Below are 144,179 nucleotides of genomic sequence, written 5' to 3'. Positions count from 1 at the left end.
CTTAGCTGAATTCATCCATAAATAGTGCTGACTAATTTGTGGTTGCATTGAATTCACTAACAATCCAATAATGGTGTAATTCTCTTGCAACCATTTCTCATAAGATGGGTCATCTTCCCATGGTGCTTTCTTTCTCCCAAAGATATACCCCCACTTGGCTATGGTTACAACCAATAAAGAGTCTACGAGTGATCTCAGTACTTGTTTGGACTCTGCGCCAAGCTTATTTTCAACTCCAAAGACATTCATCTTCCTCAAACAACTCCAAAAAGAACTTCAAACAACTTCAAGCGATAAACAAGGAAGACAAGAAAAAACAAACACCAAGTACCAACCTCTATGAAGTTTTATCTACCAGTTATGTCTCACTCGGAACCCGAGAGAAATAAGAAAATTGCAACCACTCCCTGTAGGCTTCACAAAACTACACAAGACTTGGATTAGTCTTCAAGATAAAGAAAGAGAACCCTTTAGTCATTGAGCACTAGGGTGAAGTTCCCTATGGGGCCCACAATCAGAATTCTCCAATTGATTAGGGTTTTGGGCACAAACTCCAAGGATTGTTAGAATAATGAACAAGACAATCTCCTTTTCTCCAAAAGACCACTACTAAATGGGTTGAATACTTTCTTTAATCACTCATTCGATTCAGCTCTCCATACACACTATGTATGGGAAAAAAAGGAAAAAAAATGAAAAAGAAAGGAGCCCACTCTGATACCAAGAAGAAAACTGTCCAAAAAAATGAGATGACTGATTTAAAAAGTGTGAAAGTGAGGTAGATATCAGCAACAAGGAGAGAAGAAGAAGAAGAAGAAGAAGAATAAGAAGAAGAAGTCGGCTGTAATATGGTTTTGGGAGATGAGTTGTTCGAACATCTCTCCCTTCCCTAATCTTTTCATTAAAAGATAGTTACAAAATTTCTATATTTACAACTAGGCCCTTAATTGGGCAATTAACTTAATTAAACAAAAAATATAAAGAAACATAAGGGCCCATTAACAAAATAGATTAGAAACATAAAGAAATAAGAAGAGCTTATGGGGCCCCATCCTCTCTACAAATCTTAGATTGATCCTAGGAGAAAATAGTTTTTCAATGGAAATTTCGATATTTCCTCCTTGGATTGATTCTTGATTCAATATATGTCTTTACACCAATTAACCAAGCAAGGTTTGATCTTTTTGGGCTTAAGTCAGCTTAAACATCTCATTCATCTTTAGGAACTTGTGTCAATGATGTTCTTTAATCTCTAAGGAGAATTGACTTTATTTGGGAGACATGAAATGACACTTCAAGGCATATTCATTCAACTTTCAACAAAATTACATCTCAAATGGAGTATCAACCTTACAAATGAAGGAGGTTATACCCAAGTTCTAGAGACATGATACTAATTAGTGATGAAGGGTGATTTTGCCCACCAATTGTGAAGCACTATATCACATGTCCTAATCGTTAGATAACACATCGATACCACATGGGGACAAGTTGAATGGAACTAAGATGACTTAAGCTGACCTACTTGGCCTACCTCCCGACTTGAGAAAGACTGGTAGGTCACACCATGGTAGGGCGGCACACACCACCTCAGGAAGACAAGCTAAGGATCTCGGAGTCCGACATGATCTCCCTGACCCAAGCAGACGAAGACCTAAGTAGTGAGTAGGACTTCCAGGGTACCAATCCTCTTACCTACGTAGTGGAACATCCTTATCCACAATGGCAATCCTCTCGGTTCCTAGTTAGGTGGTGACACTTCGCCTACCCAGTACACATATCTCCCATTCCCACACGATTCGAGGAGTTTGGATATGGATCATTGCCAATGTGGAAAAACACGCTCCTAAGATAATAGATAGGTAAGGTTGGCTGTTCTCGGGTATCTCGAACATGGAACACGGACCCTGATGCCTACAAAAGGGCCTTACCATTCCGCCAAAAGCTATGCACAATCTGTGCAATCCACTCACTCCTTGCTCTCTTAAGCTCTCTTCTCTCAACACTCTCATCGCTAACTTAAGCACCGGAGTGCCTAGTCTAGATTCAAGACCCTAGGCAAGGTTCAAAGTATAAAAAACGCCAAGTGTATTAGAAAGAAAATTTTAAGAGACGTATCGGGATGCGGTGGACACACATGCGTATTAGAGAAAAACTAAGATACGCTTGGAAACACTATAAATACTTAATAAATCATAAAATACATCAATAACACCAAATTTAAGACCTCAATGAGGTGTATATACATTAAATTAGTTTATTCTAATGGTTTTATGAAGAAATATATTGTCTTTAATTATAATTTCATTAAAAATCCTATGCTTAACTATAATTTATAAATTACAATTCTTAAGTTTTAATGTTTTATGGGATGAAAAAACCTAAATCTCCTATCCAACCATAAAAAATGCATTGGCACAACTGTTAAGTGAAAATGTAATTAATAATGATTTATTATTTAAATAATAATTATTTTATTTAAAAAATTATAAAAATAAATAAACATTATATAATATATTCAAAAAAATAGTTATTAAAGAAGAACTTTCAATTGCTTTGTGGATATGATAGATCATCCATAGAATTATAATGTATTCAATCATTGTGATCAAATGATAAAATATAATTAATTAATTACTTATTTTTTAATTCTAAAAATATACAAAAATAGTTATTAAGGAAGAAACTTCCAATTGCTCTATGGATATGATAGATAATATATAAATCTAAAACATATTGAGTCTTTATAGGTAGAGAAAAATTACATTTTCAAATTTTTTGTTAATTAATATTTTCCCCAAATATCTTCATGAAATTTCCATAAATCTACTGATAGCACAAAAACATTGTAATTTTGAATGTAAGAAATGTAGATCAACATAAAAAAAAAGAAAAGAAAACACAAGATATTATAAAAAATTGAAAAAAAAACTATTTTTCCATATTTTTTCAAAATTTGAAAAATCTTAAAAAAAATAACGATTCACACTTGTTTCTTGCAAATTTTTGAAAATCTAGCACTCTAGGAATTAGATTTAGAGTTTTAGAGTCATTTGGAAGGGGGGGGGGGGTGAAAGAAGGCTTATTTAATGAAAAATAAGCTTGCTTTCCCCCTTTATTTTTTTCTAGTTTTTTGTCGTATCTTTTTTCATCGATGTGCTACTGATACGCCCCAATACGCCCCCAAAACTCCCTGATACACCTCTGATACGCCCTTAATACGGGTCCAATACACATGAAAAAAGATGAGATGCCCAATTTCCATGTGTATCCCGTATTTGTTTTTCAAAGATACGATACAAGATGCCCTGTATTGGGCGTATTGTATCGGAATTTTAAACCTTGAACCTGGGTACTCTATTCCTTTGTTTCTTGCAGTTTGGTGGACCGACCTCATCAACCCGTCTGTCTGAATTGTCCTCCAATACAGAGATTGGCAAATTCTAGCTACATTAATTGGTCCATTTGTGGTAAACTGAACGAGATGCCAGTTCAGACTCCCACCTTTATCATTCAAGACTTCAACATATCTACCCCATCACCAAAGAACAGCAACAATGTCTATGTCGAAGGAACTTCTAAAAGGGGCAAAACCAAAATGACCAACCTAGACAAATTCCAGCGGACTTGCCCTGAAAGAATCTCCAAGCCCTGATTACACCTACCACGCCACTCTTGCTGGTCGAGCCCTCAGTGGTTCCCATAGGAGTAGATATCCAGCAGTTTCAAGTGCTAGTGTAGTACATTCACGACATTGACTTGTAGACGCATAATTGGGAAGGTCGGCTTACCGCGATGGCCTGGATGCAACCTTAGCTCATGCCTAGTGATGGTGCGTGATCTAGATACTCCTAGCTGGAAGATGATCCGAACTCCAGTTGCGCGGTGAGCTGGACCAAGCTACAAAACAGTAGATTAGAGAACCCGGGGTGGCTAGCCCGGTGAGGCCGCTCCGATGCTTAAGTCAGTACTATACTGTGGATGTGAGCTGAATACTTGAATGTTTGAATGATAGTGAGTAAAATAATCACGTGTACCTTTGCCTTGGGGTTTCATGTTGTTATATAATGGAGTAGTCGTGGGCCTTGCGAAAGAGCTCCGGGATCTCCAAGATGTGCGGATAAGATTTGTTCCTTTTTTTTAAGGAGAGCAATGTGTTGGTAAGGTTTATCATTTACCTCCGATTCAGGCAGAGCTAGGATGAGTCTCGTCATGATCCCGAGAAATTCAAGGTCCGTTGGGGAGGCCTTTGGGGTCAATTACGTGGTGTTTCGGCTCTTTATCTCCAAACTGGCACTTCAGTTCTTTAGTCCCGGACTGGATTGGGTGTTAAGGTGTCTCAATGATGAGGTGGTTTTTGGGCCGAAGTGGTTGAATACCCGAGCTCCGAATGTTGCAAATTGGGTTCGTTTGGCTGAGTTGTCACCCCTCGAGCAAATCATGTCTATGTGTCCCCTTCTTACTAGGTCGTGCCAAATCACCCTTCATCACCTAGTTTCTAGATGCCCCAAGTGCCCCAGCAGTTCGCACTCAGCCAGAATCCTGCACAAACCATTGTCCTAAACCAACTGCTCGGTGACCAGAACTAGGTTCAAGTACCCCTTCATTAGCATAACATCCCTCAAGGGAAAACACACATGGGCCCAAGAACACCGATCTAGCAAGGACCCGCACATCGAAGGCATGAGACCTGACCTATGTCCCCAATGAGGAGACTAGTAAATCCTTCTCCTTAGTTGGGTCGATAAACACAACTTCCATTGAGAGGTCTCGAGGGAGAAGATGCTGGAGATGTGCATAACACGAGCCCACCAAGAATCGTTTTAGTACCAAGGAGGAAGAGCTAGATGAAGGATGTGGAAGCAAGTCAGATTGAGACATCAATCTTGCCACACATCTCTTGGGCGTCCCTGTTTTCGGCCAAGATCCTTGTAGGTTGTGGCCCCTTGGGCCAAGGACTTTAAGGCCCTCAGCCTAGAGTCCTACAACGGTTTGGGAGACTCGGTTAACCATGTAGAGAATTTCCAGGCCCTCATGTTGCTACAGAGCCAACATAGCCAGTCTATGCTTGGCGTTCTCGACCACCTTTCGAGGTACAACTTGGATGTGCTATTCAGGGTTGGCTATAGGCTCCATGGAAAACTGGGACTAGTTCATTAACCTATTCACCACACGTTTTGCCACTAGTAGATGTTGCCCCAAGTCAGCAGCGAGTTTGATGAACGTTGCCCTAGTGCCACAATGAGTCACTCCAAGTTCCTGGAGTGAGTTGAGCGAGAAGAGGAGGTTAGATGACGATTGAGTGGAAAGAAGTAGGTTGCCTTACCGCCAAATGAGATCCTCCCCAAAATGCTCTAGGTCGGCCTCTAGATGCTCTCAAACTCCACCTATCAAAACCAAGAACTATACACCGTTGAATGCAAGAAGGGGGGGGGGGGGGGAGATCCTAATGGAGATTAAGTTTATTGATAGAAGTGTAAAGCGAGCCATGCCGCTTGTGGCCCGACACGTCTCGACACGATGCCATGGCCCGTGGCCCGTCACATCTTGATAGAGGTGTATGGTTTGTGCCAAGCTTGGGGTTTCAGGTTCGTAGTTGGGTCGGCATGACATGACTATGTAGGTTGTGCCGCCTATGTCCTGTGGGCTAGCATGGCCTAGCCCGTGGGCCCGCAACTGGTCGAGCATGGCTTGCCCAAGGAACTAGCTGCTAGAGGCCCCCTAATGGCTAGTTTCAACTTGTTTATTTTTTTACAAAAATACCCCCAACAACTATATGGTGGGTATTTATGTATTTTGGTTTTGGGGGAGATAAAATGATAATAATACCCCCAACAATTATATGACAACTAGTTTAGGGGGTATTTGGGTAAAGTGATAAATGACTTTATAATGACCAAAATACCCCTTCCAACAATTAAAAAATGACTAGTTTTTAGAGTATTTTGCAGAATTAAATTATTTTCAATTCCTATAAATAGCCTTATCTAGTTATCCTCCACCATTCTCATCACACCAATTCTCATACTCTCTTATACTCTCATAGTCTCATACATCATACTCTCACATATATTATCATAGTCTCATATTCTCATTTACTCTCTATTCTCCATCTACAATTCTAAACTTGATTCATGTTTTAATAAGAAAAAGGCTTGCTCGGGTATTATATAAATAGCCTTATCTAGTTATCCTCCACCATTCTCATCACACCAATTCTCATACTCTCTTATACTCTCATAGTCTCATACATCATACTCTCACATATATTATCATAGTCTCATATTCTCTTTTACTCTCTATTCTCCATTTACAATTCTAAACTTGATTCATGTTTTAATAAGAAAAAGGCTTGTTCGGGTATCTCAAGTTAGCGATTTGGGAGACTTGGGGGCGTCAATCGTTGAAATCAAGTTGAGATTCCGAATTGACAATCCAAGCAAGTGCTATTAAATTTATTTTTATTTTTTATAATTAAAAAAATGGTCGGATCCTCCTTTCGCTCTTGACACCAATTCCCCGACGTGGTCAATGTGGATGATGTTGATGTTCAATTGCAATATGATAGTGTTAGCACCAATATGATGTTGCTAATATTGTCGGCGTTTCCACCCCCAGTACTACTACTAGAGGTAGGGGAAAGAAAAAGGAGAATACTAGGTTGATTATCCCCATTTGGACATTATTTAAAATAGAGGAGGCTGAGGGGAATGGAAAGAGCCGTTTGTCAAAAATGTAGGAGTGACTTTAGCTACTATAATAGTGATGGTATTGACTACTTAAGCAGACATTTGAAACGCCATGGATGAAAGAAGGAAAAAGGAAAGAAACATCACAAGCACAAATAGGAAGTGAGATTTTTGGTATTTTTAAATATTCCCAAGAAAAAATGAGGCAAGAGTTAGCAAAATATGTTGTGCATGCTCGACATCCATTTTTATTAGGTAAAGATACTAAACTTGAAAATTTTTGCATAGATCTGTAAACCCATAATTTAAAAAAGTTTGTAGAAATACTACTAGAATAGATGCTAAAATTTTTTTATCCATATAAACAAAATTTAATTTCCATGTGATCAAATTTTAATTCAAAGTTGAAATTACTTCTGATATTTGGACATTTAGATTTAATATAAGTTATATTTGTGTTACCGGTCATTTTATTGATAAAAATGGTTTTTACATAAAAGGGTTTTAAGTTTTACTAGGCTTGAATGGCCACATACTAGCCCAATTATTTCTACAAGTATTTTAAATATTTTACATATTTATGGAATTGAAAATCAACTTTTTTTATTAGTTTTGATAATGCTAAATAATAATTCAACAATAAACATTTTAAAATCTCAATTAAAACCATGTTTAAATAGTAAATTATTTCATATTAGACGTGCATGTCGCATCTTGAATTTATGTATTCAAGATGATTTAAATATTATTTCTCATCATATTTCTAAAATTAGATATTGTATAATATATATTAAAAATTCTGGAGCAAGAAAACAAGAATTTAAATATTTATGTCAAAATTATGGTTTAAAATATAAACATTTTGTATTAGATGTTCAACATAGATAAATTCTACCTATTCTATGTTAGAAAATTGTATTGCTTACAAACAAATTCTTACTAATTTGTATAATGCAAAAATGTCACACGATATTATACTTGAGGAAGACTGGAAAATGGTAATTTGTATAAAAGTTATTTTACGATTTTTTTATGATGCAACTAATGAATTTTTGAATGTTTATTACTTAATTAGTTGTGTTTTAGTTAATCAATTATTTTATGATTAGTGAGTGTTTTGAAAAATACAGGAAAAATCCATAATTTCAAAATATTATTGAAATAATAGAAAATAAATTAAAAAAATGGGAGAAAATTTCTCCCCTTTATTACTTAGCTACAATATTAGATCCTAAGATTAAGAAAGATGGTTTAAAAGTTTTACTTGAATCATATTGTGGAAAATGTATAGTTTGTATGAATCTCAAGTGGTTAAGGCATAGGAAATCTTGTATAGGTGTAAGTTCCACTTATGAAACAATTAGTTTTAGTAGTGGAAAAGAAAAAAAACCAGTCTCTAATAGAGGCATAAATCTACTACTACTTCATCAACAAGTTCATTTACTAAACATAATTTTTATTTACAAGCAAGTTTTTCAACTTTAGTTGATGCCTTCAATTCAGAGGAACGAGATAGTTTTGATATTTTAGCTTGGTGGAAAGGATATGAAAAAAAACTATCTAGTACTTGCCGTTATTGCATGTGATCTACTAACCCCTTTGGTGTCTACAATTCCATTGGAGTCTTGCTTTAGTGGAAGTATTAGGATACTGAATGACAAGAGAAACTGAGTGAATGATGGAAGTTTGGAGATGTGTATATGCCTTAAAGATTGGTTGGATGCTGAAGATAGATTACAAGACAAAGGAAGACATTACACCTAATATTTCACCTAAAACAGATGATGAAAATCAAGGAGATAAAGATGCATGTGTAGGTGAAACTTGAATAAAAATGGTGAAGTCAATATTTTTTTTATATACTCAATATTTCAATTACTATATTTTTCCAATTTTATTTAAATTAGTTGTTATTTTTTCAACAATGTAATTTTTTATTTTTAATTTATAATTGTATTATATTCTTTTATATTTTATTTCATTTCATTTTCTATATTTCATTCATCCATTGACCATTGTATTGTTAAAATTCAAGAAATAAAATTCTTATTTTTTTTCCAATTTGTTTTCCATTTTATATTTTGTTAAGTATTTAACTATTTTTTTTATTTTTCTAATTTGTCCCCAAAGCTCAAAGCAAAGTAAAGTATTTTAGTTTTAGTGTTTACTTAGCAAAAAATAAAAAAATCAAAATGCCAAAAAAAAAAAAAACAAAAAAAAAGGCCCAAGGCCCAACCCGTAGCTCAACCTGACATGGGCCAAGCCCAAGGCACAGCCTGTAGCTCGCTTAGCCTAGGCCCGCGGTATGGCCCGACCCAGCGTGGGTTGTGCCCGGCCGACTCCCCGAAGTATTCCAAGGGAAGGAAGCACAACCCGACTTGGCTCGTGGGCCGTGCCATGCCAGCCCAACATGGCTTGATTTACACCTTTATTATTGTCGAGTACCTAATGTGGTCGGCTCCTCTAAAGGGAAAACCGACAAACAGGAACAAGTAAAAATAATGCAATTTTCACAAAGAAAGAAGGCACAACATTGAGAATTGCTAAAACCTAAACGACAAGATTAAGGAGCTCATCAGATGGGGCTACCTGAAGAAGTTCATCAAGAGGGATGATTAACCGGCCAACAAGCGAAGAAGGCAGGAGTCTTTGCCGAGTAGAGATCAGTCCCCACAACAACATGATGACCCACCAGTTTGTGAGGTGATCCACATGATCACCGGTGGGTCCATTGTAGTGGGATGTAGCTTCTCGGCTGGCAAAACCTTGGCCCACAAGCTGAACCAAGAGGAGGAGAATCCATCAAAGCAACCACGAGTAGAGGAGGTGATTTAGTTTACCAAAGATGACACTCATAGGGTCCACTACTCCCATGATGATGCCCTCGTAGTGAAACTCAACATCCATGACTACGAGGTAAAAAGGTCAACCGATATCTTGTTTTTAGAGGCTTTCGAGAAGATGAGACCGTAGAGGAAGGACCTCGTCCTAGTTTACGTAGCCTTGGTTGGCTTCATCATTATACAATGCCATACTAGGCCACCCAATCCTGTACATACATTGGGTCGTGGTAGCGACCTTGAAAGGAAAGGTAGAAGACTTACTGAACTAAGAAAGGGCAATTAGGACTGACCTGATTGGATGAAACACCTAACAACCCGAGCTTGCAATTGCTCTCACTTCCCTCCAAAACTCGCACATGTGCAAATGGTTCCCCTAGGGGCCCTCTATTTATGGGTGAAGGACCCGGGCAACCAACGGTTGAGATGAGTCCAGATCCGATGGTCGGGATGGGCGCAATGCTTCATTTCTCATGGCTGAAAACTAGTTATTCGTGCTTTTGATGTCAACGAAGCTTAATTTCCACATAGCATCCACGTGTACCCCATAAAACGACTTGTTAGGGGACCCTGATCCAAGTAAACCGGATTGACACAAACTACGAACCAATGAAGAACCGACCATTAGATCTTTGGGCCTTATTCATCTCAGATTGAGCTACTCCCTTCGCCAAGCCTAGTAGCTCGAGCTTGGGAGTGGGGCGGGAGCAATTGATGAGGGGTGATTTGGCTTGCCAATTTTGAAGCACCACATGGCATGTTCAAACTACTAGATAACACATCGACCACGTGGGGACAGGTCAGATGGAGTTGAGAGGCCAACTTACTTGGCCTACCTCTTGACCTGAGAAAGATTGACAGGTCGCTCTATGGCAAGGTGGCACACACACCACCTCAGGAGACAAGCCAAGGACCTCGGAGGCCGGCATGATCTCCTCGACCCGAGAAGACGAAGACTTAAGTGGTGAGTAGGCCTTCTGGGGTACTGATCCTCCGACCTAACATTGTGGAATATCCTTATCCGAAATGGCAAGCCTATTGGTTCCAAGTCGGGTGGTGGCACGTCGCCTACCTAGTACACATATCTCTAATTCCCGCACGATTTGAGGAATTCAGATATGGATCACCGCCAACATGGAAGAAACGTTCTCCAAAGATAACGAACTAATAAGGCCGGCCTTTCCCGGGTATCTCAAACATGGAACACAACCCCTGATGCCAATAAAAAGACCTCATTATTCCGCTAGAAGGTACATGCTATCTGTGCAACCCAATCACTTCTTGATCTCTTAAGCTCTCTGCTCTCAACACTCTCGTCACTAACTTAAGCATCGGAGTGCCCAACCTGAATTTAATACCCCAAGTACTCTGATCGTTCGTTTGTTTCTTGCAATTCGATGGACCGACCTCATTTGCCCGTCCATCCGAACTATCCTCTAGGAAGAAGATTGATAAATTCCTATTCCATCAACTAGTAGCAAGTTTGTGAACTAATCTATTACAACCTAGAGATTTAAAAAAATTGTAGCTTGAGAAAAATGTCAGAATATAGTTGCACTCCATAATTATATGTTGTAGTCTCCCAAGGGGGTCTATGTGGGAATTGAGCATATCCCCAACATTACTCTTAGGATGAAACCAAACTTCATGCCATCAATAATCCTTCCAAAATGGTTGTAAACTTCACCTCGAGAATTTTGCCAAATGGTTTATAGCGATGCAACCAATAAAACAAAATCGATCACTTTTACTAGAAGAATCAAAACTTACTTTGATTAAAGTTTAATCATTAAACTAATTTGAGGATATTTCCAAATTATAGGCCTTCAAGATCTTCTTCCAAAAAGAAAAAAAAAACAAAAATAAAGATGAAAAGAAGTCAGGCCAAATTAAAAGGAGTCCGCTTTCTGTGGACCCATGGGTGCACCACTCGAATGAGAATCGACCACGCTAGTTGGGTGAAAAGAAGCTAACTTTAACACTTCACATGGCCATCAACTGAAGTGACCGGTTGAACCGGACATAAAAGAAGCACACTCGAATGTGAGGCGCTAGCTATCTCGCTTACAGTCTCCCTGCTTTCGGTTGACGTCAGTTCAGGTGCTCAAATTCGCTTCCTCTCATCTCATGGTTTCGTTACTTGTTTTGAGGCGAGTTTCTACTCCAAGCCTTCTCAACAAGTTCCTCCACCCCCTCCGCTCTGTTGCTGTCGCTCCTTCCGCCTCTCGCTCCTTCAGCACTAATGCTCAGTTGCGCCATTATGACGACGATGAGCGTGGCATCGATGTCAGCCGCTGCTCCGGCGAGCCTGTTTCCCGTCGTCGTGACTATGTTCCTAGCTTTTTCTCAGGTAGTTGTGATCTCAGTCCTTGTTCTTTTGGACTATGTTCACCATTTTCTTATTGATGTAGTCTTTTTGATTTCTAGTTTTGGTTTATAATATTGTCTCCATGGTTTTTATCGGTTTCTTTAACGTGTCTATTTCAACTCGGTTTTGCAGATGTGCTTGATCCCTTCTTTCCGACAAGGAGCTTGAGCCAGGTCCTGAATTTGATGGATCAATTTATGGACAACCCGTTCTTGGCTGCATCGAGAGGGATGGGAGCTGGATCGAGAAGAGGATGTGACGTTAAGGAAGATGAGAATGGTCTCTATGTGAGGATTGACATGCTAGGGCTCGGGAAAGATAATGTTAAGGTTTCCGTGGAGCAGAACACCCTGATAATCAAGGGAGAAGGGGAAAAGGAATCCGAGGAGGAAGAGAGCGGACGGAGGTACAGTAGCAGGATCGACCTACCTGAGAAGCTCTACAAGACCGATCAGATTAAAGCTGAGATGAAGAACGATGTCGTGAAGGAAGAGGAGAGGAAGGGCGTTTTCCATGTCATAATCAAGGGAGAAGGGGAAAAGGAATCCGAGGAGGAGGAGAGCGGACGGAGGTACAGTAGCAGGACCGACCTACCTGAGAAGCTCTACAAGACCGATCAGATTAAAGCTGAGATGAAGAACGATGTCGTGAAGGAAGAGGAGAGGAAGGGCGTTTTCCATGTCAACATCGAGTGATTTGGCTGAATTAACATGATGAATTAGCGGTAGTGAGTTTATACTTCAGGGGGGGATGAGGCTTCTGCCTTTATAGTTTTAACAGTGAAGAAATGTAAAGTGGGTCTTGTGACAGAAATGAATAGTACTTCGGTTTCTTTCATCTTGGTTTTATTTATCTTCGACTAATTTTGTTTCTCCCATTTCTATAACCGACTGAACTTCGACGAAATTACTATAGCCGACTGAAATGGCAAGTGGAGACCACCGATGTGAGCTGCGGTTCGGGTTCACTCACCTTCGTTTGACTGAAAACTGACCGCCGGTGTGAGCTGAGTTTCGGTTCACTCACCTTCGATCTGTTGAAAAACAAAAACAAGAAAGACCATTATGTTTGTAGGAGGAAGAAGAAGAGGAGGATGTCAAAGAACATACCGCCTGACACTCTCGTCGTCGGTAGCTTCCGAGTGGACGGACGTTGGTGTGGATTGAGCTCGCCGGTGTGTGGGGTAGGGTTCGATGGAGGGGAAACAGAAAATGGGAGGGAGGTTAGGATTGATAATGGCCATGTTAGCTTCAGTTAATGTTTGCTTCTTTTCACCCAATTGACGTGGTCGATTCTCATTCGAGGGTGCACTCGGTCGGTGCACCCACGGGTCCACAGAACGCGAACTCAATTAAAAGAATACGCTTGATATATGTACTGGTATCATAACCCGGAAGGCTGGGTCAGCCAATCCGATTTCCGAAACCAATAACAGGTCCACCATTTAACCCGACCCATTAACATCGCTACCTACTGACTGCCCACAAAGACAAGACGATACGTGGTCGTATGATTCGTTTAGATAGAGTGGAAAAGTAGATTATTAGAAGTGTTCATCTTGTTAATTTGAGCCATTTTAAAGAATCTCCTTTTCTTCTAAATTGAACAACGAAGCTCGGACAAACCAAGTCTGCCGGACTCAGGTGGCGCGTCTGTTGTCTCAAATCTCTCTGTCTACGTCATCCGACAGTAATTCCGACAATCCAATCTAACTCATACTCTCTGCCTATCGGATTTAGGTTTTGCGCGCCCAGGTAATCTTGTGTTTCTTTCTGCATAATCTTGGTTCTTCCATGTTCCCAAATTGAAGTTCAGTGCGATCATCTCCATCTATTAAATTCACAAGTAATCTTGAGGTTTGGCTTCCGCTTTGTAAGGTTAGTTCTGAAATTCATATTTGTTTGTAGTTTTATTTTATTTTATTTTTTTTGTGATGGGTTATGGAGGTGTTTGAATTCATTACTAGGGTTTTAGATTTTTTCTCTCGGTAATTGGGTTTCAATATTCCTTGTCTGTGGTCGATGTAGATAAATCTGATTAGAGCATCTAATTGTTGCCATAGTTTCCGGTTATCAGATGATCGCTTTTGGGTAGTTCATTTTACCAAGATTAGGAATAAAGATTTTATTGTGGGGAATAAGGATTTTATTCAAAAATAGTAATGGAATTGGTTGGTTGACCATAGCAAAATGGGTAATTATTGGTTGCTTGTTTATTGAGAATTCAAAATTTTCTTGGCTCAAAAGTCTGATCCGACATCTTTTGTATTTTCTAGCGTCTATTGTATTCCTGGTTGAGTACATGGTGCGTTTGTTGCATACCTTTTTGATATAGTTTGGGGGAGATTTCGTGTTTTTGTTTTGAAGAATTTGGTCCCAGGGGAAAAGAGTGTGTTGGAAAGTGGCAACTTATGAAAAAGTAGATGGGTTAGTTTCTGGGAGGCATCTAAAGCTGATAACTTGAAAGTAATTGAGTTGTATGCAGTCTACGCATCAAGACTTTTAGAAGTTATATTCATAGTCATTTACTATTTGGAGTTGTAGATTTTAATTTGCAAACCACATTATTTATTATTACTTCAACCAACATCCTTTTTGGTCTGTACTTAGCTCTTCTAGCCCCTTCAAGTTATCTAGATAGAAAACCTCAAATAGGATAAATAGGTCAGACATGAGGAATCAGAAATTTTTTATTGGAGTAATAGATGCAGTGTCATCATAGTAGCAGGGGCTGATGCTTGATGTCCATGCTTGGTACATCAGTGCTTTATTGAATGGAATGCATGTCCATTAGTTTTAGTGATTTATTCAATGAAATGAATAATGTTTTGTTGGAACCATTTAATTTCTGAATCATCTTTTCCCCTGTTGTCCAGATCTACTTATAACCTTTTTAATTTGTTTTCCCCCCTATGTACATACAATTTTATTTTATTAGATCTTTGTGAACACATAGTGGAGGATCAAATTTATTCATCTTAGAATGTTCACTCACATATAGTTGTGTTATCTTTCAGTTACAATGGCATCTTCTTCAGACTCATGGATGAGGGAATTCAGTGAAGCGTCAAAACTTGCTGATGACATCAATGGCATGATTTCTGAAAGAAGTTCTTTTCCCCCATCCGGACCAGAAACACAACGTCATTCATCTGCAATTAGAAGGAAGATTACTATCCTAGGAACTCGACTAGATAGCTTGCAGTCTCTTTTGTCAAAGCTACCAAGCAAGCAGCCTATGTAAGCATTTTAACTCAAGTTGTATCAGTATATTTAAGAAAAATAACTTGTAGTTAAGTTTAAATATCTTAAGGATTTTTCTAATTTTCAGCTCAGTTAGTATCGTTTTTTTATGGATTATAATTTATATTCTAAGATCTTGTTGACGTTTTCATCTAATACTGATCCATGTTTATTTACTGACTGATGAAATCTCTTTTAATAAAATTGTAACCTTTTTTATCTTTTAATGAAAGCTTATAAAAAAAAGTGTTCATATTTTGACTACTATTCCGTTTATGCTGCATACAAAAAGAACTAATGTTATGATGTGGGCAATAGTAGTTCTATAGAATTCTTGATCATAATAAAGTTCTCAGTTTCAAATCAAATCAAGTATCATTATTTTTTGAAAGATGGAATGAGAAAACTTTATTAAAGAAGAAGGGGGGGGGGTGGTGGAAGAAAAGATCCCACCCGAAGCTTACAACAGAGAGGTCATAGGCCAAACAAAGCAGAACTAAATGGAAAAATGATCATTCCAAATGATTCTACACCAATGAGCACTACAGACAAAAAGAAAGACCAAAGAACAGAGCGGTCATGGGTCAAAGAAAAGCAGAAGTAAATGGCAAAATGATAATCTCAAATGATTCTACACCAATGAGTGCTACAGACAGAGAAGAAAGACCAACAAACTCTTTGTGGATTGCCACCCATTTGAAAAGGCCAAAGTATTGTTTTAGGTGACTTTCAGTTTTGTTGTCACCTTTTACAGTGCATTTTCTTTTTGATAATCTGGACACATAATCACTAAATAGACAAAGGGTTCGAGTTCGACCCTTATGCCAGAAAAACATGATGCTGGAAAACTTTACAACCAATCAATCGGTATCATAAAAGTGGTAACCAATCAGTTGGTATTTATTTATTTTCATTTTTGATAGGAAGCAGCAACTCTCATTAAGATAGATTAATAGAATACACAGGTTCAGTCCCCATAAAAAGGGACTAACACCCCAAATTCAATTATAATTCAACCCAAGACAAATTACCCCTCAATGTCCCTTGTTTGGCCATGTTGTTGTGCCTCATTATATAATGCTTGATTAAGAGAAGATGGAGATTAGGTTCGTAGAAGTTGCAAGATGGAGGAAAGTGATGAAGATTGAAGCAAAAGATCTCATATTTGAAGAGATAAGGATTAGAGGCCAGTAGAGTTTGAAGATTAGGGAGGCAAAGAAAGCTACGATACTGTTGGAAGGTCTTTGAAGTGATCGAATGGATGCAGAAGTTTGTTTCAGAAGCAAGTTCTAAAGGTAAACAAATGAACTTTATGAAGTTCAACCTTGATGGAAGAAAGAGTTATGAGTTGGAATGCAAAAAGAATGCAAAAGGATGCTACATAACTCTGCAGGAATTCTTTGGAGGAAGAAAGAAGCAGTTGGTTTGCTTCCCAGAAAGTAGAAGGGGTAATGGATGGAAGGTAGTGGCAGAGGTACTGAGTGACTTTACTCAGCAGCTGAAAACAAAACAAGTAAAGGCTGTAGCAAAAGAAAAGAAAGGGGGTAAACAAAGGAGAGAGGAAGAACCCATTGATAGGAAATGGATGATTGCAGAAAAAGGAAAAAGAAGTTGTAAACTGGTAGCAACAGTAGAAAAAGAGGATTGGAGGAAGAAATTTGTGGTGGAAACTTCAAGTCCACCAAAGGATTGGAGAGGTATTGCTCAGGCGATACTCAGAGAATTAAACCTGCAAAAGCCGATGGTGATTACTCCTTATGAATCTTGTAAAGCTTTGATAGATCTGGGTGAAGACGGAGTAGAGATTTCGGTTTTAAGCATTCACTCAGAGGCTGGTGTTGCCACAGTCTCGAAATGGTGTCCTCTCTCTAATACCAAATGTTTTGAGATTGAAGACAATGTAATAGTCAGATTACTTGGGTTACCTTTCAATCTCTGGAAGGAGAAAGTATTACACTCCATAGCTGTAATCTGTGATGCAAAACTAGAAGGTGTTTTTGTCTGTGATCTCCATTCAGTTGTAGTGATGTTAGGTGGCGTTAAACCCAGTGACATTCCAAGGAAGATAGAGGTTGTTGCAGAGGGTTTAGTATACCCCGTTTGGCTTGCTACCTCCATTGAAACCCAGCTATGGAAGGAGGGAAGAAGGGAGGAAGATGAAGGGGCAGAACAGGCCTGGTTGCTTGGTTTGCAAGGCAGAGTAGTCACTACAAAAGAGGCTAAGTCATCTCAGGTAACCAAGAAAAAAGAGAATAATTAACCACTTGGGGAAAGTCTGCATGGCAGGGTGGGCTGAGGGATGGCAGGTCCTATGTTCAGTTGGTGACAGGAGGATTAATTGGAGGCAGACTTGCGCCAGGAGTTCAAATTTTAAAAGAAATTGAGCAAAGGTTGGCAAGGGTTCAGGTGTCAAGCCGGTTCATTCTGGTCCATTGAACCAAGGCCAGTCACATGTTGTTTTAAGTAAAGACGTGACTGGTAAAGAGGTTGGGGGGCTGGGCCCAGGCCCATAAAAAATTAATGGGTCTATTCCTGTGAATGGGCCAGCTGTGTTAAATAGTGTGGACCTAGGCTTTAAAGAGCCACGCGCCAACTTAAGTGGGCATGTGACCAAAGGAAATGGGGAGATAATGGACCAAAAAGATGGTCTATCATCGTCCCCCTTGAGTGAATCTCATCCAGCGCCCACAGGAGAGAAAGTTAGCCGCAGTGGATCGGCATATCTGAACTGGGCATGGGTTCCGAGCAATGAGAAGAAAGGCTACTCCCCGGAACGGTGCAATTCGAGGTTCAAGAAGCACCCGTTGACAGTGGAGACAGAGTGTTCCCTCATTCTGGTGACAGTAAATCAGAATATTACGGACACGTTTGAGGTCTGTGCGATGGAGGAAGAAGGTAGCCCAGAATCAGAGTCTGAATGCTCCTCAAGTATTGGAAGCGTGGAACTGAAAAAGCCAAATCTCTCAGTGCTGATGAGAGCCCTCACACCAAGCTGCTTTTTTTGGAAAACGATGTTTTGGATTTATCAGACTCATCCCAGAAGAAGCACTCTCAATTTCTCCCATTACCTAAGGAATTGGGGTTTACTGCAGCTATTATAGAGGAGAGGCAGGGGACACCGGTTCTTAAATTTGCTCCCAGCTCGCTAGAGTAGCACGACATTGATAGAGGAACAGAGGAACAAGACTTACCTTGGTCACCGATCACAGAGTCATTAACCAGGAGACAACTTCTAAAGGCAGACTCTGATGCAAGGACTAAAACAACATTGGTTGAACACATTGGGAACCCACAGTCATCTCTTTTGGAAGGATTAGCCACGACCTTGCCCCTTCATGTTGCTCCTCAATGGTCAATGACCTCTTCCCACAACCATTCAGGCAATATATATATATATATATATATATATATATATATATATATATTTGTTGAATAACCATTTAGGTAATATTGTCAATTCGTTTTCTGGTACTGATGTGGGTTTCCTGCCTAGAACAGGTACTTTTGTAGCTCAACTTGATGCAGCAGCCATGGATGGAAAGTATTTAATTGGGGACAAGGAGGGCAAAGAACAAGAGGAAGTGGGAAGGGAAAGAGAATCATAGGAAGAGGAGTTAGAGAAAATCTGGGATTAGATCTATATGTTTTTGGAGGAGTATAAGAGAAAAGAGGAAGAGGTAGGGAAGTATGAGGTTCAAGAAGGTTCAGTAAAAATAGGGGTTCAAAGAAGGAAAAAAGCAGGGGATGAATCAATTATGGGAAAGATGCAGAAGGAGGAATTAGAGAGGATTTGGAGACAAATTTGTGCTCTCCTTGAGGAATATAGGTAAACAAAGGAATCTTTAGAGGAAAACCAAGGAATTTTGAAAAGGCAAAATAAAACAAAAGCAGCCTTAAGTAGATCTGGAACAATTAATAACTGAGGGAAGAAGAAAAGATCAGAAGTGGATAGGTTGATATCAGATATAGAAGAAAATTTGGAATTCAGTGGAAGAGGGGAGAGAAGGAAAGCCTCCAAGTAGAGGCCTGATCTCAGAAGGGGATGCCAAATCTCTTATCTCCATGAAAACCATTAGTTGGAATGTGAGGGGGTTGGGGAGTGCTAGGAAAAGAAGGCTGATTAAGGACCTCCTTAGAAGGGAAAGGCCAGATATAGTGATGCTACAGGAGACCAAATTAGCTGATATTGATAGAAGATGGACAAGAAGCATCTGGAAAGCTAGTGGAATAAGTTGTGTTTCAGCACCTTCTTAGGGGGCTTTGGGGGGAATTGCTACCTTCTGGAGAGAGGATACGGTGGAGGTTTTGGAGGAGCTAGTAGGTAATTTTTCAGTGTCATTAAAATTCAAGATGGTAGAGGATGGATTTACTTAGGCTCTAACTAATGTGTATGGACCAAGCAATTATAGAGAAAGGAATGAATTTTGGGAAGAACTTTATGGGATTCAAGGCTTTGGGATGGTCTGTGGTGCTTGGGGGGAGATTTCAATGTAATTCGATTTGCGAATGAATCAAATAACCCCCAATAGGTCATTACAACCAGCATACGGAGATTCAACGACTTTATTAATAACTGTGAGTTAAAGGAACTCCCATTGCTGCAAGCTCTCTATACTTGGTCCAACTCATAGTTTTCAAGGCGTCTAGGCGACATTGGGGTGCCTAGGCGATAAAAGTTTTATAATATAAAAAACTGACTTTTGGCTAGTTTCCTAGTTTTATATACCATTCAGCATGTATGTTAATTGAAAAAATAGCAATTCTCTTTATTAAGAACATTAAATTTCCTCTAAAAATGTGGCAAATCAGCACATCTAAAAGATAAAAATCTTTTACATGTATTAATTTCATTATTTTCAAAAATAATACTACTATAATAAGTATTTAATAGAGCAAATTCATATTAATTAGCAGCTAAAGAAGGTTATTAACTTTATATGATAAATATTCAAGATAGAAAGTAAAATAGAAAAAAAAAAACAAGGATGGAGTTTCTATTTTATTTAATTAGAGAGAGAGAATAGAAAAAAAGAACTTTATTATTCTATTCTTTCTTTCCTCTTTCTTTTCTTTCTTTCCTTCTTTTTTTCCTTCCTTCTTTCTTTCTTTCTTTCTTTTTCTCTCCTCAAAACCCTTTGATCTTTTAAATTTCAATAGTAAAACATTAAAACAAAGTATAATTGATATATATATATATATATAGCATATAATAAAATGTATTAACACATACATTAATAAGATACATCAATATAAATGACATTATAAAAGGCGCCTGCCTTGTCATTTTTGTCGCCTAGGCGGGTGCCTAGTTGCTAAAAGTCAAGGTATTTGGGCGAGGTGCCCAGCCAAGGGCGCCTAGTCGCCAAGGCGACGCCTTGATAACTATGGTCCTACTTTTAGGAGACACCAACCTGCTCCAAATTAGACATGTTTCTTTTCAATGAAAGCTAGGAAAATAAGTGGTCGGACTTGATAATAAGGGCTCTACCTAGAGTCACATCTGACCATTGCCCCATTGGCCTAGGACAAGAGCCCTTTAGGTTTGAGAACATGTGGTTTACTCACCCGGACTTCGTGAAGAAGGTTGGGGAATGGTGGAGAGAAAGACCTAAGGGGGGTGAAGTGAAAAGGGGTAAGATTTCACAAAAAACTAAAAAGATTTAGAGCACATGTGAAGGATTGGAATAGGGAGCATTTTGTGAGAATAGAAGAAATGAAATCTTCTCTGTTGCCCCAAATAGAGGAACTAGATGCGGAGGAATCCCAAAGTGCCATAAGTCCTCAGGATAGAGATCGGAGATGGAATTTGAAAAGAGAGATGAAATCATTTCGAGAGAAGAAATTTCTTGGAGGCAGAAGTCTAGATGTAAGTGGATTAAGGAAGGAGGCGGGAACACAATTTTTTCATGACCTAGCCAATGGAAGGAGAAGGAAAATCCTAGTGTCCAAACTGGAAGTGGATGGAATAGTCTATGATACTCAAGAGAGGATAGCCAATTGTTTTGTTGAAAAATGGCTGGAAAGGTGTGACCTGGCAGAGGCTTCCAGAAGAGTAGAAATTGGCTGGAAAGGAATTTTTTTTTTGTTGAAAAATGGTAAGGAAAAATTTTATTCAAATGGCCAAAAATGGCAGATTACAACTAAGGCCCCTAAGACAAGGAGCCGAAAGACTCACTTTAACAACTACAATACATCATAACTCAAGAAAGATCCTAGATCTCAGCTGAGAATAGAGGGCTGAAGCCTGAATGTCCTTCGCCGCCGCCACCCAGGAAAATATCTTGCCAAATGCAAAGTCAATCAAGCGTTCTATGCTATAGGCCTTTTTTTGAAAGATCCTTCTGTTTCTTTCCATCCAGACTGTGCATAAGATGGCTGCAGGCAGGACACTCCAAATGCACTTCGCCAATTTTGAACCACCCTCCAGCTCCTAACTCCATATCATATCTAAAACTGAATTAGGCATAATCGGTACACCATTGCAGCCCTACCCCCGATAAAAAGTGATTCCATATTGCAGCTGCAACCGAACAGTGAATGAATAGGTGCCTTCCATCCTCCTCCATATCTCCACAAAGAACACACAGCTGGTCCTGAATCTGAACACCCCTTCTAACCAGGAAGTCTTTCATAAGGCATCTATTGAGAGACACAGCCCAAACCAAAGCATTCACTTTTGAAGGCACAAAATGGGTTCCAAATCTTCTCTGCTGGAATTTTTGGATGCACAACTTCATTCAGAACCCCCACAAAAGAGCTAACCGAGAAACTACCATCCACACTAAACTTCCAGTTCCAAGAATCCTCAGAAGATGAGTCAAAGGACTGCCTGTAAAGCAACCCCAAGAGATCAGCAACTTTCCCAATTTCCAAGTCCTGAAATGACCTTCTAAAGGAAGGGCTCCAAATAATATTGCCCCCACTCACTTCAAATTGACTAGCCACCGATCCATTCTGATTTTCTACTATCTGAAACAACTGAGGGAATACTTCAGCCAGAGGTGTACTTTCACACCAAGTATCCTTCCAGAAATGCAACCTATTCCCATTCCCCACTTTAGGAATTAGACCACTACTCATCCAAGGGAGAACTTCCATGACTTTTTACCACAGGGAGAAACCTAAAGAATTCAATTGATTAGTGGTTACCCAGTCCCCACTGTCAGTATCATATTTTGCTGCAATTAATTTCCTTCACCATCCTGTCTTTTTCTTTCTCAAATCTCCAAATCCATTTTCCCAAGAGAGCTTTATTAAACAACTTAAGCTTCCTGATCCCCAACCCCTCTTTCTCCTTAGGACCACATACCTTATCCCTTTCTCCTTAGAAAAACCATGCTTTCCACGGACAGATCTAAAGCACCAGGGCTAGATGGGTTTACAATGGCTTTCTTTCAAGATTGTTGGGACGTAGTCAAAGAAGATTTAATTGAGGTTTTCAAGGAATTTGAGAATAACCCAGTGATGAGTCGGGGAATTAATGCTACCTTTTTAGCCTTAATTCCCAAGAAGAAAGAGGCCAAGCATCCAAAGGACTTTAGACCTACCAGTTTGGTGACTAATGTTTACAAGATCGTGGCAAAGGTCTTATCTTTGAGGATAAAAAAGGTGCTTCCTTGTCTTATTAGCCAAGCGCATGGAGCTTTTGTTTTGGGGAGGCAAATTGTAGATTAGATTCTAATAGCAAATGAATGTGTGGAGGAAATGAGGAGATCGAGGTGTCAAGGTTATGTTTGTAAACTAGATCTTGAAAAGGCCTATGACTTGGTGGATTGGGGATTCTTATCACTCGTGCTAAGGAAGTATGGGTTTGGGGATAAATGGTGCAAATGGATAAACGGTTGCCTTTTCAATTGCCATTATTCCATCCTAGTCAACGGGGTAGTTATTGATTTTTTCCCAACTAGTAGGGGTCTGAGACAAGGCAATCACATGCCACCTTTCCTTTTTACTTTAGTCGCCGATGCTTTTAGTAGACTTCTCTTAGAAGCAGATAGAGCTGGATCTCTAAGAGGGTGGAGAATAGGTAGAGATAGAGTTTCAGTAACCCATCTCCAATTTGTAGATGACATAATAATGTTTTGCGAAGGCTGTGATTTGATAAAGGTAAGGAATCTGAAGGATTTAATAATTCACTTTGAGAGGGCCTCAAGGTAAATTTTGAGAAGAGCTGTGTTGTGGGAGTTCATTTGAATAGAGAGGAGATGGAGTCTATAGCAGCCTTGTTAGAATGCACTTGCTCTCGGTGACCTCTATCCTACCTAGGACTTCCTCTAGGTGCAAATCCAAAGGAAAATAGGTTCTGGAACCCGATGGTGGAAAAATTCGAAAAAAGATTGGCAGCTTGGAAGATAAACTATATTTCTGTGGGTGGTAGAGTTACATTGATTAAAGCAACTTTAGCCAGCTTGCCATTATATTTCTTGTCAGTCTTTAGAATTCCTAAAAGGGAGGCAAAGATGTTGGAAAAACTGACGCGGGACTACTTATGGGAACTTGGAGAAGAGAAAAAATATCACTTGATTAGGTGGGAGGTGGTGAGTCGGAGTAAAAAAGGAGGCCTAGGCTTAGGGAATGTGGTGAGTAAGAATGAGGCTCTTTTAGGTAAGTGGCTTTGGAGGTGGCCCCTGGAGAGGGAGAGGTTGTGGCATAAAGTAGTGAAAAGTATCCATGGCTGTTCTGAATCAGGTTGGGATGTGGGGGTATCTCGAAGGGCTTTGCTCACAACACCTTGGAAGGTGATCTCTGGTATTCTCTCTAAATTCCTCAGTTTTGTAAGGTGCAATGCTTGTTTTGGAAACTCCATTCTTTTTTGGGAAGATACTTGGGCGAGCACTCAACCCCTAAAAGATCGTTTCTCTTCTCTCTATTCCATCTCCCTCTTTAAAAAGAAACCCATTTCGTGATTCCTTTCCCCCCTGGTTTGCCCTTTGGCTTTAAACTGGGATTTCGGGTTTCGAAGAGGGTTAAGGGATGAAGAATTTCATTGTGTTTCAGAGCTATTGTTGCTTCTAGATTCGGTGTGTTGGACCCTAACCTGGATAAAAGAGTCCGGGCCCTAACCCCGGTTGGCTCCTTCACTTGTGCATCTTTCTTTAAAGCCCTTTGCTCTAACCCTTCCTTTCAGGTCTTCCCTGTTAAAGAGGTTTTGTCAAGGCCAATACCCCCCAAAATAGCAGTGTTCTGTTGGGAAGCCTATTATGGTAAGATCAATACTGTGGAAAACTTGCAAAAGAAGTAACCTTTTATGTGTCTATCCCCAAATTGGTGCTTTATGTGTAAAGTGAAGGGTGAGGACTGTAACCATTTGCTGATATCGTGATCCTTTGCTGCCAATATTTGGAACTGGGTTGTTTCCTTATTTGGGTGCAGGTGGAACTTGCCCTCTGAAGTAAAGATGCTGTTCACTCCGGCTGCTCTTGGGAGATTGACAAAAAGAGGGAAGCTAATGTGGAAATGTATCAGACCCTCTACTTCGTAGATTTTATGGGAGGAGAGAAATGCTAGAATATTTCAAGAAAAGGAAAGAAGTCTTGCTGAAATCAAGGAATGCATATTGACAAGGACAATCAAATGGTTGAAATCTTCACAGTTGGCAGATTTCTCCTTTGATGACTTAAGGAGAAACTGGGAAGTAGTGGCTTCTACAGTATCCACCAAGAACAAATCACAGGTTGAATGGAAACCCCCACCGGATGGAGTGGTAAAATTGAATTTTGATGGCAGCTGCCAAGGTAACCCAGGGCCATCCAGAATTGGTGGGATTCTGAGAGACAAAGACAGCAATATGTTGTCTCTTTTTTCAGGACCAGTGGGTGAAGGTGATTCTGTAAAGGCAGAGTTACTAGCAGCGGTACAATGTATATAGATGGCTAGTCAAATTGGAGTGAACAATTTGTTGGTAGAAGGGGATTCCAAGGTAGTAGTGGGCTGGCTGAATAGCCCAGATACACCTTGTTGGGGATATAGGGACCTGTTAAAGAAAGTTAAATGGATGACAAGAAATATGACTGTCAGGTTTCAGTGGGTCAGCAGATCAGCAAATGCAATGGCTGATTCTTTGGCCAAGCAAGGGGTGTAAAGGGGAGATCTGTTTTGGGCTACTTTGTAATTTGTGTTTCAGGCTTGGGCATGTTTAGTGTATATGATTCAGTCCTCGGGGGAGGTAATATCTCGTGCCTCTTCCTAGGATGATTGTATTTTCTTTATTTGAATTAATAAAACTACTCTCATTTATCAAAAAAAAAAAAATGTCCCTTGTTTGGCCAGTGTATCAGCCAAACCATTTACTGATCTTCTAACTGTAGAACCTAGTTCCCTTGATAAGCTTCTAATATCCCTCAAGGCCTGTCTATGGACCCAAATTCCCATGCTGCCTGCTTATAACCGCCCTATCACCAGTTTTGAGCCCACCTCCATTTCAATTTGTTGGAGAGCCAGTTGTTTCACCAATCTCAGTCCTTAAACCAAAGTTAAAACTTCAGTCCTAAGAGATCAATTTGATTAGACAAAGTTCAAAATTCACAATAGGGTTTTGATTGGTCGAAGTTCTTCTGGTATGATGTCTTTTTGTCAGCATAGTTTTTCCCAGTGTTTAGAAAACCAGACTGGACTGGCTGGTCGGACCAATTGAACAGTGACCCGGGACCTTGGCCGGTTTGGTCATACCCCAATAACCACACTTGATAAAAAACTGGTGAAAACCGGCTGACCAGTAGTATATATATGTATATGCTACGTCATCACAGACCAATTTGTACACCTCTATAGTTGTGTTAATTAGTGACTCTTTATTGTACATATTACTTTATTATACATGTATTTTAAAGAAAATGTAAATTAAGAGACTTGAACCCTTGTCATTTGCTTTAAAAATTAAGGAACTTGCCATCTATCTACCATATTTAAATATATTAAAAGTTATAAAATATATTATATATAATATTTATATGACCTGTAGTATATATATGTATATGCCATGTCATCATGGTTTGACCTTCGGTTGAACCTCTGACCCGTGAACCTCTCCCTTTTCCGGTTCTATGCCCAGTCTGGTTTTCTGAACATTAGTTTTTCCCATAGACAAAAGATACCCTATTGTTATGAAATAGTAGAAATTTGTGCACAAAGGCACCTTTGCCTTTTAAGCTACTTTTTATTTTCTCTTTTAATTTATTTAACTACTTTGGCAATTAGCATATTTGTTAAAAGTTAACTAGAAACTTCTATGCTTAACAAGAACAACTACAATTATTGTTATATGTTATCAACAGTACCCTCCATGTGCAAGGTGTAAGAGGGTGAACATCCGACTTGGCATAGACCTGATTTAGTCCTTCATTAACTGAAGACCAAATCAGTCTGGTCCAATAATCAACCTAGTTAATCATGAACAAGGAATACATACTACTGGCTGACAACTCGCTACCTGTTCTGACATGACACAGAAGATTCCAGAAAAGCTCTTATTTAGGAAAAAGGAAAATATATAAAGAACATGTGACCCCAAATATGGAAGGATTGGAATGTTCTCTCTTGCTCTCTCATCCACCGACTTCAACCTCTCTCCTCCAACCGAACCACTGCCATTTCTCTTACCTTTGGAGATTAGACCACTGCCTCATCTATGTCCATGCTGGCATGTATCTGTTGTGCAAAGAGGGTGGTTTCTTATTATTTGTCCATAAATGATAAAGAATAAAATAAAAGTATACATGTGAAATATACCAGGGAGAGATTGCAATGGATTCACACACCACCTGAAAATGTGGATGTTAGTTTTGTTTGATTAGCTTGTATGCAGGTTTGACAGTCTATATCAAGGCATTATTAGTTTCTTTAAAGGATTCCTAAATAGCCTAGTATACTTTGCTTATGCATCTATTGTCTTTGACATGCTGATGGGACCTACTATCTGTGGAGCCTCTTTCTACATCTCCATTTGATTGCAGCAACAGGTGCTGTGATGGACCTTCACTTCTATGGAAAGAGCACCATCTTCTTCCACTTCTGCCACTTTTTTGTCTTCAATGTTCATTAATTCATTTGTAGGGCCAGACAATACTTGTACAGGGAAAACCTAGCATATTTATAAGCCAATGTAAATGGGGAGATGGAAGAAAAGAAAAGGCTGAAAACAAGAGTCAATCAAGAAAACCAAGTGCCACAGAGAGAGGATCAGGGGCATGGAAGATTCTTAGTTGAGTTGAGTATATTAAAGCTTTGAAGTGTAACTCTATTTGATGAATATAAAGTTACCAATTTCTAGAATTAGATTGGCAGGGCGAGAGAGCATGCAAGATTCTTGATTGAGTTGAGCTGAGCTAAGTATATTAAAACTTCAATAGTGTAAATTCAATTGGTGAATATCAGGAAGCAATCAATTGTCTGGCCCCCGACCCTCTAACCCCCCCTTCAGGGGAAGCTTGCGAAAGAGTGGAACAGGGAGGATCTAACCCTTCTAACCCCCTGTTCTCTGTCTCTCCTTTTCTGTTTTCAGTTCCCTTTCCTACTGGTACTAACCTAGTGTCTTCTTGTCCTGTCTCTCCTATGTTTGCAGATCTAGCTACAGGACAACCGCTATTGTGTACTGAAAACCCAAGTGCTAATGAGACTGGTGTAGGGAGTTCATGAGAGGAAATTAAGGAGGTAGAGGATGAAGGTAGGATTCTCAGTCTAGTGATGAGAAACTCTTGAATTGGAATAGGAAAATGTGAATTTAAAAGAAAAGAGTATCTCAGAGACTTCAGCAAAAGTAAAAGTTCACTCAAGAAAGGATAAGGAAGGGAAAAAAGCAGAACAAGAGGAAAAAGAAGAGAAACTGCCAACTGAAATAACTTGTGAAAAGGAGAGTAGTAAAAGGAAAGGAACTTAATTAGGAGGAGCCTTCAGGTTCAGATTCTAGAATGAAGATTATAAGTTGGACTGTGAGGGGTTTTGGAAGTGTGAAAAAGAGGAGGCTAATAAGGAGTGTTCTGAGGAAAGAGGAACCAGATGTGTTCTTGGTTTAGGAGACAAAACTATTTGAACCAGATAGAAGGTGGATCAAAAGTATTTGGGGAATTAGAGGTCTAAGTTGGCTTTTACAGCATCTTTGAGAGCTTCAGGGGGTATACTTACAATCTGGAAGAATGAGGATTTGGACTGTTTAGAAGAACCCATTGGAAATTACTCAATCTCAAGCAAAGTTAAAAGAGTAGCTGATGGGAGGGAGTGGATGTTGACCAATGTCTATGGCTCTAATTCGTACAGAGAAAGGGACCAATTTTGGGAGGAATTGAATTTAGTCAGAGGTTTATGGGAAAGACCTTGGTGTTTGGGGGGAGATTTCAATGTAACAAGATTCTTGAGGGAAACCAACAACCCAAATCAAAGAATTACCCTAAGCATGAAAAAGTTTAACAATCTAGTTGATGCCTTTGAGTTGAAGGACCCACCTCTATTGCAAGCTGATCTCAACTGGTTACAGTCTAAAAGAAAGAAGAGATATGAAATCTGGTTCAAATAATTTAGGTTGTATGGCATAAGACAAGTCTGCTGTAAACTATTGTTAAGCTGTATTTTGAAATTGGGAGTTCTTGTTCAGTTGACTGCAAAGATTTCTCACTTTGACAAACAGTAGGTGTGTTTTCCCCAAAAAGTAAGGTATTGTATTAATATCAAACGGAATAGACCATATACATAATACATTCATTTGTAGCTGAAAAATCCTTATGAGTTAACTTTCAAGAGCAAAGCATTCCTTTAATGTATCAGGGTCTGTTCATCCGAGCTCACATTCTTGAATGTCCGAGATTTCCTTTCTCTCCAGATACACCAGAAAACTGTCATTGGAATCAAACCCCATAGGATTCTTTATTTATTTTACCTCTTCTGCTAAAACATTTCAAATGTAAACATTCAAGGAAGGAGAGGATTGATGATGGGAAATAACCAATCCAGCCAAAAGACTAGAACCATACTACACACCTTATTTACAAACTGACAGTGCAAAACGATGTGATTAGCTGCCTATAATTCAGCAGAGCAGAAAACATAACCTGTCTGGTCCAGTACCATCCCCTATATGTTAGGTATTAAGCGTTTACCCAAGGCAGCAGCTGAAACAAAGAATTTGGCCTTTGAGGGTTTCACTATTATGCCAAAACCTAGTGGCAGGAAAGGTGTTGGGAGTTTCCCCAATCGAAGACTTGTAGGACTTTACTGAGAAGGTATAACTGTTCTCACCATTCCACCTACAGTCTTGTGAGTCCAATTGGGAAGAGTGAGGCTGCAGCAACTGAATCATTTTCATCAACTGATCTGACTCCCATAAACCCTTTTTTTTTTCTTAAAATTGGAAGCCAATTGATTACATCATTAGAGAGAGTTGCAATCCCTAACCAGCACCTCCCTATCCTGCACAGCCAAGAACAAAGCCAAAGACTTTCATCAGAGGTTTCTGCCCACGCCACTTATCCAACCAGAATTTGGTTTTGCTTCCATCTCCAATTTTCACTCTAAAACTACAGAATTATAAATAGTAGAAATTTGTAGACAAGGGTACATTTGCCTTTTAAACAATTGCTTTCTATAACTTAAACACCCATCGTAAGTACTTGGAGTTCACCATCGCAGAACCTGTTATGAAGGTGGTAATAACATGAAGTTAATCATCGCAGAACCTGTGATGGCCATGACCACTGACAGAGTGTAAGTACGATCAACACACCCGATAACTGGAATTGCAAATCCCTACTATCCCTGGATTTTAGTTTGTTAAGACTACAAAAATCTGCGGTGTCACTTATGATATCACATTGCTCCTTCCAATAGCAGCGACATCACCCTAAACACATACCCATGAAGGGTAACACTATGACAATGGTAACGAACCAAGAATGTTGCATTGTGAATGTCAAGTCGTAAAAATTGCAATGCATACCCAACCTCACATTCATGGCAAAGCCCATGCACTACCACAATCACCTAGCTGCTTGGTGCAACATCGTAAAGGTTTATTGAAATAACACTTAACTCGGCTATAACATTGCAATATTGTGACCCGAGCAACACGTGTAGCTAGGGGTGCAACTTGGGCGGGCCCAGCCCGAAATTTTACATAGACTGGGCTTGGATTTTCGGTCCTTGGGCTGGGCTCAGGCCCAAGAAGTCATGCTTTTTATTTTTTGGTCTGGGCTCGGGCTAGCCCTTGGATAGCCCGAACCCGGCCCGAGCCCGGCCCAACTATATACATATATACATATATACATATATGTGTACATATGTAAATGTTGCATACATATTTACATATAGATACATACATATTTCTATATATAACATTTGTATACATAAATATATGTATATATATTTGCGTAAATACATTTGTATATGTATAATTTTAGAGTGGGTTCATTGACTAACCCGAGCCCGGCCCAGGGCCGAGCCCAACCCGAGTGCATCAAATTATAGTGTGGGTCGGGCTTGGGTTGGGAAAATCGGGCTTGACCTCGGGCGCGGGCCTTAAGCCCAAGTTTTAGGGGCCTGGGTTGACCATAAACCCGACCCAACCCGCCCGACTTGCACCCCTACTCGTAGCGCACCCCCGTGATGCCTCACCGTTTCACCACTCGCATTACCACCTTCAAACACTTAAGCACTCCTCTGAGAGATTACACTGCATAACAACGGGCAAATTTCTAGAAGGGGGCTGTAGCTACGAATGTGCCTACATGCGGACTCTGAGAGGCAGGAATTCCCAATTGTGAGGGCTTTGCATGGACATGCGGCAAGACCCTAAGTCACTTGCTTGTTTTAGATCTAACAAACTATAACTACCTTTGTGGAGCAGGAAAATTTCCCCCTCTTCCTTGTTTCCTCTCAGATCCCGCTCTCTTCTCTCTATTAATAGGAGAGGCTTGAGGACTCCACACGACTTCATCCTATTGAGTCCTTGTGCAAGCCTTGACCCTTCAATTGTCTGCAACCTTGGTCCTTCAGTTTTTTGCAACCTTTCTCTCTCTTCTCCCTTACCTAATCCTTTCGGTCATCTGCCGTCTTAGATAGACCCCTACTATTTCCTTACCTCCCCACCTACACCCATATTATTTCAAGGTTATTTGATATTAAAAATTGGTTGATTACCAAATTTTATTAGAAGTTAACGAGAAACCCTTGTGTCTTAACTAATGGAATGTGGTAAATTTAGTGCTCTACCATCTCAAGAAACAGGAAGTTAATGAAACACCTAATTAAAGACCTTTTTATGTACAAAACCAATTTCAAAACAACTCTCTAATAAAAGAATTCAGGCAATAGGTCACATTTCAGATCTGCATCATAAAGAGATTTGGAGGACAAAAAGTACAAACTAGATTAGAATTAGTTCAAAGTTCCAAAAATGACACAAAATCCTTTAGAGCTCCCGGAAACAGTAAAACATTTTTTTTAATCTGTAAATGAATATTTTGTTGATGGTATAAAAAATATACAATGTATGTTACAACATAGAATAAGATCTTTTCTATATGTTTTCTGAGCCAGAAATTGCTTCTCACTCAGCTCCAAAGGATCAGAAATGAACCCAAACACACCTCTTGTTTTACCTTAAAGGATACCCTCCCCAAATCAGTTTCTGTTTGTTAACCCCCCTCCTGAGCTAGGTTTTCAAGGGAGTTCGCAGATTGGGGTATCTAAAAAGCTTCTGCTTCTACGTAGTTTGTCGGATGTTTTGCTTCCCTGATTTGATATCTTAGGTACCCCAATGTTAACTGCGTTAAACTTTGAAATATATTCTCCCAATCAGATTTGAGCATTTGAGTCTAATGTCATCTTGGTGCATATTTCTTGGTTGGTCCACTCTAAAGATCTCTTACTCAAGAAGGACAGACTAGGGGTGTGTCTGGTAAATCTTTGTAGAAGATCTTCAAACAACATTATATTTTGACAAACTAGTGAACTGAGAAAAACTATATTTGACAGACACAGCCAGTTTGACAACTCACTATTGTCGCTGATGCCAGTTACTTCTTACCGGTTGAGAGTTTTCTCCATACAAACCCTTTCATTTTGTTTTGTTTAGAGATGGGGCATTTGTTTAATCAATCTTCCAAAATGGGTCTTTTATCAGCTTAAAGTCAAAAACACAGGTCAGTTGAAGATCTCTTATCAAATGTCAAAAGATGTCTTGTGTATCTGCTGGTCTTCCAGCAGACCAAAGATGTTTGGCAACAGGTTTCCTAAAAAACCCTAAGTGATTTGACCAGTGATCTTTTTCCAACAGTGGTATTTGGTGGGGGTTTTTGCTTACAAAGCTAAACCTATTTCCCATTTTATGCCCTACACTTTCAATTGGCTTACTTGAGATTTGGTTTAGATAAGGCATTAGGGATTTTGAAACCCTAAAGGTGTTATGTTTTTTACAACTTCTAGAGGTTTTTTTCTTCATAATTTTAAGAAGGATAGAGGAATTTGGTCTCTTACTTCCTCTAGTTCCTTTTTTTGTGCTTTGTTCCTTAGGCCCATTAGTTTATGCTTTAAGTTAAGAGTGTTTTTAGGTTCTCACAAGTAACCGACTTACTAAGGGCATACTTGTCTTTGTACTATCTTTTATTTATGAGTATATAATCTAATGAAAGGGGTGGCCAGACCTAATTCTGAGCTTCTCCCATTCTCATCTATCTCTCTTCTCTCTCTTTCTTAGCTGAAAACTTTTCTTCTTTCTTTTACAGTTTTTATATCAAAACAGGTTGTCCAAACTTTTCTACTTGGTATCAAAGCATTTTAAAGATTTCTTGAGCTGCTCCATCATGTAGCCCTAGATCGGTTGACTACATGATAAGGTAAAGGGCTGAACGAAGACTTAAGGTAGGCCCAACTTTTGGATTTTTTGGTGAAATTGCAATCCCTTGTACCTGGTCTAGGGTTTTACACCAAAATCAGGAAGAACTGGAGAAAGGGGGAGAGTCTTGTTTTAGAATGACTCTTTCAATTTTGACCTAGGAAGTGGTACTCTAGTTTTTTTAGGGTTCGTTGAGGTTTTCTGAAGGGGGCGGTTCAAGTCCCAACCTTTTTGGAGATCTTTGGAGGGAGTCACAACCTCTTCTCTCTCTTCTCCCGCTTCCACGAAAAAAGGAATCTTTGGAGGGAGGGCCTTCTAGGTTTTAGGAGGGTGTTTAGGGTTTCTAAAGGAGATAAATACCTTTCTTTTCATCTCAAATTGATTTCCTAATCTATTCAGGGAGTTATGGAGGCCTGTGGAGTTGAAAACAAATTTACAAGAGAAATGGGATCTAGGGGAGGAGGTGTTGGAGACCCCTTCAACGCTGGAAGCATCACTATAGTCAAGTTGGATGGTACGAACTACTTTGAATGGTCACAATTTACAAAGATCATTGGTGCTCGTGGGAAATTGGGGTATGTCATTGGTGAGGAAAAGAAACCTGAAACTAACCATTCCTGGTGGGTATAGGAGAACTACATGGTGATGACTTGGTTGTGTAATTCCATGTTGCCCCATATAAGTAAGAATTTTTTGTGGGTTAACACAGCTAAGGAGATTTGGGATGGAGTACCAAAAACCTATTCACAGATGAGAATGTTGCTAGAGCCTTTCAGTTGAGAAACCAGGTGATTGCTACTAGGCAGGGAGATAAGTCTGTTGCTATTTATTTTTTAGCCCTCAAAACCTTATAGCAGGAGATAGATCATTTGGAGATTGTGGTTTGGGAAAGTAGCAAAGATGCAACAACTTATCAGAAGCTAGTAAAGAAGAATAAGGTTTTTGAGTTTTTAGCTAGACTTTAACCTCGAGTATAATATTGCACGACAACATATTCTTTCTCGAGACGGCGTAATTCTCTCTCAGTCATATGCCTTTGTGTTTGGAGAGGAGAGTAGGAGGAATGTGATGATGAGGAACCCATGCCTTGAGTAGTCAGCGATGGTTAGCACAGTTAAGCCTAAGCCAAGTGGGGACAGGGGTAGAAATGAACCGAGAAAGGAGGACAAAAGGGATCTGACCTGTAACTACTGTAAGAAACCCAAACATACCAGAGATACCTGTTTGAAGATTTACCCACACCTTGTACCGAGACGACTCAGAAATAAGAAGGGAAATGTGAATATGGCAGTGACTGGTGATTTATCAAGGCCACCTACTACAACCTCTCTGGAGTTTGTTGCATCAGCTGTAGTGAGGGCCGAATTGGAGAGATATGGGCAGTTTCTAAATCAGAAGGATACAACCATTTCCAACTCATTATCAAGTGGACAGCAAGGTGCAGGTGGATTGGAGGTAGTCATTCTACCTCATTTGCACACACAAGTAGTTCACGTGCCACTGCAAACTATGTATGCACTAATAGGTAATGGGGGACCTCCCTAGATTATAGACGTGGGAGCCTCAAAACATATGACCAACATTTCCACCATTTTCACCTCATACCACCTCTGCTTTGGCAGAGATAGAGTTTTCACAATTGATGAATCACATGTTTCCATTGTTGGGAAAGGGTCTGTCAGGATAACTGATACCATTACCCTACCTTCTGTCCTTTATGTTCCTAGACTGAGTACTAATCTTTTATTTGTTAGTAGTTTGAAAAAGAATTTGAACTATTCTATGATTTTTTCCCCTGATCATTGTGTTTTATAGGACCTGGAATCAAAGAGGACGATTGGGAGTAGTCGTGAGGTGAATGGAATCTATCTTCTTGATGTGCTTCCCAGTCATCAGAGTCATCATGTCAGCAGGAGTATTAAGTCAGAGTCGGTGGGTCAGATTATGCTTTGGCATAATCGGTTAGGACATTTGTCTTTTGCTTCTTTGTGTTTTTTGTTTCCCAAATTGTTTGTCTGTTAGTTTGTCCAATTTAGAGTGTGAGGGCTGTCAACTTGAAAAGCATTGTAAACATTCCTTTAAAGCAAGTAATAAAAGGTGTTCTTCTGTTTTTGATATTGTTCATATTGATGTGTGGGGGACATACCATGTTTCCTCTATGGGTGGTTGTCGGTATTTTCTTTTATTTATGGATGACTATTCTCAGTACTCTTGGATATATTTGATGAGATCTCGTGATGAGGTATTGTCTTTGGTTCAACAATTCCATAAAATGGTGCTGACACAGTTTGGGGTACAAGTGAAAGTGTTTAGATCAGACAATGCTAGGGAATACTTTGAAAAAAACTTGGCATCATACCTATTGGAGCATGGAGTTATCCATTAGAGCAGTTTTACATACACTCCACAACAGAATGGTGTAGTAAAAAAGAAGAATAAACATATTGTGGAAGTACCAAGAAGCATGATGTTGAGTTCTACAGTTCCTGTTCGTTTTGGGGGTGATCTAGTTCTTACAACAATGTTCTTGATTAACCAGGTGCCTTGTGTTCTTGGATATAGCACTCCGTTCAACCTTCTTTTTCATGAAGGGGAGACATTCCATGTTCTTGGTCATCACCGCTCAAAGTTGGATCCTAAGGCGAAGAAGTTTGTCTTCCTTGGGTATGTAGGAAATCAGAAGGGGTACTGTTGTTATGATCCAGTCTCCGGGAGTCGGTATTGTTACTATGAATGTCACCTTTTTTGAGTCCACACCTTTTTTTCTCGATGGGTTCTTCTCAAGGAGAGTGTTTTGGAGAAGGAAGTGAGTAATCTAAACCACTTCCTGTTCCAGCTCTTTTGTATACTCCAGTGTTTGACCTACTTATCTCACCCACTTTGCCACCTCCATTGTATTTTGTCTCTCAGTGTTTTACACGATAATGCCTACAACAACAAAGGGATGTTGATTCCACAGTAGAGGAACCCGCGTCACTCCCTATCGGCTCATCGGAGTTTCTAGGTTCGACCGACATAGACCCAGGTATGCCTCTTGTTCCACCCGATGGTTTAGTTCCTATTGATACTATTACCCTTGCTCCTAACACCATTGTAGGATGACCTTGATCTCCCTATTGCCCTTAGAAAAGGGAAGAGGAAGTGTATTGTTCATTGCATCTCATACTATCCTATAGTGGATTATCCCCTTCCTACCGGGCCTTCCTTTCCTCCCTTGACTCTGTGTTTATACCCATGAGTGTTAGTGAGGCTCTTTCCAAACCTAGTGTTTTAAAAGCGCAAGGCGTAAGGGCCATTTTGCACTTGAGGCACAAGGCGAGGCAGACAATTTAAAAAAAAAAGATAAAAATTTAAAAAATGCAAAAAATTTAGAAAAAGCAAAAAGAAAATCAAAAAATTATAAAACATAATATTAATAAAAATATAAACTTAAGTTTTAAAATAAATGTTTTAAAAAACCTATATAATATGTAAAGCATATTCAAATGAGAATTTAAAAATGAAATCAAACATATAAAACATTTTCAAGCATATAAAACCCACAATCTCTTTTTTTTTTTTTCTCAATTGCATCAAGTAGCTAATGTGACATTACATTCCTAATTCTACGAGCTGTCTTTGTGCCACGCCCCTCGAGGCAAGCCCAAGGAAGTCCATGTTAGGGTCTTAAATTCTTAGTTTTCACACAAAAAATAATAATTTTATAGTTTTAATTGCTTTTAAGAAGATATTTTATTAGGATGAATTAATGGACAACATTACAAAATAGGGGATTCTCAAAGCTTTGGTAAGGCGCACTAGGCGTGCGCCTTTTGAATGGGCTGCGCCTAGAACCTGGGCGAGGTGCCTACCCTAAAATGTGCCTAGGCACGCTTTTTAAATCACTGTCCAAACTTGAGTGGAAGATAGCTATGCAAGAGACAGCTGGATGCAGATGGGTTTATACAGTGAAGTACAAGACTGATGGGAGTATAGAAAGGTACAAGGCGAGGCTGGTTGCAAAACGGTATAGTCAAACTTATGGCATAGATTACTTGAAAACTTTTGCACCAGTGGCAAAGATGAGTTCAGTTTGGGATCTTCTATCACTAGCAGCTATATTACTCTTGGCCACTCTTCCAACTTGATGTGAAGAATGTCTCTCTCAATGGGGACTTGTAGGAGGAGGTGTATATGGACCTCTTTCAGCTGGTTTCTACAATAATGTGGAAAAAGGAATGGTATGCAGGTTGAAGAAGTCTATATGGTTTAAAGAAATCACCTAGATCTTAGTTTGATAGGTTTAGAAGTGCATTAGTTGTATTTGGCTATACTCAACTCAATCTGATCTTACTCGTTTTGTGAAGAGGAGGGGGTCATTGGTGTCAGCTTTGATAGTGTATGTGGATGACATTGTAGTCATAGGAAATGATTTGAGTGAGATTGAGACCCGAAAGAATAATCTACACGAAGAGTTTGAGATTAAGGATCTTGGGGAGTTGAAGTACTTTATGGGCATTAAAGTGGCAAGGTCCAAGCATGGGATCTTCGTCTCACAAAGGAAGTATGCTCTAGATCTACTACAAGAGACAAGAAAACTTGGGGCAAGGGCAGTTGATACACCTATTTGATCAGAACCACTGGATAAATGCTTCGAAGGGTGTACTAGTGAAGGATGTTGGATGATATCAGAGGTTAGTGGGGCGGTTGCTATACTTATGTATGACATGACCAGACATCTCTTATGCAGTGAGTGTGGTGAGTCAATACATGCATGCCCCACGAGTTCAGCATTGGGAGGCTATTGACAGGATACTTTCCTATTTAAAGGGACACCCAGGTAGAGGCATATTGTTTGCTGAACATGGACAGTTGAAGTTAGAGGCTTACACATATACTGATTGGGTAGGGTGTCTAGATGGTAGGAGATCTACGTCAGGAGTTTGTACTCTTGTTGGAGGTAATTTAGTTTCATAGAAAAGTAAGAAACAGACAGTTGTGGCAAGGCTAAGTGTAGAAGTTGAATGCAGAGCCATGGCAAATGGTGTTTCAGAGCTCCTCTAGATCCGTTCCTTGTTAGGGGAGATTGGAGTTGAGGCCGAAGAACCTATGATGCTATATTGTGACAATCAGGCAGTAATTACATGGCCCACGACCCCATTCAACATGATAGGGCGAAGCATATAGAAGTGGATAGACACTTTATAAGAGAAAGGGTGACATCTAGAGAAGTTTGCTTGCCATATGGTGCATCTAACTTGCAGCTTGCTGATGTTCTTACAAAAGGAGTTGCAAGAAACAAGCTTGAGCATGATCTGCGCAAGTTGGGAATGTGTGACATTTATTCCCAACCTGAGGGGGAGTGTTGAGTTTTGGGCTGATATAACATGTTTTTTATTTACATAGCATAGTTAGTGAGTTATTGGGCCTTAGGCCCATTAGTTTATGTTTTAAGTTAAGAGTTTTTAAGTTCTCACAAGTAACCGACTTACTAGGGGCATACTTGTCTTTGTACTCTCTTTTATTAATGAGTATATAATCTAATGAAAGGGGCGGCCAGACCTAATTCTGAGCTTCTCCCATTCTCTTCCATCTCTCTTTCTCAGCTGAAACCTTTTCTTATCTTTCTTTTCTTATTTTTTTTACAGTTTTTATATCAAAACATGTTATCCAAACTTTTCTACTTAATGCATTAATAGAAGGGCCAATTTTGTCCTATAAGATTATGGCCAATTTTTTTTTCCCTAGGTGGAAAATTTCCCACCTAGGAGATGGGTATCATTTACCCATGTAAGTGATACCTTGGAAAAGCAGTTTACTGTGGGACCCATGATTTACCGAAAAGCGAACATGGGATTGTTGGTCAAAAGGAACCACTTCCCCATTGAATAATCCCCTCTCCCATTTACTAAAAAACAAATGGAGCCTTAAAGCATTATCTTCCTTTTCAAAACTAAGTTAGGTACTTATGGTCAAAGAAACTTGGCATGGGCTAGTCCCACCTAAAATTTGGGCTTTCTGTTGGGAAGTATTGAAATGCTCCATAAGAGAAGATGGGACCTACTTGGTAGTTGTCTCCCCACATATGTTTCTCTTTCAATGCAAGCGGGTAAGCTACTTATGACCTACTAATTTCCTGCTTTTATGTCACTTTTATTTGCAAAAGGTTGCCTTTGTTTGATTGCAGGTGGGATCGAACAGCCAATATTGAAAGTCTTTTCAGACCCTCCATCAAACTACCAAAGAAGAGAGGAATAGTAATGTGGAAATGCACAAGGGTAGTGTGCTGTGGGCAATTTGGGAAGAGAGGAATGCTAGAATTTTCAATGACAAGGCATGTCTAGAGGAAGCAATCATGGACAACATTGTGGTTAAGGTTTTCAATGATCAAAACTTTAGATATCCCTTCTTCATAGAAAACATTCATGGAAGGTGGCAGCATGTGGTTTACTCATTAACAGCAAGACCTCCATGGTTGCAATGGAGTCCTTTAGCTCATATATGTGTAAGCTGAACTTTGATGGATCAGCTTGAGTAATCCAGGAACACTGGGCATTGGTGGAGAAATTGTTGATACCATCCATCTCTCTAGGCCTGATAGGTAATGGAAAGCCACAAGAGCTGAAGCTGGTGCAGCTTTATAAGGTTTGAGGTTGTCCAAAATACTCAAGAAATTTAGTAGTGGAGGGAGACTCTAAAGTGGTACTGGGATGGCTGAGAGGATTCTTGACAGTGAGGTCGGCCAGAAATAAGAGAAGGAGAAGAGAAGAGAAGAGAAGAAGAAGAGAGAAAGGAGAGAAGAAGAGGAGATTGGCAATGGAACAGTGCTGGCGGCGCCAGCTTTATTATATTATATAGGGCGGCAGAAATAAGGAGGGAAAAGACCATTGTGCCCCTGCTGTAAGTGAGTACAATAACAGACATAACAGAAATAAAAAATGCCTTAACTAGCCAAACAGACCCTAACACAAATAACTAAATTATCTCAACACTCCCCCTCAAGTTGGAGCATAGATGTCAATCATGCCCAACTTGTCACACAGATCATTGTGCCGCACATGATGAAGACCTTTGGTGAAGATATCTGCAAATTGTTCTTCTGAGTTGACATATGGAGTACACACTTCTCCATTTTCAAATTTCTCTCTAATAAAGTGCCTGTGCAGGACTGGATTAGCAGCAATATTGATGGCAGCTTTATTGTCACAGTAGAGTGACACAGGATTGCTCACTGCAAAACCCAGTTCACCTAACAGATTTCTTATCCACATGATTTCAGCAACCCCATGAGACATCGCTCTATATTCTACTTCAGCACTAGATCTAGCCACCACACTTTGTTTTTTACTTCTCCATGTGACCAGGTTTCCTCCTACAAAGGCATAATACCCACTGGTAGACTTTCGGTCATCGACTGCTCCTGCCCAATTAGCATCAATATATACTTCCACCTTTAAGTGACCATGTTTTTGGAACAACAAACCATCTCCGGGAAACTTCTTGAGGTATCTAAGGATCCTCTCTGCAGGTTCAAAGTGAGTTGTCCTAGGGTTGTGCATGAACTGACTAAGGACACCCACTGCATAAGTAATATCAAGCCTAGTCATAGACAAATACAAGAGTCTCCCTACAAGTCTCTGGAACTTTTTCACATCTTTCAAAAATTCTCCCTGTCTGTCTCCTAGATGATGATTAGATTCAATTGGTGAGTCAATTGGTTTTACCCCCAACTTGCATGTATCTTCTAGTAGACCAAGCACACATTTCCGTTGGGAAATAAAGATGCCCTTGTGAGAGCGAGCAACTTCAATTTCAAGGAAATAACGTAAAGGGCCTAGATTTTTCACCTCAAATTTAGTGGCTAAGAATTTTTTTAGTCTCCGTATTTCAGCCTCCCAATCTCCTGTGATCACTATGTCATCCACGTACACAATAAGAGCTGCAATTTTCCCTTCACCTCTTTTCACAAATAGAGTGTGATCTGGCTGGCATTGTTTGAACCCCATCTGTTGGATTGCTAAATGGAACTTACTAAACCAAGCCCGAGGTGATTGTTTCAACCCATATAAAGATTTTTTTAACCTGTACACCTTTTGTTCATTGCCTTTGGCATAGAAACCTGGAGGTTGGGTCATGTACACCTCCTCTTCCAAGTCACCATTCAAGAAAGCATTTTTGATGTCCAATTGGTGAAGTTCCCAGTCAAGATTTACTGCCAATGAAAGAAGGATTTTGATAGAGTTCATCTTGGCCACTAGAGCAAAAGTCTCTGCATAGTCCACTCCATATACTTATGTAAAGTCTCTTGCCACCAGTCTAGCCTTGTACCTTTCAACAGTTCCATCAGCCTTGTGTTTCATTGTGAACACCCACTTGCAACCCACTGGTATCTTCCCTTCAGGAAGGTCCACCAACTCCCAAGTGCCATTTTTGTGTAATGCATCAATTTCTTCCTGCATTGCATCTGTTCATTCAGGTTTAGATAAAGCTTCTGCCGCATTCTTAGGAGCGGGGACACTGTCCACAGAGGAATGCACGGAATGAAGGTGAAACATGATCATAAGACACAAAATTAGAGATAGGATGATTAGTGGTACAAGATCTAACACCCTTTCTCTTAGCAATAAGAATATCAAGATCATTGATGACAGGTGAATCAACATTTAGAGGAACAATCATATCAATAGGAGCAAGTGTACTTGGCTGATGAGACGGATCTGCCTCTGGTGAATCCGATGATGTTGGTTGCATAGTGTTAGGTTCCACGACTCTTGAACTCTGTTGACTTTTATGGCGACGATGAAAAACCCGGAATGGAGGAGGATCGGATAAATGAGGTAGTTGAGTTTGAGTCGCCTGTTTCTCCTCAACCCTACTCTCCCCCTGAGGAGAAACCGAGAAGAAAGGTTGATTCTCAAAGAAGGATACATCAATGGAGACATAGTACTTGCAAGAGGTAGGACCATAACAGCGATACCCCTTTTGAGATAAGGGGTAACCAAGGAAAACACAAGGAATAGCCCGAGGATCAAGCTTACCTCGAGTAGGGGACAAGTTATGGACAAAGCAACGACACCCAAAAACTCGCATCGGAATGGTGGACAACGGAGCTGTAGGAAACAGAAGTTGATGTGGGGCCTTATACTCTAGCAACCGAGACGGCATACGGTTGATGATGTATGTAGCACACAAAACGACATCCATCCAAAAACGTTTTGGCACATTCATATGAATTAATAAGCCACGAGCCACTTCAAGAAGGTGACGGTTCTTTCGTTCAGCAACACCATTTTGTTGGGGTGTCCTGGCACAAGAGCTTCGTTGAAGTGACCCACTCGAAGCAAAAAACTCTGTGAGATCACTATGGAAGTATTCATTCGCTTTGTCTGACCGGAAGATATGGATTTCAGTTTGGAACTGAGTGAACACCATGCGTTGAAAGTCTTTTACAATTTTCGGCACTTCATCTAGAGATCACATAGGGTAAACCCAAGTGTATCTAGAGTAATCATCGATCAAGGTAATGAAGTACTTATATCCAGCCTCGGTGGGTAGAGTAACAGGGCCCCAAACATCAGAATAAACTATGAAATGGAAATTCAGATCTTTTATTTCTCAAAGGTAAAGAACTTCTACATTGTTTACTCAATTGACATGTCTGACACTGTAACTGACTCATTGACAAGGACTCAAACAACTTTGGAAACACAACTTTTAATGACTCAAAAGAAAGATGACCTAGACGACTATGCCATAAATAGGCTTGACTCTCACTTGACAAACTCATGGACTTTGTAGCCACAAGTTCAGTTTTATTCTCCAACACGCAGAGACCATCCCCAATGCTCCCTCTACTAATCGTCTTCCCCAAGGCCAAATCCTGAAACACACATGAAGACGGAAAAAAAGTGACTGAACAGTTCAAGGAATGAGTTATACTACTAATGAACAACAAATTAATAGGTAATTTCGGAACCTGCAGTACATTAGAAAGGGTAAGGCCGAATGGGAGAGGTATGGTACCTTGGCCAGCTATGGTAGAGAAAGAACCATCAGCTAGTCTGGCCTTATCTCTCCCAGAGAGGAGGTTATATGTTTGAAATAAATTTGACTTACCGGTCATGTGGTTTGAGGATCCGGAGTCAATAATCCAAGGAGAATCAGTAGTATGAGATGACACATGGAAGGCAGTGGCAGCGTTACCTGATGTAGACGCGAAAGAGGTAGAGGGAGTAGGACTAGAATCCATATGGCAGGACGTCCTACCATACAATTCCAAATGGTCACGAAAGGAGTTGATAATTTCTTCCTTAAGGTCAGAACTGGGATGCCTCTCCTAAGTTACCAATGGACTAGTCTCTGTCGACGCCAAATTAGCTGAGTTATACTTCTTCTGATTCTGCTGGCTTGGTTTCTTGCCCTGATCAGGTGTTGACTTCTTACCCAAATCCTGTGCCCATTTAGGTTTTCCATGGAGATCCCAACATGTATCTCTCGTGTCTCGTGTCTTCTGGTAGTGAGCGCACCAAAGTTTGCTCTTATCATCTGTTCTTTTCTGAGAGTTACTTTTCTTAAAAGCACCTCCGACATTTGAATCTGAATTTCCTCAGACAGCTAGGGCAACTGACTCCCCCTCTACACAATTCATCACACTTCTTCTACTCTCTTCTGATTGCACTAAGGCATACACCTCCTGAACTGATGGCAAGTCTTTACTACCCAAGATCTGCACTCGGATGGACTCATATGAAGGATTCAGCCCTATGAGAAAGGCAAAGACCCGCTGCTGAGATACAAGTGACTTATATGCCTTTGCATCTTCATCACACTTCCAATTTACATTCTGGTAGTAATCAAGTTCTTTCCATATCGATGTCAAACTGGAATAGTACATTGAGAGACTCCTCTCCCTCTGTTTGCAAGTAGAGGATTCAGCTTGCAGTTGGTATATCTTGGCGTAATGTCTCTACTCTGAATAGGTGGACTTTGCTTGTTCCCATATCTCACAAGCAGTTTCAGCCCACATAAAAGTCTTCCTTACCTGTGGCTGCATGGAAACTAAGAGTCACGACATCACCATACTATTCTCTTGGTTCCACCTATCATATTCAGCACTTCCGTACTTCGGTTCCTTCACTCTCCCATTGATATATCCTATATTCCCCCTAGCAGTGATGTAGAGTTTTATTCCCCTAGACCATTCAAGGTAGTTCAGACCATCAAAGGGAATAACAGCCATGGGGAAACTCATATCCATGCCCCCACTCACTCCATTGTGGCTCCCTGGAATCTCTGAAGTGGCAGAATTCTCAGACGACATGGTCAAAACAGACAATCAGTCCCAAACCCCGGACTTAGGATCCCTCCTTACTCAAAAAAAAAAAAAATGCTCCACACACGTACTCAGTCCACACCCACACACTTGGGTTTGAAAACAGTCTGAGCACAAATAGTACCAATTTCAGGACAAAAAAAAGGCAAGATTCGGCAGATTTCGGACCTGTACGGTTTTGACAGTCCCAACCTACCAGCCTTCCAGAATGTCTAAGAACATTAATCAGAATGAGAGATCCTTAACACTTATAATCAAGCCAAAAAATTGAGATAACAGGTCATCCTTGACCTACAGTCACCTTAACACAGGAACAGAATTACACGATCCCAAAACACAAGAGGTATAAACCTCACAAAGGTCTGACAGCATTCAGCAGCCCAGATTCATTTGGTTTTTTCACTTGGTACACGACCAAGGAGGGTAACGAAGAGAAAAAGGAAGGACTGTTCCAGTTGTAGATCTGTTTTCTTCGGCCCAGATACAGATATCTGTTCTGCCCAGATTCATCTCTCTATTCTGCCCAGATTCAGCAAGTTGGAGAAGGAAGGAAGCTTGTTCGATCTGTTCTCTCAGTCAGTATTCCTGCTCTGATTCCATCTTGACAGTGAGGCCGGCCAGAAATAAGAGAAGGAGAAGAGAAGAAGAAGAGAGAAAGGAGAGAAGAGAAGAGATTGGCAATGGAACAATGCTGGCGGCGCCAGCTTTATTATATTATATAGGGCGGCAGAAATAAGAAGGGAAAAGACCCTTGTGCCCCTGCTGTAAGTGAGTACAATAACAGACATAACAGAAATAAAAAAAATTGAAATATAAAAACGCCTTAACTAGCCAAACAGACCCTAAGACAAATAACTAAATTATCTCAACAAGGATGTTGCTAAAGTGCTTGCCAATACAAATAAAAGAAATAAGATAGCTGGAAAAGGACATGACGATCACTTACTCGTGGATGAAAAGATCAGGAAACTTGTTGGCTGATGCATGGAGAAACAGGGGTTTATAGGGTTATTATGCTTTGGGGTCAATTATAATAAAAGAATCTTTTATTTCAGAGAGATGGGTAGCAAAAGCTAGCCTATATGTTGGGGCCTGGGGGTGCTTCAGCATTATGTACATGCATATTTTTTTACATATGGTCAAGAAATTTCATCTGTTACCAGAAAAAAACTAAAGCTTATCAAGCATATTTATATCAGGTTCAGGTCAACTCATCAATTAGGTGGCTCAAGATTATAAGTTTTGAACTTGCATGGAAACTCCAGATATAGTCTAATATTAGAAGTATGATGATCCTATCATGACTACATGGTTGAGTGTGTTTATGTAGGGATATTGATTAATGGCATAATTAGTTTTTATGTTCTCTCAACTGGACAATCAGAACTTTGTATACCAGGGCCCCTCTTTTCCATTATGCTCTTATTATTAAATATTTGAACTCAATATCTAATGTGGTAGCTATACAACCATGAATTTTCAGTTAAAATAACTATTTTGTTTTCAGTCAATCTGTTTCCAAAGTTTTTTTTGCTGAGTTTCATTGTAAGGACAGAACAGAGAAGGAGATGCATCGGCGTCAGGATATGCTTGCAAACCTGAAATCGAAAGCCAACCAGATGGCTTCCACATTGAACATGTCCAATTTTGCTAATAGAGACAGTTTAATAGGACCAGATAAAAAGCCAGCTGATGTCATGAGCAGAACAACCGGCTTGGATAATCACGGTCTTGTTGGCTTTCAAAGGCAAATTATGAAAGGCAAATTCTCACCTTTTTGGTAGAAAGATTCTTTTTTATTGTCTTATTTTCATTAAGTTTACTTACGTCAATATATATATGTGGTGTTGCATTGGAAGCAGAACAAGATGAGGGTCTTGAGAAATTGGAGGAAACTGTATTAAGTACAAAACATATTGCACTGGCAGTCAACGAGGAACTCAGCTTACATACTAGACTCATTGTATGTTTCTGATCATTTTCTTTTCTCATAGTTCTGTATCGGATGTTGATCTTATTTTTGTTGCTTGCACATTATACAGGATACTTTGGACGAACATGTAGAATCAACAGACTCGAGGCTACAGGTTACACTTTTAACACCTACATGTCTTTCTTTTAATTAGTTTAGAATCTTATTGGGCAGAACGGCAGAAAACACTCCCCCACACACTTAAACGCATAGGTGCTGCAGGGAATTTCTGATTGTGATACATTTGTCTAAATTATGCAATCAGTGAGCTCTTGATGTATGGTGTTGTTTTTATTTCTTTTTTTAAGAACTTTATAAGGGGAAGACATGCGAATACTTAGATGGATGAGTGGTAAAACTAGGGCAGGGTTAGAGATGAAGTCATACAGAAGAACCTAGGAGTAGCTTTAATAAGTGATAAAATAAGAGAAGTAGATTGAGATGGTTTGGTGGCGTGCATAGAAGACCATCTATGGCACCTATAGAACAAGTGAAAGTTGAAGGGGCCAGAAGAGCTAGGGGCGGACTGAAAAGGACTTGGGTGGATTTGGTGGAATTAATAAGAAATTATTTAACCATCCATAATTTTACAAGGGACATAGCACTGAACAGAACAGAGTGGTGAAACAGGATTCGTGTACCTGACCCCATATCGATGGGTCAAGGCATAGATGATGATGATGATAGAGGGAAGTATGTTTTTTTTTTTTTTATAGGACAAAGTTGGGGGTGCAACATGAGGACTTCCCAGGAGAGGGAAGTATGTTTTTAATCAGCAAGTGAGAACAATTAATTGGCAGGTTTTATTTATATTGAACTGAAACAAATCAAAAGTCCCCTAAATAGTACAGGAAAGGCCTACATGAGTAAAAACTGAAGTCCATCGCATTAAATGTTTGATGGACCAATTTGGGTCAATTAACTTGCTTAAAGTTTGTAGCAGGTTCCACTGATGTTGCCATCCTTCACTAGTTACACTTGTTACTGCATAACATTATGTGGGAATTTTGCCTGGAGGAAGCAAGGTGCCAACCAACTGGTTGGTAAGGTCTCCTGCTGGTTGTAGCGGAGACTTGGGATCGAATACCACTTGCACCAGGTTGGGGGATGGGCTTACCACCCCCTCCCCAAAAGATATCAAGAAATTTTGTCTAGAGGAATGCTACTTAACAAGAATTCATGCGAGTCTTGGATACCTTTCTCTACTGACATGGTGAGACCCATGAAGAGATGCTAAAAGACAATTTGGCATGTGTCCCACCTTGTCTGTAGGCTTAGGTAGTAGCTACAAAATGACTGCATAAAGTCGTTTAATGGTTTGGCACGATTGTTGAATGTGATGTTTGATAGTTCAAATTTTTTTTTTCTTTCAACATGCATATGTGTATGAATATTCACATTTCTTTTTTCTCTTTTAATTTTCTCCTTTGTGGCAGAGTGGAATCTGGATTTCATCCTCGTGAAATTGGTCCTCACACTATTCTCACAAACTTGCAGCCATGTATTGGGAACACCTATGTACTTGTATATATTCATGCGAAGATGTTCCCAATGCATGGCTGCAAGCCTGGTGAGGACCTTTGAGGACAGTTACCCAGTAGTTGCATAAACTCGTTTAATGGCACTAATCTTTTGTTTTACAAGTTTGACAAAGTTGTTGGTGTTACCTTATGGTTGGATTTCTTTGCCAATATCTTTCAATATGCATCTTTGGTTGAATTTTAGCATTTCCTTTTTTCCCTCTTAAAATTTCTTCATGTTTGTGGCAGAGAGTGCAAAAGAGACTGGCAATCCTGAACAAACGTACCAAGGGAGGTTGCTCCTGCATGTGCTTGCTTTTCTCAGTTATTGGAATTGTGATTCTGGCTGTTGTTGTGTGGGCGCTGATCAAGTACTTGTAGTATTACTTCTAATAATGAATGTTAAACACAATAACCTTTTCTTTATCTCTGTTCACGTGTTGTTTGTGTGGGCCAGCCGGCCGTTTTTCAATGTCATTGCTCAGTCTGATCCTTGTTTCCTGAAAGGCTTTGTCTCTGCAACGGTTATGGCATTTGTGATTTTGTGTAACCGAAGAAATCCTATTTGTAAATTGCAACTGGCCAAGTCTAGAGAATAAATGTTTTATCATCTTTGTGGCTTTAGTTACTTCCAAGAGAAATTAAACTAAGGAACTCTCGAATTACAAGAGAGATCTCTTAATACGTAGTGGCAATAAAAAGCAAATTATTCATTCATGCCATGTTCGCAGGTCTGTGAACCCCAGTTCCAAATGACCTGAAGTTTTGAACTTCTGAATTCTGATACTGGTGATTGTGCCGAAGCTACTAATAATCTGTTTTATTCTAATGTTCCATAGCCTACATGAATTTGAATCTTGAATCGTTGCTTGAAGTGATGCACTAAACACAGTTTAGATATGATGACCCTTAATGGCGTTAAGTACATTTCAGTATTTTATTTTTTGTTTGGTAATGGCAAAAATGGGCTACACAACCCGGGTGTACCCCCCACCCCACCCCCCAGCAAATAGCAATCATGATTTGATCAACTAATTGCTCGATGTGTAAATTTCAGGTATTTACTTTAATGAATACATCAGGGATTCCAACACCCTATGCGTAGAGTCTAGACTCCAAAGGCAGAACCCCTGTGCACTATACACTAGGATGTAGGGGTTTCTATATGTTTAAATATTAGAACCCCTCTTAACATATTTATCTTTGAAGTACTGAATTGGAAAAAAAAAACACAGAATTGCTTTGCAAGGCATATTAATCTGGTTAGGATTTTATCATTTTGCATTTATGCTTTGCAAGGCATAGTAATCTGGTTGGAGATGTCTTTAGGCTCCAATCATTGAGTCCATCCCAATAAGGGTGATTCATTGGATTAAGACGTTGCAACTTTTGAATTCATTTTCATTTGAAGGCATTTGAAGAGGATAGCATTGGATAGCTTCATAGCTCAATCATCATCGGTCACCGATGGGGTGATTTGTAGATGGGGGTGACCTGATTTGAACATGATTAACCTAAATTTTGGTGGCTACGTAGAGGAAACATCGACATGTTTGTATTTGTATTTGCACTCTTTCCAAACTGAGCCTAGTTTCAATTGGAATCATAAATCAGCCAATAGTTGGCTGATGCGAAGGTTAATAGAGGAAACTTGTTTTGGGGACAGGTGGGCAGGTATTCGGATTTGCTCCTTATAGAGTGTTTCTCACATCAACCTCACAACAAGGTGCAGCTGTGCATTGGGAATATCTCTCCATGAATGACAATGTAATGTGCAGATATTTCCAATCTGTGGCTATAAGTGCTGTGAGGAGTGCTTTGTGAGGGCAAATCTGAATTTGATGGGAATCTGCAATATGGCACAAATTGTAATATATCAAGGGTATTAAACTAAGAGTGTAATATATAGAAAACAAATTTCAAAGTTTGGTTAATTCAGTTAAGCAAATTTCTAATTTTAAAAACTGAAACTGAAAATGGAATTGTTCAAACACCGAATTAATAAAAAACCAAGGAAACCGAACCGAAAAATCAAAATTGAAAATTTTGGTTCAGTTTTTTGGATTTAACCGAATTATCCCCTACCAATTCCCCATACTTTGGTTGGAGGAGATGTTGGACCAACTCAATTAGGCCACGTTTTTCATAAAGATATAACAGAATAGTGGCTATCACTAGATCTGCACCGGGCCAAAAGATGAATGGAAGACAACCTTCAAGACTTGTAAAGGCCTATATGAGTGGCTAGTTATGCCATTTGGGTTATTCAATATGCCATCCACCTTCGTGTGGAAGATGACTCAGTTGTTGAAGCTTTTCTAAGCAAATTTGTTGTTGTCTATTTTGACGATATCTTATATATACTTAAAGCACAAGGGGGCATAAGGGGAGAAGATGTGACTGCATGAGAATGAAGTAAATAGCATTTACACATGCAGAGTTTGGGGCATGTGAAATTTACTATTACAAATTTAATTAATTACAACAATGCCATTGAATAAAACAAAAAACAAAACAATGATAACTTGTCATTTCTCTTTTTCCCCTTTCATATTTGATACTAAATATGTAATTACCTACAATGGTGCCACTACTAGCTATTTACAATGATGCCACTAAACTTCTACCTTTTTCATATTTGTTAAAAATTATCTCTCTCATTTTATTTACAATCAGGCCATGTTGGGTCATGCTGAGACGGCCCATGCTTTCATCCCTTAGGATATTTTAGGGGGATGGCCCGACACAATATATGGCCCATGTTGTGTTGTGGGCTGAGCTTGTCTGCAAGCCAAGTCTTAGGCAAGGCCTAGCCATAAACTAGGCCAAGCCATTTTTTTTTTAATTCTGTAAAAAAAATAAAGAAAATTTTGACATAAATTATAAAAAATAAGACAAAACATTAAAAAAGATCTTAAAATTTTATTTTATATTAATTTTGGTGTATACAATTGTTTATATACACAATAATAAAATGAAATAATATAATAAAATTGAATAAAATTATATATATTAATATATTATATAATTATTGTATATCATATATATAATATACATATTATATTATATTTATATATATAATACATATATAAATATATATGGGTCGTGTTGGGTTGTGTCGACACACGAGCTGTAGGCATCATGGCCCACTTGATTGTGTCGCGGCGTGCCAACCCATGGACCGAGTTATGGGTTGCACACTAAATGTGTATGAAAACTTGAAGAGGCCATAACTTTGCACTCCAATGTTCGATTGAAGTGATTTTTTTTATTTTGGATAACTTTTCGATGTTTATGCATCCCAAGGAGCCATAGGTGCCTTGCCCTTCTATTTTCTCAAAAAAAAAATTGTCCTCAAATTGTAATTTTTAATATTTTTTATAAATAAAAAAAATAGTATAAAATAATACCTACATTACATGTAGAACGCAAACCACCCACTTTATCCAGTTAGAAATCACAAACCACCCCAAGGAAATAAATGGCAAGCATTGCTATTCTATGGGCACCCAGTTCGAAAGCGTTGTGGCAGAAAATAGCCCAAACACAATCTGCAACCACAGTACTATCGATTCTAATGGGGGACCTGAATGAAATATACAAACAGGAAGACCATAAGTCTCTCAAAAGAAAACAGCCCCATCTCTCAAAACACCTCCAAAGCTTGATAAACAAATTTGACTTAGTGGACTTTGACTATGTGGGGCCACCTTTCACATGGACCAATGGACAACATGGACTATCAAAAGTGCTAGAAAGACTAGACAAAGCCCTGGCCACCTCCAAATGGTGTCAATTGTACCCAGAAGCTATACTACATCATCACCCAATAACAACTTCAGACCATGGGCCTATCTCAATTAACACCATGCCAACCCCACCAAGAAGAAAACCTCAGTTCTACTTCTTATATTTTTGACTGAACACCCTCAGTGCAAGCAAATCATTGAAGATACTTGGAAACAACAAATTCATGGATCCCCTGCCCACCAAGTCGTCACCAAATTGAAGGTTTGTAAAGCAGAATTAAAAGAATGGAACACAAACCAATTCGGGCAAATCCAACATCACATTCAGAAACTGGAACAGCAAATATCTATGCTGCAAATGGAAACTTCGGAGGATGACCATAAGAGAAAACTCCAATCCCTCCTAAAACAATACCAATATTGGCTTCTCAAAGAGGAACAGTTATGGAGACTGAAATCAAGGGAGCTCTGGTTAAAAGATGGTGATAAAAACACAAAGTTCTTTCATCACATTGCAAGCCACAAAAACATAAAAAATAACAACCTAGAATGGCTTCAGATTTCAGAAGGGGCATGGACATCAGACAGAAACACCATAGCCAAAATGTTCAAGGAAGCCATCCTAACCATAAGTGGCCAACCAGAAGACTTTGATCCCAACCAGCTCAATAATGTATCTCTCCCTACACTCACAGAGGAGCAAAAATACCTACTCCTCACCCCACCCACTTAAGAAGAGCTGGCATTAGTGGTCAAACAGTTCAACCACACAAAGCTCCAGGACCATATAGATTCACAACCTTTTTTTACCAACATTTCTGGGAGTTAATTACCGACCTATCAGCCTATGTAATGTACAAAATAATCTCCAAATGGTTGGTGCTTAGATTGTAGCCAGTATTGTAGGACCTAATCTCTTCTTGTCAGTTGGGTTTTCTAAGAGGAAGGCAAATCACAGATAACATCCTACTAGTGAATGAATTACTGCACAGGATGAAAACCCAGAAAAGAGGTAAAAAGCACATATCGCTTAAGATAGACATGTCCAAGGCTTTTGATAGAATGGGATGGTCATATCTATTGCAAGTGCTAAAAAAGATGGAGTTTCCTAAAAAGTGGTGCAAGCTACTACACTAGTGCATGTCCATAGTCAGCTTCTCCATAAAATTAGCAAGAGAAACCCATGAACGTTTCAAATTAAGCAGGGGAGTAAGACAAGGAGATCCCATTTCTCTTTATCTTTTCATCATTGGAATGGAGGTACTAACCCAGTTGCTCAATCAAGCTGTATCATCTAGACAAATAGAAGGAACCCAGCTCAGCAAAGAAGACACTCCAATCTGGACTAACTGTATGCATTCTTCCACCTCTCTATCCAGAAAAGGCCTCCTAAACCTTGGAGCCCAAACCACCAAATCCTGCTTAACTTCATAACATTGTACTATAACAATATTCTTTTCACTTAGATTTTAAAGCCTTGGACATATTTCACTGAGTTTCCCAATTCCCAACCAATCATCCTCCCAAAACTAATGGCGTTACCCAAGCCTACCCTCCATCCTGTCAAGTTGACCATCAAATAATGAAATTTCATAATAACCTCCCAAACACCCAAAGCATAAGATGACGCTACCTCCCTTGAATCCCACCCAAAGATAATAACTCCAAATTTACACTCCACCACCCTTCTCCCAAGAGCTTCTCTCTCAGTCCCAAACCTCTACTCCCACTTTCCCAATAATGCCTTATTCATCACCCTCACCTTTCTAATGTCCAACCCTCCATCCTTCATTGCCCTGCAGACCCATTCCTGTTAAACAAGATGGAACTTTTTAACTTCTGAATTGAAGTTCCATAAAAGCTTCTTCTGAATCCTCTTAATCCCATCTGTACCTATAGATGGAACCTTGAGAATTGAAAGATAATAAATAGGTAGATTGGAAAGCAGACTCTTTATTAGTGTAATCCTTCCTCCCAAAGATAAATACGTCCCTTTCCACCCTGCTAGCTTTTGATCTATTTTTTGTATCACTGGTTGCCAGGTTGAGAGAGCTAAAGCCTTTGCACCAATGGGAACCAAATAAAACAGAATTTCTCCCACCAAACAGCTTAGTGCCTCTGCACATTCTTCAAGACATATATTGGGTATGTTCTCCACTCCTATCATCACACTTTTCTTCAAAATTTCAAATTGATTTCAGTCCAGCCAACAATTCAAAGCTTTTCAATATTGCCCTTAGATTTAGCAACTTCTCCACTGAAGCAACCATGAAGACTAAGGTGTCATCAGCATACTGTAGATGTATAATTGTCAGGTCCCCTCTTCCCACCTTAAAACCAGAAAACAAATCTGCTTCCACTCCTCTCCCAAATAATAACCCCGACACCTCAACCACCAAAACAAATAGCATTGGTGACACTGGGTCTCCCTGTCTTATCCCCCTTGTGGATGTGAAGAATTCTGTAGAAACCCTGTTAACCAACACCGAGAAAGAGGCTGAAGACACACCTGAAAAAATCCAGCTCCTCCACTTCTCCCCAAAACCCATCCTTGTAAGCACTTCCTCCAAAAAACTCCACTCTACATGATCATATGCCTTCTCCATATCAATTTTACACACCACTCATTCCACCCCCACTTTTTATTCTAGAATCAACACACTCACTTGCAATCAGCACCCCATCCAAAATTTGTTTACCTTCTGCAAAAGCCATTTGCATAGGACCCACCACCAAATGAAACACCTTCCTCAGCCTGGTAAAAGTCCTGTAATTTATTCTAGAATCCCATTCTGTAGAACCAATTTGGTGCAAGTCAAGGCCTTGGTAAAAGTCCTCAATACTTTTGAATCCGTGTCAGGACAAAAGATAAATTATTCTAAATCAAGCATCTTCTTCAGCAAAAATGTGCCTCGGCATCATCGCAAGGTTCTCTCACATACCCTTCATGTGAAGAAATCACTAGTAGGCACCAAATATCTTGGGATCTAAATTGGTACAAGCCCTCGGCTCTGATCTACCCACAAGGTCCTTAGTAAAGTAACAGCTAGAATAAATGCATGGAACTCAAAGTTGCTGTCCCAAGCAGGCAAAACCACCTTAGTCAAATCAGTCTTGCAGTCCATCCCAACATACTCCATGTCCACAACAATCTTCCCAAAAGCCATAAACTCAAAATTAGATAAACTTACAAGAAAGTTCTGGTGGGGAGATACAACTGGGAGAACCATACAAACTATTTCTTGGGGCAAGATATGTAGGTGTAAACAACAAGGAGGATTGGGCTTCAGATCCCATGAGATTATGAACAAGGCTATGTTTGGGAAACAAATCTGGTGGCTCTTAAGTGATAGCAAGGGTATATGGAACAAACAATTAAAAGTCAAATATTTCCCACATACCTCCCTATTTACTGCTCCAAAAACCAAGAATAGCTCATTGTGGTGGAAACAAGCGCACTCCATGCTATCACAGTTAAAGACAAACTTACTATGATCAATCAAAGATGGCCGAGACACCCAAGTCATCATGGACCCATGGATACCCACCTTATCGGGGCACATCCCAAGTCTGAACCCCTTGATTTCTGAATCACAAGTCAAGAACATGAAGGTCTCTAACCTCCTTACTTCAGAAGGATCTTGGGACACTACCAAACTAAATATTCTCTTCCAAGAGTCTACGATTCCTCACATTCTATCAATAACTCTAGATACAAGCCAGCCAGTGGATAAAGTGATTTGGAAGAAGAACAAGGCGGGTTCATATTCAGTGAAGCCAGCCTATCAACACTTCTCATTTGAAAGCTCTAGTTCTGGTCCTCACTTCAACTAGAAGCTAATTTGGAAGCTCAAAATACCCATAGATTCTAGGTTTTCTTATAGAAACTAATATGGGATGGTGTGCCTACTAAGCGGAAATGCTTTCCATGGTTGCAAGGAGAGGACCGAATATGTAGCTTCTACAAAGTCAGCGAGGAGACAACCTTCCACCTATTCTTTCAATGTGCTTTTGCAAGAGCAGTTTGGTGTGAAGCCCAATTCGGGCTGAACCTAGACACAATATCAGAAAATCAACCCCACACCATCATCACTGAATGGTTTACAAGCCTAGAATCATCACTAGGTGAGCAACAGGCACTTTTGTACCTCAGCAGATTCAATATCATCTGCTACTTCATATGGAAAGCAAGGAACAAAAGCATATTAAAAAATAGACAACTGGATCCATATCTTGTCATACGGACAGCATCCCAATTCCCCCTAACACACATTAACCAGCATAGGCAAAGCCATCGCACCATCTCATTATCACAGTCCATGCCAACCTTATATGTCGATGGCTCCTTTGATCCTAATACAGGATATGCAGGATGAGGGTTCGTCATCCAACATGCGCAACGTCAACTCTATATTGCAGAAGGGAAGCCTAGCTAGGCCATCAACAGCTATGATGTCGAAACAAGAGCTCTCTTAGGAGGGTTGCAAGCAACACAATCACATGGTATTACCCATCTTTTGGTTTTCTCAAATAGTGCAGCCTTAATGGAGTTTTCTACCACAGATAAACCAATCAAATGGTCTGATCATCTCCACCGAAGCTATCAACAAAGACTGATTTCATCTTTTGAAGTTATTGAGTTTGTACATATAAGTAGAAACAACAATCAAGCGGCCCATCTTTTTGCTTACATCTCATGTAAGGGCCGCATATCACTAGACTACAATGGAGCTAATTCCCCCCATGTAAGACTCGTTTAACTAATTCATGGCAACTTCTTTTGACAAAAAAAAAGGCTCAATAAACATATAGAACTATAGAGACAAGTGAATAACTTAATCCAAAAAGGATGGCTCTTGGCGAATGTGTATAGATGGTCATCCCATCAACAATATTACTATAAATTACCAATTCCTAGAAGTGAGTATTCGGTTAAAAACTAAATTGAATAAATCAAAAATTTTAAAACTGAGTTAAAAAAATCAAACCAAAACCAAATTATAGAAAAATCAAAATAACCAAAATTGAAATTTTCAGTTATTTCGGTTAAAACTGAATTTTAATAATGTATATACTATATATTATATTATATATTATAATTAAGCAAATTTCATTATATTATATATTAATACATAAATAGTATGATATATTATATATTATATATCAAAGTTCAATTAATTCAATTAAGCAAATTTCTAATTTTAAAAACTAAAACTGAAAATGGAATTGTTCAAACACCAAATTAATAAAAAACTAAGGAAACCAAATCGAAAAATCAAAATTGAAATTTGCGGTTTGGTTTTTTGGTTTTAACGAAATTATCCTCTACCAATTTCCCATACTTTGATTGGAGGAGATGTTGGACCAACTCAATTAAGCCACACTTTTCATAAAGATAGAATTGAATAGTGGCTATCACTAGATCTGCATCAGGCCAAGAGATGAATGGAAGACGACCTTCAAGACTTGTAAAGTCCTATATGAGTGGATAGTTATGCCATTTGGGTTATTCAAACATAGAATTAATAAAAAAACCAAGGAAACCAAACTGAAAAATCAAAATTGAAATTTCTGATTCAATTTTTTGGTTATAACCGAATCATCCCCTACCAATTCCCCATACCTTGATTGGAGGAGATGTTGGACCAACTCAATTAGGCCACACTTTTCATAAAGATAGAACTGAATAGTGACTATCACTAGATCTGCATTAGGCCAAGAGATGAATGGAAGACAACCTTCAAGACTTGTAAAGGCCTATATGAATGGCTAGTTATGCCATTTGAGTTATTCATACGCCATCTACCTTCATGAGAGAGATGACTTAGTTGTTGCAGGCTCGCAGCCTTTTCTAAGCAAATTTGTTGTTGTCTATTTTGATGATATCTTATATATACTTAAAGCACAAGGGAGCATAAGGGGAGAAGACATGGCTACATGAGAATGAAGTAAATTAGCATTTACACATGTGGAGTTTGGAGCATGTGAAATTTACTATTACAAATTTAATTAATTAGAACAATGCCATTGAATAAAACAAAGAAAAAACAATGATAACTTGCTGTTTCTTTCATATTTGATGCTAAATATGTAATTACTTACAATGGTGCCACTCCTAACTATTTACAATTATGCCACTAAATTTTTACCTTTTTCATATTTGTTGAAAATTGTCTTTCACTCTCATTTTATTTACAATCAAGCCATGTTGGATCGTGCTGAGTCGGGACATGCTTCCCTCCCCTATGATACTTTAGGGGGTTGGCCCAACACAGTATACGGCACGTGCCATGCTGTGGGCTGAGCTAGTCCGCAAGCCAAGTTTTAGGCAAGGCTTGGCCATAAACTAGGCCAAGCCATGTTTTTTAAAAATTTTGAAAAAAAATAAAGAAAACTTTAACATAAATTATAAAAAATAGACAAAAATTAAAAATATCTTAAAATTTTATTTATATGAATTTTGACGTATACAATTGTTTATATACACAATAATAAAATTGAAAATAAAATTATATATATTAATATATTATATAATTATTGTATATAATATATATAATATATATATTATATTATATTTATATATAATACATATATAAATATATATGGGTTGTGTTGGGCTGTGTCGACACACGGGCTATAGGCAGCATGGCCCACTTGATTGTGTCGTGGTGTGCCAACCCATGGACTTGATACCCTAGGCCCTGCACGGTCTGTAGTCCATCGTATTGGGCAATAGGCAACATGGCCCGATTTACGCCTCTACTCACGACACAGAGGCAAAAACTATTTGACTTGTGATTCTGTTTTTAAAACATTGGCTTGGACCAGTTCCAATAAAGTTAGGCTTGGTGTTTTGGGCTTGAGCCTAAGCCCGGAGGCCTAAATTCTTATCCAAGCCCGACTAATAGTGAATTGGGTGGCCTCATCTTTGGAACTGGAATGTGTGGAGAATGGTTGAGTATATGAGGGATGGTCCAAGCTGTCTTGTCATGGGTTGCACGCTAAATGTATATGCAAATTTTAAAATTTCAATTATATTTATAAATAAAAAACTAAAACTGAACTAAAAAAAAACTAGGGTTGTCAAAGGGTTGTGTTTGGTCCAATTGGTTAAACCGCTCGAACCACTATTCAGTCAAGATTTCGGGTCCGATTTGAGTAAAACCCAGGGAGAGGTAAAAAATCGTTGACTTGGTAAAAAACCATTCGACCTAGACAGTTGGAGTCTTGCCCCATTCGATCCAATGAGTAGGTCACGAGTTGCACACTAAATATGTATGCAAACTTTGGGAGGCCATAACATGCACTTCAATGTCCAATTGAGGTGATTTTTTTTTGGGGCAACTATTTTTGCCAAAGCCCCTTTTGTCCCTCGAATTGTATTTTTTTATATTTTTATAGATAAAAAACTTAAAACTAAATGAAAAAAATATTTATGGTTTCCAACGGGTTGGGTTTGGTTGAACCCGACTGGTTGCACTACTCAAATCATCGCCCTATCAAGATTCCGGGTCTAGTTTGAGTAAAACCCAGAAGGAGGTAAAAAATTATTGACTTGGCTAAAAAATGTCTGACCTAAATGGTTGGACCATTGACCCATTCGACCTGATGATCAAATTATGGGTTGAACACTAAATGTGTATGCAAACTTCAAGAGGCCATAACTTTGCACTCCAATGTTCGATTGAGGTGATTTTTTTTATTTTGGATAACTTTCCTATATTTATGCATCCCAAGGAGCCATAGGTTGCCTTGCCCTTCTATTTTCTCAAAAGAAAACTTTTTATCCTCAAATTGTAAATTTTAATATTTTTTATAAATAAAAAATTTGGTACAAAATAATACCTACATTGCATGTAGAACATAATTATACATTATTTATTGAAAAAAAATGCATGTTTATAAAAAATAGTTCGGCCTCTATTTTGACCATTTTGGCTAAACTTGTCCATGTGGCATGACCTAACCCATTTGACTGCCAGAGACAGAAACGGTTCGACATCTTATTCGCTTTTTAAAACATTGGCTTGGATAAGTTCAAATAAAGTCAGACTTGGTGTTTTGGGCCCAAGCTTGAGCTTGAAGGCCTAAATTCTTATCCAAGCCCGACCAACAGTGTGTCGGATAGCCCAATTGTCAGTTGACAGCTCAAGCTCAAAGAAAAGGTTGGCTTGGTGTTTTGGGCCTGAGCTCGAGCCCGGAGGCCTAAATTCTTGTCCAAGCCTGACCAAGAGTAGGTCAAATAGCCCAAAGAATGTAGTCCGTTGGCAACCCTTAATTAATTAATTTAGTAAAATAAGTAAATAAATAAATCTATTGACAGCCCCACATATTAGGCTTAGGAGAGAAAGAGAGAGAGAAATAATCTGTTAGTAAATAAGTTATTATTTAATTTAATAATTTAGTAAATTCAACAAATAAAAAATGATGGACAATAATTTACTTATTTTATTAAAATTAATTAATTAATTTAGTTAAATATATAAACAAAAACTCATTTATTATTGGGATGTGAGAGGTACATGCTATACCAACTAGACCTGTTCATGGGCTCGATAGCCCAATTCAGCCCGACCCATTGACAACGCTAAATTAATTAATTAAAAATTTTGAGATAGCCTTTACCAATCTTGTGTTGATAATACATAAAGTTTTATTTTTTTTATTTACTTATGGTACTAAATTATTTAATTAGTTAATAATTTAATAATCTAACAAAGTATTATTGCTAGCAAAGTAAGACCTAGAATCATGTATGTATTTATATATAATTACTCTCTCACTTGATTGTCTATTTATCTCATTTATTTTACTAAATTTATTTATTTAATAAAATGAATTAATTATTATTTAACTATTTTCAATTATTCCTCTATATAAAACAAAAAATACAATGACAAAAGTCATCTCTCCCTCTTTCACTCTATTGCCTGATGGCCCTATTTATTTATTTATTGTTTTATTTATTAAATTAAATATATTATTATACATAAATTTTTATTTATTATAAATAGTGTGAGCATCGGAAAACAACTCACTTTGGACTAGATTTGGAGTTGCCACCCATCAAGTAAATGAAAATGAGGTGATGGGACCTCCGACATTTACATCGGAAAGCATTTTTGGTTTATTAGTGACTCCAAAGTCCGAGACACCGATTAACTAGTCTGGGTAAGACTCAAATTGGAGAGTGAAAGGGCTAGACACCCCTCTCCCAAGTCCAATAGATGGGGCCCATATGGTGTTTTAAGCGATCATAATCGCAAATACATGATTAATAAAAAGCAACAATGATAAAGAAAGTAACAAACTGAAAATAAACCAACAAAGAAGACCTATTTAGTTTATTTAATATTTTTTTATTTTCCTTTTATTATTATTGTTTTTAAATTTCAATCCGAGTGAGAAACATGCACCTCCATCAGCTCAAAAGGATGTTCCCTTCCGCACCAACAAATCAATCCCCTTTTTTTGGACGTAGACATTACTACCTTAGTCCTTTTCTATCACAGCCCCCACCTTCGGACTTGTGGAATGGTGTGAAGAAAGAAAGTTCAAATCTCAAAAACTGCTGGAGAATGTTTGGACTAAAATTCAAACTGAAAGACCACTTCTCTACCATCATCTTCCTTACTCCAAAAAAAAAAAAAACTCCATCAAGAATCCCATAGTCAAGACTATATAGTAGTTCAACTCTGATCAACAATCTAGAGAAAAGAACATAATGATATGGCTTTAACACAGTAGAATAAGCAACTACAGAAATGAATTGCACCACTGTCAGCAACAAAATCAGAGGAGAGAAAACTATGACTAACAGAATAACAATCACTAACTTCCTATTTTAAAGAAAAATTAAATCGAACTTCGGTGAGACCGGGTGGAGTTCGAAAGCCCAAGGAATTGATTTCACCAAGTTCCATCGGTCTTCTCTCTCTCCCTCAGATCCCAATAGCAACGGTATAGTGCAGAAACAAAAGCCAAAAGAAAATAACAGTAGAACCATGATGAAAAGAAAGTAAAAATATAAAAATAAAAATAAAAAATAACTAAACCGGAAAGAGGACTGGACTTACCTGAGGATGTCGGCATGAGTACGATTGATGAGCAGGGGAAATTTCAGACGGTATGGATTTTGGGTTATTTATCTTTCAAACCGCAATGACAATCGCAGATGGCGATCAAGAGGGTGACGAGAAATCGATGAATAAGATTCAATTTCCACCTGACCTTGTGACTACTCAACACGTGGCAAAGGCAACAGTTCGGCACAACAGCACGCCTAAGGCGCGAGCTCCGAAGGGAAGAACCAGTAGTCCGAACTCGCTACAAGGAGCCCGAACTCCCCGCAAGGAGCCCGAGCTCTCCCTTAGATCTCGAGCCTTACGAAACAACCCGAACTGGCCCGCCCCATGGCAGTTCGGGCCACACCTCCATCCGAACTCAAGACTTCACCTCGCACACCACTCCAACACTTCGCCTCTAGGACGCCGAACTGAACAACTGTATCGTACCTAACACCGAAGGAGTCCGTATCTTGAGGCGATGCACCTAACTGACTTGGGATCTGATGCTTGACAGTTGCACTTCAACGGCCACCTGCCACCGCCATCTCCAGTTATAGAGATGGCTCCGACAAAGAGAGCAGTGGCAATTCTACCCCAGCAAAGGTGATGACACCCGAACTGGCAGAAGCGCAGGGGTAATCATACCCGACCTAACAGAAGCTTAGGAGTGAGTGCGTGAAGTGGTTATAAAAGGCCCCCTTCCCCCCAAGAAGAGAGGTATGTAATAACTTTGCACCATCTGGTTTTTATCTTGCATTTGAGGAAATACTAACTTGAGCTTTGGAGCATTCTCACCAGGTTCTTCCCCGGAATTACTTGCTTTCTCCTTCGTTTCAGGCACCTTTTGCTCCAGCCCGAGGCAGGATCTTTGACAGTTAGGACTGGCTGGATCGCGCACCATCAATTGGCGCCATTTGTGGGAAACGCTTCTAAAAGCCTCCCTCTAAAACTCTCATAACCCCTTTTGTCCAAAAAGCCCCAACACTCATGGCTTCTTCCAGCAATGTTGGACGTAGCACAGAGATGAACGCCCCCCGGGAACAATTTCAAGTCCCCGTGGTGTGCATCAGACAGCTCACTATCCCCCTTTTGGTGGATGGGATCCCCAGCCTGAATGCGCCATGAGCAGTGGCGCCAATGAACCTTCCCGCCGTGAACGTCCCCCTTCCTCTCCCTGCCAAGACAACCTTTACCGAACCAACTGCTGTCCCCCTGGCGACTAATCAAAGCCAGTTTGACGACTTGATGCAGTGCATGCAGTCAATGCAAGCCCAAATGTAGCAGTTCCAGCAGCATTAGCTTCAGCAACACCAAGTACTGCACCACCTCTCTCAGTATCACTATAAGCAGTAGTTCCCCCAACTGCCTCCTCTGAACCAACCACAGCTTCCACCTCGGCACCTTGCTCCAAAGTCGGTTAAGCTCTCCCCTTAGAGAGGACACCATCACCGAGGAGAAGCCTCCCAACTTCAGAACCCCCCCTAACAGCCAGGTCTCATCCTCGAGCCGAAGGGAAAGAAAAATCACCCCCGCCTCGTAGCTCGCCGGCGGGTCGAGAACCTCGCCCACCAAGTAAGCACTTTGGTGCTCCAAGCCTGAGCTCCCGCTCATAGAGAACTGATTCAGCGTCCTAGCAGTGGACTACCAATAGTCCGGGCCCATCGAGCTCGGCAAGACAGAGGCCAGCAACGCCAGTACCAGGCCCACCCAGCAACAAAGATGCCGGCGAAGTCGCCGAACTACCACTCCTGTCCTGCCCAAGCTCAGAGGTAAAGAAGAGACAAGCTCGGACGAGGTAAAAGCTGCTCCTATTCTCTCAGTTCCTTCCCCCCTCTCATCAAAACTCCTCACAGTCTCCATGCCTAGATACTTCAAACTCCCCCCTTTAGACAAGTATGATGGGTCCTTCGACCCCAACAACCATGTCGATGCCTTCTAGTCCCAAATGCACCTAGCAAGGGCCAATGAATCGTGCATGTGCGTGGCCTTAACCACCACCTTCAGGGGGTGGCCCACACCTAGTACAGGAACCTGGCCCCCGGGTCAATAAGAAGCTGGACCCAATTCGTGTAGGTCTTCACTGCACACTTTGTTACCAGCAAACGGTGCCCCAGAACTAAGGAAAGCATCTTCGGAGTAGTCCAGAGGGAAGGAGAGTCCATCCGGGGCTACATCAAATGGTTCAATGATGCATGCTTGCAGATACCGCGACTGGACCCCGCGGTGCAGCTCGTGGTGGCTAAGAGAGGAGTAACACACAAGGAGTTCAAATGGCACATGGTAGACAGCCAGTCCGCGACCGTGGCCGAATTCCTCAACCAAAGGACCAAAGGCAGGATCGAGAAAAGGAAGAGGGAAGGTGAGCCCTCCAACCCAGATGATAGAAGAAAAAACCCAACCTGGGAGGCAAAGCCGAGCCAGCCATTCTGAGCTCCCTTAGCATCTCGGACGGACTACACACCCTTAAACACGAGGTGGGCTGAGATCTTGATGACGATCAAAGATGCCCCATACGTAAAATGACCACCTCGCCTAAAAGGGAACCCAAACGAGAGAAACAAAAGCCTGTACTGCAGTTTCCATAGAGATCACGGTCATAGTACCGAACAGTGTAAAAATCTCCGGAATGAGATAGAGGGACTCATCCGTCGCGGGTACTTGAGAAATTTTGTACAACACAATTATAATAATAATAATAATAAGACAGGTCAGCAAGGGGAACGCGGTAGAGACGCCTTCGAATCTAGCAGCAGGTCGGCCGAACCGTCTCAAAAACAGCCTCCGGAAGAGAGGCTAGTTGGGAGAACCATTCACATGATAGTGGGAGGTTCGGTGGTAGCAGGTTGTACTTCAGCAGCAGCCCGGGCGTTAGCTCGCGAAGCTGCCCGAGAAGAACAAAACCCTTCAAAGAGGCCGAAGACGGAGGAACCAATTTTCTTCACAGAAGATGATGCGTGAGGGGTCCACTACCCTCACGATGATGCGCTTGTCATAAAACTAAGGATTAGCGACTTCGAAGTCAGACACGTACTTGTTGATTCAGGCAACTCAGCATTCTCTTCAAGTCGGCATTTGACCAGCTTCAGTTGCAGAGAAGCGAGTTGAAGTCCACAAACCCTCCTCTGGTGGGATTCAGCGGAGAGGAAGTCAGGCCCCTCAGGAAAATAATAGTACCTATGGAATTCGGCACATGGCCTTGTGCGGTGAGACTCAACCATGATTTCCTGGTGGTCGCGACCCCCTCTCCATACAATTCCATAGTAGGGCGGCCAATCACGCATGTCACACGGGCTATGGTCTCCACCTACTATTTGGCAATGAAGTTCCCTACAGACTTCGGTGTGGGGGTAGTGCAAGGCGACCAGCTTGAGTCCCAGAAGTGTTATGTTGTCGCCCTGAAGGGAAAAACCAAGGTGGTTGACGATCTTGAACTCGAGTGGCCTACAGAGCAAGGCAAAGAACGAGCTGCGCCCACAGAAGAAATGGTCGCGATCCCAACTTCGGCTGCGGACCCAACTCGGACGCCATAGATCACAACTTCCGTCCAAGAACCTCTACGATCCGAATTGGTGAGTTTTTTACTTCAAAATTTAGCTATTTTTGCATGGTCCGCGGCCGATATGCCCGACATTGATTCCAGCCTTATAACTCACAAACTTAATACTGACCCTGTAGTCAAACCCATTAGACAGAAAAAACACAACTTAGCCCCAGAGCGCTGGAGGGAGGTCGACGAGGAGGTTGAAAAGCTCCTCACAGCAGACTTCATAAGGGAAGTTCATTACCCGAGTTGGGTAGCCAACCCAGTGCTGGTAAAAAAGGCGAACGACAAGTGGCGCATGTGCATCAACTACACCGACCTGAACCGAGCTTGCCTGAAAGATTGCTTCCTCCTCCCCAGAATTGACCGCCTAGTGGATGCGACCTCGGGACATGAGTTGCTAAGCTTCTTGGATGCCTACTCGGGCTACAACCAAATCAGGATGGACCAGTCCGATGAGGAAAAAACAACCTTCATAACCGAGTTCGGCCTATAGTGCTACAAGGTCATGCCCTTCGGACTGAAGAATGCTGGGGCGACCTTCCAAAGACTTGTGAATAAGATGTTTCAGCCCTTAATTGGCACGAAAATAGAGTGTTATGTAGACGACATGGTCGTCAAAACATAATTTTCATAGAAATTAATACAAGACTTGGATTATGTCTTCCAAATTCTGCGTCAATTTAGCATGAAACTAAACCCAAACAAATGTGTCTTCGGTGTCACCTCGGGTAAGTTCCTAGGGTACATCGTCAACCGGTGCGGTATTGTGGCCAACTTGGACAAGATAAAGGTCATCTTAAATATGAGATCACCCCGAAAAGTAAAATGGGTTCAGAAGCTAAATGACAGCATAGCCGCTCTGAGCCGCTTCATGTCCAAGTCAGTAGACTGTTGCCTGCCTTTCTTTAAAGCAATCAAAGGCAAAGGGTTTGAATAGACCCGAGACTGCCAGCTCGCATTCGATGAGCTAAAAAACTACCTCACTTGTGTGCTGGTCTTAACTAGGCCTGAGGAGGGCGAGGTCTTAGAACTGTACCTCTCGACAAGCGACGAGGTGGTCAATTCGATACTAATAAAAGAAGTAGATCGGGTCCAACGACCCATCTATTATGTTAGTAAAATTCTGTAGGGAGCAAAGACAAGATACCCGCAGATAGAAAAGCCGGCATACGCACTGATAATTGTAGCTCGGAAACTTTGCCCATATTTCTAGGCTCACATTGTCATCGTCTTGGCTGACAAACCTCTGAGGAAAGTCCTACTCAAGCCCGAGGTTTCCGATCGGTTGACGAAGTGGGTCATCGAGCTCAGCAAGTATGACCTTTTGTATAAGCCGCGAACTGCTATTAAGGCCCAAGCCTTAGCAAATTTCATCGCCGAGTGCATGTTCAACTTCGAAGTCCCTAGGCCGATCGAGCCCGAGATCCCTAGTATGGGTGAGGCCAGAGCTCCCAAGCCAATAGAGTCTGAACCCCATGAAGTAGTAGTCAGGGTGGCATCTCTCCTAGTTAGGCCAAATGCGAACTGGGATGAGGAGCCCTGGATCCTTCACTTAGATGGCTTCTCGAACCAACAGGGCAGCGGGGCTGGAATAGTGCGGTGTGGCCTGGGTGGCACGAAACTGGAGTACGCACAACGAGGCATAGTACAAGGCATTGATAGCCTGGCTAAACCTAGCGCAAAAGGTAAGAGCAAAACACATAATTATCTGCAACGATTCCCAGCTTGTGGTCAACCAGGTTACGGGTGAATATGAAGCATGCGAGCTAACTATGATCACCTACTTAGCAAAAACATCCAGTCACACTTCATCAGGCAAATCCCGAGGTCAGAGAACACTAAGGCCGATGCCCTATCCTGGTTAGCCAGCATTAGTCACAACGCCATGAGAACCGTGTACATAGAGGACTTACCTCGACCTAGCATTCTCGGTAGGGCAGAGGAGGTCTCTCCCATCCTTGAAGCAGAGCCGAGCTGGATCGACCCACTCGCGAACTTCTTGCTAGATGGAACCCTCCCTACGGACCGCAATACAGCCAGGAGGGTGCAGCGCCAGGCAGCCAAATATGTCATAATAGACGAACGGTTGTACCGACGGTCCTACACGCTTCCCTACCTGCGTTGCTTGGGACCTACCGAAGCCGAGCTCGTACTCCGCGTTAGTCATAAAGGTCTGTGCGGCAGGCACTTAGGGGGTAGAGCCCTCACCTAAAAGACACTTCGACAAGGGTACTACTGGCTAACGATGAAGGCAGAGGCTGTTGAGCTCGTAAAAAAATGCAACAAATGTCAGAAGCATGCCACTATCCACCATCAGCCTGCCGCCGACCTCAAGTATCTCACCAGCCCATGGCTCTTTGCGCAATGGGGCATCGACCTCCTGGATCCATTCCCGCCAGCAACAAGTGGGAGGAAGTTCCTAGTGGTGGTGGTAGATTACTTCACAAAGTGAATAGAAGCTGAACCTCTTGCAACAGTTACAGCCCGAAACGTACAGAACTTCACAAAGTGGATAGAAGTGATGAACAAAGCTATCCTCCGTGGACTGAAAGCGCGACTAGACCGAGCTAAAGGGTTGTGGGCGAATGAGCTACGAAGTGTCCTATGGGCTCGCCGAACTACGGAAAAAACTGCTACACTACGACTAGAAGCATATGACGATCAGACAAACGAAGACGAGTTACATACTAACCTCGACCTACTGGACGAGGTAAGATACCTCGCGTACATCCGGACCACAGCTTACCAGCAAAGAGTAGCTCGGTACTACAATGCCAGAGTAAAAAAGCAGAACTTCCGCGTCGGCGATCTGGTTTTCTGTAAGATCATGGCACCCGAGCCCGGCGTAGGCAAACTTGGACCGAATTGGGAAGGGCCCTACAGAGTAAAGAGAGTGCTCGGGGGGGCATACAAGCTCGTAACCTTAGAGGGAAAACAAGTACCCCGAGCGTGGAGCGTCGTTAACTTGAGGCAATACTACCTATAGATCACCAAGCGAAGTGGACCAAGTCACTACCAAAGCCTAAGGGCTAGGATGCCGAGCTAACAAGAACCTCGGCATAGGCAAGCAAAGGCAAAAAATGCCAACCAAAAGCTCAGGCAAAGTGTTGACAATGAACTAATAGGGGCATCGACATCTCAGAGGCCAAGTGTTAACACCAAAACAAGCCGCACGAGTGCAGTAACCCAAGCAAAAAATGGATTGGGCATATGGACAGATCGACAATACGGTCAATTCGAAAGAAAAAGTGACCCACACTTCACCAAAAGAAAATCATTCCATTGCAAAATACTTTGTTTACATTCCCAAAAAAAAAAAAACAATAGAAGCGAGCTCACAGGCCTGGAGGTACTTCTTCGCCATCAGAAGGCACTTCAATGATACCTGAAGGTCTTGCCTCGTCCTCAGAATCTGGCTCACTGTCAGCTGGGTTGGCCATGTCCTGAGTAATGCGCAAAGTTGTTATGGCACTAATATCGAGCTTAGGGTACATATCAGGATCATCCACCGGCTCAGTTTAAAGCCCCTTCTATACGAGCCCACCATCAGGTCGTCAAAGCGCGATGAGGCGATGTATTCATCAACGACCTTCTTCTTGGCATCCTCGATGCCTTGAGAAAAGATCTCTATCTTCTCCCTAATATCCTCTTGAAGGTATTCAACCTGATGCTGCAAATCTAGCCTCAGGTCCGCCATATGCTTCAACACACTCCCATGGCCTCGGTATCTCTCAGAGACCTCGCCAGCCTGGCCTGTGCAGTGCGAGAAGCCACCTCAGCAGCTCGAGAAGCCACCTCAGCAGCGCGGGAAGCCTCTTCGGAAGCTCGCGCCCGCCTTGAGCTCCTTTCCACTTGGGCCGCGAAGGCATGGATAGAAGAATTCACCTACCAAAAGAAAAAATAACAAATGATCAAAAGAGCAATTGTAAGAAATATAATAGCAAAGAGCCCGACAAGAAATCGCTGACTTACCACCATGGCATGAGTGATGGCATGACAAGCCACCTAGTTCGAAGGAAGCTTGATCCATGCCGCGACCTCCTCAGGGTAAATGGCTTCCCTACTCTTCTGAAGAGCGTGGTTCAGCGACAACACACTTCTGAATTCGCCTTGGGCTCTCGAGCCTGAAGGCCTAGATCGCATATAAGCAGACTTAGAGTAAGTGGGAGCCCCCGTGTAAGTAGCCTCGACGTAAGGGGCCCTTGCTGCTTCTTATACTGGAGGGGCCATCTCGGGCTCCCTTGGCGAATCCACCAACGGGTAGTCCAGCATCTCGGGTTCTGCATCTTGGGGTAGTTCGGCACGAGTTCGCTTGGCGACTCGCTTCCTCCTCTTCATGGCGTGAAACAGGTTCCCACCATGAGTCTTCTCTACGTCCATCATGCCTGCAAAAGGAGCTCGGCATAAGGAAAACGAAAGAATAGAGCAAAACAAAAGGCAAGCCTCTGAGTAAGGAACCTACCCAAACTCAGACGACCTCGATGAGCTTGGCCTCTGTTAGATAATGGCAGCATTTTATCCCAAGCCATGCCCATTCCCAGAGGCCCTTCATCGTCTCCCTATCAAGCGCAACACCGACATCAGGGGCAGCCATCCCACACCTAGTTTGGAATGGCCACCCCAATGCACTTCGCACCCCGAAGTAGTCCCGTTTCCACACCGGGACCTTGTTGGGAAGATCGTGTAAAAGCTTAAACCCCGGGCGAGGAGACAGGTAATAAGTCTGCCTATGCCCGGGAAGGGGACCCACTTGCTTCTTAAGCATTAGAATGGAAGAGAAAATTTCCAGGTCTAAAGGCAAGATCTGTTCGCAAAATAGTGAGATTGTTCCCAACAAGTTACGAATAGAATTCAGGTGAAACTGGCCGACAGTAATGCCAAAGTGATTCATAACCTCGACAATAAGGGGGTGGAAAGGCAGACGCAACCCAGCAATGAGCTACTCCCGGAATATCATGATCTCATCAGGACCATGTTCCCAAGGGAAACTGCTCGAGGGTATAAAATAGGTGTATTCCCTAGGCAAGTTAAACTGGGTAATAAGGGAGTGAAGCCCCTCAGGCGTCATGGTCGATGGACCAAACTTGTCTAACGTCCGACCTCGATGGGAGGATGACGCCAAACTACTCGAGGCGTCTCGGCCTATGGGTTTGAACTCTTCCTCAAGCTCTACCTCGGGTTCACTAGGGCTGTCGGGGGATGCAGCTCGGTTCATAGAACCTGCACCTGACCCACTTGAAGTACTGTCTGAGCTATCCGAACTAGACATTGGGAGGAGAAGGTTTCTAGGAATGTACTCACCCGAAAAAAGCAAGCGGACTACGGGAACTTGAATGCAAGCTAAAGACTTGGATGCGAGCTGAAACTTGGACGCGAGCTCAAAAAGCAAAATGCAGGAGTGACAATGCGACTGGGGTCCCCCACTATTTATACCCACAGTAACAAAAAATCAACGGTTCTAATCAAAGCAAATCCAATGGCCCACAGTCGCGCTGACCGCAAGTCTCTTGAGACCGAGACGTGACTGGCCGCACGTCTTTTGAAACTAAAAGAGCACCAGCGCATGTCTCCCCGTATTAAAGGCGGCAGCGACACGTTTTTTCAAAATTGAAAAGATGCCCGCTGTCATGTCTCCCAATGGCACATTTTTTGAATTTTGAAATAAACACGCGCTGTCACGTTTGTCAGCATTTATAGACAGATTGGCGCATTTCTTGACTTTCTGGCACTCAAGAAACCCGGAAAAATCCTGATGAATGTGCACTTCGCGCTATCAGTCAAAACCAGTTCAAAGTACAGGTCAAATCCACCCGCCACCTCGCGAACTCCCCATGCCAGGGCAAGTCCCTTTGCGCGAGGAGTGGGGGGCAATTGATGAAGGGAAATTTGGCCCGACCTTGTAACCACTCAACACATGGCAAAGGCAACAACTCGACACAACAACATGCCCAAGGCGCGAGCTCCGAAGGGAGGAACCAGTGGTCTGAACTCCCTACAAGGAGCCCAAACTCCCCGCAAGGAGCCCTAGCTCTCCCTTAGACCTCGAGCCTTACGAAACAACCCGAACTAGCCAGCCCCATGGCAGCTCAGGCCACACCTCCATCCGAACTCAAGACTTCACCTTGCACACCACTCTAGCACTTCGTCTCCAAGACGCCGAACTGAACAACCGTACTGTACCTGACACCGAAGAGTTTGTTTCCTGAGGCGGCACACCTAACTGACTTGGGATCTGACGCTTGACAACTGCACTTCAGCAGCCACCTACCACCGCCACCTGCCACTGCCATCTCCAATTACAGAGATGGCTCCGACAAAGAGAGCAGTGGCGGTTCTGCCTCAGCAGAGGTGATGACACCCGAACTGGTAGAAGCGCAGGGGTAATCATACCCGACTTGACAGAAGCCTAGGAGTGAGTGCGCGAATTGGTTATAAAAGGCCCCCTTCCCCCCAAGAAGAGAGGTATGTGATAACTTTGCGCCATCTGGTTTTTATCATGCCTTTGAGGAAATACTAACTTGAGCTTCAGAGCATTCTCACCGGGTTCTTCCCCGGAGATTACTCGCTTTCTCCTTCATTTTAGGCACCTTTTGCTCCAGCCCGAGGCAAGATCTTTGATATCTTGGACCGGCCGGATCGCGCACCATTAGTGACGATTGCTACTGTCGATTCCGTTCAATCAATGAAAAGGATGAGAAATAGGGGGTCGGCAAATGGTTGGGGAGACCGAAGGTGATGAGGAATTGGGAAAAGGCAGACGATGGGGATGAAACGGGGAGGAAATGGTTCTGTATCGTCGGTTTTGTCTAAACACGTCACTGCAATGAGTTGCAGTGGCAACGATAGAGAAAAATGGGGAATCGAAGAAGAAGAAGAAGAAGAAGAAGAAGAAGAAGAAGAAGAAGAAGAAAAAGAAGAAGAAGAAGAAGAAGAAGAAGAAGAAGAAGAAGAAGAACGCATGCAAGGATCCTTTCCCAGAACCATTGAGTTTTAAATTCTATTTTCTCCTCACGTACCAGGTGGTGAGTTCCCAATTTTGATCAAGGATCGATTGACAACATAAAAGATAAAGATTTTCCCTTTTTTCTTATTAAAGGAGATACTAGTTAGAACGCATGCAATGTACAAACATTTTGAAGGGTAAATTTCTATGTGGCAATCCAAATTGCACCCCAATGATGTGGGCCAATTTCTTATGCTTTGTCAAGTAGTTTTAGTAGGCTTTCTATTTAAATGTTATAGGTTGATTTTTGTTACCAAGAGGGAAGAGGTAGGGGGGGAAATAGAGTTATTACATCACAAAAAATATCAGTGTTTTTGAACCGCCGTTGATTCAAACGGTCAGATCATTTTGGCCTGGGAATTGTTTAGACAACTGATTCTGTTTTACCCCAAACCTGGTTCTTGGCAAAAAACCATTGAATTGGTCAATCACCCACTGATCCTAGTGGTCAAACTGTTGACCTGTTCGATGGTTTTTGGTAATTTTTGATCTTTTAGTTAAAACGAACCATCCATTTGAACCGGATGGTTGAACCATCGACCAAAAAGTCGGTGGCTAGAACAATTCTGGATCTGGGTCAGTTTTTCCCCAAACATAACATTTTAAAACATTTATTATTTTTATTAGTTGATCTTAAACTTTATAGCAAATCTTTATATAAAGGGTAAATTACAAAGGCCACTCTTGTATTATTGTGTCACTAACAATTACCCCCTCCCCCTGGAACTTTTCCTTTGCAGCAAAGACCCCCTTGAACTTTCACTTTGCAACAAATACCCCTTGGTTGTAAGTTAGATGATAGGATGTGCTAAATTACTAAAATATCCATCAGAATTTTTCTTAATTTCTTTCTTGCCCTTTTTTCTTAAACCTTAATTGACCAAAAAATACGTTCAAAATTTCCAAACGACACCAACTAAAATAACAAAATTCATTTCATTGATATAGAAAAGCAAATTTCTTTAAATTATTGCTTCATTTCACTTAGATGAGTATCTCTCTTCATCTTAAAATATAAAAATTATCCACTCCTTCCAATAAACTAAGAAAACCCAAATGGTACCAGACCAATCAAAGCACCTATGAATGAATTATACCTGATTGGTCACCTATGATATTAGTTGATTTTCTATAAGGCTGTATTTGTTTGAGGTGTAAAAACAAATTTACACTGGGTGCTCTAAGATGGTGGATACATCGGTGAAAAGAGGTGCAGCTCTGATTCGTTGTCATCTGGTACCAACCTGGGTGAAGGAGGTACAGATCTGCAACACTGATTCTTACGGGGTGAAGAAGCTTGCAGCATGAAGGCTGAGCAAAGCACCTAGGTTGAAGACTGATCGGAGAAGGAGGAAAATTGAAGACCGATGGCAGGTATGAATAGACGAGAGTGAAACCAGGAGGAAGAAGAAGAACAAGGAGAGAGAAGGAGAAGGAGAAGAAGAAGAGAGAGAGAGAGAGAGCGAGATGGAAGAGAAGAGGAAGAGAGAAAGAGAGAGCGAGAGAGAAGAGGAGAAGAAGAGAGAGAGAGAGAGCGAGAGAGAAGGAGAAGAAGAAGAAGAAGAAAGAGAGAGCGAGCGATGTAATAAATACATCTATAATCGATGTAAATTTAAATTAAAATGTTTCCGGTGTAAAATTACAAAATTACATGTTTATCAAACGCTAATATAATCTAACTGGGGTGTAAAGTTTACCTCGATTGATTTTCCACCCCACGTACCCTTAGTTTTCTTTTATTTTTTATTTTTTGTATATCATGTATTTTCAGACTCATGATATGCTTAAATCAACTTCTGAAGCCTCATGGTAGATTTAAGTGGCCTTTTAAAAAATATGCCTTCTAAAAAAATGGTAGATTTAAGTTTTTTACCCAAATTAGAATTAAGGTTGCGTTTGTTTGTAGTGTAAAGCCTAATTTAATGTAATTTTACATTTTGGGTTAGTTTTATACACGTTTGGATGGAGTGTAACAAACTCTCAAGTAGTGTAAAAGTTAACGTTTTTCTCTTCTCTTCCAAAAAACTGCTCCGCCTCTTCCTCATTGGTTTCAATCTTCACCGGCATCGTGCTTCTCCGTCGTGGTTTCAATCGCTGCATGATTTTCTTCTTTGTCTCCGCACTTTGCTTCTCTGGAACCTTGGTTCTTAAGCTTGTTGTGGTTTCAATGGCCGACACCTTGCTTCTCCGTCTCCATGCCCTGCTTCTCCAGTGCCCTTATTCTTCAACTCGTTGCGGTTTCAATCGTGGTTTCTATCTTTGCACAGCTCTCTTCTTTGGCTCCGCATCTTGCTTCTCCCGTTTGTCGTTGTTTCAATCATCGGTGTCCTACTTCTCCATCGTTTCAATCTCTGCTTCTCTGTCTGTTGGCTTACTCCAAGCCCATATAAAAACTCTACCAAAGATTTTACACTTCTTCCAAATTAACAAGAGTGTAAAATGAGCATTCCGCGGATTCAAATTTTACACCAATAATTCAGACCGTTCTTTATTTCCATCTGTAAAATTTTTACATCGCAACGCAGCCTAAGGGAAATACGAGCGGAACGTACCAATACCATCAGATGCTGACGTGTAATGGTTTCGGCTCTGAAGTGAAAGCTTGGTGGGCCCAGAAAAGCCCAGCTGATATTGCCCGAATCCAATCCACCACACTCAAACTTCTGCCCCTTAAAACTGATCGTCTTGGAGGCCCACGGTTTATTGGGTAGGCCATCTCCAACAGTTGCAGCTTTGATTAACCATGATTAGGGGGCATTATTAACTTATACATAATGTTTACACGTGGCAATTGAGCTAAATTCATATATTGGCTTAGGTCTACGCTAGAAATGGGTCTGGGAGTCTGGGACCCAGTAAGTGGTGGGTTTTTCTTGAAATATATAAAGTTAGGTTATAGAGGCCCAAAGATCCAAGCCCATCTATGCTCCTCACACAGCGCCTCACTCCGATCTCACATGTATACTTCACCATGCATCGTGAATATCTCCCGTGAATAATAACGTATAAATACGGGAGATGTTCCTAATACATGGTAATGGTAAGATGTGCGTATGAGATTGATGTGAGACGCCCTGTGTAAAGAGCAGATCCGGTCTCATCATTATATCCGTCCAGTTTGGCCAATTTCATTGCCACGTGGCAAAAAACCAGGCTGCAAAGTACAAAATGCTTTATTGGGGACACTTACTGTTGACAAATGACGATGAACAAAAGTGCGTGAAATCTGAAAAGATCTCTCTCTCTCCCCTCTGACACTTGTTTTCACTCCCCTCGACGCTGCTTACAAGAAGAGTGTCAATAATCAAAAACAGAAGAACATAGAGCAACCAATTAATCAAAGAAACCCAGTTTCCATTTCTCTTCTGTCGTTCGTCCTCGTCTCATTTCGAGTTCGTTGAGGGAGTATTTGCTTTTTAGATTTCAAATACATTCTTTGATGGCTTCCAGTGGAGGAACAGAGGAAGAACGGCAGAAAGAGCAGCTTGCTCTTCTGGGGAAACCCTTAAAAGAAGGGGAGAGAATTTTGGCGCCAACGAGGAGACCAGACGGGACAATGCGAAAAGCCATTCGGATTAGGGCAGGTTACGTCCCTCAAGACGAAGTTGCAATTTACCAATCCAAAGGTGCTCTGGTAGGAAAAGCGAATTTCAATCGTTTTCGCTTCTTTTGAAGTTCTCTGAATTGATTTGTGTCGGTCTTTGTCTTTGCTTATTATCGTCGGGGATTTTGCAGCCGATGGTGTTTTCTTTTGATGCAGTTAAGGAAAAGTATGGGCACGCCGGAGGTCCCCCCGGGGTATGACCCGGTTTTGGATGCGAAGCCGAAGACGAAGGCCGCTAAGCGGAATGAGAGAAAGAAGGAGAAGAAGCACCAGGTGCTTGGTTTATTTCCTTGTAATAGTTTTTGCGCATTTGGTGATAGTTTCGTGCCACTGTGCCAGATATGTGTCTTTCGAATCTTTTGGGATGGAGGTCTTGAAATAGCTAATACGGTAACTGGGGCTTGTTTAGAGTGCCTCTCTTTTTACAAAGATTTCTCAATATGTCATGGTTGAATTCTATGGAGAATTAGTTTATGTTCAAGAATGTCGAAATGAATGGTGTGAAGAAGTTGATGCACAAGTAGGTTATTGGGAGAGGAGTGGAGGACTTGAAGTTGCAAATATGGTGACAGGATGTAGGGCCGTTCTTACCAGAACAATGGTGAATCAGTGAAAGATGGATTAGCCATCCTTTTATGTGATTGAGTTGGGCAGTCAACTCAAGAGCTTGCATTGTTTCATAGTGTCTATGCATTTTGGTTTGTTTATGGTTTGGATTTTCATCACTGGAGGCGAAATACAAGTGCAGTGCTCCCTTTTAGTGTCTTGATTGTTTGGGGCTTTTGGTGTTTTAAAAGTAAGGAGTGCAGTAAGCACAAAGGGTTCCTAGAGCGAAAGGTGCAAGGTGAGGCATGCACCTCTTTGAAGTAAGGTGCCACTTTTGAAGAAAAAAATCAGAATAAATAAACTTATATATAAGAAGATGAAAATCCTATATTTATAATAAATAAAATATTTCAAAATGTTTATTAGCCCAATTGGTTAACGCATCATGTTATTAAAACAAATATTGTAGACTTGTATTCTGAAATCTTATGTAGATAATTTTTTTAAACTCTAAACATCATAACTATAACCAAATTCAAGGTTAGAATATCAACAAGCCAGATTTAGGAACCTAGGTGATACAGGTATTGGAGGTGTGATTGAGAGAGGGATGGAGCTATCTGTTGGGCTTTCAGTGGCCCTTTGGGAACAGGTGACTCTACAAAGGCTGAAGTTTTGGTGGCTCTACTGGGATTAGGATTGCTAGAAACTTGGGAATCATGAGCTTAACAATTGAAGGTGATTTAGTAAACAGAATTAAGTAGTTACAAGGAAGAGCTGAAGGTCCTTGGAGATTGGTGCATTACATTTCTGAAGCGAGACATTCTAATTAACATGTTTTCAAGTATGGTTTGGGTTCATAGGGAACTGAATGCAATTGCTGATGGTTTAGCTAAATCTGGGATTTATAGGGTTTCTTTGTATAGTGATACTGGTCTTCCTCTGTGCTGTGAGGGGTGGTTTTACTAGTACTATTGGTATGGGGGTCCTCTATTTTCTTATTTGTCTAGGGACCTCCCTGTAATATTATTTTTTATTAATATAATAGGGTGAAGTGGGTGCTGCCACTTATCGTTTCCTATAAAAGAAAAGTGGGTGCTGCCACTTACCCAATCATATTTTCCCTCTCATACATGGAATTGGAGCAATAATTTGTCATAGAAAATCTAATTTATTTTCTTGTGTTATTCTTGACTTATCAGTTTGACCACTAGAGGAAGCATACTCAAACAACTGGTTTGATCTGATTGCCACATCCAAGCTTCTATTCTCCTTCTTCTTTGGTTATAGCACCAAGTTTTTATTTTATTTTTCTTGGTTGAGCCTCCAGTGACTGAAGCATTTAAGAGGATTAAATAGTTCCTGTAAGGAAAGTTTCTGCTGTGTTTTTGATCTGGACTGTGTTTGGGAGCCTTGTAGAAGGCTGTTATGATCAAAGAAGGTGCTGGAAATTGACTGGAAGGTGGTTTTTGTTTGAAAGAAGGTTTTCTAAGTGACCAGTCATATGTTTTCTGTTTGCCAAGTGGAAACCAAAGGGCTGTTTGCATGCTGACCAGAATGTGTGTGCAGTAGTGGTTTACAGTGACAGTGTGTCATTGTGTGCATGGTACAAGTGGTTGTAGCCCTCATGTAAGTAGTTTGTTTTCAGTTTTGTCCCTCCTAATACAGTTGTTCTGTCATTGCCTTGGACTGTTAATGTCATGTGATTGTGTGTGCCCAGGAAGGGTCTTCTTTTGGATCCTTTTGGTGGTACTGGTTATGTAGTAGTAGTGTTTCAGCAATGTTCTCAGAGAGTTCTGTCACTTCAAATTCTTTTTGGGGGCTTGTTAATTCCGGTAGTGGGATGGACAATGTTGGATTTCCTGTATCCATTGTTTTTCTTGATGGGCTGGATTACTTGGAGTGTCCAAGGGTGTGAAATGTTTGTTGGAGTCAGGGGAAAGTTAGGGTACCTCATCAAAAAGACTAAGAAGCCTATTAGTGAAGGCACTGAGTATGAGAAGTGGGAACAAGAGAACTATATGATTATGTCTTGGCTTACATCTTCAATTCAGCCTGCTGTTAGAAAAAAACTTTAAGTGGGCTGAAACCCATCTCTATTGAAAACTACTAAAAGAGAGAGTTGGCTGGTGATTCTTTGGTCTTGATTGAGATGTTAAAAGTGCAAGTGCCAATCTTCTAGGTTGAGAGAACATCAAGAGTTTTAGGGGTGTCAAACAGTATATCCGATCCCTGCCCCCAAAGAGTCTATATATCTTATTAGTTATAAGTATTTACAAAGAGGCCCTTGAAGGGCTAAAGATAAGAAAGAAAATGAATGCTATGGTACAATAGGGACCATAAAACAACATTACATCAAGTATCTCTTTACTCTCCCTCAAAATGATGCTGAGACATAAGCATCAGTTTGCCCACAAGAAATAGATGTCTCGATCTTGTCATAGGCTTCGTGAGAATGTCAGCAATCTCTAAGTCGGAAGCTATATGAGGAAGGGAAATAGAGCCAGTAACAAAAAGATCCCTGATGAAGTGACAATCCACCTCAATGTGTTTGGTTCTCTCATGAAATACTGGATTAGATGCAATCTTTATATCACTAGTGTTGTTAGCATAGAGAGGAATAGGCGGTGGGAGATGAACACCAAGATCAACAAGGAGAGATTGAAGCCAAACAACCTCACTGCATACCAATGACATAGCCCCGTATTCAACTTCTGGAGATGACTTAGAAACAGTTTGTTGTTTCTTACTTTTCCAGGAGATAAGGGAGTCTCCCAAAAAGACACACCATTCGGTAGTAGACTGTCTAGTGTCAGGACAACCTGACACACCATCAGCATAAACTCTCAATTAAAGAAGAGAGAAGAAGAAAAGAACAGTCCTTGAGACAGAGTGCCGCAAACATAACGGATAATCCGGTGGACAGCAGTCATGTGGGGCTGAAACGAATTGACTAACTACCTGAATTGCAAGGGAAATGTCCGGACGAGTCATGGTGAGATAAATGAGTGACCCAACCAATCATTAGATTTAGACATCTTGACATTGAGTTCCAAAGATGTATCAACTTGTTTGGTGTCTGTAAGACCAACAAGCTTAATAAGACCACATGCATATTTGTGTTGACAAAGTAACCATGGTTGCTACGATGTATTTCCAGCCCCAAGAAATAAGAGAACCCAAGTCTTTCATATGGAAGGGACTATGGAGAAGAGACTTAAGTTCTTGGATTCCAACCTCATCATCCCCTATCAATAACATATCATCTACATGCAACAATAAGATGGTAATGCCTTGAGGTCTTTGACGGATGAAGAGAGAATAATTAGAGGCACTCTGATTGTAGCCAACAACCACTACAACATCTCGGAATTTCTCAAACCAAGCACGGGGAGCTTGTTTGAGACCATATAAGGATTTTTTAACCGACAAACAAGAGAGGGATCACCACTGTATCCAGGAGGAGGCTTCATGTATACTGTCTCCTTCAAATCACTATGAAGAAAAGCATTCTCCACATCTAACTGAAGTATGGCCCATGGATGTGTAGCGGATAAAGCTAAGAGGATACAGACTATAGTAATCTTGGCAACACTTGAAAGAAGAAGAAGAAGAATTGTTTACTGTATTACATGTTTGAAGAGAAGAAAAGAGAGAAAGAGAGAGAGAGAGAGAGAAAAAGAGTGAAGAGAGGAGAAAAGAAAGAATTTGAACAAAATACACTTAGTGGCTTTGGGTTCAAACTTGGAGCGATGAGGTCCAAGGATTTGAACAAAACAAGTACACCCAAAAGTTTTGAGGGGAAGAGTGAATAAGTCCTTATCTGGATATAGAAGACTGAATGGGATTTGCATGTTTAAAACTCGTGAAAGAACCTTGTTAATGAGGTATATGGCTGTATGGATTGCATCTCCCTAGAAGCATATGGGAACATGGAATTGAGCATGATGCTTCTGGCTACCTCTAAAATATGTTTGTTTTTTCTCTCAGCAACCTCGTTTTGCTAAGGTGTGTGAGGATAGGTGTTCTAATGAATGATCCCATGATCAAGGAGATAGGATGCCAAGGGTTTTGCAAAGTATTCCTTGGCATTATCAGATCTAAGAATCTTGATCTTGGTTTCAAATTGAGTTAGGATCATCTAATGGAAAGCTTGGTCAGAGAGGGAACCTCATCTCGAGAGTGCATAAGATAGACCCATGAAAAACAGGCATAGTCATTAACAAATAATAAGAAATATCTGTACCCCCCCATGGTGGGAGTATGGTAGGGCCCCCAAACATCGGTATGCACAATCTCAAAAGGAAGGTTGCTTCTTTTATTACTTAAATGATAAGATGATCTACTATGTTTTGCAAGTTCACAACTTTCACATTTTAACTCAGACACTTCTACTGACTTAAACAAGTTTGGAAAAAGACTCTTTAAAGGCCCAACAGATAAATGACCTAAGCGGTTGTGCCAAAGCATAATCTTACTACAAGACTGAGAAACAAACAATTTCCCTGCTTCACTCTGCTTCCCCTGTGAATGTTCCAGCAGGTAGACTCCATTCATCTCATGGTCAATCCCAATCACCTTCTTCGTTTCTAGATCTTGAAAGTACACTGATTAGGGAAAAAAGTTATCGAACGATTTTGATTTTTAGTAATACTACTAACTGAAAGTAAGTTAGCACTAAGCTTGGGAACATGCAAAGCTGAGGATAGGGTGATGGTATCTGATAATTTGATGTCTCCCTTGCCAGAAATTGGTACAAGAGAGCCATCAACAATAGAAACTTTGTCTCTCCCAAAGGATAAACAATAGGTGCTAAATAGAGTAGATATACTGGTCATATGATCTGAAGCACCTAAATCTATTACCCAGGAAGGTCTAGTATTACCTGGGACAGAAGCATGACAAGCAGTAGCTCTTGTACCTGTATGAGCAAGGGTTGAAGTAGGCTGTTGAGCTGATGTAGGCTGAGCTGAATTAATAAATTCATTTTCTAGCTGAGTCAGAGCAGCTCGGGCTGCAGCTAGGGTATCTAGAGGAGTCCCTCTTGTGCCCGATGAATTTGTACTATCAGTGTTGACAGCCATATTGGCATTCCCTTTCTTATTTTTGAGCTTTGCTGGAACTAGATGAGGGTGCAACTTCCAACAGGTGTCCTTAGTACACATACTAAGTCCTTCTTAGCTTCCTTCTTCTCCTTATCCCCCTAGATTTAGGTCTAATTTCTACCAAGGCTGATTCAGAGGGTTGTTGCTGCAACATAACCTTTCTCCTAGTTTCTTCACTATCCACTAGGGAATAGGCTTGTGATAAAGTCACACTATCTCTTGTCAACAACTGTTGTCTCACAATGCCATATTCAGAGTTCAGACAAGCTAGGAACTCAAAAACTCTGTTAGTTTACCTGCTTTCTATATGTTTGTGCATCTTTCTGACTCAACATAACCTTTCTCCTAGCTTCTTCACTATGCACTAGGGAATAGGCTTTTGATAAAGTCACACTATCTCTTGTCAACAACTGTTGTCTCACAATGCCATATTTAGAGTTCAGACCAGCTAGGAACTCAAAAACTCTGTTAGTTTACCTGCTTTCTATATGTTTGTGCGTCTTTCTGACTCAACATAACCTTTCTCCTAGTTTCTTCACTATGCACTAGGGAATAGGCTTGTGATAAAGTCGCACTATCTCTTGTCAACAACTGTTGTCTCACAATGCCATATTTAGAGTTCAGACCAGTTAGAAACTCAAAAACTCTGTTAGTTTACCTACTTTCTATATGTTTGTGCATCTTTCTGACTCTCCCACTCAATTGTTTTAAGATGGTCAATTTCATGCGATAGGGATTTTAAGGTTGAAAAGTAAACAGAGAATTGCTTCTCTCCTTGCCTCAGATTTTTAATCTCACATTTTAGCTTATAAGCCCTAGCAACATTAAGAGGTTGAGAGTAAGTTTCCTTCATAACATCCCATATTTCCTTAGCTGTTTTGGCCCACAAGTAGTTTCGGTTGATGTGTGGCTGCTGAAGGGATGAGAGATCCATCATATGGATAGCCGAACCTTGCAGGAAGGTTGGGCGAAATTTCAAAAATTTCCTCTCCCCTCATCTGGGAATCAAATTCCCTGTTTTAGAAAATCTGCATTTTCAAGGATCAGTCTTGAACCATAAGCCAAACTAGATATGAAAACAGAAGCAAGAGAGGGATATACTTAAGGGATGAGATATCCATCGTATGGATGCCCAAATCTTGCGGAATAGAATGGGCGAATTTCAAAAATTTCTTTCCATCCTATTGGGAATCATATTCCCTATTTTAGAAAAATCATATTTTTCAAGGATCAATCTTGAACCAAGAACCCAACCAGATCTGAATAAAAGCAGTAAGAGAGGGATATACTTGATACAAAGAAATAGTATCTCTCAATGGAGGTGTTCACGCGTAAGGAAGGAACCAAAAACTGCTCCCACTGAAGATGGCGCAGTGCAGAATGGAGCAGGATCAACAGCGTTCTTCAAAAGAACCGGATCCTTTGCAAGAATCAGCTGGACGACACGTGAGCATTACTTCCAATCAGCCCTATCACAAAGGACTGATATCAAGATTCAATCTTGATCACTTCTACTAACAAAAAGAGATCGAACTAGCAGATATGGCGGCTGCAGGAAGGAGGCGGCAAGAGAGATTTAGCGCAGTGATGCTGAATTCTCTCTTCTGTGATTTCAGCTCTGAAGACAGGATGTGTTGTGTGTCAAAAGGATGCCGCCCCCTCCTCCTTTTATAACCTTAAAGGGATCAGCTCCTAATCCCATTAGGAGTTGCTGATCCAAATCATATTTGGATCAGAATTCCCTTTAAGTGATAAGGGTAAACCCTTATCTTATCTGCAGATTAGATCAGCCTTCTCCTAATCTTATTAGGAGGTTTCCAGATCTGAATCACATGCAGATCTAGACTCTCTGAGTGGATGGGGTTAAGACCCAAACCTATCTGCTAATCTAATATTAGAATTCGCCCCTCATTTAATTGATCAAATCAGCCCAGTTTGAAATGGGCTTTAGGCCCATTAAGGTTATGTGCTCACTTAGCCTTCCAAACTGCTGCCCAGTTGGGCTTCCTTGTATTGGCGTGGGACCAAAACATTGATCTACACATCAGCCACATGGGTTCAGCCCATCCTTTGTTACAAGGCCCAGCCGAATACACTGTTGTGGACAGCGCACCCCCTGAAACCCATCACGTGGGCTCTATGGGCCCAACACTTACCCTAAGTGGACCCTGGGCCAAGCCACCTTGTAACACCCAGGGACTGTGGGTAGATGCAAGATTAGCCCATCAGGTATTACCCTCAATGGTCTTACACTTAAACTCTCAGCCCATAATGATCATACACTACCCGACAAGAGAGGACCTCTCCCTCGGTTGTAAGGAACAATGCTGCACTCTCTACTCACATGGATCCCGAGAATTAAAACCTTTTGCAAACGTTTGAAACCGTAACATATATATACTTTTATATCTCATATAAAATATATTTTGCAAAACAAATCTCAACAATTGAAATTTGCTACCGGCAGTCTTGGTTTCCATCAGAGAGAGTGCATCCCGATCATTACCTTTGTTCGACAAAGGGGCTGATCCTGTCACTATGATCACCCACTCAGATGAATTCTCGGATTGTCCCAACATACCCAGGTTTTGACCCCTACTAAGAATCTCACTGATTGGCATATCAAAAACATCCGACACCTAGTGCAGTATCATAATCGAGTCTAGGGGTCAGGTGTAACTTTTTAGTTTTGCCCATCAATCTCCAAGGTCCAGGGCAATACTGGAAATCTGGTCCGGTTCAAAGATTCAGTTAATCCTACACTGCATGTGCCTTGGGTCTCACCATGGCGGCTAAGACAGGCCACCCCAACAATTGGCAGCATAGCAGTGTCAGCCTTGGTAGGATAAATCTCCTCAGACTTATCCAACGGATGTGAACATTCTAAACTAACACGAGTCTCATAAGTGTCCAGTTTAAGGGTATTACACAAACACACCACAGGAACATGAATCAAATATGTACTTTAATCATTTACAATAAATTCATAATGTACATCATTCTGATTGGAGCTAAAGGTATACAACTGTCTAACATATACCTGATACGGAGAAATAGTATCTCCCAAATGAGGTGTTCACGCCCAAGGTAGGAACCAAAAACTGCTCCCACTGAAGATGGCGTAGTGTAGGATGGAGCAGAATCAGCAGTGTTCTTCCAAAAGAACTGAACCCTTCACAAGAATTTGCTAGGGCTGTGAGCACAACTTCAGATCAGCCTTTCTGCAAAGGCTGATATCAAGATCCAATCTTGATCGTTCTTGCTAGAAAGAGGAGATCGAACTGGCAGTAATGGCGGCGGTAGGAAGGAGGCGGCAAGGAGAAAATAGCTCAACCTCACTGGGTGCTATATTCTCTCTCTGTTTTGAATATGATCATCTTCTAAAGCTGCCACCCCCTTCTCCTTTTATAAACTTAAAGGGATAAACTCCTAATCCTATTAGGAGTTGTTGATCCAAATCATATTTGGATCTGAATTCCCTTTAAGAGATAAGGATAGACCCTTATCTTATCTGTAGATTAGATCAGCCCTCTCCTAATCTTATCAGGAGGTTTCCAGATCTGAATCTGTATTCAGATTTGGACTCTCTGAGTGGATAGAGTAAAACCCTATCCTATCTGCTAATCTAATATCAGACTTGTCCCTTTAATTAACTGATCAGATCAGCCTAGTTCGAAATGGGCTTTAGGCCCAATAAGTATATGTGCTCACTTAGCCTTCAAACTGCTGCCCAGTTGGGCTTCCTTGTATGGCGTGAGACCCAAGCATTGATCTACACATCAGCCACAAGGGTTCGACCCAACCTTTGTTACGAGGCCTAGCCGAATTCACTAGAAAGCCCAGTGAGCCTCTGAGCCCATCACATGGATTCTATGGGCCCAATACTTACACTAAGTGGTCCCTGGGCCAAGCCACCTTGTAACACCTAGGGACTGTGGGCAGATGCAAGATTAGCCCATCAGGTATTACCCTCAATGGTCTTACACATAACCTCTCAGCCCATAATGATCATACATTGTTCGACAAGAGAGGACCTCTCCCTCGGCTGCAAGGAACAGTGCTGCAATCTTTACTCACAAGGATCCCGGGAATTAAAACCTTTTGCAAACAATTTGAAACCGTAACATATATATACTTTTATATCTCATATAAAATATATTTCGCAAAACAAATCTTAACGATTGAAATCGGCTACCGACAGTCTTGGTTTTCATCAGAGAGAGTGCATCCCCGATCATTACCTTTATCCGACAAAGGGGCTAATCCTATCACTATGATCACCCACTCAGATGAATTCTCGGACTGTCTCAACATACTCAGGTTTTGACCCCCTCTAAGGATCTCACTGATTAGCATATCAAAGACAACCCAATTCTACACCTAGTGCAGTATCATAATCGAGTCTAGGGGTCAGGTGTAACTTTCCAGTTTTGCCCACTAATCTTCAAGGTCCAGGGCAATACTGGAAATCTGGTCCGGTTCAAGGTTTCAAGTAATCCTACACTGCATGTGCTTCGGGTCTCACCTTGGTAGCTGAGACAGGCCACCCCAACACTTGGTAGCATACCAGTGTCAGACTTATCCAACGGCTGTGAACATTCTAAACTAACACGAGTCTCATTAAGTGTCCGGTTTAAGAGTATTACACAGAAACACACCACAAGAACATGAATCAGCTATGCACTTTATTCATTTACAGTAAATGTCATAAGTACATCAAACTGATTGGAGCTAAGGGCATACAACTGTCTAACAACTACATAGAGTTGCACAACCATGTCATCACCAAAAAATTTTCTTGGACCTACCTAGCATAAGTAGGGTCCTCCTTGGAGGGTTCCTTCACATCCCCTAGCAAGAAGTTCAATTTTCCTGTACCCCCAATAGCCATCATGGCTGATTGGGCCCATTCTAAGTAGTTTGATCCATCAAAGTTAACAGTTATATTCTGAAAGGTGTTTTCAATCATGTTACCTGAACCACCAGTCCCAAAAGCACATTCCCTTTGGTTCTTGTACTCCATTCTAAGTTAAGAAGAGGTTTTAAACTACTGTGACAAGAAAAAACTGTATTTCAAGGCTGATAACATCTGACCTAGGACAATGATTTTGCAGTTAGATAACAGTCAACTATTGCCCTGGAATTGATATCGGTCCTGAGATTTTCTATCCATACCTCTCTAAATGAATAACGAAGTCCTTTTGAATATCAATATCAAGAAAAGGTACTTACTTTAGGAAGAAAAAAGCCCAGAAAATTGGTTGCTACCTTCAGTCTTCAAACTTGATCAATCGATTACTGTCAGCACCTTGAATCTTGATCAAAGAACCAAGAGAAAAAAACACCTCCAATCCTGATCAAGGATCGATCTTGATCACTCAATTCCTGCTTGATTCTTCCTGATTACAAGAAGCTCTCTCCAATCTTAGGACAGTTGCTAAAGCATTCTTGCAACCTCAAAGAATAAGATGAAATAAGGATATTTCTGAACTTTTAGCCCTAAACAATTCTCATGTAGTTGGCTGAATTAAACCCACATGAGAAACCCTAGATCTAAGGCTCTGATACCAACTTGAAAGAAGAAGAAGAACTATTTACTGTATTACAGGTTTGAAGAGAAGAAAAGAGAAAAAGAAAGAGAGAGAAAAAGAGTGAAGAGAGGAGAAAAGAAAGAAGGGGTTCAGTAATGAATGATCTGCTGCCCCATACACTCCTTTATTTATAGTTTTTAGGATCCTTACAAGAATAGGAAATAAATAGTAATTAGAAACTTCTAATAACAGAAATTAGAAACTAAAGAAATTAGAACTACTAAAAAGAAATTAGAAACTACTAATAAAAGAAATTAGAAACAACTAGGTGTGGGTATGAAACCACACACACTAGAGCCTGAGTGTGGGTATGGAACCCCACACTCGTGGCTAACCAACTATTTCTTCAGCAATAGGAGCAAATGTCTCTTCATAGTCAATGCCGTACTCTTGGGTGTATCCCTAAGCAACAAGCCTAGCTTTGTATAGGTCCAACGAGCCATTTGACTTCAACTTAATTGTGTAAACCCAATGACTTCCAATAATCGAAGCATCTGAGTGAGGGATTACCAAATCCCAAGTGTCATTCTCCTATAAGGCATGAACTTTTGCATCCATTGCATCTCTCTAATGAGGATTGGTAATGGCATGCTTATATGAGTGGGGAATCTCTGTGATAGATAACACAACAGAAAAAGAGCTATGGTTTGAAGGAAAGCCATAATGGTCAGGGGGTCGAGAAATATGAGAGGAACGACGAAGAGATAAAGAAGGAAGAGAATTTGAAGGAATATCACTTACAGGAGCATTAGTGGGAGGAGGATATTCAGGCCGGGAGGAAGTGAAGTTGGAGGCGTAGTATCTGGGGCACATAATCTTTTGCGAGAGAAGACAAGAAAATCATTCACACTAGTAGGAAGAGAAGCATCCTATGAGTCAAAATTTTGCAAGACAAAAACGAATGGAGTAGATAACTTTGCAACAACAACAACAAAAAAGGAAATATGATCAAGGAAAACAACATTTCGAGAAACACAAATTTTACGAGTAGAGGGATAATAACAAGAAATCCTTTGTGATCTAGACTATATCCCACAAAGGCACACATAACAGATTGGGCAGATAACTTAGAACGCTCATGAGGAGGAAGATGAACAAAGCAAAGACACCCAAAAACATGGAGGCTAGATAAGTCTGGTGAACGGTCAAATAGTTTCTAGAAAGGGGACATATTAACTAGAACTGTTGAGGGAACATAGTTAATCAAGAAAACAGCAGTACTGGCAGCCTCCACCGAAAAGGAAGAAGGTGCATGAGATTCTTGCAATAGGGTTCTCACAACACTGAGCACATGACCATTCTTGCGCTCTGCCACTCCATTCTGTTGAGGTGTATCTAGACAACTTTGTTGAACTTGTATCCATGACTTCTCAAGTAGGTTAAGAAGTTTCCATCAGTGTATTCTCCCCCTGAATCTGAACGGAGAATACATATATGAGACTGAAACCGGACTTGTATCATAGTATGAAAAATCCAAAATGTAGGATGTACTTCAAATTATTGTCTCAAAAAATAAATCCATGTATACCTAGTGCAATCATCAATCAACAAGACAAAATACTTGTATCCAAGTTGAGAAATAACAGATGAAGTCCAAACATCACTATGAATAATCTCAAATGGTGAGGTGGCATGCTCAGATGTGTGAGAAAAGGGTAGAATGTGATTTTTACTTAAGCAACAAGGAGCACATAAGATATCAAAAGTACTTAAAGAAGGAATTTTATTTTTAATAGAATCAGAGTCAAACAAAAATTTCAAATTTTCAAAATGAGGATGTCCCTAACATTTATGCCATAAATCCCAAACATTATTTTTTTGTCCAACAATAGATTCAGAAGGAAATGAACTAAGATATGTTGAAGATGCTAGTGCTTTAGGATTCTTGAATTCCAATGCAAATAAATGGCCCAACTTATGCCCCTTTCCTTTTACCTTCCTAGTGTACCAGTCTTGAATCAAACAACCATCATGAGAAAAAGTATATATCCTTCAACGACAAGCTGACCAACAAAAATCATATTAGCAGTAAGATTAGGTACAGGAAGGGTTTTGTTTAGAGGAAAAGGGGCAGTAGATGATAGCTTAAGGGAAATGTCATTGCTACCTATGATATTCAGTTTTTCACCATTGGCAGTAATGATATGTCTATGATGGGATTTAGGAATGCTATATAGGGGTTCAGAATAAGCTTCTGTCATATGATTAGTTTCTCTGGAATCAATGATTCAAATATGAGATTGAGAAGAACAGTAACCAAAAAACTAACCAAACAAGCCAATGGCAGAAAAAGCGGAGGAAATAGCAGATGATACCAGCTGCCGATTTTCATCCATAGATGCAGGAGATAGAAGATTCACCCTTAGTAGAAGAATCAACCTTGGAAGAGGAAGCATCAGTGGTTTAGCCCTTAGTCACTTGATATGCACGTGGTTGGTTTTTCTTCTGTGCACCTTTAGATGGTCTAACTGGACAGTCTGGGATTATGTGACCATGCTGCTTATAGTAGGTGTTGACATTCTTCCTCTTACAGTGAGAAGCAACATGTCCAAACCCCTTGCACTCATAACATTGTACCTTGGAGAAGTCCTTAGCACCAGATTTCTTGTTTCCATGAACAACAAAAGTTGTATCAGCCCCAAAATCAATTAATTTCCATCAAAACTCGCAGTGGTTAAAAGTCTAGTCTCCTTCCTCAACAATTCCCCTATCACTGTATCCAGATCTGGAATAGTCCCTCTACTTAGTATGTTGGACTTGATAATCTCATGTTCAGGCCGAAGTCTCATAAGGAACTGATTCACTTTTCTTTTCTCAAAGTGTTGATGAAGATACTTGGCACATTCTACGGGATCTGAAGAATCTGTATTGACAAGTTCATATTCTTCCCACAAGTCAATAAAACCGGCATAATATTCCTGAATTTTTTTATCTCCCTGACAGTAGGAAAAGATTTTAGGTTCAATCTGATACTGTCTGGACATATTGGATTGATGGTACACTTTCTTCAAGTATGCATACATCTCATAAGCTGTATGCATCCTTCTCATGGGTACAACAATATGAGAAACGATTGGACTAAGTATCCAAGAGACTAATTTCCCATTATCCAACTTCCATTGTGCATATCCTTTGATATCAGTTTCATCTGGCTTAGTAATCTTCCCATCCAAATATCCTTCTAGGCCTTTCCCTTCAACAAAGAAGTCGAAATGGAACTTCTACATGCTGTAGTTAGTTCCATCAAACTTTACGGGAATGATATCAGCCTTCTCAGACATTTTGGAAGCCCAAAAAAACAGATTTCAAGAAAGGGTAACAGTCCAAGAAACTGGTGATTAATCACCCAAATAAAATCAGTAGCAACTACACAACAATACTGAAATAATACTCCACCAAAGGAAATTGAGACTCTGCTGCAGAAATCTCAAAAAGAGGGCTGTATCAATCTCAATCCTAAAATGGTGAGTTTCAGGACTGTCAGCAACAAGATGGGATCGAAACCCTATCAGAACTGATCCAAACTTCAAAGAAGAATGATGAACAGACAAAGAAGGCCTGGGTGACAAACTACAAAGTTCTAGGTTGATTGAATCAGCCGATTTAAAAAAAAAAGAAGAAAATCTTACCTGCTGGGCGTCTTTTCCAGGAAAAATGATATCAGCTTCGTCCGATCAAGTAGGGTTTGAGAGTGATCGAAATATTCCTTAATCAGTCTACTAATCACCCCAAAACTCAAATCAATCAGCAGCTAAAGGATATGACCTGCTCTGATACCATGCCAATCTTCTAGGTTGAGAGAACACGAAGAGTTTCAGGGGTGTCAAACAGTATATCCGACCCCCACCCCCAAAGAGCCTATATATCTTATTAGTTATAAGTATTTACAAAGAGGCCCTTGAAGGGCTAAAGATAAGAAAGAAAAAGAATGCTATGGTACAACAGGGACCATAGAACAACATTACATCAAGTATCTCTATAGAAAGTTCTCTTGTCTCCTTTATGCAAGATGTTCCCACACATGTTGACTTGTCTATGGGGTCTGTTGAGGCCAATTGGACTGTTGCATTAGCACTCCCATTCAAGCTGAGGAGGGAAGTAGAGTGAACTCCCAGCTTGAGTTGCAAATGCCGGAATTGATCTTAATGAGTGGCTTAGGCTCGTTTGGAAGGAGTACAAATACAAATATGTAGTGTACAAAACCTTGTATTCTATATTATTTTCTATGTATTTTTTTATCAATTTATTTTCTATGTATTTGTATTGTACATATTTGTATTTGTACTCTTTCCAAACTTAGCCTTGGTAAAAATATCTGTGAGCTGTTGAGTAAATGGAACAAATCAAGTAACTAGATGGCCTTGCTTGACCTTCTCACGAACAAAGTGATAATCCAGTTCTATATGCTTACTATGAATATGAAAGACTAGATTTATTGACATAAAGAGGACACTCATGCTATTGCAAAGCAATGTGGCTGGATTTTTGAGGGGAAAGCCAGGTCTTGTAGTAGGAAGAAAAGCCAATTTAGTTCTGCAGTAGTGGAGGCCATGGAACAATACTCAACTTTTGCACTAGAATGAGCAACTAGTGATTGTTTCTTTGCTGCCCATACAATGAGTTTCAAGCCTAAAAAGACACAATAACCAGTGGTGGATTGCCTGGTAAGTGAGCATCTAGCCCAATCTGCATCAGAGAAACCATACATGTCCAACAAGCTTTGCTGCCTAAGATGAATGCCAAAATCGGTTGTTCCTTTGACATATCTCAAAATATGCCTCACAAGCTGAAAATCATGCTTGGTGTGGTCATGCATATGTTGACACACTAGATTGACTGCATGACTAAGATCTAGTTGTGTCATGGTAAGGTATTGTAGAGCGCCAACCAAGCTACCTCAAAGGCATCTTTAGGATCTGAGCCTCCAGTTCCACTTACAGTAGAAGTTTTAAGTACCATTGGTGTTGCAACTGAGCAACTGACTTGCACTCCTCCATATGAGCACGGTAAGAACTTTTCATGCATACTTGTCTTGTCACAAGAAAAGTCCTTCACCTGTAGATTGAACTTCGATTCCCAAGAATTAGTGAAGGGACCCAAGATCCTTCATAGCAAGTTCTGTACCTATGACATCAGTGAAGTGTTGAAGAAATGGAGAGTTTCTCCTTGTCAACACTATGCCATCAACATACAAGAGAAGATTGATAGTGTCCTTGGCATGATGTAAAACAAAAGTTATGGATCATGCATGCTATTATAAAATCCCTTTGCAAGAAGATATGTACTGAACCTGTTGAACCAAGCTCTGTGGGGCTAGTTTGAGGCCATACAAGGCCCTATTCAACTAGTAAATATAATTTGGGTGAGAGGAATCATGAAATCCTGGTTGTTGTTCTATTGTTTTGTAAACATGGGCGGGCTTCTTGAGATATCCATTAAAAAAAGCATCATTTACATCCAATTGTTTAATTTCCCAACCACAGTCAAGAGAAATAGAGAGAATAAGTCCTATTGTTTGTGGTTTTACAACAGAACTGAATGTTTCTTCAAAGTCCAAACCAGGGATTTGACCATATCCCTTGGCAACAAGTTGAGCTTTCAGTCTTTCAAGACTCCCATCTGACTTCAGTTTGGTTTTAAAAACCCATTGAAAACCTACTACATTTATAGTCTTGGTCTGAGGTACCAACTTCTAAGTTGAGTTTTCATGCAATGCCTTCAGCTCATCTTTCATAGCTTGAGTCCATCCCTGAGGTTGCTTTGACTGTTTTTGGTTCTATTGGAATAGAGGTAGACTTTTCTTGTGAAAGTAATCCTTGACCCAACTTTTGTAGTTGTGCCTTCTTGTGGTCATAGGATGGGTATTCAGTGTGGGAGCAGCAGCGGTGATAGGGGAATCAATATGCAATGAGCTGGAGATATCTAGTATGCTGGAAGGATTAATTTCAGCTGGAGATCCATGTTCTTCTTCATTAGCAGCCTCTATGGCCTGTGTGTCATCTGCAACATGATGAAGATTATGGTCAATTATGTGGTCAATTGTAGCATGTGAAGTTGAGGCTGAACCATAGCTCGTAAGGGCTGTTCTTCCATACTTGGGGTTGTAACCATGTGATTGGTATTCCAGTCACTAAACGTACTTAGCTCTAATCTTGTGCTGCTAACATGTGAGGAATCAGTGGGTTTAGCATAAAGAAAGATTTATCATCAAATAGTACATGTTTAGACATGAAATCTCGACTAGTTGCAGGCAATGTTTTAAAACATGGAGGTGTGATTTGAGGTGTTCCACTACCTAGGGGTGTGAGGCGTAAGCCTCTCGAACACAAGGATGCGTAAACCTACTTAAGAGGAGGGGGGTGAGGAGGAAGAAGGAGGGGGAGGAGGAAGAAGAGGAAGGAGGATCTCATTTTTCTTTATTTTTAATAAAAATCTTTTATATTAAGAAGAACGAAGATGTTTAGGAGTGATCCCCTAGACAAGGGGGTCTAGAGTGAGCCCCTAGACAAGGGGGTCTAGGGGCATTGTTCCCAACTCACTTTCTTTCCCCTTATCTGTCCTTCCTTTCCCTTCCCTTCCCTTCCCTTTTCTTTTCTCTTTTTTCCTTCTCTTTCTTTCTTTTTCTTTTCTTTTTTTGCCTTTTTATATGAGTGTGCATGAGGTGTGTGCCTCTAGCACGCCTCATAAAAAAGGTGTATGAGGTGTACACCTCAGAGGTATCAACATCTTTGGCGTACACCTAGAGGTGTTTTGGGGGCACCTCGCCTGGAGACATGCCCTTATGTCACAAGTGACCGATTTGTCGCACCATCAAGTGCCTTCACCATGCCCACAGCCTGCCATCCGAGTGTCCAAGTGTGTGTCTTGGGTGGGAGCATTGCATGATTTTGTTTGGGGGGATTGCCAATGGCATTACTGTAATTCTATAGTATGGTTTTTCACCTTTTTGGTGTTTCTTATTGTCACTCCCCCAAAAGCTTAACGTACTCTTGGAGGGGAGGTAGGTAGTCGAGTGAATCAAGAGCATGTAAAGGTTAAGAATGAGATCCCCTCGACACTGAACTATGTGCTTATGCTTGCCATCCATTAATGCAATACAATTTGCCTTTTGTCTAATTCGTGTGCCATCTTTGTTTCCTTTTCTTGTGTTGTTGCTTGTCGCTTAGGCTTACTCGTCGCATTCGAGTGCCGCACGGGGCCCCAACGACTAGCCCCGTGACAGTTGGTATCAGAGCAGGAGCTCCTACACATACATTGGACCCTGTCTTTGCCCCTACTTCAGTGCAATGAAGAGTAACTGGGACATTGCCGATGACACACTACATGGGCTGCACCAAGCCCACGACACTGCTGAGGCTCCATTCGACGAACTCACCAAGACACAAGCCCCAAAGGGCCGCACAACTAAAGCTAGCAAGCGCGGCAAGTTAGTCGACCAACTAGCTAGCATGGACATGCGCATCCTACGTTGTGAGGCGACAGTGGGAGAAACTCGAGATTGGGTTGATGAACTCCACCTCAACCTAGAGACTGTTGAGAATGTAGTGGTGGAACTAGAAGGGCGTTTCAATGGTGCCTTCAGAGACATGCACACCACCATACAAAACTCGGGAGCGGGGGGGCTTCCCAAAGTAGCCTACAGGGCTTGCTAGACTGATTTCAAGCGCAATTGGATGAGATGAGAGACGAGATGACTCTCCTAAAGAGGGCGGTGACCAACTCATCTAGCACTCCCTCCATCCTAGCTTCCATGCACATCAAGATTCGCGAGCCAACACCTTACTCGGGTGCTCGGGATGCTAGGGAGCTCGACAACTTGTGGCAATTGGAGCAATATTTCTCTGCCACTGGCATCATTGACAACCAAACTCAGGTACGTATAGCCGCTATGTATTTGACTGATATCGCAATGTTATGGTGGCGTAGGTGTTGCCAAGACATTGAACATGGAACCCGCACCGACACTTGGGTTGGATTCAAGCGTGAGATCAATTGTCAATTCTACTCTGAAAATGTGGAGTACATGAAAGAACCTTAGACATCAAGAATCACTACATGACTATGTCAAGGAATTTTCGGCCTTGATGTTTGAGATCTCCGACATGTCAAACAAGGACCTCCTGTTCAATTTCATGGACGGTCTCAAGCCATGGGCTGAGCTTGAACTTCAACAACGCGGGGTTAAGGACCTCGCCACTACCATGACCGTAGCTGAGCAGCTTGTTGATCTGAGGGCACTTCAGGAAGAAGAGCAAAAGCCATCCAGCCCACGTACCATGAGTTTGAGTGGGGGAGATCAACAATCAATCTCTACAAAGGAGAAGCCAGTGCGCACCGACAAGCCCATCAATCACCAACAAGGGAAGAAGCCACTAGGAGCCCAAAGCCATCAGGGCCATCGGTACACCAGGAGACCAACTACTCCTCCCGCACCTTGTTACATTTGCAATGGAAAGCACTGGACTAGCGACTGTCCTGTGCGGAAGAAAATCAATGCCCTCATCGCCAAACTCAATGATGATGAAGAGAGCGGTGAGGAGAAAACTACAACGACGCCAAGAGTAGGCACCCTTCAACTTATCAACGCTATGGTTAAGAAAGAGGCCACATCCAAGCGGCCCACCAAAGCCCACAAGGGGCTGAATTATGTAGACATCACCCTCGGCGGGAGGCTGACCCAAGCCTTGGTGGACACTGGGGCCACCCACAACTTCATTTCGCTTGCGGAGGCAAAGCGACAAAGCTTGACCACCACCAACCAAATAGGGTGGGTCAAGGCTGTCAACTCAGGGGCCAAAGCAGTAGAGGGCATGGCTCGTGGAGTAGAACTCCAAGTTGGACCATGGAAAGAACCCATCAATCTATCTGTGGTACCTTTGGATGATTCTTAGGTTGTTCTTGGAGTGGAGTTCCTCACACAGGTGGAAGCAACACTTATGCCACGCATTAGCAACTTACTTATCTTGGATGAGCACTCCCCTTGCATGGTTCTGGTATCATCAGCCCTGTAGATACATGGGAAGCAGCTTTCAGCCTTATAGTTGTACCAAGAAACAAGCAACCATGAAGCTAGCGCCGTGTCAACAAGGAAGACCCCCTATCAATCATCTCACATCAACACTGGAATTGGTTGGGAAGTCGTCACCAGGAAGAAGTCTCCCCCAAAACCGTTCCATTTCCAGCGCCAACACCAACGCCAGCACCCGTGCCAGCACCAACATTAGCCTCAACATCAACAACAACATCAGCAGAAGCCGCAAGAGCCAGCAATTGATGGGTCCAAGGGAAGACCCAAGGCCAACTCCAACATCCAGTTTACCTACCATAATGGGAAGAGAGTGCCACCCCAACTCGATAGGGACCATTCCAACACTCGGCCTTCATCCAACCCATATAGTAACCCCCTTTTAATCCAAACTCACTGTTTGCACCAATCCTTCCCTTAGCTAGTAGTGCAAGCCAACCTAGGCCTCATTTGATATACCTTCAAGTCGCTAGCCAAGGACTTAATCTAACATCTAGCCTTAGGTCTCCCCAGCACCTCAGGAACCATCAATCCCATCACCCCAGCACTTGCCCAGGCCTTGGAAGAGAAGAAGCTCGTGGAGCCGCTGAAGAATCCTTCACCAACAGCAGTCTCACGCCACAAGCAGAAGTTGGTCTTCGAGGACAAAGATCAAATTGAGTGGGGGAGACTGTCACAAGTGATCAATTTGTTACACCATCAAGTGCCTTCACCACGCCCACAGCTTGCCATCCGAGGCTCCAAGTGTGTGTCTTGGGTGTGGGCATTGCATGATTTTGTATGGGGGGATTGCCAATGGCATTACTGTAATTCTATAGTATGATTTTTCACCTTTTTGATGTTTCTTATTCACTCCCCCAAAAGCTTAATGTACTCTTGGAGGGGAGGTAGGTAGTCGAGTGAATCAAGAGCATGTAAAGGTTAAGCATGAGATCCCCTCGACACTGAATTGTGCGCTTATGCTTGCCATCCATTAATGCAATACAATTTGCCTTTTGTCTAATTTGTGTGCTATTTTTGTTGCCTTTTCTTGTGTTGTTGATTGTCGCTTAGGCTTACTCGTCGCATTCGAGTGCCGCACGGGGCTCCAACGACTAGCCCTGTGACACTTAGGTGTATGCCTCCCACGCCTTTCAAAACACTGGTTGCAAGATAAAGGCACCAATAACCCTTTTAAATAATACCATACCCAATTCATTTCTTGGGGCTCAAGCTGAAGTTGGAAGATAAGAAAGTTAGTCTTCCTCTTTGTAATTCCTATTGTGATAATTAGTGAACTATGTTATTGATAAAAAAAAAAAATTGCTATACCCAATAAGCACACATGAGAGACCGAGGAGAGAACTTGTTCTGAGCATGATCTTGCAAATAGAGGAAGCATCTACATCCAAAAATTCTGAGTGTAGTACAGTCAGGGTGTTTCCTTATTAGAATTTTGTATGGACTTTGCATGTCAAAAGAGGAGCATGGGAGCCAATTTATGAGGTATGCTGCAGAAGAGGCTTGAAATCAAAGGAAACAAAAAAGGTTCAAGAAATAAAAGAAAAAGGAAGAAGAAGGTCTCTTGATAGGAGAACAAGAAGTAGAAGTTGAGAGGAGGGAAGGGAATGCCAATAATGATTTGGAGCTGGCACTTGAGTGCAGATGGAATCTTTTCAGTGTTGTCTTTCACCAGAAATCTGTTAGAGGGAGACAGATCTGAATTTCCTGCTGCTAATATTTGGAACTCAACAGCCCCTTCCAAAGTAAATGCCTTTCTCTGGGCTGTTGTCTTGGATCGATGTCTAACCAAGAAGAACTTGGTTAGAAGAGGAGTTCACATTCAAGATTTACAGTGTGTGTTGTGTGGTCAAATGGAGGAGGAAAACAACCATTTGTTCTAACATCGTTCTGTTTCTGCTACATTATGGGGTTATCCTGGGCTGTGCCAAAGACAGTGTTGGATCTGTTATGGTTTTGGGAATTTCAAGGTTTGTCCAAGCTGGTTAAAAGTGTATGGAGGTCTACTCCTGCAGCTGTGATTAGCACCATCCGGGCAGAAAGAAATAGCAGAATCTTCCAAAAAAACATAAAAGATGTAGACAGTCTTATTTCTATTTCATTTGGCAAGTTGGTGTCTTGGATTGCAGCTGTAAAAGGTCTCCAAACCAGGGTGTTTGGAGCCCATCTGAGTTGTAACGCTGTGATCAATCTTAAAGGAAAGGTCACATTTCGTGCCTTTCCCTAGGTTGCCTGTAACTCTTATTTACTAGATTAATAAAATGCTTACTCATTTACCAAAAAAGAGTTTATTGGGCTTTGGGCCTAGCGTTTGGATCTTGTGTGGGGCCTCTTTGTATTCTTCATTTCTGTTATTAATAAAGTTCCCTTGCCTTTTTTCAGAAAAAAAATGAAAACTGGCTGCTCTCCCATTAACTTTATACTTGAAGAGTAAAAAATATACAATGTCAAACATGCCCTCAATAGGGCGGCTATTGTCCACACACTTAAACACAACTTAAAGAAACATTAAATTAATGAGCCTTGGGCCCAATGATACTAACTAAATAACAGAAAAATATAATAGCAAATCCTCAACACTCCCCCTCAAGTTGGGTAAATGTCACACATTCCCAAGAATCTCAACTTGTGTAGATCATATCAAAGCTTGCCTTTTGCAACTCCCTTGGTGAGTACGTTAGCTAGCTATAAGTCAAATGAAACACATGGCAGGCATACTTCTCCTAATGTTTCCCTTTATCTTATAAAGTGTTTGTCTACTTCAATATGCTTTGTCCTATCTTGTTGAATTGGATTATGAGTGATGTTAATTGTGGCTTACAGTATAACATCATAGGATCCTCTGCATCCATTCCAAGCTCACTCAATAAGGATCAAATCCAAAGAAGCTATGAGACCCCATAGGCCATAGATCTGTATTCAGATTCTACACTAAACCTGGCCACAACTGATTTGAAACCATATTACCCCCAACAAAGGTATAGAATCCTGATGTAGACCTCTTATCATCTAAGCATCCAGTCCAATCTGCATTTGTGTAGGCCTCTAGCTTCATATGTCCATGATCAACAAACAATATTCCTCTACCCGAATGCTTCTTCCAATAGGCAAGAATCCTATTAATGGCTGCCTAGTGTTGAACCCGAGGAGAATGCACACACTGGCTCACAACACTGACAACATAAGAGATACCTTGACGTGTCATGCACAAATATAGTAGTTGTCCCACCATCCTCTGATACCTCCCTATATCCTTTACTACCTAACCATCAGAGGCATTAATCCTGTGAGTCTAATCAATAGGTGTATTAGCTGGTTTAACTCCAAGTTTTCTGGTCTCATGTAACAGATCAACACACACTTTCTTTGGGAGAGGAAGATATGTTTGGACCTTGCCACCTCAATACCAAGAAGATATTTTAGTTTTGCAAGGTCCTTGATCTCAAACTCCTGTTGTAGGGACTTCAAGGCATCAATTTCACTCAGATGATTCCCTATAACTACAATGTCATCAGCATTTACTATTAGCACTGACACAAGTGACCCCCTTCTCTTCACAAAGAGTGTATGATTTGACTGAGTCTGTATCCAAAGCAAGTCATTGCTCCCCTAAACTTGTCAAACTATGCTCTAGGTGGTTGCTTGAATCCATATAAGGACTTCTTTAATTTGCATACCTTTCCTCCACTTACATCATCATAAATCCCAGTTAGAAGGTCCATGTAAGCCTCCTCTTGCAAATCTCCATTGAGGAAGGCATTCTTTACATCAAGCTGAAAGAGTGGCTAGGAATAGGTGGCTGCTAGGGATAGCAGAACCTGAAGTCCTGAACCGAACTCATTTTGGCTATAGGATCAAAGGTCTCCAAGTAATCTATCCCATAGGTCTGTGTATATCCTTTTACAACAAGCCTCGCCTTGTACCTTTTTATACTTCCATCAGCCTTATAGTTCATAGTAAACACCACCTACATCTCACCACCTACATCCCATTGTCTCCTTATCAATAGGTAGATCAATTATTTCCCATGTCTGATTTTTAATTAGAGCCTCCATTTCCTCTTATATAGCTTCCTTCCACTTAGGTTTAGAGAAAGCCTTAGTAATTTTCCTGGGTATAGACATAGAACCAATGAAGAAAGGAAGACATGGTAGGAAGAAGATAGGCTATTGTAAGAAAGATAATGTGAGATACAATGGGCTATACACTTTCTCTTCCTCTTGTGTAGAACAGTGGGAAGGTCTAGGTCATCTGTATGAATAATGTTAGGCATAGGTGTATCATCAACAAGATAGAAACATCAGTAGGCACAAGAAGAATTCCTGGATATATGTTAGCTGAACTTGGACTCTCCAATGAGCCGATGGGAAGTGGTGCAGGTTCCCTTGCTGGAGCATGTGTAGAATGAACTCTCTTGCGTTGGCGTCTAAAGAACTGTGAGACCGGACATAATGGAGCAGGTAAAGAAGCTAGAGCAACTGAAGTAGGTAAAGGAGCAGAATGATAGCTTCCATGGTTGATCCCTTTGCATAAAACCAATAGGGTTGTTTGTTAATGCAGGAGCAAAGTAGTTAAAACTTGAACTGAACCTGTTATGTATCTTAGTATTATTGGACAATAGGGGCATTTTGGTCATTTTATATGTTGCCTATGGGGTTCAGTCTAAGAGTTTCATGTGTCTACTCATAGTTTAATGTGCCTAAGTTTCATAATCATTGGTTGCAGAGAGTATAGTGAATGGCATTGGATTGATTTTTTTCTTATGATAAGTGATTCCCATAAAGGCATAAACCCTACATAGTGAAGTCATTTTAGGTTCTCTTTTGGATGATTCCAGACTTTCTCTCTTCTTTCTCTACATTTTCTATAATTTTGCATGTATCAGTTTCAACCATCAATAGCTTGTAAATTTCTCATTCAAAGTAGTTTATTCAACATTTCTAAAGGACTGAAAACGAACCATATACGTTTTTCTTTAGTTTACATTAAAAAACATGAAAATATCATGCTTCCTCTGTTTTTATCATTTTGTGTTAGACCTTCTCCAAATGATCTCATATTTGGTTGCTCCTCGTAGGTCTTCATTCCCTCTCATCCTACAAAGTTTCATAAAAAAGCTTCATCTGAAATCCTAGCCTCTTGGAATTTTGGGAGTTCCTCTTAGGGATTTTTTTCCTTTTGTGGAAAACATGTTTAGAATGTCTTCAATTGTATTGTCTAATATAGTATATCATTCTAAATATCTCTACAAAGTTTAATAAAAAAAATCCATCTTCATGCTTAGTTTTTGAATTTCCTTTTTTATCCACTATCCCACGTAGAATCTGTAATCCCTAACAAGGGACTCAAAGAGGCAGGGTGGAGAAAAACTAAGAGAGAAGCTAATGGTAGCATTACTGGGTGAGGTAGACATGTTTGGGTGTTGAGGGGTTTGGCAGGAAGAAATAATCTTAGTTTCACTGGCTTGTGGCGTTACCAATGTTTTAAAATGCAGAAGCGTGACACAAGGCATTCCACTACTTGGAGGTGTTAGTCATATTTCAGACTTCAGAACATGAGAGGCATAAGCCCTGAACATGCATTTTTTATAGTTATATTTGGAATTTATAATAATAAAACATTATATTCAAATAAAAACAGTTGTTTTAAGCATGATAGAATACATAAGTAAGACTTAATTTCAATTGTCAAATTATCAATAAGGTCAATACTTGAGTTTTCAATCCCAAGTTCTCAACTCATGACTAATTTCCAAGTAACAACTGACATGAGTGACTAAACAAAATACAACACCATTCACTATTCAATTATGGAATATGAATTATGAAAAATCTTTAAGGACTGAGGTTCAATCAATAGACTAAATCCTCCTCTTCCTCCACAAGAGGCATTATTATCAGCTTCAATATTTGCATCTTCTACATTATATGTTAATACATTAATATAGGATGCCGCTTTCTAAGAAGGAGAATATATTGGTCTTGGATTTCCCTCCCAGGTTCTTGGTTGAAGAGATGATTAAAAGAGTTTCCTTCTGTTAAAATTCCAAAGAGACCCTCAATTTGTATTAATTTCTTCTGTTAATTTGTAATGTTTTTAAGCATTTCCTAGAAAGTTGTATCTTATATTTCTTATGTTCTTAGATAATTATATAATATAGCTCAGTGCATTGTTGTCATCCTTTTGGGGTTGTTGGAGTACTGCATTTGACACATTGAATCTGTGTTTAGTGCTTAAGCTTGGTAAAATTAACCTTTGGTATTTGTAGTTCAACTGAAGATCTCTTGATCCAGATTGATGGTTGAGGCAATTTAAAGAGCATTTTCCCTCTCTAGACCAGAAACATGTTCCTTCAGGATGATTCATATTCTCAACCACGTTGCTCTGAATTTGAAGAGTTGTAGATAGTTGGGTGATTTTCAAGAGGCATTTCATAATTCAAACATTTAAGGGGTTTTATTTACTTGCCTTTTCTGGCCATTGCTTTGTTTTCTCTGAGATTTTTTATGATAGATAAACTAAGTTCACTTGTAAAGTTGTGATATTACTTATAAAAAAAAGACATTATTACTTTTATTGAACAAATGTACCTGTTAGTAATTGTTTTTATGATTTCCTTAAATGACCATTTACCTATTGCAGGCTGCTCTTGAGAAGGAAAAAAGCTTGGCATTGAAGGTTGAGATGGAGAAGACTGGAGAGGTGCCTTCTGCTGAAGATGTAAATCACAGATCTGAAACTGTTGAATCAGTAGCACATCAAATGGACATGCTATCTGTTTCAGGAAACCTTCCAGCAGTGGCTCCTTCTGCAAACTCAGTGGAGACGTCAAATCCAGGGGCTCCTGGTCCTGATCTTGATAGAAGAATTCGAGCACTGAAAAAGAAGGTAATTTTCCCAAGGTTGATACAAAATTAAAGGATGTGAAATTTCATTTCCATATTGTTTTTTCTTTCCTTTAATGTGCAGGAAAGAAATTTCATTGGAGGAGGAAATAGATGACATACACCATAGGAATTCTAAGCATCTCTCCAATGTTCTGGCTTTGCATTTAGCTCATATTTAGCCTTGTCAATTACTACACTACCATCAATGACATAATCTTAGTATGGATAAGAAATAGTAGATGTAAGAGGAGAGGAGAAGGTGAAAAATAAAAAAACAAGAGTACCCTACACACTCCCCTGCAAGATGGGCATATATGTTAAACATCCCCACCTTGCATAAAGCATTTAATAACAATGATACCCTAATCATCTAATTTAGATTTGACAAAAGTTTAAGCAAACTGCTCTTGTTAGAATGTTGCACTAGATTATGTGTAGCAAGGTTTTAAAACCATCATTGACCCAGATGGTTGAACCATTCGGCCATGGAACTGGTCAAGTCACCAGTTATGTTTTGTCCCTGAACCGCTATTTTGTAGAAAACCGTTGAAATGGTCAAAGAACCAACCCAGTTGGTTTAACTGTTAAACTGTTTGACCTAGTTAACGGTCAAACTAATTCAAAAATTTAAATTATTTAAAAATAGAAATTAAAAAATAAAAAAATAAAAAAGCTTCCACATTCCATAATCTTCTTTGATTATTCCCGATGGCCAAAATTAGTTAAGATTTTTAGTTTTTCCAGTTTGATTTTGGGTTTTCTTTCGTTCTTTCTAATCATCTAATGGCTATAACAAGCAAGAAATTGTGAGTCCTATAAATGAAGAAATCCAAAGATCGATTCAAGAGATTAGAGAGATGAGTGATTGATCTGAGATCTGAAATTTGATATATACAAATGAAGCTAGTACTATTTGGGATGTGAGAGAGATTTAGAGAGATGAGAAAGAACTAAGAACATGGCAAACAATTTTGCAATGATGGTGATGGTGATGGCTATAACAAGCAAGACATTGTGAGTCCTATAAATGAAGAGATCCAAAGATCGAATCAAGAGATTAGAGAGATGAGTGATTGATCTGAAATCTGAAATTTGATAATACAAATGAAGCTGGTACTATCTGGGATGTGAGAGAGATTTAGAGAGATGAGAAACAACTAAGAACATGGCAAACAATTCTGCAATGATGGTGATGGTGAACATGGCGACAATTGCTACTAGCACTTCCTTCTCCTTTCTTCTCAGGGTAAACGGTGCTCCAGGAATGGACGGTGAACATCACAACAACTGCTGCCGGTGCTTCCTTCTCTTTTATTCTTCTTTTTCTTTTTCTTCTTCTTCTTCCTTCTCAACTTTAATGAGCCAGCAGCCGCCCCTCTCAAAGTCTCACTCTCCCCCCTTTCATAATGATGTATATATATGCTCTTCTTTAACCTATATTCTAATCTGATGGCTAGGATGCAAAATAACATATATATGTATTATATATATATTTATTTATAAATACATAATATATATCGGATCGGATAGGGGGGGTGATCCAAATTCGATCCGATTTTTGACCGGATCCTATTATCCGATCCGATCAGGGGTGATCGGAATTCGACCAAATAGGCTTGGATCTCGGATTGGATCATGACCCAATCCATTTGCACCCCTAACTGGTTTAACCAACTCAAACTTGGCGGTTGAACTGTTGACCTAGAAACCAGGTCGGTTTTTAAAACTTTTTTTTTTTGAAGAAGGTAAAGTATTGTATTAGATTAAAAGGAAGAACCCATGTACAATGGTTATGGAGATGGCCTTTAGAGAGGGAGAACTTGTGGCACAAAGTGGTGGGCAATATTCATGGGAGGTCGGAGAAAGGCTGGGATGCTGGTGTATCACATCGAACTACTTTGGTAGCACCTTGGAAAGCAATCCATAGCTTTTGCCATCAATTCCTTGGGTTTGTCAGGTATGATGTCTGTTCAGGGACTTTAATCTAGTTTTGGAAAAACTTGTGGGATGGTGACTGGCCTTTAAAGGAATTATTCCCGTTTTAATACTCCCTTGTATAAAAATGCGATGATATCAAAGTTTTTAATTCCACCTATTTTGCCTTTGAATCATAATTGGGATTTTGGTTTTTCAAAGGGGATTGAGGGATGAAGATGTTAGGAACCTGCCTAACACAGGGCTCTTTGAGGGAGCCAACCTCTTGAATTCGAGAGATAGGGGAGAGGGGGAGAAGAGAGAGAGAGACAATGATGCTAAAAGCGCGATGCCTTTATTTCTCTTGTTTTGATTATTTATACTGTTTTATAGAGCTCCTCTTCTTACATTCTTTAATTTCTTTTTGTTAAACCGCTGCAAGTGGACGGTCAGTTAGCTGAGCTGTTGTGCTGACGTGGCCTTCTCTTGTAAAACTGACTAACTGTCTTCCGTTGTTTTGTTTCAGAGGCCTTAACAATCTCTCCCTCCTTTAGAGAGACCTTGCCCTCAAGGTCTAATGTGGGAAAATTTGTTTGAAGATCCAAGTAAGATTTCCAGGCTATTTCTTCTTTTGGAAGTTTAGACCAAACAACTAGTGCTTCTGGAATGACTCCTCCGCCACATCGCACCCATTTGAAATTAATGATGCGGGCTGGCTCAGTCTGCACTTGTCCTTCATCTGAAAATGTGGGAAGCGTAGCACTTGTAATGACTCTTGGCTTCGGCCCTTTCTTTAGTAAAGAGATATGAAATACAGGATGTAACTTTGATGTTGCAGGGAGGTCTAGTTTGTATGCCATAGACCCTATCCTCTCAAGGATTTTAAATGGTCCAAAATAGCGCGGGCTAAGTTTGTTCCACTTTCGGCTTGCTACTGAAATCTGTCTGAAGGGATGTAATTTGAGAAACACCCAATCACCGACTTCATATTGGACATTCTTATGATGTTTATCATAAGTGCGCTTCATCCATTGTTGTGCTTGCAAGAGATGATTTCTTAGCTCTTTAACACCTCATCTTGCTGTATTAATTGTTCTTCTAAGGCTGCTACTGTAGTGGTCCCTTTTTCATAAGTAAAGGGGGAGGGTCCTGACCATATAGAGCTCTAAAGGGCGTCATCCTGGCAGCGCAACGGAAAGTGGTGTTGTACCACCACTCAGCCCAGTGGATCCACTTCACCCATTATCTTGGTCGATCTCCCACAAAGCATCTCAGATATGTTTCAAGACTCTTGTTAACCGCCTTTGTCTGTCCATCAGATTGGGGGTGGTAGCTTGTTGATTTGCAGAGTTTAACCCCATGTAGACAAAAAGTTCATCAATCTAGCAATTGAGTTGGGGAGCCCATGAAGGCGCACAATTTCCTGAAGGAACAATTTAGCAACTATGACTGTTGTGAATGGGTGTGATAGAGGTAGAAAATGACTGTATTTCATCAATCTATCAACCACCACAAGAATAACAGTTTTACCAGCGGAAATGGGCAACCCCACAATGAAATCCATTGATATATCATCCCAAACTTGGTTTGGGATTGGGAGTGGTTGCAAGAGGCCTGCTGGTGTTGTAGTAGCTGTCTTATTTTGTTGACATACTGCACACTCAGCTATGAAGTTTTGAATCGAGATACACATGCCTTTCCAATGGAATTGTGTGGCAATGCGTTTCTGCATCCGTAGAATGTCGGAGTGACCACCTATGGGTGAGGCATGAAATAATTCAAGGAGCTTCCTAAGATGTGTAGAATTTGCTGGGATTTCTAGGATTCCCTTGAAGAAGAGTAGATTATCCTTGATGGTATACCTGGGGTGCTGTGATGGATTTGCCAATACTTGGGCCTTTAATTGTTGTAACTCTGTATGAGAGTGGGCTTCCTTTCGAAGCTGATCCATGAGTGGAGATGTTGGGGAGGACACAAGTAGCTGAAATGATTGTGGGTGCCGTGAGAGGGCGTTAGTAACGCGGTTAGTAGTCCCCACTTTGTACTCAATTGTGTAGTCATACCCCAATAATTTGGACATCCACCGTTGTTGTTCCGGTGATAGAACAGCTTGTTCTAACAAGAACTTCAAACTTTGATGGTCGGTCTGAATTATGAATCATCTACCGAGCAAGTAGGATCGCCAACGCTATACTGCTAAGACCATTGCTATTAATTCTCGTTCATAAACTGATTTGGCCCATTTCTGTGATGTCAAGGCCTTGCTGAAAAAGGCTAGTGGTCGGCCTTCTTGCATGAGGACAGCTCCAACACCTTGACCAGAGGCATCACATTCAATGATGAAATCTTTTGTAAAATCGGGTAGTGCTAATGTTGGAGGTGTCGAATAGTATGTTTCAACTGCTCAAAAGCTTGTTGGGCCTGGGTTGACCAGTGAAAGGCATCTTGTTTCGGTAATCGGGTCAAAGGGGTAGCTATTAGGCCGTAGCTTTTGATGAAGCGGCGATAATAACCTGTTAGGCCCAAGAAGGCCCTCAATTCTTTCTCATTTTTGGGTTGCATTTTCTACAACATATTCCAGGTAATATACTTGGGTTTGTGCAAAGGAGCACTTGCTCTTTAAAGAACAATTGATGGGCCTTAAGTGTTGCGAGGGTGACCTGTAGATGGTTCAAATGTTCCTCCTAGTTGGGGCTATAGACCAATATGCCATTAAAGAAAACAAAAATGAACCTACGTAAATATGGCTGGAATATGTCATTCATTAAGGCTTGAAATGTTGCTGGAGCGTTGGTCAACCCAAATGGCATGACCAAGAACTCGTAGTGGCCATCATGTGTCCTGAAAGCCGTTTTGTGAACATCCTCCACATGAACCCTGATTTGATGATACCCAACCCGTAAATCTAATTTTGAGAATATGGTGGCCCGACTAAGTTCATCAAGTAATTCATCAGTGACCGGTATTGGGAATCGGTCTTTAATGGTGATATTGTTAAGGGCCCTATAATCAATACAAAATCGCCAAGTCCCATCCTTCTTTTTGACTAATAACACCAGTGAGGAGAATGGGCTATGGTTGGGCTGTATTATTCTTTTCTCAAGCATATCTTGAACTTACTTCTCGATTTCAAATTTTTGGAAATAAGGGTATCTTTAAGGTCTTACATTGGTTGGGGAGTCTCCTGGCGTGAGAGGAATGTGATGGTCATGCTCTAGGGGTGGTGGAAGCTCTTGGGGTTCTTTGAACACGCTGCCGTATTGCTGGAGGAGTTGTTGTAGGCGGCTGTGGTAGTCTCCAGGCTCATTTCAGCTGCTGTTAGCTAATGATGGACTGGCCCAATTTGAGTCCATGTGCATGAATAGGGCTGATTTGGATCTCCCATTTTCTTTGTTAATGTTGCAAGACTGATGGGCCTTAGACCTTTGCATGTTTGCCCCTGTAGATGGACTATAGAGTCCCCCAGCGTGAAGTCCATGGTGAGACGAGCCCAGTCACAGATCACAGGGCCTAATTGTCTTAACCACTGAATACCTAGCACCACGTCTGCTCCACTGAGATGAAGGGGGTATAGGTCCACTGAAAACTGGTGACCCTGAACCTTCAGTGGTAAGCCCACACATATATTGTTGCAAGATAGGCTATTACTGTTGGCCACATGTACCGTAAAATCTGTTGTTGGTTGAACCGGAGTCTCATTTTATCCACCAAAATTTGAGTTGTAAAGTTAAGGGAACTGCCATTGTCTATGAGGATTGACACGTGGTGCTCTTGGATTAACATGGCTACTCTCATTGTTTGTGGGGATGCAAGTCCCATAAGGGCTTGTAGAGATATTTCAGGTGTCCCATTGGGCTGTATTTCCCACTTGGGTTCAGATTCCCCATAACTGGTGAAGCCATCTTGCTCCTCAGTCTCTGTCTGAAGGAGATTGCTTCTTGTTTCTTGCATCGATGACCTGACCCGAATTTTTCTTCGTAGTTGTAGCAGAGGCCTTTGTCTCTGCGGGCTTGCATTTCGGCCCAGGTTAGTCATTTGAATGGGACAGGCGGGCCTGAACCCAGTATCCCTTCCTCCTTGTCCAGTGTTGCCGGTCTGGTTATAGAACTCCATGGCTGGTGTGTCCTTCTTGCTTGAGCGAACTTGTCTTCATATAGCCTTGCTAGTGCTGCTGCATTTATGATTGAAGTAGGCTGCATCGCCTTTACTTCCAGTCGTAGTTCTTCCTTCAAGCCGCTGACGAAGCTTCCCACTAGCGCCTTTTCCATCCACCCTTAGACTCGCGTGACCAGTTTTTTGAACTCTATTTGGTAATCTCTAACTGATCCCATCTGCAACAGTTTTGCAAGATTCTCATCGTGATCTTCGAACCCAGACGACCCAAAATGGATGGTTAAGTCATCGGTGAAGTCTGCCCAAGATTGACGAGGGTGCCCCCGTTGGTACCCCTGATACCATAGGATAGCTTCTCCCTCTAGATGCGTCGAAACTAGAGCCACCATATCTTGCCTAGGTGTCTCATGGTAATCGAAATATCGTTCGGCTCCGAGAATCCAGGGAGTTGGGTCGCCGCCTGAGAAGATGGGGAAATCGATTCTTGCTGCTTGCGTTGCCGCCGGCCCTGTTTTCATTGCTGTGCTCCTCTTGGCTTTCTCTACTGTTGTTTGTTGACATTTTCTCCAGCCGATTGAGGAGATTGGTGAAGCCTTCCTTCATTTCTTTGAGGTCTGATGACATTTGATGGATCTCTACCTCCATTTGATCCACTTGGGCATCTACTGATGTTGTCCTTGTGTTGGTCATGCTGGCTCTTCAAGGGAGCCAACCTCCTGAATTCGAGAGATAGGGGAGAGGAGGAGAAGAGAGTGAGAGACAAGAATGATACTGAAAGATTGATGCCTTTATTCTCCTGTTTTGATTATTTATATTGTCTTACAGAGCTCCTCTTCTTACATTCTTTAATTTCTTTCTGTTAAACCGCTGCAAGTGGACAACCAGTTAGCTGAGCTGTTGTGCTGATGTGGCCTTCTCTTGTAAAACTGACTGTCTTCCGTTGTTCTGTTTCAGCACCTTAATAGAAGAGGTCACTTGCTTGTAAGAGCTTTTATTTCTTCTTGATAAAGTCTGCTTAGAGCCTTCTAATTTGGATAGAAGAGTTTGGTGTCCAAGTTCTAAAGGTTTATTTTCCTGTGCCTCTTTTTTTCTTGCTCTTTGCCAGTCCCCTACCCCTTTCTTTTCCCGCTAAGGAAGTTTGGTGTCAGCTGACTCCCCCTAAATTTAAGGCTTTTTGTTGGGAGGTGGTTTATGGGAAGATTAACACTGTGGACTATTTGCAACAGAAAAGGCCTTTCTTGTGTATTTCCTCGAATTAGTGCTCTTTGCAACCTGATGGTGAATCTTGTTACCATTTACTAATTTCCTGTTCCTTTTCTGTAGATATTTGGGATTTGTTTGGGTGCAGGTGGAACATGCTAATGGAGATTAGGTCACTGTTTGACAATTCTACCTTTGCTTGGCCAAAAAGGAGAGGAAGAATAATGTGGAGATGCACTAGAGTAGTAGGGATTTGGACCTTATGGGAAGAAAGAAATGCAAGAATCTTTCAAGAAAAGGAGAGGAGAAAACAACAGATTTTGGACTGTATAATGACCAGAGTTGTACATTGGCTATTAATTCTGGATTTATTTAAACAGTTCTCCTTTGATGATATTTGAAGGAACTATGCTTCAGTGGCATCTAGCTCAGTGCAAAAGATTAAAACAAGGTCGGTATGGACACCTCCTCTTGAAGGTTTTCTGAAATTGAACTCTGATGGGAGCAGTCAAGGCAACCCAGGTCCTTCGGGAATTGGAGGAGTCATAAGATATAAGGAAGGGTTTATACTAGCACTTAGGATTGGTGGGGGTTGGAGACTCTTTAAAGGTTGAACTGTTTGCAGTTTTACAAGGTGTTCAGACTACAAAAGACATGAATTTGTAGTTCAACTTCAAGGTGATGGTAGGTTGGCTAAGAAATCCATACTTGGTGATTTGGTGTTATAGAAATGTAATTAAGAAGTTCCAATGGTTAACAAAGCAGATGAATTTAAGTATACAATGAGTGGGAAGGGAGACAATTGCATTAGCAAAGCAAGGGGTAATTAGGGATCAGTTGTATTGGGCGCAATTGTAATTACAGTGCTAGCTCTGAATTAATAGGGAGGCTGCATCTCGCACCTCTCTCTGGGATGCTTGTAATACTACCTGTCATTATTGTTTTCAATGAAATTTAATGATCTTTTACTTATCAAAAAAAAAAAAAAAAGAACCCATGTACAATGAGGATCTGTACAATGGGAATATACAAGAAGCTCAATCAAAAAAAGGTCCAAGTGTCAAACACACAAAAAAGAGATCAGTCGGATGTCCTTTAATGTCATGTACACCGAGCCAGGAACAAAGTAAACCTATAAGATTATTTTTAACCTCCTCAATGCTTGAAACTTTAAGGTAAAAATTAGGCCATTTTTTTCCTTCAAATTAGCCAAAAGATAGCAGCTGAGAGGGTGTTCCACAAAAGTTTACCCCTCCTGTTCCGGCCTCTAGCTACCCAGCCTTGCAAAAGTTGAATAACAGATTCTGGAAAGCAAAAAAGGAATACCAAAACAGGAGAGTGCCATTATCCACAGTTCCTGAGAAAAGCTGCAATGGAGGAAGAGATGGTTTATGGATTCTGGAGAAGCATTGCAAAGGGAGCGAAGAAATCTTGGCAGGGACATTTGTCTTCTCAATAATCTGTCTAAGTTTTGGCATCTTCCATGAGCTTCTGTCGAAACCAGAAAAGCCACCTTTGAGGGGATGTGAGGAACCCAAATTTTACCCCCGAGAAAATCAGGACCCATGTACCTTCTTTTTTATTTAATAAATTTTTCTTTTTTATAAAAATTTATTAATTTTTTGTTCATTTGTCACTAGAATTTTGGGGCACTTCTCTTTATTTTATGCTAGGTGGATACAACCTATTTCTCTCCCACTCTCTCATCCCCACCCCCATTCCCATCAAAACCCCAAGAGGTAAGATCATGTGTTGATGTCTGAAAGCCACTACCTTACTGACAATTTCAGAAGAAAGTGTTGTAAGGCTTAAGTGTTCCTTGTAACTGATGTTAGTGGGACAGTTTCAGCTACTGGTCATTTCTTTCTTTCTTTTCTTATTGCTCTTATCCTAGGATATGCCGCCAGGGGCATACTTGTAATTTTTCCTTTTTTATAAAGATTAATATAAATAGAAGACTGGCGGCTGCCCGTACTGAGTTTTGCTTTTCTTTCTATCATCCGTACCTCTCTTCTCTCTCTCTCTCTCTCTCTCTCAATCATCTCAAGCAACAACCTGGTATCAGAGCGGAATTTCTTGGCTGGAGAAGACCCATGATCCTAGCATCGGTCTTTCCAAAGGGGATTGGACGTGGCTACTTTTGTTTCAGAAGGAAAAAAAACCCTAGCAGCGGCTTGTGTTTTCAATCTTCTCTGGCGGCTGTGCTTGCAGAAACCCTAGTAAGTTCTGCGGCTGTACTTCTGTTGAAATCCTAGTGGCTCCATGTGACAGTTACTGAAAACCCTAGCTATGTCTGGCCGTGGGATGGTGCTGGTCTGCTGAAACCCTAATCGAAGGAGGGTGTTGATGGTGCAGTGAAACCCTAGCAGGTTCTGATCTAGTGCTGAATAGGTGTGGTTTTGATTCAGTTTATTCTTTATCCAATGGTGCGTAGGGCTTATGCCTTGATTATATGATTACTAGTTTGAATAATTGGATGGTTAGAGTCGGGGAACCACATTCAGATTGACAGTAATGTCTGTATTGGTGGTGCTGAACCGATGACCAGACTATTTATTATTTTGTTTGGACGTTGTAGTGACTGATCTCTCATTCTCAGCAGTAGTTCATGTGCTCTCAGCAATATTCAATAGTTTGTTGCTCACATTCTAGGAGTCAACCCTGAGTTGCCACATTCCAGTTGTGGCGGCTGTGCTGTTAGGTGGCATTTGGATTGGTTGGTTGTAATATTCAATGGCAAGTCATGAACTGACCTCATCGGGGAACACCTCAACCCGCAACACAGCAGGTATGGGAGGTGAAACCATGGTTTTTTCCATGCCAATTACCCCCTTGAACGGTCTGAACTACCTGGAGTGGGCTAAGAGTGTAAAACTCTATGTAACAGCAAGGGGTAAGGCCGGTTACATCAATGGAAGGGTGAAAGAACCCAAGGGTGATACAGCTGAACGTGATAGGTGGGACCAAGAAAACAGTATGGTGATGTCTTGGCTCCTCGTAGCTATGAAACCTGATGTGAACAAAAATTTTATGTGGGCAGACACCGCCAGTGAGATCTGGGAACAGGCCATAAGTACCTATTCTGAGCAAAGGCATTATGCCAAGATTTACCAACTACAAGCCGAGTCCTCTACTTGTAAACAGGGAAACCGTAGCTTGTCCTCATATTATTCAGCTCTTACCTTCATATGGAAGGAATTGGACCATTATCAGGCCATAGATTGGAAGCACGATGATGATACTAAGGCCTACACAAAGCTGATCTCTTAGCAACGAGTGTTTGCTTTCTTGTTAGGGCTGAACCTTGTATATGAAACCATTAAGGGTACAGATCCTAGGAAGCAAAGGATTGCCTACAGTACATGAAGTATACTCCCTTGTCCAATCTGAAGAAAGCAGGCGAAGTGTGATGGTTACAACTAAGGGGGAGCAACAAGTTGCCTTGGCTATGGTGAATAACAGCCCAACAGGGAAGAAAGGTGATCCTAAGAAGGCAGATGATAAAGATAAACTCTTTTGTACCCACTGTAGAAGGTCACGACATACACGTGACACCTGTTGGGACATCCACGGGAAACCCAAGTGGGCAGCAAAGAATCAAGAACATGGTAAAGGTCACTTGAAAAGAACGAGTGCAGCACATGTGGCAACCCAAGACACTCAGGTTGCCGGTATTACCCGGGACCCTCCTAATAAGCCTAATCCCAAGGAGGATATAATGAATTTATTCAGAGAGCATCTGGAATCTAATGGTGGGGCATTGTGGCAATTGGACAGCTCAGTCACTAGTACTCCCTCTACCTCTTTTGCATCTACTTTAAGGTAATGTGGCTTTTGCATTCCATGTCACTCCCATAGATTCTCCTTGAATTATTGACTTAGGGGCCTCAAATCACATGACCGGTAAGCCTAACCTATTCCATTCTTATAGCCTTTTGTCAGGAAGGGATAGAGTGAGACTTGCAAATGGTTCATTTTCTTCCATTGCAGGTCAAGGATCGATATCCCTTCCTCATGGCCTTAACCTGAATTGTGTATTGCATGTCCCTCAACTTCCCATAAATTTGCTTTCAATTAGTAGCATTACAAGTTCTTTAAACTGTAATGTAACCTTTTTTGCTGACTCATGTGTTTTTCATGATTTAACTTCTGGGAGGACGATTGGTAGAGGAAGCCTGGTGGACGGTCTCTACATTCTCGACAACAAAGCCAGTCTTTCTGTGTCATCCTCAGAGTCACATAGTCAGTTAAATAAGTCAAATTTTGTTGTGGCACAGTCGTTTAGGTCATGTTTCTTTCGAAGTAATAAAATGTTTATTTCCACTTTTATTTAAGTCGTGTTCAGTATCAGAGTTCATGTGTCAAATGTGTCAGTTGAGTAAACAATGTAGAACAACCTTTCATTCAAGCAATAAAAGATCAAATGTTCCTTTTCATGTTGTGTATTTTGATGTATGGGGGGGCTACAAATGTAACCTCTAAGGGTGGATATAAGTATTTTATTACATTGATTGATGATTACTCTCGCTATACATGGGTAATCCCTATGCGTAGCAGAGACGAGGTTCCAAAGATAGTGAAAGACTTCCAGAGGATGGTGTTTACATAGTTCCATGTTGAAATACATATCTTCCAATCCGATAATGCGAAGGAATACTTCCATTGGGAGCTAAATGAGTTCTTTGCCTCCCATGGGTCTATTCATAGAAGCTCATGCGCCAGAACACCACAGCAAAATGGGGTTGTAGAAAGAAAAAACAGACACCTCCTTGAGATAGCCCGCGGGATGATGTTCCACATGAATGTCCCAAAAAGGTTTTGGGTGGATGCTATACTTATAGCTGCGTATGTCATCAACTGCATGCCCTCCAGAGTATTGAATTACATGGCCCCTCATCAGTTACTGTACCCTCAGTCACCTTTATTTTCCATCCCCATGAGAGTCTTTGGTTGTCGGGCCTTTGTCCATGATTTGTCTCCATCCAGAGGTAAGTTAGACCCTTGGTCCATTCCTTGTGTCTTCTTGGGGTACCCATCCTCTCAAAAGGGGTATCAGTGTTTTGATCTAGTCAGTCGTAAATATTTTGTGTCTATGGATGTGTCCTTCTTTGTGTCCAAGCCGTTCTTCCCTCCTCCTCAGGGGGAGAACCGTAGTGTGGAAGAGGAGAAGCAGGTTTAGGTGTCTCTTCCTTCTATTTCGGACCTCACTCCCTTCCGTGTCTTCCAGCGTACTCGTCGGAGAGATCAATAGTGTGATAGAAATGTGGAGCAGCCAAACACTGAGCAACTGACATCATCAGAATCCCAGGAGGTAAGTCCAACCTCTAACCCTTCTCCCACTGTGGACGACCTAGACATCCCTATTGCTCAACGAAAGGGAGTCAGGTTTTGCACTACCAAACACCCCATTACCCACTTTGTTTCCTATGACCACATCTCTCCCTCGTACCGAGCCTTCCTATTGGCAGTTGACTGCATCCCTGTTCCCAAGAATGTTGTAGAAGCCTTAAAATACCCTAAGTGGATAGATGCCATGAAGGAGGAGATTGATGCCCTCCACAAAAATCAGACTTGGGAATTGGTGGATCCTCTAGAGGGGAAAGAACCCGTGGGGTGCAAATGGGTGTTCACAGTTAAGCACAAGGCAGATGGAACAGTTGAAAGGTACAAAGCAAGACTAGTAGCCAAAGGGTACACACAGGTATATGGAGTTGACTATGATGAGACTTTTGCCCCGGTGGCTAAGATGAACTTGATTATGGTTCTCCTATCCTTAGCTGCTAACTTTGATTGGGAATTGCATCAATTGGACATAAAGAATGCCTTCCTGAATGGTGACTTGGAAGAAGAGGTATACATGGTTCAACCTCCTGGATTCCCTGCCAAAGGAAGTGAAAACAAGGTGTGCAAGCTACGGAAGTCTCTCTATGGCTTTAAATAGTCTCCTAGAGTCTGGTTCAGTAAGTTTCACATGGCAGTTCAAGAGATGGGGTTCCAACAGTGCCAGCCTGATCATACACTTTTTGTGAAGAGATGTCAGAGATACAAAAATTGAAACAATTCCTTGCATCCAAATTTGAAGTGAAAGATCTAGGACTCCTAAAGTATTTCCTTGGGATCGAAGTTGCCCGTTGAAAAAGGGGTATCTTTGTCTCTCAAAGGAAATACACCCTTGATCTATTACGGGATACAGGTAAATTAGGTGCAAGGTTGGCAGACACTCCTATGGATGCGGACCACAAGCTAGGTGACTGTATTGGTGAACCTATGAAAGATGTAAAGCAGTTCCAAAGGTTAATGGGAAAGCTGATTTATCTATCCATGATCCGTCCAGATATTGCCTATTCAGTTGGAGTTCTGAGCTAGTTTATGCACTCTCCTAAGAAGCCATACATGGAGGCAGCAGAGAGAGTCCTTAGATACCTGAAGAAACATCCAGGAACAAGACTACTATTCAGTAAATACAATCACCTAAAGGTGGAAGTCTTTACAAATGCTGATTGGGCAGGAGCCGTGGATGATAGTAAGTCCACTAGTGGGTATTGCACATTTGTGGGAGGAAATCTGGTGACCTAGAAGAGCAAGAAGCAAAGTGTGGTAGCAAGATCAAGTGCAGAAGCTGAGTATAGAGCTATGGCACATGGGGTGGCTAAAGTCCTTTGGCTAAAGAACCTCCTAGGTGAGCTTGGAGTTGCTATTCATAATCCTATGTCTCTTTACTGTGACAACAAGGCTGCAATAAACATCGCCAGCAACCCAGTCCTACATGAGAGGACTAAGCATATTGAGGTGGATAAGCACTTCATAAGAGAGAAACTGGAAAAAAGGGAAATTTGTATCCCTTATGTCAACTCCAAGGAACAACTTGTTGATGTCCTCACAAAAGGACTTTCGTGTTCCCGACACAATGAACTATGTGACAAGCTGGGCATGATAGACATCTTCAGCCCAACTCGAGGGGGAGTGTTGTAAGGCTTAAGTGTTCCTTGTAACTGATGTTAGTAGGACAGTTTCAGCTACTAGTCCTTTCTTTCTTTCTTTTCTTATTGTTCTTATCCTAGGATATGCCGCCAGGGGCATACTTGTAATTTTGCCTTTTTATAAAGATTAGTATAAATAGAAGACTGACAGCTGCCAGTACTGAGTTTTGCTTTTCTTTCTGATGGAGGGTGATTTGGCCCGACCTCGCAGCACGGGTACACGTGGGCGTGACCTTGCTCAAACAGTGACTCAGCATGACAGCGCAACGGACGTGATCACAACTCGGAGGGAAGGTCCCATCGAGTTCAGCTCGGCAACTGGACGGATAAGCTACTCGCCGGAAGCCGCCTTACCCGCATCTCCTCCCCGGGTTAAGCCACTTCGGGGCACCCCGAGTTTGGGGCACCCTGACCTCTCTTGAGGCCCGAGCTCGTCCCAATGGACTTCAGGCCACTCCCAGATAGGAATGCACCGATCCATCTCTGAACACCCCGAGGCTTAGACACCTTGGGTCAGCCAGCTCAGAATAACTTGCTACAGGCAGCTCGCCACTCATGAGACAGCCCTGCGCAAGGTAATTCGTGGAAGGATAGTTCGGTATACAATAGGAAGGCCTCCTACTCGACCACCGTACCCGACAAATCTGGGGACAGCAGCCATGTCCCTCGTCAGATAGTGTCGCGCCTGTCACCTTTAGAAGGTGTCTCGCACATGACAGGTACGTACCCTGCAACGGCGGCCCCGCACGTGCCACCTCAGCCTTGCCTGTAACGGTTGTGGTAGACTGACAGTGGCGGTTATACCTACTTTGTCAGAAGCCAGAGGGCCTGAAGCAACGAGATTCTGTTATAAGAAGCTAATTCTCAAGGAACAAGGTATCTTTGAACCATCTGCGCAATCTGCACTCTTAGCCTTCGTTTTCCCTTTGCTTCTCACACAGAATACTGACTTAATGATCGGAGTGTTCCCGCTGGGCAAACCCCTTGGGAGTTCTTCTTCCTTCTCGTCTCAGGTACCCTTCAGGAGTCGCGTGAGTGCCAGCTAGGAGTGCCCGGATTGCACTACATCATTTGGCGCCGTCTGTGGGAACACGCTACAGAAAGCTAAGTTCTCATCCTACAAAAGCTAATTTCTCATCCTACAAAAGCTAAGTTCTCTTCTTACAAAAGCTAAGTCCTCTTCTCCTAGAAAGCTAAGTCCTCACTTTTTAGAAATTGAAGCTCTCGCTTTATAGTTTACATTTTTTATGAACTCAAAGACTCTCCAGGGAGCTAACAGACTAAGTGACTTTACTTTCAATTCGGATAAAGCCTCATCAGTCCTCTTCCCAAGGTCCCCCCTACAAAGATGAGCTCTTCGTGGCTTCCGTGGGAGTTGGCGGCCAACAGATTACATAGGCGCCCTTACCGGTCGAGCCTTCCAAGGCTCTCGTGTGAGCTGGCGACCTAAAGTTAGTAGTGCTGCCCCCGAAGGTTGAGTTCCTAGTAGCTTCTTGTAGGAGTGGGTGACCGGCATTACGAAGCTGATGCAACGCAATCATAGCTATAAGGCACCCACCTGGTCAGCTTGGCACCTTACAGGTAGCTCGGCACCTCGCAGGCAGCTCAACACTTGGTCAGCTCGACACCTCACTGGTAGCTTAGCGCCTAGTCAGTTCGGCCCCTCACAGGCAAAGCCTACGGGCCACATTACTGCTAAAAACCCAGTCGCCTCTTCGGCACAGGCAAAGTCAAAATAGAGTGGACTACGAGTCACTCCCAAAAGCCTACGGGCCACATTACTACTTAAGACCCAGTCGCCTCTTTGGCACGGGCAAAGTCAAAGAAGAGTGGACTATGAGTCGCTCCCAAAGCCTACGGGCCACATTACTGCTTAAGACCCAGTCACCTCTTCGGCATGGGCAAAGTCAAGAAGAGTGGACTACGAGTCGCTCCCAAAGCCTACGGGCCACACTATTGTTGAATACCTAGTCGCTTCCTCAGCATGAGCAAAATTAGCAAAAGTGAACTATAAGTTGCCCCCCAGAGCCTAAGGGCTACACTACTGAACTGGTGGAGACCTCCTCACCTTACAGACAGCTTGCCATTGGCAGGCAGCTCGCCACATACAGGTAGCTCCTAAAGCCTAAGGAATTGGATAAGCACTTACTAGCTCGTCGACTTACGAGCCAAAAGAAGAAATCTACTCCCTTCGCTGAGTTACTCTCAGCTCGGGAGTGGGGGGCAAATGATGAGGGCGGATTTGGCCCTCCAGTGAAATTGTGACACCTGGCACCTCATGCAAACCAAGTGCAGCCTCTTGACAACTGGGCAGCTCGGGAAGCTCGGGCAGCTTGGCAGAGCTTGCCACAACTTGCCACTTACAGACAACTCGGCATGGCTCGCCACAGGCAGCTTGGCAGAGCTCGCCACAAGCAGCTCGAAATAGCTCGGGGAGCTCGGTATAGCTAGGGGCAGCTCGCCATAGGCAGCTGACCACTCCGCAGGCAGCCTGGCGTCTTACGAAGAGCTCGCCACTTAGGGCCAGCTCGGCACTTATAGGTAGCTCGGCATAGGCAGCTGGCCGCTCCGCAGGCAACTTGACGTCTTATGAAGAGCTTGCCACTTAGGGGCAGCTCGACACTTACAGGTAGCTTGACACTTAGGGGCAGCTCGGCATATCGCAGGAAGATCTCCTGCCTGACAACCGTACCTGACAGATCCGGAGGCCTGCGCCCACGTCTCTCGCTAGGCGGCGCCGTGCCTGCCAGTCTTGAGAGCTATCCCTTGACTGGCAGAACCGTACTCTGCAGTAGCCGCCTGCACCCGCTACCTCAGCTCTGGCAGTAACGACTGTGGCAGAGAGACAGAGACGGTTACGCCTGACTTGACAGAGGCTGTTACGCCTGATTTGACAGGACACCACTATATAAGGACTCCGACCCCCAAAGACAAGGGGGAGAGAATGAAAAAATGGAGGTAATCCTTGCTCTCTAGCTCTCTTATTTCTCTCCAAGCTCCCTACAATCAGAATGCTAACTTAGGCATCGGAGGGTTCCCACCGGGAAAATACCCCCGGGTCCTCTGATTCAGTTCTTACAAGTCCCTCAGCTCCCGCCGCCTGCAAAGGAGAGATCACCTCATGCAGAGGGTAGTGGGGTTATGCTACACCAGGGAGCTCGTCACCAAGTAGCTCTCCACCAGGGAGCTCGTCACCAGGTAGCTCTCCACCAGGGAGCTCGTCACTAGGTAGCTCACCACCGGGGAGTTTGCCACCAAGTAGCTCATCACCAGGCAGTTTGCCACCAGGGAGCTCCATCATCCTCTGAGTCACAAGCCACCTGGGAGCTGGTCAAATGACGAGGTACTTAGCCAAAAAATTGGTACATCACAACAAAATTGGTATGTGACCAGAAACGGTTACATCACTTTCTATCATCCGTACCTCTCTTTTCTCTCTCTCTCTCTCTCTCTCTCTCCATCTCTCTCTCTCAATCATCTCAAGCAACAACAGAAAGAAACCCCCAAAAAGTGTGGATTACATCATTAGGGGATAGCAGTATGCCTCTCCAAGGTCTACTGTCCAAAAATTTTCGGGAGCTAACTTCACTACATAAAATCAAGCTCAACTTTGATGGATGCAGCTGTGGAGACCCTGGAAATTTGGGAATCAGAGGCATCTTTAGAACTTAACAATTTATACTTTTCCAATTGGAATTGGTTAATTTTGCTCATGCTGAAATATACTGTCTCATCTAAGGGCTGAGGGTGGTTGTGTTTGGTTACTTAAAACTTGGAACTGAAAGGGGATTCCAGAATTGTAACTGGTTGGTTAATGGGTGAAGGGTTTAGTCCCCTGGATTCATATCCACAACATGAGGGAAGCAATATCCTTGGATCCATTTTGAACATCTCATTTAAATGGATTTATTTATAGTAGTTCAAAAAATTCAGCTGACTTTTCTGAGGGTAGGATCTAATATTTGTATTGGGGGCGACTTGGGAGGCTTGCAATTGTATATTGGGACTTCCATTTGTTTTTTCATGTTTGCACTTATGGCTCAGTTTGGAAGGAGTACAAATACAAATATGTATAGTGCAAACCCTTGCATTTTATATTATTTTGTATGTATTTGCACTGTACATATTTGTATTTGTACTCTTTCCAAACTGAGCCTATGGGACTTGCTAGTTGACTTTAGCTAAACATGTCTTCTTTCATTCTGCAAATACATTTTGTTGATTCGCTATTGATAAAAGAAAAGGAATCACCACTTTTTTTAATGACTGCATGTGGTTGACTGGACCTGATTCTTTGAATTGCACCTCCAGGGGTTAAATGGGAGATAGAATAGTGAGACTGAAGGATGAGAGAGGGGAAATAATGAAATGTCAAGGATCTGTGGTGCTTACCCTCAAGATTCTATTGATTTCCCATCACAGCTTAAATTTTGTGAGAAGAGAGAGATTGATCAACTGAGAAGTTGCCATTGCTTCTGCCATACAAGTCCAAGACTTGACCTTTGAGGAATTGCTTGGATAGAGAGGGAAGAAAGGACAAGAAAGAGTGGTTTTGCTGATATTCTGGATTTTGGGTGTTTGCTTTTTAGGGTTTGGATAAAATGTAAATGGGGGTTGTGGATGTAGGGCATTAGTGAAAATGTTAAGCCTATTCAATGCCTGTATTTCGAGTTGGTTGTTTGACCATCCAGGTTGGTTTTTCTGACAATGACAATGGATTTTTATCTATTAGTGGGTTAGGGGTTGGACTGATGCACTCTCTTAACTGGGCAACAGGTTGAAAGGTCTGACTGGGTTAATGAGGAGTTGAAAATATTGTTTTTTCTTCTTGTTGGGGGAACATGCCTGCTCAATACCCAACCAATAGGTGATTTTTTTTTTTTTTTTTTGTGATCAATAACAGAAACTTTTATTAAACATCATTGAAGGAACAGATACAAGAAAGCAAGGGGAGAGGTAAGCTCTCTTAACCCTCCATGCTCAATACCCAACCAATAGGTGATTTTCTTTTTTTTTTTTCCGGATCAATAACAGAAACTTTTGTTAAACATCATTGAAGGAACAGATAAAGAAAGCAAGGGGAGAGGTAAACTCTCTTAACCCTCCCTGAAATGAAAATCAAGTTACAACAAAGCCCAAACTGGTTCAGCCCTGACTCTCTTGGTTGCGTATGTTGATGATATTGTGATGGCAGGGAATGATATTGATGAAATTAATTAAGTGGTTACTCAGGAGAAAGTGAAGGATTTAGGTGAATTGCAATATTTCTTGGAAATTGAAGTGACTAGATCCAAGCATGGTATTTTCATCTCCTAGAGGAAATATGTCCTTGATCTCCTATAGGGAACTAGAGAGTTAAGGATTAAACATGCAGACACATCCATTGAGCAAAATCATAAGATAAATGTGGAAGGGGGTAAGCCTCTTGAATATAAAAGTATGTATCAATGACTGATTTGAAAGCTTCTCTATCTTTGCCTGACATGTTTTGACATTTCCTATGTAGTTAGCATTGTCAGTTAGTATAACTAACTGTCATTGTGATGGAAGGGAATGATATTGATGAGATTAATTAAGTGGTTACTCAGGAGAAAGTGAAGGATTTAGGTGAATTGCAATATTTCTTGGAAATTGAAGTGACTAGATCCAAGCATGGTATTTTCATCTCCTAGAGGAAATATGTCCTTGATCTCCTATAGGAAACTAGAAAGATAAGGATTAAACATGCAGACACATCCATTGAGCAAAATCATAAGATAAATGTGGAAGGGGGTAAGCCTCTTGAATATAAAAGTATGTATCAATGACTGATTTGAAAGCTTCTCTATCTTTGCCTGACATGTTTTGACATTTCCTATGTAGTTAGCATTGTCGGTTAGTATATGCACTCTCCTAGGACAACTCATCTTCTTGTTATTAAAAGAATACTAGCCTACTTGAAGAAGTGTCCAGGCCGAGGTATACTCTTCAAGAATAGTGGTCATATGAAGATAGACGTGTACATTGATGCAATTTGGGCAAGGTGTGTTGATGATTGGAGATCCACTTCAAGGTATTGCGCTCTTGTTGGAGGGAATCTCATTTCTTGGAGGAGTAAGAAACAAAATGTTGTTTCTTGCTCCAGTGCTGAAGCAGAGTATGGGTCTATGTCTAATGGTGTAGCTGAAGTGTTATGGCTGAGATCCCTACTTGAGGAATTAGGCATCGAGTATGAAAGACCCTTGATGTTGTATAGTCATAACCAGGCCGCCATTAACATTACTCATAACCCAATACAGCATGATAGAGCAAAACACATTGAAGTGGACCAACATCTCGTCAGAGAGAAAGTAGCTTCCCAAGAAGCCTGCCTTTCTTATGTAGCCTCTGATTTGCAACTTGTTGATCTTTTCATTCAAGCAATTGCCAAAGTCAAGCTAGAGACAGATTTATGCAAGTTGGGAATGACAAATATCTATTTCCAACTTGAGGGGGGAGTGTAGATATGCAGTTAATTAGTTTGTGGTCCCATTGGTTATTATTTTTTATTGTCTTGTTATTTTTATTAGTTTGTTAACTTGTCTTTGGAGTGGCAGGGTGGACTGATTCTGTACCCCCTTTTCCTTTTCTCATTCTTTCTGTCGTCTACCTTCTTCTCCTCTGTTTTCTCACTTCCTTTTTTCCTTTTCTTCTACTGTTTTCCTTACCAAAACAGGTCTGAATACCATTGGTTACAGCCAACTTATCTGATTTCTCCATTTCCTGGAAGAATTGAATCTATTGAGCATGTAATCCAAAAAGCTCAGCATACATGATCATAGGCCTTTTTCAAATCTAACTTAAGTAGCACTCCTTCCTCCCATTCCTCCTTGAGTCAATTAGCTCATTTGCCACTGAAACCCCATCAAGAATCTGCCTCCCTTCTACAAAGGCTCCCTAAGGACTTGTCCAGCACCCCTTCACATTCTTTTAGGTAAAACCTTTGCAATCACTCTGTAGACATCACGAATGAGACTGATAGGTCTGAAGTTTTTTGAAATTTCTGCCCCTTTTCTTTTTGGTTATCAATGAAATGAAGGTTCAATTTAAACTTTCTTTTTGGGATACCACAGTTGCTCTTTGTTTGTACCAAACCCCCTCTCCCCACCCCCATAAAGAGAGGCATGGGATGAACAGAAGAAGGTTACAAACTTCCACAGTACCACATCAGCAGACACATTTTTCTTTTGTAGAAATCAGATTATAAACTTGATAACCTTTGATAGGCTGAGCATTCAAGAAATTTACAATACAGATTTAAGGTCAAGCTTTGTATGGCAAGGACTGGGAATATGAAAAAAGAGAAAAGACTTAAAAGGAAATTGAAGACAGTCACAGGAGTGCTAACATGCAACCTGAAGCAGGATTTTGAAATTCAAGACATGAGATGGCATACTATTAAAGAAGTATGCTAGAATGATGCATTACTGTTTAGAAGGCCTTGACCAACTTCCAACATAATAGAATGAACTAAATGCTCTTAAAATTCTCTGAAGCCAAAACCTAGTGGGTGACTCCAATGATAATTAAATCAATAATTACCCAAGGGGAATTAGTGCTATTCATTAAAACCTTGGAAATCCTTTCCTTGCACATACCTAGAAAAATTCAATCAGCATGCATCCCCACATGATCATCTTTGTAGAGCTACAAATGAATTGGATTCAGATTGGATGTACCTAGTTCCAAATTAGTTATTGCTGAGAAGAGATGGATGAACTCTGAGACAAGGTTTTAAAAGTCTAAAGGCATAGTTGAGGCGTAATGGCCCAAAAAGGTGAGGTTTAAGCCTCAAGGCATTGCAAGGCGTAAGCCTCAAAGTTTAAGATAAAATTAATTTAAGTTTGTAAATTGATGATAATAACATATGATATGCCAAATTAAAATGATAGAAGGTACAAATATCCATAAGCTAAGTTAATAAGCAATAAGCTTCAACATTTAAGCACTAAATAAAATAATAACTAATCAACTAACAATTATAAACATTTTACATTTCATGTAAATAAACCAATTTAGAAGAAAAATCCATTATTATTGTTGAAATAATTTAGTTATTTGTATTAGGGTCTGTTTGGCTAGTTAAAGCCTTTTTTTTTTATTTTCTGTTATTGTACTCACTTACAACAGGGGCACAAGAGTCTTTTCCCTTCTTATTTCTGCCGCCCTATATAATATAATAGAAGTTGGCGCTGCCAGTACTGTTGCATTGCTCCAAACCTTTTCTTCTTCCTTTCTTCTTCTCTTCTCTCTTCTTCCCTTATCTTTTCTACTTCCTCATATTTCAATCGGATTTATTGCCAAGATGGTATCAGAGCAAGGCTGTTGAATCTGGGTGACCACGTTTTCTCTTCAAGTTGTTGAATCTAGGAGGAATAGAGGATTGATCTGGGTTGATCAAATCAGATCTGCAACTGGTACAGCCCTAAAGTTTTCTTTCTTCTTTTATTTCTTTCCTTGGTCGTGTACCAAGTGGAGAACAAATGAATCCAAACCACTGAATGTCGGCAGACTTTTGTGAGGGTTATACCTCTTTTATTTGTTGGATCGTGTGATCCTGTACCTGTGAAAAGGTGACTGTAGGTCATAGATGACCTGTTTTCTCTGGCTCATTAGTCTGATTTCTTGTGTTAGGATCTCTCTTATTGATTAATGCTGTGGTGGAACTTACTAGAAAACCAGTAGGCTGGGATTGTTCTTCATGCAGATCTGAAAATCAATCTCGTCATAATTCTTCTTTGGAAATTGGTGTTGTTTTTTGTGCTCAGATTAAGTCCAGACCTGAATTGTTGTGTGTGGAGCTTTTGTCAATATAAGGAGGGATCCTAAGTTGAGAGTTTAGATAAAAAAAAACTGTGTTTACCATGTCGTCTGAGAATTCTGCTACTTCAGAGATTTCAGGAAGCCACAATGGAGTGAGTGGGGGAATGGATATGAATTTCCCCATGGTTGTTATTCCCTTTGATGGTCTGAACTACCTTGAGTGGTCTAGGGGAATAAAACTCTACAACATTGCTAGGGGGAAAATAGGATACATCAATGGGAGAGTGAAGGAACCGAAGAACGGAAGTGTTGAATATGATAGGTGGAACCAAGAGAATAGTATGGTGATGTCATGGCTCTTGGTTTCCATCTTGCCACAGGTAAGGAAGACTTTTATGTGGGCTGAAACTGCTTGTGAGATATGGGAACAAGCAAGGTCCACCTATTCAGAGCAGAGACACTATGTCAAGATATACCAACTGCAAGCTGAATCCTCTACTTGCAAGCAGGGGGAGAGGAGTCTCTCGATGTACTATTCTGATTTGACATCGATATGGAAAGAACTTGATCACTATCAGAATGTGAATTGGAAGTGTGATGAAGATGCAAAGGCATATAAGTCACTTGTATCTCAGCAACGGGTCTTTGCCTTCCTCCTAGGGCTGAATCCTTCATCTGAGTCCATCAGGGTGTAGATCTTGGGTAGTAAAGACTTGCCATCAGTTCAGGAGGTGTATGCCTTAGTGCAGTCAGAAGAGAGTAGAAGAAGTGTGATGAATTGTGTAGAGGGGGAGTCAGTTGCCCTAGTTGTCTGGGGAAATTCAGATACAAATGTCGGAGGTGCTTTTAAGAAAGGTGACTCTCAGAAGAGAACAGATGATGAGAGTAAACTTTGGTGCACTCACTGCCAGAAGACAAGACACACTAGAGATACATGTTGGGCTCTCCATGGAAAACCTAAATGGGCACAGGATTTGGGTAAGAAGTCAACACCTGATCAGGGCAAGAAACCAAGTCAGTAGAATCAGAAAAAGTATAACTTAGCTAATATGGCATCTCTAAAGACTAGTCCATTGGTAACTCAGGAAAGGCATCCCAGTTTTGACCCTAAGTAAGAAATTATCAACTCCTTTCATGACCATTTGGAATTGTATGGTAGGACTCTGTGCCAGATGGATTCTGGTCCTACTCCCTTTACCTTTTTCGCGTCTGCATCAGGTAACGTTGCCACTGCCTTCCATGTGTCATCTCATACCACTGATTCTCCTTGGGTTATTGACTCTAGAGCCTCAAACCACATGATCAGTACGTCAAATTTATTTTAGACAAATAACCACCTCTCTGGGAGAGGTAAGGTGAGACTAGCCGATGGTTCTTTCTCTACCATAGCTGGCCAAGGTACCATACCTCTCCCACTCGGCCTTACCCTTTCTAATGTACTGCATGTTCCGAAATTACCTATAAATTTGCTGTCCTTTAGTAGTATAACTCACTCCTTGAATTGTTTAGTCACTTTCTTTCCGTCTTCATGTGTGTTTCAGGATGGCCTCGGGGAAAACGATTTGGTAGAGGAAGCATGGTGGATGGTCTCTACGTGTTGGAGAATAAAGCTGGTATTGTGGCTACAGAGTCCATGAGTTTGTCCAGTGAGAGTCAAACCTATTTATGGCATAGTCGTCTTGGTCATCTTTCTTTTGAGTCATTAAAAGTTATGTTCCCAAAGTTGTTTGAATCCTTGTCAGTGAGTCAGTTACAGTGTCAGACATGTCAATTGAGTAAACATTGTAAAAGTTCTTTTCCTTTAAGAAATAAAAGATCTGAATTTCCATTTCATATTGTTTATTCTGATGTTTGGGGCCCCGTTACTCTACCTATTGAGGCTGGATATAAGTACTTTGTAAAATAAGAGTAAACAGAGGAAGAAGAAGAATTTGTTATATTATTCATCAATCTCGTATGTATATATACAAGTTACAAATTCTTTGTTAGGAAAGAATATATTAGGAAAGAAGACTAATCAAATTCCTACAAATCTGTCCTACAATCAAGGTAAATCATATCTCCCTAGTATTTACTTCCTATTTTAGTTATACAGTCTGTAACATCATATCTCCCTAGTATTTACTTCCTATTTTAATTATATAGTCTGTAACACTCCCCCTCAAGCTGGAGCATAGATATTAATCATGCCCAGCTTGTGAAGATATCTCCCAGTTGTTCTCTTGTTTTCACATAACCTGTGGAAATCAAACCTTGCTGAATCTTTTCACGAACGAAATGGCAATCAATCTCGATATGCTTAGTTCGTTAATGAAAAACAGGATTAGATGCAATGTGAAGAGCAGCTTGGTTATCACACCACAACTTGGCTGGTACTGAAGTTTTAAGACCTACTCCAGTTAGAAGCTGATATATCCACATTATTTCACACACAGACTTGGCCATAGTTCTATATTCCGATTCTGCATTCGAACGTGAGACAACATTCTGCTTCTTGCTTTTCCATGAAACTAGATTCCCTCCAACAAATACACAATAGCCTGAAGTAGACCTTCGATCTTCCTTGGATCCTCCCTAGTTAGCATAAGAAAAACATTAAATTCTAGCATGACCATGATTGCCATACAAAATTCCTCGCCCAGGTGCTCCTTTTAAGTAGCACAAAATTTGTTCTACAGCTGTCCAGTGATTAACTGTTGGAGAGGACATGTACCGACTCACCACACTAACTGAATACGCAATATCTGGACGAGTTACAGTAAGATAATTCAACTTTCCAACCAATCTTCTATATCTCTCAGGATCTTCAAATAATTCACCATCTTTTGTGAGCTGCAAGTTAGGAATCATTGGAGTGCTACATGGCTTAGCTCCCAACTTTCTCGTCTCAGACAACAAGTCAAGTACATATTTCCTTTGAGATAAAAATATTCCCTTCTTGCTTTTTGTTACCTCAACACCCAAGAAGTATTTCAACATTCCCAAATCTTTGGTATGAAACTGAGTGTGGAGAAAGGATTTAAGGGATGAAATTCCTATAGTATCACTCCCTATAATGACAATATCATCCACATACACAACTAACAAAATGATGCCAGCAGCAAAGTGCTTGAAGAAAACAGAATGTTTAGACTTACTTTTCTTCATACCAAAATTCTCGACTGCCTGACCAAACTTTCCAAACCAGGCATGGGGACTCTGCTTCAACCTGTACAGAGACTTATGAAGATAGCAAACTTTCCCATACTCCCCCTGAGCAACAAAGCTAGGCGGTTGCTCCATATAAACTTCTTCTTGAAGATCCCCATGAAGAAAAGCATTTTTGATGTCTAACTGATGAAGGGGCCAATTATAAGTAGCTGCCATAGAAATAAACAACCTGACAGAAGTAAGTTTAGCAACAAGAGAAAAGATATCAGAATAATCCACTCCATAAGTCTGAGCATATCCTTTAGCAACAAGATGGGCTTTCAATCGGGCAATGGACCCATCAAGATTGACTTTAACTGTAAACACCCATTTACACCCAATAGCCTTCTTATTTGCAGGTAAATTTACCAAGGTCCAAGTACCATTGTCCTCTAAAGCATTCATCTCCTCAATCATAGCATTCCGCCATCCAGGGTGAGAAAGGGCTTCTTTAACAGTCTTAGGAACAGAGATAGAATCAAGAGATGCAATAAAAGAACAAGAAGATGACGACAAATGATTATAAGACACAAATGAAGATACTAGATAAGTACACTTACGCTTACCTTTACGAAGAGCAATAGGAAGATCATCATTAGAGACAGGTTCTGATGACGAAGGAACAGGATCAGTTGAGATTGGACCTGCCGACGAAGGAGCTGGTGCAGGACATGGATTCGGAGGGGTTGGTCGCCGAGAATAAACCTGTATTGTAGGTGGCTTAGGCCTGGCAGGAGCAGATTCAATAGGATGTGAACCAGATGATGTGACAGTATAGATTAACAAATCATCATCCTCCCCCTGACTTGAATGAGGAGTAGATGGAAAGAAAGGTATATCTTCTAGGAAATTAACATCACTTGACACAAGATATCTGTGAAGAGTAGGACAATAACATCTATACCCTTTTTGAACACGAGAATATCCAAGAAAAACACACTTCAAAGATTTTGGATCTAGTTTGGTAACCTGAGGACGAACATCCTGAACAAAGCATGTACACCCAAATACCCTAGGCTCAATAGGAAACAATGTTTTATTTGGAAACAGAACATGATAAGGAGTCTTACCCTGAAGGACAGATGAAGACATATGGTTAATCAAAAAACATGCTATGGAAACTGCATTAGCCCAGAAAGGTTTAGGAACCTTCATTTGAAATAACAAAGCTCTTGCAGTTTCAAGGTGTCTATTTTTCCGTTCAGCAACCCCATTTTGAGATGGTGTATCTACACAAGAAGTTTGATGAAGAATGCCATGCTGAAGCATGTAAGTTTGAAAGGATTCTGACAAGTACTCCTTAGCATTATCACTTCTTAATATTTGTACAGAAACATTAAATTGAGTTTTAACTTCAGCACAGAAAGCAGAAAAATGAGAAAGCACCTCAGAACGATTTTTTCATTAAATATAACCATGTCATACTAGAGTAATCATCAACAAAAGTAACAAAATACTTAAACCCAGTTTTGGACTCAACTGGACACGGACCCCAAACATCTGAATGGACTAATTCAAAAGGAGCATTAACTCGTTTATTGACTCTAGGACTCGAACTAAGACGATGGTGTTTAGCAAACTGACAAGATTCACAATTTAATGACGATAATTTCTGAAATTGAGGACAAATTTGCTTTAACACATGGAGAGAGGGGTGGCCCAACCGACAATGCGCTTCAAAAGGGGTTACAACATCAGAACCGTCTATGGATCTTGGAACTTGTGTATCAAGGATGTAGAGACCTCCAGACTCATGTCCCTTACCAATAATCTTCTTCATCGTAAGATCCTGAAATAAACAATAATCAGGAAAAAAATGAGACACAGCAATTAAGGGTACGAGTGAGTTTGCTAACAGAAATTAAATTAAATGATAACTGAGGTAAACTAAGAACATATGACAAAGGAAGTGATGGTGTTGGACTAATTGTGCCAGACCCAATAACACAAGATGTTGACCCATCTGCTAAAGTAACAGGAGAGGTAGATTTATGTGACTGAAAGGTAGAACACAGACTTGAATTACCTATAATATGATTTGTAGCTCCAGAATCAATGACCCATTTTGAAGAGGAGGAAACAAGACATGTATTGGGTTTACGTGACTCGACGATGGCAGTAACAGGAGTAGATTGTGGTTTCAATGATTCTTGGTACTGAGCAAATTTGGCATATTCATCTGCAGATATCATAACAGACTTTTCAGAAGTATCTGTGGTGGAAGCAATATGGGCTGACTGAGTTTTCTTATTCTGCAACTTCTTGCAATCCCGCTTCATATGTCCTGGCTTATGACAATAATGACACTATCTCTCCTAACTCCTGTCCACGAGTATTAGTATTCCTGTCATAGTTACTTGATCTACCACTACCACTCCTGTATTGTTTTCTCCCTGATTCAGATGTATTATTACGGCTGACAAGGGCACTACTAGGCTGAACAGGTGGAGAACATTCTATACGAAGGACCCTACTGAAAGCATCTTGTAGAGAAGAGATCTCTGAACTGGAAAGAATCTAAGATTTAGCAATCTCAAATTTAGAAGGTAGGCTAGCTAAAAAACTCATAACAGCCATCTTTTCTCGCTGAGCTTGTTGAACAGTCACATCAGTACTAAACGGAAGCAACATATTAAGTTCTTCATATGTTTTCTTGAAATCCATGAAATAGCTTGTAAGAGATCTATCGCCTTTGTCTACCCTGTAAAAGGCTTTGCACACATCATAAATGCGGGAAATATTCCCCTTTCCGGAGTACAAGAACTCTAGATAGTTCATTAATTCCTTAACAAATCATAGTGAGTGACTAAACCAACCACTTCACTTTCAATGGAGTTGCGTATCTGCAAGAACAAACGGGCATCCTCCCTCAACCAAGACTTTCTCGAGTCATCATTAGGAGGGTCATCAGTCAAATGGTTATCCATAGCAATACTCAACAAATATAGTTGAACAGTTTTACTCCAATCCAGATAATTAGAGCCATTAAGCTTATGCTCAGTTATTTTTGACATCACTGAATAACATCCGACATAACTACTGATTTCTTGTCTGCCATAATCCTAAAATTCAAATAAATAGAATATTTTGAACACCGAAAATCAATCAGGGCACACCTGTTGAAAACATCGGAATGGATATGCATGTAACAAAGCACAAATATGTGCTATACAGGACAAGGCGAGCCAAAAGACAATGACCGAAAAAAAATTTTCCAGCGACAGATGTGCCTCCAAGTGTTGGCGCGCGTGACTGTGGCAGAATCTTCAGGCGGTGTGTGAGACACGCGCAGGGCTGCTGACTGCCGGACTTTGTAGAGACTAGATGCTCTGATTGCTCCAAGGTGACTCAAAACACCCAGAAATTTTCCTCTACCTATTGTTTACTTAAAACAAAAGGGTAGGTAGAGACTAGATGCTTTGATGCCATGTAAAATAAGAGTAAACAGAGGAAGAAGAAGAATTTGTTATATTATTTATCAATCTCGTATGTATATATACAAGTTACAAATTCTATGTTAGGAAAGAATATATTAGAAAAAAAGACTAATCAAATTCCTACAAATTTGTCCTACAATCAAGGTAAATCATATCTCCCTAGTATTTACTTCCTATTTTAGTTATACAGTCTGTAACATCATATCTCCCTAGTATTTACTTCCTATTTTAATTATACAGTCTATAACATCTTCCTATTTTAATTATACAATCTGTAACATACTTCATTACCTTGATTGATGATTACTCTAGATGCACTTGGGTTTACCCTATGCGATCTAGAGATGAAGTGCCAAAAATTGTGAAAGACCTTCAACGCATGGTGTTTACTCATTTCCAAACTGAAATCCATATCTTCCAGTCAAACAATGCGAAGGAATACTTCCATAGTGATCTCACAAAGTTTTTGTTTCGAGTGGATCACTTCAACGAAGCTCTTGTGCTAGGACACCCCAACAAAACGGTACTGCTAAACGAAAGAACCGTCACCTTCTCGAAGTAGCTCGTGGCTTATTAATTCATATGAATGTGCCAAAACGTTTTTGGATGGATGCAGTTTTGTGTGCTACATACATCATCAACCGTATGCCATCTCGGTTACTAGAGTATAAGGCCCCACATCAACTTCTGTTTCCTACAGTTCCATTGTCTACCATTCCGATGCGTGTTTTTGGGTGTCGTTGCTTTGTCCATAACTTGTCCCCTACTCGAGGTAAGCTTGATCCTCGGGCTATTCCTTGTGTTTTCCTTGGTTACCATTTATCTCAAAAGGGGTATCGTTGCTATGATCCTACCTCTCACAAGTACTATGTATCCATTGATGTATCATTCTTTGATAATCAACCTTTCTTCTCGGTTTCTCCTCAGGGGGAGAGTAGGGTTGAGGAGAAACAGGCGGCTCAAACTCAACTACCTCCTTTACCCAATCCTCCTCCATTCCGTGTCTTTCATCGTCACCATAAAAGCCAGCAGAGTTCAAGAGCCGTGGAACCTGACACTATGCAACCAACATCATCGGATTCGCCAAAGGCAGATCCTTCTCATCAGCCAGGTACACTTGCTCCTATCGATATGTCTGTTCTTCTCAATGTTGATTCCCCTGTCATCAATGATCTCGATGTTCCTATTGCTAAGAGAAAGGGTGTTAGATCTTGTACCACTAATCATCCTATCTCTAATTTTCTGTCCTATGATCACATTTCACCTCCATTCCATGCATTCCTCTCTTCTGTGGACAGTGTCCCCGTTCCTAAGAATGTGGCAAAAGCTTTATCTAAACCTGAATGGACAGATGCAATGCAGGAAGAAATTGATACATTACACAAAAATGGCACTTGGGAGTTGGTGGATCTTCCTGAAGGGAAGGAACCAGTGGGTTGCAAGTGGGTGTTCACAGTGAAATACAAGGCTGATGGAATTGTTGAAAGGTACAAGGCTAGATTGGTAGCAAGAGGTTTTACACAGGTATATGGAGTGGACTATGCAGAGAATTTTGTTAGTAGCCAAGATGAACTCTATCAGGATTCTTCTTTCATTGGCAGCAAATCTTGACTGGGAACTTCACCAATTGGACATCAAAAATGCTTTATTGAATGGTGACTTGGAAGAGGAAATGTACATGACCCAACCTCTAGGTTTTTGTGCCAAAGGCAGTGAACAAAAAATGTGCAGGTTAAAAAAATCTTTATTTGGGTTGAAACAATCACCTCGGGCTTGGTTTAGTAAGTTCCACTTAGCTGTTCAACAGATGGGGTTCAAACAATGCTAGTAAGATCACACTCTATTTGTTAGAAAAGGTGAAGGGAAAATTGCAGCTCTAATTGTGTATGTAGATGACATAGTGATCACAGGAGATTGGGAGGCTGAAATACGGAGACTAAAAAAATTCTTAGCCACTCAATTTGAGGTGAAAGATCTAGACCCCTTACGTTATTTCCTTGGAATTGAAGTTGCTCGTTCTCACAAGGGCATCTTTATTTCCCAATGGAAATATGTACCAGATCTACTAGAAGATATAGACAAGTTGGGGGTAAAACCAATTGACTCACCAATTGAATCTAATCACCAGCTGGGAGACAGTCAGGGAGAGTTTTTGAAAGATATGAAGAAGTTCCAGAGACTCGTAGGGAGACACTTGTATTTGTTTATGACCAGGCCTGATATTGCTTATGCAATGAGTATCCTTAGTCAGTTCATGCACAATCCTAGGACAATTCATTTTGAAGTTGCAGGGAGGATCCTTAGATACCTCAAGAAGTTTCCCAGAGCTTGTTTGTTGTTCCAGAAACATGGACACTTAAAGGTGGAAGTATATACTGATGCTGATTGGGTAGGAGCAGTTGATGACTGAAAGTCTATCAGTGGGTATTGTGCCTTTGTAGGAGGAAACCTAGTCACATGGAGAAGTAAAAAACAAAGTGTGGTGGCTAGATCTAGTGCTGAAGCAGAATATAGAGCGATGTCTCATTGGGTTGCTGAAATCATGTGGATAAGGAATCTGTTAGGTGAATTGGGTTTTGCAGTGAGCAAACCTATGTCACTCTACTGTGACAATAAAGCTGCCATCAATATTGCTGCTAATCCAGTCCTCCATGATAGGATGAAACACATTGAAGTGGACAAGCATTTTATTAGAGAGAAACTTGTAAATGGAGAAGTGTGTATTCCATATGTCAGCTCAGAAGAACAACTTGTAGATATCTTCACCGAAGGTCTTCATCATGTGTGGCACAATGATTTGTGTGATAAGTTGGGCATGATTGACATCTATGCTCCAACTTGACGGGGAGTGTTGAAATAATTTAGTTATTTGTGTTAGGGTCTGTTTGGTTAGTTAAAGTTTTTTTTTTTTATTTTCTATTCTTGTACTCACTTACAGCAAGGGCACAGGAGTCTTTTTCCTTCTTATTTATGTCGCCCTATATAATATAATAGAAGTTGGCACCACCAGTACTGTTCCATTGCTCCAACCTTCTTCCTTCCTTTCTTCTTCTCTTTTCTTCCCTTCTCTTCTCTACTTCCTCATATTTCAATCGGATTTATTGCCAAGAATTATTATTATTATTATTATTATTAAAAAGAAAAAAGATCCATTAGTAGATGAAATGAGAAAAATAACAAACTTGGCACATTACATTTAGAATAATGGAAAAATCTCACTTAATTTATCCAAAAGAAACTAAGAACTTGATTAGCCCTTTTTGCATTGAACTCTCTTAAAACACTAAGAAAGACCAATAGAATTTGATTTGCCTTATTGGTTTTTCTTTTTTATTCTTTTTTATTTAGGCTGTAATTATTGAACTATTTTTTTGTATTTTTCTATATGTTTTAAATTACAAAAATGTATATTTTTGCATTAATTTACTAAGTAATCATTAATACTTGAGTCCTATGCCTTTTTACACCTCATGCCTTGAGGCTTGAGGCTTATACCTCATTCTAACAAAGGCTTAAGCTTCACATCAAAGTTGTGAGGCTTAAGCCTTGAGGCAAAATCTGTGCGCCTCACCTCAAGGTGTACGCCTCACACCTCAAGGCTTAAGCCTTTAAAACAATGCTCTGAGATAAGTAGCATGTAGTCTTCAAACCGGGGCTGGTGCATATTTTGTAAGTATAGGGCACAAGGGCCTTTTAGCACCTGAGGTGCAAAGCAAGGTGTGTGCCATTTTGAAGCAAGGCACAAAATGCAAACCTAAAATTTAAAAGAAACTAATTGTTTTAAAAACCTTATTATTTCTTATTAAAATACATAAACTGAAAAGCATAATGTTTAAAACTTATTTTTGAGTGAAAGCAAAAATATTTGGATTGTACTAAGAATTTCAAGCACTCAACAATTCTATTATGTGAAACTTTCTAACCCTAGGAGACCAGCCCTTCATCTGTGAAATCCCCTTGAGGCAAGGCAACAAAAGAAAATGTTGGGGTTTAGGGCTTGCCCCCCCAACCTAAATTTTTGTCTTGTGAATATAAAGAGATTAGTGTTGTGATTTTAGCCATAGTTCATTCTATTTTTGGATTAGGTATCATATGTGAGTTGTACTATTGTTGCTTCTTTAGTAAAAATTATGCTATTTGAGATCCTATTTGTAAGAAATAAGACTTACAGTTAACCTTTTTATACAGTTAATGCAATATACTTCTACTCAAAAAATATTATTTGAATGGTCTTTATTTTTTTATTTTAAAAATTAATAGAATATTACTAGTGCAGAAACAAATAAAAATTTTAAGGTAATGTAGAAGTCAATAAACTATTACAAAGGTGTAAAACACAAGAATCTAATAAAAAGCAATTTTAAAAAGATGCACACCTGGACTGAGGCCAAAGGCACACTAGGACATGCCCTTTGAGAGGGGCTGTGCCTTGGTTTAGGTTAAGGCACATACTTTGAAATGTGCCTCACTTGTGCAACTAGGTCCACCATAGGTGTCCTTTTTAAACACTGGGCTGGTGGAATTCTTCATTAACTCGAGGCTTTTGCTTCCAGGCAAGGATCAAAATTTTGACACGATATGCCTTGTATCGGGCGTATCACATCATATCTTTTGGTTCCCGATACACCTGTTTTGCTGGTGTTTTCGGGAACCCATTCTTTTTTAGAATTATATATATATATATATTTGAAGATATATCCTGATGTACATTATTAGTATAGCCCTTGTTGTACAGTATTCTTATTATTTTACTTGTTCTTTTTATCTGTCCTATAAGGGTATTCTTGTAACTGTACATATCTTTTAATATAAAAGGGGCTCTTTGTGGTTGGGGCCGACTATTCTTAACACCCCTGAATCTGCTCTCTTGTTCTCAGTTCTGTTCACAATATATATATATAAAACTAAGAAAAGGGGGGGGGGAGTATCGTTCAAAATGCCGATACACAGAGGTGAATCGATACTTTGTCATTGATTTAGCTAGCTCTTAAGCAGCTTACCCAAATGTTAGATTAATATGGATGCTTCACAAAATGGCAATTGTTTTTCATTATAACCTGTAACCTTACCTGTGGTAGATTATGATTCTACCTTCTCGTTTTGCATCTTTTGTCCTCCTCTTAGTATAATGCTCCAATTATTTAAAAATGAAAATGAAAATATGATGAATGAAAAGGAAAATATGGTTAATATTTCAATTGGTTCTAGAGTAGTAATGATAAAAAAATTGATTCTAGAGTTGCCTGCTATCTAGTCAACATAGGTTTTGTCTGGTAAAGATGTAGCATAAAGATTTGTAGCATCATGTAGTGTCGTTAGTAAATCTGAACAATCATTGTAGTCATTTTTGTGGAGTGTTATGCTTGTAATGAAAGTTAGCAAAAATAAGCATGGTTAATTATGCTCCCATTTGGTGCCAATGGAGATGCATTACCAATTTCGGACAACATAGGCTGTGTCTCTGCCAGCATACATATGATCATATGCCTACAGTCACTGATTTCTGTGACGTGGACTAACAAGGAAAATTTAGGCACAGATTGAACATCCTCTGAATTGACAATGCAATAGCCCTGCCCATGGAAACCAAATATCTTAACCTTCTATTGCACTTTCTCCACAAATAACGTATTTTAATTTTCTAGGATATTTTCAAATAACATGGGTGAGAAAAATGCCATCATTAAGGAGATTATTGCACAAAAGCACTTAACTTGAAGAGTTTAGTAGTGAAATGCACCCTCTCATTTTGAGCTTCCACCTTAAGCTACTGCAAAATAAAATGCAGAAGCAAAGATGGTGAACTTTCTTTGCCTAAAAAGCAAATCTGGCTTCTTTCTCTCTTCCTCTTATACAGGACATTTCAACATTACGTATATAGAGTGGTAATAAGTGAAGGAAATGGTATTTAAGGTTATGCATTTCAGCTTTTATTAATTAACCTGAAAGTGTGCTAATTTGCAGATTCGACTCACGGAAGCTCAACAGCAGAAAACTGATCAGAAAGATATGAAGCCAGAGCAGTTAGACAAGGTGGCAAAATTAGAAGGTTGGCGTCAGGAGCTAAAGATTCTGGAGGAGAAGAAAGCAGAACTTGCAGCATCATGAGGTGAAGATCGTGATTGTCTGAAGAAACCGTGTAGTATCTCTTCTGTATGGGTTCTAATCCTTCTTGGGCATTTGGAGGATCCTTTTCTGTTTGTTCTGGTTGTGAATGGACTTCTAGGACAACAATAAAAATTCAGTGTTTGTGTACGAACCTGTTTCTGATTGTTTAAACTATTCAGACTTCTCTACCATTGCCATTTCAGCGATTTTCTTTTTCTTTGTAGATCTTCAAAGATATTAGTTCTTAAGTCCTCCGAATTACTTCCAACTCAAGCTCGTTTTTGGATCAGATAATTAAGTACACTTCTAAGATGGTCCTTGTTAGGAACTCACCATTTCAAGAGGGGTAAAACATGGAAGTTGCGGACCAGGGAGTTCGTTTGCCATTGGCAGAATGATGGGTTCCATTATTGCAGGCCATTCTCATCTCTTTTAAATCATGAATCTCCCTCGCTTGAAGGAGTGGAAGATGAATTCGGCTTCGGTCAGGTGAAGCCCGCTCCAACAGCCTTTACAACCCTGACAGAAGATGGGGCCATGTCCCCCACCATTCAGATACGTGACATTTTCATTTTTCTGAAAAGTTAGACACGTGGCATTTTTTTAAGAAGTTGTGAAAGCCCATAACCCATTACCACCATTTAGACAAGTGGCCTTCTCATTTTCTAGAAAACTAAACATATGGAAATTTCTGAGAATTTTCTGCTAAAGCCCACAACCCGCTACCAAGCTACAGCCTCCTACCATTTAGACATGTGACCTTTCTCATTTTTTCTTGATAGTTAGACACGTGGCATTTTCTGAGTTGTTAAAACCTATAACCCACTACCACCATTTAGACATGTGGCATCCTATTAATTCAAGAAATACAATTCAAAAAGAGTGTAGTTTCAATCCTAAACATTCTTAATAGACATTTATTTATTAGCTTAACACATGTTTATCCAGTCTTTTAAATACAAATGATGGGACCCATTAAAAGATTACCATAAACCTAAGTTTATTTTTAAATGATTTTTTTCAAAAAGAAAATACTTTATTAATTATAAACTTGATTTAACTTTTAGGAAGCAACCTAATTTAACTTTTAAAAATAAACAACTCAAAATAGATATATTAAATAAATAGTAAATACTAAATAAAGTGGGTTGTTGTTTACAAATAAGATCTCATTTAATATCTTAAATCAAATTAAAAAAAAACATAAATTAATAATGGTTTTCAAATAAAATAGGTGAGGATAGATTGTCAATTACAAAGATGCAAGACCCATATTAGTTTTTTTTTAATTTAATTTTTGATAACTAAATATTTAACTTCAAACTAAATTATACACACATTTAGTTACCACGTATTAAGTACAGGGTTCATTCTCTAGTTGGTAGATAAAAGCTAATACATAGTTGTTTCTCGAGGTTATAAGCATGAGTATGGGTGTAATTGAAGCAAGTAAAGTCGAGGAGTGGGCTACTCGAGCTTGACTTTGACTCATAATCTAGAGCTTGAGTCGACACCTGCGAGCTATCGAGGTTGGCTCAACTCAAACTGATTATAAATAAATTAATATTAAAAGTAAAAAATAAATCAATATCAAGATTTAATATTTATTCATATTATAAATTGTTGACAATTAATTTGGCCACGAGGGAGGAAATCGAAAGTTGTTGGAGACGTCGGTTAATAGGGGGCCACCTTAGGCTTAGAGAGTCACCTTTGTTTGGCACCTCGGCTGTTAAGGGAGACATGCGTTCTGAAGAAACATCAGAGGCCTTGGGGTGATATCCCAGAGGTATGGACTTTGATAGTTAAGTTAGTAATGCCAAGGAAAGACGAAAGAGAAGACTCGGAGAGCTCTTGAGACGTGTTGTGAGATGAGGTGATGTGATGTGAAGTGTGCCAAGGTGTTCAATGTGTGTAATATTGAGTGTAATGTAGTGTTTTGTTGTGTGGTTAAGCGAAGAAGGGGCTCACCTATTTAGAAGGGATGGGCTTCATCCAAGAATTGACACGCCGCTCACATGTGGTCAAAGCTCAGCCCACTTGTTATGTTCGTGGTTGACATGTTGTGTAATATGTGTGTATACGTTGTATGCATGTGGTAGGTAGAAGTACTTTTATGAAAGCACTTTTATAAAAAAAACTTTTATAAAAGCACTTCTACGAAAGTACTTTTATAAAAGTACTTTTACAAAAGCACTTTTATGAAAGTAATTTCACAAAAGCACTTATACGAAAGTACTTTTATAAAAGCACTTTTATAAAAAAAAACTTTTATAAAAGCACTTCTACGAAAGTACTTTTATAAAAGAATTGACACGCCGCTCACATGTGGTCAAAGCTCAGCCCACTTGTTATGTTCGTGGTTGACATGTGTAATATGTGTGTATACGTTGTATGCATGTGGTAGGTAGAAGTACTTTTATGAAAGCACTTTTATAAAAAAAACTTTTATAAAAGCACTTCTACGAAAGTACTTTTATAAAAGTACTTTTACAAAAGCACTTCTATGAAAGTACTTTCACAAAAGCACTTATACGAAAGTACTTTTATAAAAGCACTTTTATAAAAAAAAAACTTTTATAAAAGCACTTCTATGAAAGTACTTTCACAAAAGCACTTATACGAAAGTACTTTTGTAAAAGCACTTCTACAAAAGTACTTTAGTACTTTTATAAAAGCACTTTTACAAAAGTGCTTTTTCAATGCCAAAAGGGTATATTTTTGTAATTTTTAGATTTTCTTTTATATGTTGTATTTTTTATATAATTTTTTATATTTCATTCAGTTTGAATTGGATCCAATATAGTCCATTTACATTTTAATGGATTGGATTGGATTTGGACTGGATTGGGTCCAGTCCATTTGTAAGTAAACTCACATTGGACTGGATCGGGTTGGACCAAATCCAGTCCAATTGACACCTTTAGTGGTAGGTAGTGAGTCTACATGGAATGTATTGGTGTTGATGTTCTAATCAGTTCGACCACGTACATTCATATGGATGTCCACATGTTACTTGTGCATGCTATGAGCTAGTACCAGGTTAGTTCAATGAGACTAGGTTGGCTTGGCCAGGTTAGGTTAGCCTGGCGAGATCAAGTTTGCTTAGTCAGGTTAGCTTGATTGATTAACAACTTTGCGCTCAGCTTGTTGCCACTAGGTGATTTCTGATTGGTGGTTGGTTTTGGCCGTATCATAAATCATCATCATCATCATCATCATCAATGCTTTAACCCAACTATATGGGGTCAGGTACATGAATCCTTTTTCGCCAATTTTATCTATTTAAAACCATATCCACTATTAAATAATTAGTGCTTGAATCATTTCTTACTACTACTGGTGTCTTTTATTCTCTCATTTTATTGCTAGATCTACTCAGTTTTTTGTAGATGGCTTCATTTCTGGTCTTATCTTTTCTAGTTTTCCCATTCATCCATCTTAGCATTTGCATTACTGTTACACTCATTATCAGTGCTTAGCAAATCGAACTGGACTAGCTAGTTAGATTGGTTGAACTGAGATCTTGCCCTACATTTGGTTCAATCATATCCTAGAAACCAAAATTAGTAGAAAACACCCAAAATTGGCTAATTGGTTGGTTTAACCAAAAAACCAATGAGCTGATCCTCGTTTCATAAAATTGATCATGTCTCAAATGTGTGGAATTTTCAAAATGCAAATGGCAAGATTCAAACCCATGACCTTTCTTTCCAAACCATTAATCTTATTTATGTTCATTTATGAATATTTAATGTATTTCAAAGAAAATGTGAGTTGGGAAGTTGAAACCTGGGCAATTACTTCAAAAATTAAACAACTAACCATTTATCCATCATATTTAAGTATAACCTAATTTTCATAATATATTATTCATAGTATTTACGTGTAATGCTCTGCTCCATACAATATAATTGGCCTTGGAACTGTTTCATAAAATTTTTCTTTTAATAAACTCTGGGTAACATCTTCCTCAGTCTTCCTTATTTTGAATTATTGAACCAAGGTATTTATTAATATTATGAATATATTTAAAAAAAATTAATATTTCATTATAAACTCAATTAGGCTCGATTTAGTTTTAACTAGGTATTGTGAACCTCGAACTTGATTTGAGTTGAGCTCGACTCGATCTCAATTATTATCTTTGAGTATTTAGCGAGTCGAACTTGAGTAACTTACAAGTAGTTTGGCTTGCCTATGGGGCACGGGTGGAATAATTCAAACTCCATTCCATTCCATCTATATTCATCGTATCAGTGAATAAAAATCTGACAAGTGTTAATACTATGGGCATATTCAATGACACTCTCATTAACTCGTCTATTCAAATCTAAATTTTGAAATATACAAGTCTTCAGAACCTTTACTCTATCTTGTGGTGGTAAATTTGCTCCCTTGATCAACCTCATTTTTATGGTATAAAAAATGAAAGATCAAAAAACCCACCACACCATGCTTCATAATAGGCATTATGGATTAAATTTTAACCTTCAAACATTTTCTCTTATTATACTATGCCTATCAAAAAGTCAAAAAAAAAAAAAAAGAGTTAATTGGTTACTAAAACTTATATGTTTATAAATATTAAGAAGAATTATATAACAATTCCCTTAAATAAGTTCATTTTTCTAATTCTGTCTGTTCTAGTTTTTCCACTCATCATTCTTAAGGTTTGTATTTCTATTGCATTCATTTTTTGACATGTTTCTTAATTGTCTACTATCACACTAATTTTATATCAAAACCAATGTTTTAAAAACTGACTTGAGGACTGAACTGTTTTTGCCTCTCCGTCATGGGTTACTAATTCAACAATCCATGTCGAACAGATTAGGTGATTAGACATCGGAAAATTATACATACATACATATATATGTAATATATATATATATCTAATTATTATTTTATGTTTAGTTTATATTTTTATTTGTAAAAATATTAAAATTTTGGTTTTGAGGGAAAAAGGTTTTTTCTGACAAAAATAATGGGTCAAGATGCCTTCAAACTGCTGTGGCACAGGTCTCCAAAAGTTACCGAAAATTAGATAAAAAAATCATTTCAATCGAACATCCGAGCACAAAATTATAACATCTAAAAATTTACACATACATTGAGTGATTGAATGTGCAACTCGTGACTGAGTGACGAGGTCGAATGGGCAACCATCCATCTACCAAGGTTGCATCTTAGGAAGGTAGCAATCTGATCTCGCTACCCCCGGTAAAGTTGCCCATTTTTCAGGAAACCCTGTTGGGCTTGGTTTTGGGCCATGGGCAACCTGACCCAAATCATGTAAAGTCTTTTAATGTATTTTGGTTAATCATCATTACAGTTTAAGCTTTTATCACAGTCATATGGGGTTGGCAGCGTTGGCTACAAGAATTTTGTTCTGTTATTTCATTTAATGTCACATCTATTGACCTATCTCTTTTATCTCTAACCCTTTTAGCCCCTTTAACTTGCAATAGATCACTTCTTATGTTTATGGGTGCCGTCGTTGATCGTCTTCTATACACATGAACAAACCATTTATTTCGCTTGCTGATTATATATAAAATTACAAATAAAGATGA

The 144,179-nt window shown here is 40.5% G+C and overlaps 4 protein-coding genes and 1 long non-coding RNA gene across 7 annotated transcripts in view; 3 read left to right on the top strand and 2 right to left on the bottom strand.

The window, feature by feature from the left end:
• Positions 1-11,304: 11,304 nt before the first annotated feature.
• On the bottom strand, positions 11,305-13,132 carry LOC148874144 (uncharacterized). Its single transcript, XR_016103498.1, has 2 exons — positions 13,007-13,132; positions 11,305-12,930 (listed from the first exon to the last, which is right to left on the bottom strand). It is a non-coding gene; the product is annotated as an uncharacterized LOC148874144 (long non-coding RNA).
• LOC148874145 (small heat shock protein, chloroplastic-like) lies at positions 11,657-12,734 on the top strand. Its single transcript, XM_088958775.1, has 2 exons — positions 11,657-11,879; positions 12,030-12,734. Exons 1-2 carry the CDS (start codon positions 11,657-11,659, stop codon positions 12,590-12,592), a joined length of 786 nt encoding a protein of 261 aa, XP_088814901.1. The 3' UTR covers positions 12,593-12,734.
• LOC148874143 (syntaxin-52-like) lies at positions 12,790-48,384 on the top strand. 3 transcript variants are annotated; one of them, XM_088958804.1, is made up of 7 exons: positions 12,790-13,540; positions 13,637-13,774; positions 14,914-15,136; positions 45,824-46,029; positions 46,131-46,231; positions 46,311-46,355; positions 48,010-48,384. In XM_088958804.1, exons 3-7 carry the CDS (start codon positions 14,919-14,921, stop codon positions 48,139-48,141), a joined length of 702 nt encoding a protein of 233 aa, XP_088814930.1. In that variant the 5' UTR covers positions 12,790-13,540; positions 13,637-13,774; positions 14,914-14,918; the 3' UTR covers positions 48,142-48,384. The 3 variants fall into 3 exon arrangements, with proteins under 3 accessions (XP_088814930.1, XP_088814923.1, XP_088814914.1); XM_088958797.1 differs by having other exon boundaries at positions 13,370-13,651; XM_088958788.1 differs by having other exon boundaries at positions 13,394-13,774.
• Positions 48,385-75,320: 26,936 nt separating this feature from the next.
• Positions 75,321-138,805, top strand: LOC148874142 (partner of Y14 and mago-like). Its single transcript, XM_088966035.1, has 4 exons — positions 75,321-75,757; positions 75,884-76,000; positions 102,637-102,882; positions 138,460-138,805. The coding sequence occupies exons 1-4, from the start codon at positions 75,563-75,565 to the stop codon at positions 138,601-138,603; spliced, it is 702 nt and encodes a 233-aa protein (XP_088822161.1). The 5' UTR covers positions 75,321-75,562; the 3' UTR covers positions 138,604-138,805.
• A 5,371-nt stretch (positions 138,806-144,176) lies between these two features.
• Positions 144,177-144,179, bottom strand: part of LOC148874141 (putative calcium-binding protein CML29) — a 650-nt gene continuing 647 nt past the window's right edge. Inside the window, exon 1 of the mRNA XM_088964952.1 lies at positions 144,177-144,179. This exon is cut by the window's right edge and continues 647 nt beyond it. The gene's annotated coding sequence lies outside the window, so the exon portion shown is untranslated.

Source organism: Nelumbo lutea, chromosome 1, assembly GCF_056320005.1.
Source record: "Nelumbo lutea isolate HS-2025 chromosome 1, American lotus-T2T, whole genome shotgun sequence".
NCBI classification, from domain to species: Eukaryota; Viridiplantae; Streptophyta; class Magnoliopsida; order Proteales; family Nelumbonaceae; genus Nelumbo; species Nelumbo lutea.
The sequence above is the reverse complement of the archived record's forward strand: the minus strand, read 5'-3'. Positions and strand labels throughout refer to the sequence as shown.

What these genes read in the sequence shown, in the direction of transcription:
- LOC148874145 (XM_088958775.1), top strand. Translation starts at nt 11,657, where the DNA reads ATGGTTTCGTTACTTGTTTTGAGGCGAGTTTCTACTCCAAGCCTTCTC. An exon ending in TGTTCCTAGCTTTTTCTCAG is followed by an intron (nt 11,880 to 12,029) that starts GTAGTTGTGATC and finishes TCGGTTTTGCAG; the next exon opens with ATGTGCTTGATCCCTTCTTT.
- LOC148874143 (XM_088958804.1), top strand. Translation starts at nt 14,919, where the DNA reads ATGGCATCTTCTTCAGACTCATGGATGAGGGAATTCAGTGAAGCGTCA. An exon ending in CTACCAAGCAAGCAGCCTAT is followed by an intron (nt 15,137 to 45,823) that starts GTAAGCATTTTA and finishes TTGTAAGGACAG; the next exon opens with AACAGAGAAGGAGATGCATC. An exon ending in CAACAGACTCGAGGCTACAG is followed by an intron (nt 46,356 to 48,009) that starts GTTACACTTTTA and finishes TGTTTGTGGCAG; the next exon opens with AGAGTGCAAAAGAGACTGGC.
- LOC148874142 (XM_088966035.1), top strand. Translation starts at nt 75,563, where the DNA reads ATGGCTTCCAGTGGAGGAACAGAGGAAGAACGGCAGAAAGAGCAGCTT. An exon ending in AGAAGGAGAAGAAGCACCAG is followed by an intron (nt 76,001 to 102,636) that starts GTGCTTGGTTTA and finishes TACCTATTGCAG; the next exon opens with GCTGCTCTTGAGAAGGAAAA. An exon ending in TTCGAGCACTGAAAAAGAAG is followed by an intron (nt 102,883 to 138,459) that starts GTAATTTTCCCA and finishes GCTAATTTGCAG; the next exon opens with ATTCGACTCACGGAAGCTCA.